Source organism: Leucoraja erinacea, chromosome 1 (genome assembly GCF_028641065.1).
Source record: "Leucoraja erinacea ecotype New England chromosome 1, Leri_hhj_1, whole genome shotgun sequence".
Taxonomy (NCBI): domain Eukaryota; kingdom Metazoa; phylum Chordata; class Chondrichthyes; order Rajiformes; family Rajidae; genus Leucoraja; species Leucoraja erinaceus.
The window spans coordinates 38,473,653-38,617,831 of record NC_073377.1 but is presented as its reverse complement, the minus strand read 5'-3'; the positions used below and the strand labels follow the sequence as shown (position 1 = coordinate 38,617,831).

Sequence of the window (144,179 nt, the reverse complement as noted above, 5' to 3'; positions counted from 1 at the left end):
TTATTATTATTATTATTATTATTATTATTATTATTATTATTATTATTATTATTATTATTATTATTATTATTATAATGAGAAACCACAAAGAAAGGCCATGGCTCAGAACTCAGGAGGCCTATAGTTATAAAGAGGAATGAAGAAAGCACATCATATCAGGCAGCAGCGAGTAAATTAATCTCAGGATACATACTTTTAACAAATATCTCTTATTAAAGTGAAAATAATTTTGGTTATCATCACATCGTGCCACTTGCATTAAGTCCTGGTGTAGACTGGGTTCTCCAATGATAACTCGCTAGCTAGCTTATTCTGATATGCAATCACCTTTAAACAAAACAGTACACATGCCATATATCCAAAAAAGAGAACAAATCATCTAGCTCAACTACATTAAAATTTGAAGATTTGAATATGCCTTTTTACTACCTCACAGTGTACTGGTAAGTTTTGAGAATATTTCCAAAGGTCTTAGGAATAATTCTGAGCTTGTTCTGAGGTGTAGCCAAGCTAGAAAGAAGCAATAATTTCATTTAACCACAAAATTAGACAACTCTATCTGTTTACTTTCATCTTCAACTTGTTGCTTAAAAACATTTATAAAAAAAACCAAAGGGCGGTATGGTGGTGTGGTGGTAGAGTTGCTGCCTTATGTGCCTGTCGCTCTTAGACGATTTTTATGGCGACTTCCGGCGACTGTTATAGTCGTAGCAGGTCGCCGAAAAAACAGTGACTGCCCCCCCTACGATAATGTCTATGACAATGTTTACAACAACCTACCACCTAGTCAAAGGTAAGCTACGGCAAGCTACCGACAACCGGCGACCCATTAAGATGTCCACCTACGACCACACCTACGACAACCTATGTCCACCCGTGACAAGCTACGAAAAGGTAAGACAATTCAATCGCCAGTACCTGTTGCCAGTTGATGTAGGTTGACGTAGGTAGTCGCTAATGGAATTCACCGAAGTCAGCACCGGCGACAACCTACGTCATCCTGGCGACAACCTAAGACAGCGCCTACGTCAGCGCCTACGTCAGGAGAAGTCAAGCTATGCTCATTGGCGTCAAGCAAACTGTCAGCGACTGTCGCTGAAAAGTTTTGAACATTTCAAAACCCGGGTTCGATCCTGGCTATGGGTGTTTGTCTGTATGGAGTTTGTACATTCTCTCCATAACCTGCGTGGGTTTTCTCCGAGATCTTTGGTTTTCTCCCACACCCCAAAGGCGAACTGGTTTGTGGGTTAATTGGCTTGGTATAAATGTAAAAAAATGTCCCTAGTGTATGTAAGATAATGTTAATATGCGGGGACTGCTGGTCGGTGCAGACTCAGTGGGCCGAAGGGCCTGTTTCCACGCTGTATCTTTGAACTAAACTAAACTAATCTGTCAGTTCACAATGAGACTATTGCACTAAAGACACTTTCCTCTGTGCACCTCCATTGCTCGTCTATGGCTAACCAAAGTGAGCAAACTGTTTCCTCTCCCTAAAAATTGTAAGTAGGCTACTTTCTGAAATGTTCATATTGTAGTTCCCTGAAAAGGTTTTTTTTTCCCTCATTAAGCATTGCTTACTTAATTTATCTAAAAATCACATTGGAATTACAAATAATTCTGAATCCCATACCTTCTATGTATGATATAAATGTAGTTTGTGTTCGGGATCGACAAGTACAACATGTTCTCTGGACAGCTCTGAATTATATTCAAGCTAATTATTGGTCTGATCTGAGGATATATTAATTAGATAAATGTATGGCTTTCATTTTGGATTGGATGCAACCTGCTTAATGAAATTGATCGTGTTCTAATCAGAGTAAGTTGCTAAATGGAATTTGAACTATAATATTATTTGTGGGATTTGTTAATCCAATTAATAATTGTATTGGTTTAAACGCAAGGGAAATAGATTTCAAAGTGGAAAGATCTGCATAGTAATATTCGATTGCTTTTGCAAAGTTCAAACAGCATTTAAACATGGGCACACATTACTGCAACAGTTCCTTGCTCGTTACAGGTAGAAGGGGCGTTCCCTGAAGTAGATTAATAACATGAACCTTCTGTTTCTCATTAAACAGAAGGCATTCACGATAATGTCATTGGCAGTATTTAATCCTTATCCACTTCACATTTTAAAACATTTTGACACTTGCAAACCTGTATTTCAATGCACAAACTCAAGGCATATTTATGTAGATAAATAGACATGGACTGCATTTATAATCATGAACAAGCAGTAATATCATGACTAATATCATGACAGTAATATCGCCTCCTACAAGGCGAAATCAGGAGGCAACTCAAATGTCAGCGAAGCATCACTCCCTGATGAGCTCAATGCCTTCTACGCACTCTTTGATAGGCAGAACTGATGTGCCTTCCCGAGCCCCCATTCGCCATGATGGTATTTCAGTCACAGTCACAGAGGCCGACGTTAGAAGATCCTTCAGGGGGATGAACCCTCGGAAAGCGCCTGGACCTGATGGTATACCCGGTCGTGTTCTAAAAACCTGTGCGGACAACTGGCTGGAGTTTTTACGGACATTTTCAACCTCTCACTTCTGAGGTCTGAGGTTCCCACCTGCTTTAAAAGGGCATCAACAATATCGGTGCCCAAGAAGAGCAAGGTGACATATCTCAATGACTATCAACCAGTGGCACTTATGTCTGTGGTGATGAAGTGCTTTGAGAGGTTGATTATGGCACATATCAACTCCTACCTCGACAAGAACCTCGACCCACTGCAGTTCCCTTACCACCACAACAGATCAATGGTGGATGCGATCTCACTGGCTCTCCACTCCACTCTGGACCACTTGGACAACAAAAACTCATATGTCAGGCTGTTATTCATTGACTACAGCTCGGCGTTTAACACCATCATTCCCCTCCAAACTGGTTACCAAGCACTCAGATCTGGGTCTCTGCGCATCCCTCTGCAATTGGATCCTCGATTTCCTCATCCACAGACCACAGTCTGTCCGTATTGGTGGAAATGTGTCATCCTCGATAACAATCAGCACAGGAGCACCTCACGGCTGAGTGCTCAGCCCCCTGCTGTACTCACTCTATACTCATGACTGCGTAGTCAAACATATTGCAAACTCCATCATCAAGTTCGCCGACGACACCACTGTTGTGGGGTGAAGCACTGATGGTGACGAATCAGAGTAAAGATCTGAGATTGATCGATTGACCAAATGGTGCAAGCACAACAACCTGGCTCTCCACACCAGCAAAACCAAGGAACTGATTGTGGACTTTGGAAGGGGTAGGATAGTGACACACAATCCTGTTTATATCAATGGGACGATAGTGGAAAGGATCAAGTACTTCAAATTCCTGGGCGTGCATATTTCCGAAGATCTTTCCTGGTCCCAGCACACTGATGCAATCATAAAGAAGGCACATCAGAGCCTCTACTTCCTGAGAAGATTATGGAGAGTCGGTATGTCAAGGAGGACTCTCTCGAACTTCTACAGGTGCACAGTAGAGAGCATACTGACTGGTTGTATCGTGGCTTGGTTCGGCAACTAGAATGTCCAGGAGCAGAAAAGAATGCAGAAAGTTGTGACCACTGCCCAGCCCATCATCGGCTCTGACCTCCCACCATCGAAGGGATCTTTTGCAGTCGCTGCCTCAAAAAGACTGCCAACATCAACAAAGACCCACACCATCCTGGCCACACACTCATCCCTCCGTTGCCATCGGGACGAAGGTAGAGGAACTTGAAATCTGGAACATCCAGGTTCAGGAACAGCTTCTTCCCCACAGCCATCAGGCTATTAAACACAACATCAAACAAACTCTGAACTACAACAGCCTATTGGATTGTATCTGTTTATTTATGTGTATATATATGGTCTATGGTATATAGATACACTGAACTGTTCTGTATTTAAGCTATATTTAAGAGGGAGTTAGATGTGGCCCTTGTGGCTAAAGAGATCAGGGGGTATGGAGAGAAGACAGGTACAGGATACTGAGTTGGATGATCAGCCATGATCATATTGAATGGCGGTGCAGGCTCGAAGGGCCGAATGGCCTACTCCTGCACCTATTTTCTATGTTTCTATGTGTCTATGTATTATGCTTACAATATTCTGTTGTGCTGTAGCAAGCAAGAATTTCATTGTCCTATCTGGGACACATGACAATAAAACTCTCTTGACTCTGAGAAAGTTTAACTATTTAAAAGTTACAAAATGGATGCTTTCAAGAAATTGAGAAAATCCATATGGTTGGCAGTGACATGCATGGGTACAATGAAGGAGATGAGAGCTGCTGCTCATTCAGTTGGTTTGGTGGACTCTGCAGTACTGTATTACACTATGGCTCTAACTTTTTATTAATCATCGCTCTGATTTTTATTGTAAACTGCTAGCGATCATTATGTACCTACCGAGGATTGTGAATGTTATCATAACGGTTAGAGAGGAAGGAATGAGAAAGTTTAAAGATTTAAAAGTTACAAAATGGATGCTTTCATCTTTCTTCTATTACACTAGCAAGGCTAACAGAAATATTTTCGCCATTTTTCCATAACACGAGCGAGATAATAGCACAACTACATGATGTTACCCGTTATGATATAAACAATCAGAAGAATGTTCAGACAACGGTTCTTTCCCTCTGTTCTGCTGATTGCAATGTACAAAAAATAGATCAACAAGGTCAAAAAACAAGAGTGCTTGAATCTGCTTTAGCATAACCATATATAGGCTAACCTTTCCTCTCTCGGAAGAACCTGTCAATCTTAACAAGCAAGAGGCTGTAAATGCTCTGTAAGATAAAGTATTGCTGAATTGCTGATTATTGTGGTATAAATATATCTGATTGAACATTACCTCTGTGTGTGGGGATAGAGTGAACCTATAGTCTGTATATTACATACTGTAAGAGTGCACTGCCACACCCGCCTGGCAAAATAAAGATTTTACTACTTGATTACTAATTTTTTGCGTTTTTGTGTGTTTGAAGTGAAATGAACCTTAACAACTCTTGCTCCTTTTAGTACATTTAAAGAAGAAAGAATACCTAAATAATGTTAGTCAATAAAGAATCTTCTCAAATATTTAAATTGGAGTCTCAAAAGAGTACCCTTACTATGATGCTAATAAAGTACATACTTCCTAGCTGATATGTTTTGGTATCGGCTAAAGATCAATAAAATGTAATAATTGTAATAAATGTCATGACTTTTTGAGTTTGAATTAATTTACTTTCAGAAATGGGCTCAGATTAGTCAAAATTATATTGCAGTCAAAAGTGGCTGTTAACCTGTTCCTGAATTAATGTCAAACTTTGCTTGTAATGCCATATTGCACTTGTCATTCTTCATGAATTAAAGTTTTAAACTCATACAGCATGGAAACAGGTCTTTTGGCCCAACTTACTCATGGTGACCAAGAGGCCCATCTACACCAGTCTCACCTGCCTGTGTTTGACCCAAATCCCTCTAAACCTTTCCTAGCCATGTACCTGTCCAAATGTATTTTAAACATTATTATAATAACGTCCTCAATTAGCCCCTCTGGCAGATCTTTCCATATACCTTTGTGTGAAAAAGGTGCTCCTCAGATTCCGATTAAATCTTTCACCTCTCAGCTTAAATCAAAGTCCTCTGGTTCTTGATTCTGGAAAATACTCTGTTCACCCTATCTATTCACCTCATGATCTTATACACCTTTAAAAGATCACCTCTCACCCTGTGCTCTGCAATATAGCCTATAATATAAAGATAGATCAATACTTAATTATTATGATTCCTCCTTCCCTTCTTCCTGCTCCTTCTCCTGATTTACCTGCTGGTGATGCTGCAGCCACACACATTGTATTGCTTGATATTGCAACATACTATAATAAAGGAAACACATTTGAAGATTTTCTGGACTGTGCAATAAACAATATAGTGGCCTAAGAATACATACAAAGAGTGGTAAATAGCTTTAAAATTCCTACAGTCTGCTTGATTATGATTCAGTACTAAGTGTTCGGCACATATCTCCTTTTAAAGGCATATTTTCTCCTTTTACATGGAATTCGGTGTGGAGATGGGAGACTCTTGGAGGGAGAGTAGTCCTTGTCTGAAGAAGGGTCTCGACTTGAAACGTCAATCATTCCATCTCTCCAGAGATGCTGTTGTCCCGCTGAGTTACTCCAGCTTTTTGTGTCTATCCTTAGTCCTTAGTCTTAGCTTGGCATGGATGCTAGTGAGAGTACTTCACTTTATGCATTTGCTAAGATGGCTGAAGATCTGTTATCCTGAGTGGATGATTATAGTTGTTGTTATATGTGGTTAAATGTTTTGCTGTGAAGGTAAGAAGTTTCTAATTAATACTGAAAAGAAGGTGCTCATGTATCTTAAAGCAGACATTGGATACTCCAGGAGTAATTTCTACTGTTACAATATGGCACAGGAGCTTCAGTTTTCTAACTATTACAGAAGGGAACTCCCAACGTACACATCTCCTCTGACCAAGGGGCTTATTTACTTAACTTTATACAAACACAGCAAGAATAAAGCACAACATTTCTCCATCTCCGTAAGCTTGCACTTTTCATATTTTTTTCCACTTACCCCTTCCCTAATTCATCTTGTCCACTGACTTTTTTATAGCTATTCAATAGTTGCGTGTTAGAATTTCTTTGTCAGTGCTATAATACATATACAACTTGGATATAAATACAGACACAAAATGCTGGTGTATCTCAGCAGATCAGGCAGCATCTCTGGAGAAAATGGATAGATGACGTTTCAGGTTGGGACCCTTCTTCGTTTGAATGTAAATGTATTTGGGTTGTTTAGTATGTTTGCAGATTACACCAGGATTGATGGCGTTGCTGACAATGAGGAAGGCTATCAAAGTAGATCAGCTACAGATATAGATCAGCTACAGAAATGGGCACAGACATGGCAGATGAGTTTAAACCAAGCAAGTATGAGGAGTTGCACTTTGGGAGGTCAAAGGTAAGGAGATCTTGGAGTCCAATTGCACAGCTCCCTGGAAGTGGTAACACAAGTATACAGCACAAGATGGCAATGAAGACGTGTGGTATGCATGTTTCCATTGGTCGGGGCATTGAGTACTAATGCAGGAAGACATTTTGCAGCCTAAAAGGACTTTGGTTAGGCTGCATTTGGAGTAGTTGAAGTATTGTGTAAGTGTTATAAAAGAATCAAGGTCACTACTTGATTTACGAGATGATATCAAAGTGCTTAAACCATCTGATTTTAACATTTTGATGTGAACATGCTAACACCATTTATAAACTATGGTCCTGGAAACAACAGAATTTCTTCCACTGTTACATAAAAAGTTAGAATATAAAATTCAGAAGGAGATTCTAGAGATTCGTGTTATTTACTGTGGCTCTGATCATTCTTGCAAAATCAAAACATTGAGAATAGCTACAATCATACTATTCTTCCCAGTAGATTAAAACCAGATGTACACCACAAGGAGCTGTAAATGGGTTGCAGTTGTGTTTGGTGATGACAAATGATGTAAATCTCTTAAATTCCAATCCCAGTTGGCTAGATTCAACAAACATGAAACATTAAACCAAGCCATTCACAAAATAGGTGACAATAAATAATAGGAAAAACTAGATTGCTTTAAAAACTGGACAGAATAACATAATGGAATTTGTAGAATGCCATGAAATAGTGATTAAAATAAACACATCCTTGCCAAAATGTCATTCTTTATATGCTGGAGCGTACAAGATTCACAGTGGGGATATAGTAATCATTGAGGCTTTGAATATTACAGAAGTTTACTTAAAATACATGACATTAAAAATAGCTTACAAAGTTTTGTTTTTGGATATATTCGATCTGTATGGTTATGCAGCTTACCTATAAATCAGTTATAATATAGACATAATAAAGATGGAAGTACGTTTTCCACTTTGGTGGCATTCAGTAATTCCTCCACCCACTGAGCACATAACTGGCACTTACATTCCTATTCCTGAGTTTCCATTTAAACTGATGTTCATGTCACCAAAATAATTCCTGCTACGAACCAACAAAAACCTGCAACATTTTAAAACGTTATTTGAAGGAAGCTAACTTTGTATGAAAAAGTGGTTTGATGTATTTGAGTGGTAATCTGGTAAATATTAGTCTGGAATATTAGATATATTTTAATAAAGCTAAAAGTTAATACACCACAGGTGAATAATTCTAGATTATTGAAAACAACTTTCAAGGACATACTATCTGGTTGTCTTTAAGAATGCAAATCAGTTCTTTGGTAAAATTGAAGAAACTAATTTAAGATCTTTCAAAATGTATTGGCCAATGTCCAGAAAGCTCAGCTTAATCTATTAAGCCTTTCCAATGACTGCCATAGGAGCAGAATTAGGTTTGCATGTTTGCTTGGGATGTCCTCTTTCTTCAGGAAACATAGCCCACACCTCCAGCCCCCACAGTTGTGGATGGAGCCCTCACCCGTGTCTCTGTAGTTCGGCTCGACCCATTCCTCCCAGCTCTCCATCAGCCATCACATCCAATAATTTTGCCAGTTTCGCGCAATCCAAACACCAGCCTCATCTTCCTATCAATTCCCATTTCTGCTTTCTGCAGAGACCCTTCTCTCCACAACTCCTTGGTTCGTCTCATCCTTCTCCACCCACCATCTCCCCTCCCGAGGCAGATTCCCCTGCAACTGCTGGAAATGCAACACATCTTCATGCACTTCATGCCTCATCTCCATTCAAGGACCCTGACAGCCCTTTCAAACTGGCCAGAGGTTTTACATGCACCTTCTCCTGCCCTGTCTAATGAATACTGTGCTCTTGATGTGGTGTCTCCTACCTCTGTGAGTCCAACCGTCGACGAGGTAACTGCACATGCTGCTCTACTTACCAAGACCAGCTGGAGTTCTCAGTTGCCAGCCATTTCAATTCCCTTCCCATTCTCCTACTCATCCGTTTAGTTTATTAAAAGCTATTTATGAGTCTGTTAGTCACAGTTTTCAAACTCTAATACCTTTGCCCCATGGGAAGAGTGAAATAAGAGCATGGCCGTGATGTGGGTTTTTGATGATATTGGCTGTTAAATGGATGACTTTGTAATTTGAAACTCCAGTCCCTGGTAATGAAGAGCACGGTGCAGCAGGTAGCACTGTTGCCTCACAGTTTCAGTCTCCTTCTCTGTCGTAGGACAATGGGAGACCATGACTTTATAGCTTCTGATAGAATAACGTTCTGATGGTCTGCAGTTGGGGTGGAAGATTGCAACCTTCATGTGGTCCGCCCTGTTTCGACGAATGCAATTAACCCGCCGTGCACAGTCAAATAAAATCAAATAGAACAAGTTGTTCTACAACTTTAAGCTGTGCACGCCATTTGCAAGAACAAGATGGTCTGCAGTTGATTAAGGGTGCTCAGTTTTGCACTGGTAGACCCTCTGCTGAATCTGTCATATTTGATTTAATAAGTACCCGATCTTTCTAACACTGGCAAGCTGAGTTTCAGACATGTGAGTTGGACGTTCGTTTAGGAAGGAGATGAGAAATTTCTTTTGGGTGGTGAATCTGTGGAATTATTTGCCACAGTAGGCTATGGATGCCATAAATGGATACAGTATTTTTAAGGCAGAGATAGAATGATTCTTGATTAGTATGGGTGTCAGCGGTTATGGGGAGAATGCAGGAGAATGAGTTTAGGAGGGAGAGATAGATCAGCCATGATTGAATGGCGGAGCAGACTTCATGGGCCGAATGGCCTAATGCTACTCATTCCTTATGATCTTGTGACTTGTGGCTTCCAAACAAAACACATGAGATGCAGAAGTAAATATAATAACTCCTTTACGTTTCTAGGGAACCACAGAAGATAATCTGAATAAAAAATTAAACATAACTGCTTTTATATAATGCCGCCAGACACCTGACTGAAAATGACAAATTAATCCTTTTCAGGTAAACATATAGATTTTGCCCAATTTCAGATGTTATTGTTCCTATTCTTCCTATTCTTACTTTTCCTATGCTTCCTGGTTTCACAGCAATCAATGCACAGGTACATGAGCAACTGTATGTGTGCCTGAAGCCACAGTCTGAAGACGAGCCTCGACCCAAAACGCCACCCATTCCTTCTCCCCAGAGATGCTGCCTGTCCCACTGAGTTACTCGAGCATTTTGTGCCTCTAGCCACAGTAGCCAAAATAGCTACATTGTTTTGTAACATATAGATTTTCAGGATAATTAGTATTATACTTTTTTTTTAAAGATTGAAAATTAGGAATATAATTTAATGGATACAATTTATCTAATTCCTGCAAGTTCACTGAGTGCTTTAGGCGCAGCAACAGCTACGGCACAAAAAGGGATAATTGTAATTAAAAAAAATATTTTATATCTTTGCTAATTGCTGGGAGCACAAATTCAATCGGAATTAAATATCCCAGACAACCAAGAGATTTATCAAAGCTCGATGTGTAGAAGGAACTGCAGATGCTAGTTTACACCAAAGATAAACACAAAAAGCTGGAGTAACTCAGTGGGCCGGGCAGCATCTCTGGAGAAAAGGAATAGGTGACGTTTCGGGTCGCGACCCTTCTTTCAAACTCAATGCTCTCTTCTGGAGTTTAATTTTATTCCAGATGGTTTATTTATTATTTTATGCACCGTGTGAATGGGTGGACTTCCAAAAGAATCTATAAAACTGTTATGTGCAGGAAAAACAAATAAATGAAAACCAATAAAAATTACAGTAGCTGAATATCTGAAATAAATGAAAATATTGGAAATACTCAGCAGATCGGGCAGCATGCATAAAGAAGAGCAGAGTTAACCTTTCAGGTTTAAGACTTTTTTATCAGAGCTGGGGTAAAAAAACAAAAATGTAGTTTTTAAGTCACAAAGAGGGCAGACCAGGATCAATAGAACAATGAAAATATCTATGATAGAGAAAGTGTGGGAATACTGAGATGATTCCAGTGTTTGTGGAAAACCCTGACCTTAGCCTACAAATATATTCCTATCAGTCACCTGTACCCCTCGCCCATCCTTTCTGCAACTGAATTCCAAACATATTCTCTAATTTTCCTAGTTCTGACATAGGGCCTTCAATCAAAAAATGTTTGACTCTAACATGCCAAACAAAAGTACCCTTTCCTTCTGCATTCCCCCCCCCCCCCCCCCCCCCCCCCCCCCCCCACCCATCCTGCCAGTTCCATTTTTTTGCATCCATATCCCCTTGTTATCACCTCTTCCACAGCCAACAATGGACCATTGTGGGCTCCACCTCTCTTTGGTCATCGATGCTGGCTCTGATTTGTTCTGAACCTTTTCATAACTCTAGTTTCCCTCTCCCCTGATTCTGAAGTAGGGTTTCGACCTGAAACATCACTAATACATTTTCTCCCGAGATGTTGCCTGGCCCACTGAGTTACTCCAGCATTTTGTGTCTACCTTCAATGCTTTACTCTGTTAGTGCTACTATTTAAATAGGCAGTGCTGTTCTGGTATCCCAATGTGGCCAGGTATCACCTCATGCAGAACACTCACTTTACCATTTTCCTGCAGGTAATCTCACCCCCATGATATGGGGTGAAGATGGAATTAGGGCAAGCAGGCAAGTAGGAGTCCCCCTGGTGTCAGAACAAGGTATTGTACAGTGCTGGGATCATAGATTTACCATCAAAAGAAGAAAAACTTTTATACAGAAGGAATGAATTACTAGAAACACCAATGTAACAATAAAATTAGGGTCAGAGACAATAAAATGGGAAAATGAAGCTTGTGAAAGGAGTACTTAAAATACATGAAGAATGACATTTGGACAAGTCCATTGATGGGAAAGGAAAGGTTCAGCGGGATATGGAACATACACAGCCAGGTGGGACTACTGTAGATGGAGCATCTTGGTCAGTAGAGCAAGTTGGGTAGAGAGCTTCTGAGCTGTATGACTCTATGACTATGTGAGAATGTTTAGTTTAGTTTAGAGAGACAACATGGAAACAGACTCTTTGGCCCACCAAGTCCACACTGACCAGTGATCACCCATTCACATTGGCTCAATGGCATCTCAATTTTGCATCCACTGCCTACAAACTAACTTACAAACCCGCAGGTCTTTGGGATATGGGAGGAAACCAGAGCACCCGAACGAAACCCACCAAGTCATTGGGTGAATGTGCAAACTCCACACAGACAGTTCCCAAGGTCAGGATCGAATCCAGGTCCATGGCACTGTGAGGCAACAGCTCTACCAGCGGCTCAACTCTGTCGCCCTAATGTTGCATAACTCCTCTTTCAGAGTATTGGCAAAGGCATCACTGGGCTTCTTCTATGCTGTATACTTTAATATTTATGTACTGGTTCACTGATTTTACACTTTACTGTATTCAGGATCCTCAAAACAAAGCCTTCCTATTCCATTGCAACCAGATTTAGGAGCTGCTAATATGATTTAGGAAAAATGCTAGTATGAAGGAGCTGACGTTTACATTCCTAAACAGATATCTCAAAGTTATCTTTAGGAAAAAAAGAGTTATCACTTTATATGCTCCAGTCATTTAATTTGAACGATATTGGCATTGGACATGTATTTGGGTTGAAGATTTCCTGGGCTTCTTGGAAGATCCCTATGAAACCAAAGTGAGAACACCAGTGAGGTGCGTGAAGTCCAGTGGGCAGCACAGTGGCGCACAGGTACAGTTGCTGCCTTACAGCACCAGGGACCCACTTTTGACTCGGACTAGGGGTGTAGTATGTATGGAGTTTGTACATTCTCCCTCTGACCAGTTGCACCAGTTTCCTCCCACATTCCAAAGGCTTGCATCTTTGTAGGTTAATTGGATTTTATAAATGGTCCCTAGTGTGCTGGATGCCAAACCGCGATAACATAGAACTAGTGTATGGGTTATCGTTGGTCGGCGCAGACTTGGTGGGCCCAAGGGACAGTTTCAATAGACAATAGACAATAGACAATTGGTGCAGAAGTAGGCCATTCGGCCCTTAATGCCAGCACCGCCATTCAATGTGATCATGGCTGATTATCCCCAATCAGTACCCTGTTCCTGCCTTCTCCCCATATCCCCTGACTGCTATTTTTAAGAGCCCTATCTAGCTTACTCTTGAAAGCATCCAGAGAATCTGCCTCCACCCCCCTCTGAGGCAGAGAATTCCACAGACTCACCACTCTCTGTGACAAAAAGTGTTTCCTCGTCTCCGTTCTAAATGGCTTACTCTTTATTCTTAAACTGTAGCCCCTGGTTCTGGACTCCCCCAACATCGGGTACATGTTTCCTGCCTCTAGCGTGTTCAAACCCTTAACAATCTTATATGTTTTAATGAGAACCCTTGTCATCCTTCTAAAGTCCAGAGTGTACAAACCCAGCTGCTCCATTCTCTCAGCATATGACAGTCCCGTCATCCTGGGAATTAACCTTGTAAACCTACACTGCACTCCCTCAATAACAGGAATGTCCTTCCTCAATTTACAGGACCAAAACTGCACACGATACTCCAGGTGTGGTCTCACTAGGGCTCTGTACAACTGCAGAAGGACCTCTTTGCTCCTATATTCGATTCCTCTTGTTATAAAGACCAACATGTCATTCGCTTTCTTCTCTGCCTGCTGTACCTGCATGCTTACTTTCATAGACTGATGTACAAGGACCCCGAGATCCCGTTGTACTTCCCCTTTTGCCAACTTGACGCCATTTAGATAGTAATCTGCCTTCCTGTTTTTGCTATCAAAGTGGATAACCTCACATTTATCCGCATTAAACTTCATCTGCCATGCATCTGCACACTCCCCCCAACCTGTCCAAGTCACCCTGCATTCTCATAGCATCCTACTCACAGTTCACAGTGCCACCCAGCTTTGTGTCATCTGCAAATTTGCTAATGTTACTTTGAATCCCTTCATCCAAATCATTGATGTATATTGTAAATAGCTGCGGTCCCAGCACCGAACCTTGCGGTACCCCACTAGTCACTGCCTGCCATTCTGAAAGGGACCTGTTAATTCCTACTCTTTGTTTCCTGTCTGCCAACCACTTCTCTATCCATGTCAACACTCTACCCCCAATACCATGTCCCCTAATTTTGCCCGCTAATCTCCTATGTGGGACCTTATCAAATGCTTTCTGAAAGTCCAGGTACACTACTGGCTCTCCCTTGTCCATTTTCCTAGTTACATCTTCAAAAATTCCTGAAGATTAGTCAAGCATGATTTCCCCTTCGTAAGTCCATGCTGACTCGGACCGATCCTGTTATTGCTATCCAAATGTTCGGCTATCTCATCTTTTATAAATGACCTCAGCATCTTCCCCACCACCGATGTCAGGCTAACTGGTCTATGATACCCCGTTTTCTCTCACCCACCTTTCGTAAAAAGTGGGATAACATTAGCTACCCTCCAATCCACAGGAACTAATGCTGAGTCTATAGAACATTAGAAAATTATCACCAATGCATCAACGATTTCTAGAGTCACTTCCTTAAGTACCATGGGATGCCGACCATCAGGCCCTGGGGATTTATCAGCCTTCAGTCCCATCAGTCTATCCAACACCATTTCCTGCCTAATGTGGATTTCCTTCAATTCCTCCATCATCCCAGATCCTCTGGCCACTACTACATCAGGAAGATTGTTTGTGTCCTCCTTAGTGAGACAGATACAAAGTATCTGTTCAACTCAGCTGCCATTTCCTTGTTCCGCATAATAAACTCACCTTTTTCAGTCTTCAAGAGTCCAACTTTGTTCTTAACTATTTTTTTCCTCTTCACATACCTAAAGAAGCTTTTACTATCCTGCTTTATATTCTTGGCTATCTTACCTTCATATCTCATCTTTTCTTCCCATATTGTCATTTTGTTTATCTTTTGTTGTTCTTTAAACATTACCCAATCCTCTTGCTTCCCGCTCATCTTTGCTACGTTGTACTTCTTTGCTTTAATTTTTATATTGTCCCTGATGTCCCTTGTCAGCCATGGTCTTCCCTTTCTCCCATTGGAATCTTTCTTCCTCCTAGGAATGAACTGATACTGCACCTTCTGTATTATTCCTAGAAACACCTGCCATTTTTGTCCCACTGTCATCCCTGCTAGTGTATCTTTCCAATCAACTTTGGCCATCTCCTCCCTCATGGCCCCATAATCCCCTTTATTCAACTGGTTTCCATGTTGTATCTCTACATTCAATTAAACTAAACCCTTACAACAACCAAACAGTATATTCAGGAAGGCACCTTGTGCCTTGACTCTATAACAAGTGGTTGGTTCATGGAATTTCCTGACAAATCCAACTGCTTAAATTCAGATTTTTTTTTTGTGTACAATTGACATTGTTTTATTCTCATTGCCATTATGTACACTGATACTTTTGTAGCCAATAAAGTGATGGTTGAGTTAAGAAGCTGTTAAATAGTGCACTGCACTTGTTCAGCGATTCTCATGAGCTATTCCTCCAACCTTCCCCACTACATCAGTGCAGTGAATTATTTTAATGAATTACATAGAATTGGCCAGGTCATTAATGCATTTTGCATATGATTGGTGCACAGTGCCTGTTTAGTGCTTATAATCTATTCTATAAGATTATTAGTATTGTATATATTTATATATGCACTTGTATATATTTGTAATTGTGTGTGCACACACCAAGTGGTTTTCTTCGACTCTCCGTAATGTTTTACTAAATTCATGTCTCGATATGTTTTGAGTGGAGAGGAGAATGCTGTCGCCAGCCACTGGATCCATAAATTAACCTTTAATGCTAAGCATGCTAGATCTTCTCAGGTGCCACAGTGGTCACTGCAGCCAAGAGCCAAACTATATATGCGTAAGGTATAATGCATGTATATTGGTGCACAGTAGCACAGCTTGGAGAGGAGCTGCCTCACAGCATCAACAATGCAGGTTCAATTCTGATGTCCAGTTCTGCAATTATGGAGTTTGCCCGGTCTCTCTGTGATCATGTGACTCTGTGACAAATCTACCGAACCTTGATGAGGTTATAACCAAGAAAAATAAGTTGATGTGGCACACTTTCAGAAGGTTTTTAATGAGGTGTCAAACAAGCAATTATTTAACAAAATTGGAAAAAAAATATTTGGAGATGATATATTAGCATGAATTGAAGATTAGGTTATGGACAGAAAACAGTAAGTGGGAATGATCCAGGGCCGGCATGGTGGCACAGTAGTAGAGTTGCTGCCTTACAGCGCAGAGACACGGGTTCGGTCCTGACAATGGGTGCTTGATGCATGGAGTTTGTACGTTTTCCCTGTGACCGCGTGGGTTTTTATCTCCGAGTGCTCCGGTTTCCTCCCATTGGTTAATTGTAAATTGTCCCTCGTGTGTGTAGAATAGTGTGGGGATCACTGGTTGGCATGGACTCGGTGGACTGAAGGACCTGTTTCCGTGCTGTATCTCTAAACTAAACTAATCTATTCCGGCATGTTTAGGTTTGGAGGCTGTGATGTAGGGCAGAGGAAGTAGTATGATATTAGATGTTGGGAGCAGTGGGTAGGGCAACTTCCTGCAATCCAGCTGAACAATTTAAATCTGTTGATTAAAACTAATATATTCAAGAGAGCCAATGGCATAAATCAAGTTGGAAGTTATACAGAGGTTGTAGAGAAGCTTAGGGGTTTCAAACAGATTAAGTTAATGTAATGTAATGCAAGTACATGATTGATTAAATAGAATGTGGAAAGATGTGAGGTCATTCACGTCAGAAGAAAATCTGAAAAGCTGAGCATTTTTTAAATGGTGAGAGTTTAACAGCCACCTCTGTACACATCACAGCACAATAAATAGATATCATGGTGCTAATCAAGAATGAGTGATGAAACAACAAAAGACAGGGGCCACAGCCACAAAATAAGGGATTAGACATTCAGTTTTACATTTAGTTTATTATTGTCACTTGTACCAAGGACAGTGAAAAGCTTTTTGGCGCCTGTTATCCAGTCAAAGAAAAGACTATATATGATTACAATTGTATCAATACAGCACAGAACAGGCCCTTCAGTCTAATTGTATAAAGGATAAAGGGTACTGTGATGTTTGGTGGACTGTGTGGGGTGGGAGGACCCATTTATCTTCCTGTGCAGCAGATGGCGCTGCACAGGACAAAGGGAGATGTTTTGTATATAGTTTTCTCCTGTCTGTAGTGTGTGGGTGCAGCCATTTAGAATTGTCTTGCTGCCAACATTGGGTAAAGCATTAAAGATTCCTGTTGTAAATTGAAGACTCTCAAGTTTTGTGCAGACCTAGAAAAAGAACACAAAAGTGTTGTCAGGAGTACGATACTTCGGATTGCATCCAAAGACCCAGATAAGAGCCTATTTTTGGATTTTTTAAAAAACAGAATTCAAACTAACATGTCTCGGCAATTGGATCAATTTGATCCCGAGCGAGAAAGGTGGTCATCGTATTTAATGCGCGCAGTTTTATTTTTAAAGTATGGCAATTACAAATGACTAGAGGAAGAAGGCTCTCTTGTGTTCATCAATGTCTCCAGAAACCTTTGCACTGCTTCAAAATTTACTTACAGAAGAAGTAACTGAAGCCTCATATACTAAAATCACAACGGTTTTGCAGCTGCAATTCGAAGAAAATCGAAATTTCCTTGCAGCTCGCCTTGATTTCTGCTGGACGGTGCAACAGGAAGGGCGATAAATCGATCACCGAATTTCTTGCCGAACTTCGCACCAAGGCAAAGATTTTAAAACTCAATGCTGCGAAAAGTTGCGGGATAGACTGGTCATGGGCTGCAGGTACACATTCATCCAGCAGGCGATTCTCAAGGAATCAGGCACTTCATTGAAGAATGTGCTGCAGTGTGCTAAGATGGCCGAGCTGCTGAGTAAAGAACTACACAAAATGTCTGGCAAAACAGCATTGAAGCTCCTTCAGGAGGTGCATACAGTTGGTCAGACTCGTCTGCAATGTCAGAAACCAGTTGATCGACCCAGAGAAAATTTGGAGAAGGTGGGACAGTTTCAGAAGAGCCGTTCCCCTGTGGGGGGAGGATCAAATCGCCTGCTACTGGTGCGGCTCGATTGCTCATCATCACTGTGTGCCCGTATATCAAGTCTATTTGTTATGCCTGTTACCGAAAAGGTCATCTCCAGGCAGTGTGTCAATCCGTAGGAAAACTGAGAAAGGGCAAGAAAGCGCAATACACAGTCGACTAAATCGCAGAAACCATTTCTATTGAAGTGCTCGGTGTGTCTACGATCACCAACAAGCCGAGGATTTTGCTGCGGGTCTCGAATGTCGATCTACAGTTCCAGGTGGACACTGGTGTGGGTGTGTCGCTAATGGGTCAGGACATCTGGGATTGAATCGGATCTCTGAAACTGACACCGGCCAACATCCGCCTTTTCGGATACAAATGACAGCCCTTTCCCACGAATGGCAAATGCACTGTCGTCGTTTCCTGTAATGGTAGGACACAGATGTTGCCGCAGATCGTTGTTGGTAAAGAAGGTACATCTCTGTGTGCCATCGACTGGATCCATGCTTTCAAGCTTGACAGCATACAGATGATCCCTGGGATGGTGGGACTGTCATATGAGGAAAGATTGAAAAGACTAGGCTTGTATTCACTGGAGTTTAGAAGGATGAGGGGGTATCTTATAGAAACATATAAAATTATAAAAGGACTGGACAAGCTAGATGCTGGAAAAATGTTCCCAATGTTGGGCCACAGTCTTAGAATAAAGGGGAGGTCATTTAAGACTGAAGTGAGAAAGAACTTTTTCACCCAGAGAGCTGTGAATTTATGGAATTCCCTGCCACAGAGGGCAGTGGAGGCCAAGTCACTGGATGGATTTAAGAGAGAGTTAGATAGAGCTCTAGGGGCTAGTGGAGTCAAGGGATATGGGGAGAAGGCAGGCACAGGTTATTGATTGGGGCCGATCAGCCATGATCACAATGAATGGCGGTGCTGGCTCAAAGGGCCGAAAGGACCTCCTCCTGCACCTATTTTCTATGTTGACATGAATGCCTTGATCTACAATGGATCACTATGGCATTGTCATCTACCACGGATTGCAACATGATCAGCAAGTGTGTGAACAACCTGCGAAAACAGGATGTTGAATGGCACTGGTCCATAAAGTGTGACCATGCATTCATCAGGTTGAAGGAGATGCTCACCCAGAAGACGCGTTTGGTCCACTATGACCCATTGAAGCTGATCACATGGGCCGCCGATGCATCGCCGTCTGGTCTTGGAGCCGTAATCTCACAAATGGCTCCGAACGGCAAGCAAGAACCAAACTGGTTCGCATCCAAAACGCTGACGACCGCCGAGAAAAACTACGGCCAAGTGGAGAAAGAACAGCATACAGATGAAGCAAATACTGATATCTCTTCAAAAGAGAACACTGATGAAAACTCTGTTGATTCTGAGCCTTTAGCAAGAGTTGTGAAATGCAAAAAAGGCTGGAAGAAAAGAATGAAGCGAGGTCCAGCTAAATGGAGACGATAAACTGGAAAGGGGGAATATGATGTTTGGTGGACTGTGTGGGATGGGATGACCCGTTGCTCCTCCCATGCAGCAGGTGGCTGCACAGGACAAAGGGAGATGTTTTGTATATAGTTTTCTCCTGTCTGAGTGTGTGGGTGTGTGCAGCCATTTTGATCTGTTTTGCTGCCAGCATTGAGTAAAGCATTAAAGACTTCTGTTGTAAATTGAAGACTCTCAAGTTTTGTGCAGACCTAGAAAAAGAACACGAAAGGTACAATATATAGTGCGAGATAAAGTCCAATTAAAGATTGACTCCAATGAGGTAAATGGGAGGTCAGGACTGCATTCTAGCTGGTGGGAGGACAGTTCAGTTGCCTGATTCAGGACAAAGTTGTAAAATTTATTCTCACAGTGAATCTCTGGAATTCCTTTTTCCAAGAGGGTTGTGGAGGATCGTACAGGACAGGGAGAAATAGATTTTGGGATACATTGTTGATTTTTGTTTTTTTTTGTATCAAAAATAATGTATTCAATTACGATACAAAATAATGCTTACAAAACAAAACCGTGGTAACACACCCATCACCATAGTACAAAATCACCAAATTATCTAAGATACTAGATGTTCAAATAACTATAACACAATCCTTATTGAGGATATGGGATGTTGTTTGTGCAGGACAGGGCACCAAAGTAAAATGTTTGTCGTAGTTTCATTTAATGGGGGAGAAGCAGAGAGATGTTGAATAACCTACTCCTACTTCGAGTTCTTACAGTAAGTTCTTATAACACATTAAATGTGCTAAGGAGCTTAACATCTTTTTTTCTGATGAAAAATGGAAAATAGTTTGCATCAGGAGTTTCCAGCCTGAAGGAAAAGTGTCTAATTGAGTGGAGCATCATGTATATCATTACCCAGAGGGTTCAACACTTCAAGCAGCTGCATGTTAGGAATTTGCACACAGAATTTTCATGAAATGAGACAGGACTTTTCCCCCAGAATCTCTGTGAAAATTTCTCCATTAAGTCATTTCAAAATTATTTTTCAGTGACTCTCTCTTCCTTTGAAGATGTAAGCTCCTTGCAGGGTTATTGGTCCAAAGGCAACAATCACCATTTATTTCCTCAATAGCTACTTTTCAGTACTATTTGGTTATTTGTCTGAACTGACAACAGTTTACATCCATCCCATTAACAGAATATATGTCGCTTCATGATAGTCTAGGGGTGGTAATAAAGAGAGAATCCTGGTTTTGGTCAATTGAAAGATACAGCAGGGAAACTGGCTCCTCGGCCCACTGAATCCATCAATCACCCGTTCACATTAGTTCTATGTTATCCCACTTTCATGATCCCTTCCTACACAATTTACAGAGGCTAATTAACCTATAAACCAGCAGGTCTTCAAAGTGTGGGAGGAAACCAGAGCACCCAGAGAAAACCCACATGGTCACAAGAATAACATTCAAACCCGACAGAGACTACATCTGAGGTTAGGGTCGAACCTGACCCTCTGATGCTGTGAGGCAGCAGCTCTACTAGCTGTGCTATTGTGCCGCTCAATTAAAGATCCTTCTTCAATTCAGGCATGTAAAGCAATTGCCAGAGTGCACAATCCAAACCCGGGATTTAACCTGGGAACTTCCTGGACCAAAGTACACAAACCAATTTTACTCTCAGAGATGTGATAGTATTTTGGTGAAGCTACTTATTGACTACTGTGGGACCATGTTATTAATCACTCATACTTGGAATACTGTTGCCAGTAATGGACTTCAAAAAGAAGTCCATTATTGGCCTTGAAAAATAATTATTGAAAATTTGTTTGTGATTTTTGAGAGGCATATAATAAAGGAGACACATATTAAAGCATAATCATCTGGCTAAAATATCCAATGATTTTTCAAATTTGCAATAGGTTTAGAATTTGAACAAAATTATCAATTTAATCTATAAAACCGATTATAGTGCATTATCTTTATGCCCTTCCTGAACTCTTTGGTTGCAAACTTTCAAATCTCCGGGTGATCTGGTTTCCTCCTACATTCCAAAGACATGCAAGATTGTAGGGTAATTGGCTTCTGTAAATTGTCAGTGTCTAGGATAGAACTAGTGTATGGGTGATCATTTTTGGCGCGGACTCGCTGAGATGATGGGTCTGTTTCCACGCTATGTCCCTAAACTTAAGCTAAAACTAAACTGCAGAGAAAGTGATTGTGGATACATAACCTGTTCCCAAGTTGATCATTCATGTTATTGAGCTAATTGCTGAATAGTGTGCAGGACTGGCCTGAGAAGTCAGCATCCCTGTTTATCCCAGCCTCCCTGGGAAGAGATTTACCATACATTAAGTGATTGAAGGGCTATTATTCTGTACCATTTGGTGTTGAATAAGGTATATCATTCTCCCATCAACCAGTTAAGGAAAAATGTCTTCACCCAGAGAGTTGTGAATCTGTGGAATTCTCTGCCACAGAAGGCAGTGGAGGCCAATTTACTGGATGGTTTCAAGAGAGATTTAGATTAGTAACAGAAAAAACAGAAACATAGGAAAATAGGAGTTAGGGCTCTTTAGGCTAAAGGAATCAAGGAATATGGGGGGAAAGCCAGAACGGGGCACTGATTTTAGATGATCAGCCATGATCATATTGAATGGCGGTGCTGACTCGAAGGGCCGAGTGACCTACTATTTTTAAAATGTTTCTATGTTTTTTAAAGAAAGTTATTTCCTTTATGAGAACAATATAATCGCTACCAGGAAAGGTCACTCGTGCTTAATATGTTTATATCTCCAAATTTCAAATGATCTATGCTATTTTAGGTAATAACCTACAAAATGTTCTATCAATATGATCACCAATATTCTCTTGATAAGATATGAAGAGTTCAACTCCTTCAAAGTGGCTTAAAAAAAATGTGAAGGCTATTTGCCCAGTGCAGATACAAAGAGTATCAGGAACTCTGGAAGTCAAAGGCTGAAATGTCAATACACAAAATGGAGAGTTAAATAGGGATCCACCACAAAATATCTAGAATGCCACAACACGAGAGTGAAGTGCAAGAATCATTGAATGGTTTTACCGATGTAGCCTCCTGTACATCTGCAAGACCACGCATAGACTCGGCGACGTTTTGGCGAACACATACACCCACTCCGCAAGGCATGCTCGATCTCTTGGTTGCTAACTATTTTAATTGCTCTTCCCATTCCTATTTTGACCTTTTTGTCCTGCATCTCCTCCAATGCCAGAGGGAGGCCGCACACAAACTTGGGGAACAAAACTTCATATTGCACTTTTAGGTACATAACTTTCCCCTCCCCCCTCCCTTCCTTCTCCATATACCCCTCTTTCTTCCTGCACTCCACCTTCCCCTGTGCCCCACCTGGACTTGCACCTCACCTATTTCTCTCCTCCCCTTCCCCTTTCACCTACATTCATTCCATAAGCTTCACAATTTACGACCCTTTAATCCTTTTGTTTCACATCTTCTGTCTTTTCATCTCTTGGCCTTTGTTCAACCATCTGCCAATCAGAAAACCCTTCTTACCTGCATCAACCTAAGGTGACCAGGGTCACCGCACATGCACCCTGATGACAAGGGACAGCACTTCCCTGTGGTCGTGGGCTTTCTTGTCATTGTAAGTAAAACATATCACATGAGTTCACCCTACTGTGAGGTCGGTGTGGTCACTCAACCCAACATCAACCCTGATGCCATAGAGGATATACTGTGTGAATGCCTCACTGAATTTTTCCCAGGGTTGATAAATGAAGAACTAAGGTCATGGGTTTAAGACAAGAGCACATAGATTTATCAGGAACCTCTGAGACACCTTAAGGTCTCTTGGGACCTCTCCCACTTGGGAGACCTCCACCGCGACCTCTGACGACGTTAAGCGACTGAAATAAATATCAAGGCTTCCTACGACCTTCCTTGACTATGTGTACGACCACCTACGACTATGTTGAAGACCTCCCTCGACTAGAAGAAGACCTCCTTCGACCTCCTTCGACTATGTTGAAGACTGGCTTCGACCATGTACGTTTTACTCGAGGATGGTCTCTGGCAATTCGACCCCCTTTTGACCTCAGAGGACCACACCAGTGACGAGTGACTACAGCTCGAATGATCACCTGATAAAATGATGTCATGTCTGCATTTTATTCTCACTAAAAAATGCCTTCCAGGTTTTTTTTTTAATAATTCTGAACCCTTGCAAGCAAGGAAGGAACCAGTTTGGAGGATGTTAGTAAAAATACAACTATTGCTGTTTGCAGTAGCCCTTTTGCTTCAGCAGCCTTTTAAGAAAGGCAGAAGGGGAAGAGCAAGGGTGAAGAGGAAGCACAAGAAGAGGTCTCAATGGGTGAATGGAGATGATGTGATGGACTGTCCCAGTACACAAGATGACTGGAAGAGAGTGGCGATGGGCCTTGACAAAAGATGGAACTTTAAGCACACATGTGGGGCAGTGGATGACAAGCATGCCATTCTTGTTCCTGTCCCTGTACCCCTCATTTTCCTTTTTGTACAGGATGGCATTATGCTGGAACCATTCCTCAAGGTCCCCCTCCTGCTGCCTGGTGAAGGTGTGGGGCATAACCTTCCTCCAGCCTTCCCTCACCACCAATGGGGCATCTGCCTCTGATGCTGTGTCAGACACAGGAGAAAGGGCTGCTTTGCTGCCTTCAAATGAGGCAGTGAAGGATGGTGTGGTGGTGAGGACAAATGCCACCACCCTGGTCTCCTCCAGGGGTCTCTCATGCAGGGCTACCTCCTCCTGCATTATCACCTGCTGCGGCATCACCTCCTGCCACTCCTCCTCCTGGGTGGGCAACATCTGTATGGCAGGTTTTTTTTAGGGTTGTGCCCTTCCCCTGCACTGCTGCCTTTTGGTGCCATCTCTAAAACACAAGTCTCCACTCCAAAAGAACTCTCCAGCTATGAATGAACATGCCCTGGAGTGACAGAGGTGCTGCTGTTTAAATGACCTTTTTTATTGACTGACCTATTTTTTCACCCCGGAGCTATTACCTTCGACTACCTTCCACCACCTTTGAGTACCTACGACTAGCATCACGACCTACTATGACCGGCTTCGACTAGACCTACGACCAAAAAAGTATCGATTTTTCCCACGGCAATGTATTTTTAGTCGCGGTCAATTTCTAACATCTTGAAAAATACGCCGCGACCTAGCTGAAGTCTCGACTACGCGGAGACCACTCTCGACCATGAAGGAGAGTGACAAAGACCTCCTACGACCTTGTGGCGACCTTCCCAGAATTCACTGTGGAGACAGGAGCCCAAGTGGGACAGGAGCTTAACTCACACAGTGGTGAGTGGAGGGTGCTGGGTATGTGGAACGAGCTACGAGAAGAAGTGGTTGAGGCAGGTGCAATAACTCAATTTAAATTCAAATTGGACAGGTGCATGGATCGAGAATGTTTACAGGGATGTGGGTCAAATGCAGGCAAAGACTAGCACAGATGAGCATCTTGGTTAGCATGGATTGAAGGGCCTGATTCTGTGCTGTATGAATCTATGACTGATGTTTATCGCCTTTAAAGCTAATCCTTATGATAAAGGAGGATCTTCGCACCCATAGCATGAGAAAAATGGAGAAAAGTGAAAGGATTCATGACATGAGAACCACGAGCTGAAAATGTTCGGAAGAATTGCAAAGTGAGAGCTGTCAAACATCAAAGGCAACCTCACCAAATAGTTACTTCACATGGCTTTGTTTCCCTTCACGCCCACTCAAGGTTTCGCAATGTCAAACGCTTCTCACAAGTCATTTCAACAGGCAAAACCCTACATTTCTTCTTCCAGATCCCACAGAATTGAAACTATAGAAAAAATGTAGGACTCAGTGCTTAAGTTTGTTTATTTTGCAAGATAACATATTTTACAGCCACTGGGGAAGACAGACGGGTTTAATGTCAAATTCCGACGGCTGTATGTGTTTATGTCACTACATCAATGCCCTTCCAGATTAGATACAGCAACACAGTTCACCCCCTCCATCACACTGATCAACCAGAGGAGCACCTTCAGCAACAGATTGGCAAATGGTAAGTTAGCATTCATAGCAAAAGGGTTTGAGTATAGGAGCAGGGAGGTTCTACTGCAGTTGTACAGGGTCTTGGTGAGAACACGCCAGGAGTATTACGTACAGTTTTGATCTACAAATCTGAGGAAAGACATTCTTTCCATAGCGGGAGTACAGAGAAGGTTCACCAGACTGACTCCTGGGATGTCAGGACTTTCATATGAAGAAAGACTGGATAGGCTTGGCTTGTACTCGCTAGAATTTAGAAGATTGAGGGGGAATCTTATAGAAACTTGCAACATTCTTAAGGGGTTGGACAGGCTAGATGCAGGAAGATTGTTCCCGATGTTGGGGAAGTCCAGCACAAGGGGTCACAGTTTAAGGATAAAGGGGAGATCTTTTAGGACCAAGATGAGAAAAACATTTTAACACAGAGAGTGGTGAATCTCCGGAACTCTCTGCCACAGAAGGTAGTTGAGGCCAGTTCATTGGCTATACTTAAGAGGGAGTTAGATGTGGCCCTTGTGGCTAAAGGGATCAGGAGGTATGGAGAGAAGGCAGGTACAGGATACTGAGTTGGATGATCAGCCATGATCATATTGAATGGCCTACTCCTGCACCTATTTTCTATGTTTCTATGTTCCACCAAGATGCAGGGCAGAACACCACAGAAGATCATTTTCCCTTGTGGCTATCAGATTGTGCAACTCCTCCCTCTTCTGTCATGGGGTAGACTGACCCCTTTCCTCCTTCTCCTCCCCCCCCCAATCTTTGCACATCCCCAATCCTGGACTTTCCACTCATCACTTTAATTTCATGTTTCATGTATCTTGTTGTGTTTTATGACTGTTGGCAGACCAATATCCCTCCTGGGATAAATAAAATAGTATCATGTTGCATCGTATAATATGTTCTATTGTGGATTTTTTTTTAAATCAACACCTCGTCTTCATTATGCAAGCAAACAAGTAAAGATATCACTAAGCACTAAATGCCCTTAAACCCATATGTTATGGGCAGGGGGGTTTAACCTGCAAATAAGGCTACAGGGTATAACTAAATCCCCAGCTATACTCAACTGCTAACAATGGAATTGATTTCCTTAAACTTCAGTCTAAACTATATAGTCCAAACATCTATTTCCAATGTTCTTCCTTACCTCCTCATTTAATCTTCACTCATCCACCTAGTCTTGAGTTTATTAACCCATTTGAGCCTATGCTGTGTTGATTATATTTTTCCCTCCATTGCCCCTTCACCATCAACAGATAAATGATATTACAATTTAGACCCCCCTCTTTATCCCACTAACCAGACAAAAGACAACATTTCCTTTTCTAGCCATGTTATTTGGTTCTATCTCTTCAGGTGCCCACCCTTCTTCTTCATCTTGTCATTGTCAAAATTATCCGTGCATTCACCCAATCTATTCTTCTCATCATTTTATACCCTCAGCTTCCTGTGCTCCAAGGAATACAGTCCTAGCCTACCCAACCTCTCTCTATAGCTCAAGGCCTCACGTTCTGAAAACATTTTCATCAATCTTCTCTGCACTCTTTCAGGTTTAGGATTAGGGTTATTATTGTCAAAAGCTTTGTTTTGCATGCTATCCAAACAGATCAGATGTACTATATATGGATACAATCAGTTCAAATCCAAGTACAATAAATAGAGCGTAGAGGAAGGTACAGAGTGCATAATAAAGTGCTCAGCATTGTAGTGCACTGTAGTGCATCAGTTTGTTAGACAAAGTCCAACAACTTCAATGGGTAGAGGTCAATCGAACAGTACCTTCACTTATGGAAGGCCTGTTCAGAAGTCTGATGATGGAGGGAAAGAAGCTGCTCATAAGTGGTGGTGTGTGTTTTCAAGCTTTTATCCCTTCTGCTGGACAAGAGCAGGTAGAAGAAGTGACTGGGGTGACAAGCCTTTGATGATGATGGCTGCTTTTCCAAAGCTGCATGAAGTGCAGATGGAGTCACACATTTGTGTGAGGATACATCCACAACTCAATTTCTTGCATTCTTGAGCAGAGCTATTCTCAAACATGTGATACAACCAACAGTATGATGGATTTGTATCAGAAATTTGTACGCTCACTGGAAATGTGCTGAATTTCCTCAGTCTCCTGAGGAAGTAGGAGCATTGATGTGCCTTCTTGGCTGCACTTTAATGTGGTTCATCCATAGCAGCTCATTGGTAATATTAACACCAAGGAACTTGAGGCTCTCAACCATTTCCACTTCCATCATAACCAACATTGATACTAACTGGGGCAAGTACTCCACCATGCTTTCTGAAGTCAATAACTAGCTCCTTTGTCTTGCTGACATTGAGGGAGAGGTTATTAGAGGTATGGAGTCATAAAGCATAGAACCAGGCCCTTCAGTCCAACGTGCCCATGCTGATGAAGATGTCCCATCTGCACTAGTCCCACCTGCCTTGGTTTGGCCCACTTCATTTTAAACCTTGTATTGTATATCTGTATCAGTCCAAATGTCTTTTGGACTGGTACAGATATACATTACAAGACACACACTTTTGTGCTAATTAGTTTTAACTTTTGTTATTGCAGTGTACTGGTCATTTAGTTAACATGCAAATTTTACGTATATCCAAACTCGGGTTGCTTGAACCAAGAAGTAATGATATTGTCAGTAGACACTTCAGACCTAATTAACTTCAACAATTACATTGTTCTTCATAAAGCTTGCCTTCCTGAAATGTCCAAATTTGTTTTCCAACATTTCAAATCAGGTGTTGTGCCTTTCATTTGAAACTGTTAAATTGTTTTGGATTGTAATGGATGATTATTCTACATTTATTGAGCAATCAGGTTAAGTTTGAATTTAGTGCACTGTATCATTCAGCCTGTCAGAAAACAAAAAACTTCAAGTGCTGGAAATCCAAAATGAAAATTGGGAGGCATAATAAACAGTAGACATAATTCCACTAAATGCACAGCAAAAGTTAATCCCAATTAATTTAAACCACACTCAAACAGGTAAACAGGTTGTGTTTGAAAGAATATCCTGAATAATCTTAAATGTGCCATCCCAATTATCTCAGCAAACACTGAATGGTAAATACATGGTTCAAGATTGAGTAATATTTTCTCTGCAACAGTTAACATCACACATGAGTGTCAGAAAACAAGGAGGCCGTATGGTGGAAACATTCATTTTTTTGGATGAGAACTTTCGTTGTTTTACAGGTTCTGTCAAAATGTCACTCTTAGGCTGGGATGCCAATCGGTTCAGATCTGTTTTAAAGCTTTTAAATTATTGCCAGAGCAACTTGTAAGTCCATGAGGAATTCTGAAGCAAAGTCTTATATTCCGTCTGATGTATAGTTGTTTCCACACCTGGTTTGCTCTGTGTTCAAAACACATTTCCAGATTCTTACTGAAGCTTATTTGCAGATTGATAGGAATTACTCTCAAGCATGTGAAACCTGCACACATTTTTCAGTGCTGCATTACTTCAGTTGTCTATATAAACTGTGACTATATATTTATAATATAGACACGAGGAACTGCAGACGCTGGTTTACAAAAAAAGATGCAAACTACTGGAGAAATTCAACAGGTCAGGCAGCATATCTGGAGAACATGGATAGGTGACGTTTTGGGTCAGGGTCCTCCTATTGTCTGTTTGTCGTATAGGAGAGAACGCTGGAAGAGAGGTGGGGGCAGGATACATATCACGGGAGACAGACTATCGACTGATGCCTACTGCAACTTCTTTGACTCCGATTCTGGACCACATCTCCTCCCACACTGGCTCTTGTAAAGAAGCCATCCGCTACTCCAAATTTCTCTGTCTCCGCCGCATCTGCTCCCAAAATGACACTTTCCATTCCAGGACATCTGAGATGTCCTCTTCATTTAGTAAGCATGGTTTCCTCCCAGCTGTCATAGATGGATCCCTCACGAACATCTCATCTGTGTCCCGTTGTCCTGGTCTTTCTCCCAGGGATAGAGTTTCCCCAGTTCTTACCTTTCACCCCATCAGCCTCCACATACAACACATCATTCTCTGACATTTCTAACGCCTTCAACGTGATCCCATCACTAGTCACATCTTCCCATCCCCACCACTTTCGGCTTTCTGCAGAGGACGGTCCCACCACAATTCCTTTGATCACTCATCCCTTACCAAACAAACCATCCAAGTACTTTCACCTGCAACTGCAGGAGATGTAATACCTGTCCCTAAACCTCCTCCCACACATTCACCCAGGGACCTCAGCAGTCCATCCAGGTATGACAGAAGTTCACGTGCATTTTCTCATCCACTGCATTGGTGCTCCCGATGTGACCTCCTATACATCAGCCAGAACAAGTGTAGGCTAGGCGAAGATAGACACAAAAAGCTGCAGTAACTCAGCAGGCACGATATCTGGTGAGAAGGAAAGGGTGATGTTTCAGGTCGAGACCCTTCTTCAGACTAGGCAAATGTTTTGCCAAAAACCTGAGCTCAGTCGTCCAAGCGCTGCTAGATCTCCCAGTTGCTAACCATTTCAGCTCCTCTTCTCTATTCCATAATGACTTTACTGCCCTGGGCTCCTCCATTGCCAGTGAGGCAATATGCGAACTGGAGGAACAACACTTCTTATTCCGCTTGGGTAGCTTACAATCTAACGGTATCAACTTGAAATATCCAATTTTAGTTAACTTACATACAAACACCCGCCCATTTTCTCCTCACTTTTTTTCCCTTCGGTGCCCCACCTTCATATGCATCTATTTCTTTCATTTCCTTTACCCCTTCCCTTTCCACCTATGTTCCTTCCTCTGGCTTCATATTTTGTGCCTCTCGTTCACATCTCGTTATCTCCCACTTTTTATCTTTTCATCTCTGACCTTTGTTAGACCATCTGCTAATCAAAGATCATCCCTCACCTGTATCCACCAATTACTTGTCAGACATCTCTTCCAGCTTTCTACAATCAGCCTGAAGAAGGGCCCCAACCCATAACATCACCCATCCATGTCCTCCATAGATGCTGCCTCACCCGCTGAGTTGCTCCAGCATTTGTGTCTTTTTAAAATATGTTACAACTTGTGTCTTTGTGTCTTTATATTTATTTTCCATTGCACAATATTACAATGACATCTGAGTATTTTCTTGATGAAAACATGATATATCAGAGAAAATGCAAAAAGTAGTTATTTTGATTTTATTCCCTAATTCAGCATTGAATGCTTATATCACAATAAAATTAAAAACAATGAAATTCTGTCATTTTCACCAAATATTTGAACAGTTTAATTGAAACATCATGTTATACATATTTGCTCATTATATTTGGGCACATATATTGTCTTTTCCTTGTGTTCTCCTTCCCCCTTCTTCATTCACTGAATACATCTTAAAGTGCCATTCCATGTGACTCAATTGTATAGTTCTATGACTGTATATAAGCAGATACAATTACACATTTAAAAATACATTTGGACAAATACATGGATTAGAAGTTTAGTGGAATATGCACTAAATGCTGGCAAATGGGACTCGCCAACTAGGGTAGTATGAATAACTTGGGTCGACAGACCTGTTTCCGTGCTGTATAGCATTGTGACTATGACTCTGTTATTGCTCTGCCTGTGAGCACAGGACATGGTGGTCAATGCACCACACCAGTGTGGAATCATTGCTCTGAATCCCAATCATAAGCTCATGTTGTTGCCACAGGAGTATTTATTTTTCTCTCAGCATGGAGTATGAAATACAAATCTTTGGACAGCGAATACCAGGGACAAAACTTTATCTTGCAATAAATAAAGTTTCTCTGTCTGGCTTTTAACATGCTTTGTGTCCATTTCAGGAAAATGTAGTAATTTTCTTTTCAAAACAATTCCGGTAATTTTCTGAAATTTTCAAAACGTCTGTAATGTTATATACAATGGCCCTTGGCATCAGTTGGCATAGTGACAAGGTAATTAAAAAGTGATGTGATTTTTATCGTGCTGTTGCTGACATTTAATGTCATCCAAACGCCATTTCCTTTTCATAGTAGTGCAAGAATCACAGTCTGACTGCAGCTGGACTGGCGTCAGTCTGGGAATGGAAGTACTACAGCTAAGACAAGCCAATGTTTTTAAATGTGATCTTTTTTTTATTCCTTTGTTGAGTGAGTGCAATATTCCCATTTATTGCCCATCCCTCATAAAGGTGGTGGCGGTGAGCATTTTTCTTGCTTCGCTGCATTTCCTCAGGAGAAGATGCTTACCCAGTCTGCGAGTAATGAGTTCTGGGATCGGGCCCTTGAACAATGATAAAACAGCAATATATTGTTTAATCAGAACACCATGTGACTGAGAGGGGAGTCAAGGTGATGGTGTTCTCCGAACCTGCTGCTCCTGTCTTACTTTGTGATAGAATCAGAGATTTTTTAGACATGCTGTTCAACCTGCTTTGGGTGAATAGGTCAATACGTTTAGGATATCTAGCACACTCGGACTTAACTGGCTTTATCTTGCATTAAATGTGTATCTGTCCATGATGAATGGGTCAATTGTAATCATGTATTATCTTTCCACTGACTGGTTAGCATGCAACAAAAGCTCTGTCCACATGACAATAAACTAAACTTTTAGGTTTGGGACACTGTTCTATTAGCTTTTAAAATAGTAGGTAGACACAAAATGCTGGAATAACTCAGCGGGACAGGCAGCACTTCTGGAAAAAAGGAATGGGTGACGTTCCGGGTCGAGACCATATATATTAATGATTTGGAAGAGGGAATTAGGAGCAACACTAGCAAGATGACACAAAGCTGGGTGGCAGTGTGAACTGTGAAGAGGATGTAAGGAGGTTGCAGGGTGACCTAGACAGGTTGAGTGAGTGGGCAGATGCATGGCAGATGCAGTATAATATAGATAAATGTGAGGTTATCCACTTTGGCGGAAAAAACAAGGGGGTAGATTATTATCTCAATGGGGTTAGGTTAAGTAAGGGGGAGGTGATGCGAGACCTTGGCGTCCTTGTACACCAGTCACTGAAAGTTGGCTTACAGGTACAGCAGGCAGTGAAGAAAGCTAATGTAATATTGGACTTCATAACAAGAGGATTTCAGTATAGGAGTAAAGAGGTTCTTCTACAGTTGTATAGGGCTCTGGTGAGATCACATCTGGAGTATTGTGTACAGTTTTGGTCTCCTAATTTGAGGAAAGACATCCTTGTGATTGAGGCAGTGCAGCGTAGGTTCACGAGATTGATCCCTGGGATGGCGGGACTGTCATATGAGGAAAGATTGAATTCAGGCTTGTATTCACTGGAGTTTAGAAGGATGAGGGGGAATCTTATAGAAAAATATAAAATTATAAAAGGACTGGACAAACTAGATGCAGGAAAAATGTTCCCAATGTGGGGCGAGTCCAGAACCAGGGGCCAGTCTTGGAATAAATGGGAGGCCATTTAAGACTGAGGTGATAAAAAACTTTTTCACCCAGAGAGTTGTGAATTTATGGAATTCCCTGCCACGGAGGGCAGTGGAGGCCAAGTCACTGGATGGATTTAAGAGAGAGTTAGATAGAGCTCTAGGGGCTAGCGGAGTCAAGGGATATGGGGAGAAAGCAGGCATGGGTTATTGATAGGGTACGATCAGCCATGATCACAATGAATGGCGGTGCTGGCTCGAAGGGCCGAATGGCCGCCTCCTGCACCTATTTTCATGGAGTTTAATCCAGATAAGTGTGAGTTGTTGTATTTTGGGAAGTCAAACTAGGACAGGGCCTACAAAGAGATTAGCATGGCCCCAAGGAGTATTGTAGAGCAGAAGGATCTAATAGTGCAGGTACATAGTTCTCTAAAATTATTTGTGCACAACATTGTTGAGGCCGCATTTAGAGTATTGTGTTCAGTTTTCGTGACCCTGCTACAGGAGGAATGTCGTTAAACTGGATGGAATGCAGAGAAGATTTATGAGGCAGTTGCCAGGACTTAAGTGGCCTGTTTGGGCAGGCTAGGACTTTATTACTTGGAGAGCAGGAGGCTGAGGGTTGATCTTAAATAAGTGTATATGATCATGAGGAGAATAGATAGGGTGACTACACAGAGTCTTTTACCCAGAGTAAGGGAATCAAGAACCAGAGGACATTGATTTAAGGTGAGAGGGGAATGATTTAATAGGAACTTGAGTGGCAACCATTTCACACAGAGGAAGTTAAATATATGGAACGAGCTGCCAGAGGAGGCAGTTGAGATGGGTACTATACTTAAAATACTTTTGAACAGGGACATGGAAAGGAAAAGTTTAAATGGCAGGTGGGGTTAGATTAGACAGGGCATCTTGGTCGCCATGGGCATGATGGGTCGAAGGGGGTGTTTCCATGCTGTGTGGTTCTATGTTTCTATTACTCTATGATCTTAGGTTTACATTTAAATTTGTTATTGTCATGTGCACTGAAACACTTTGGCATGCTATCCAATCAGATCAGATATTAGCCACAAATGCAGTCGTCAAACCCAAGTCCAATAGAGTGAAAGGAATGTTACAGTGTGCTGAATATATTGTCAGACTTGTAGTGCATCAGTTCCAGAGACGGAATTCAATGTCCGCAATAGGGTAGAGTGAATCAGACAGCATCCTAGCTTATGGAAATATCCTAGCCGTTCAGAAGCTTAATAATGCAGGGGAAGAGGTTTTTCCTGAGCCTGGTGTTGTGCACTTTCCAGCTTCTGTAACATCTGCTGGACAGGAGCGGGGAGAAGGAATGACCGAGGTGGGGCAAGTCATTGATTATGTTGGCTGCTTTTCTGAGAAATCTTGAAGTGTAAATAGAATTAATGGTGGAAAGTCTGGTCTGTGTGATGGACTGGGCTATTTCCAAACTAAGTTGTGATACAACCTGACAGTATGATTTCTATGGTCCATCTGTAGACTTGTAAGTCGTTGGAGACATGCCAAATATCCTCAGTCTCCAAAGGATGTGCCGGTGTTGTTGTGTCTTCCTGGCTGTTGCATCAATGTGGTTGGCCCACGACAGATTGTTGGTAATATTACTGCCAAGGAACTTGAAACACTCAACCATTTCCTCTCCTGCACTATACATGCTGTTTTGGGTATGTACCCTTCCACTCTTCCTGAAGTCGATAACCAGCTCCTTCATCTTTATGACATGGAGAGAGGCTATTGTCCTGATCACATGTTACGAAGTTCTCTATCTCCTTCCTGTTGTTGATGATCTGGCCCACACACTGATGTCATCTGCAAACCTGTTGATGGAATGAGAGCCAAATCTGTACAGTCCTGGGCGTATCAGGATTATAGTAGGGAACTGAGAACACATCCTTGCAGAGTGCAGTGTTGAGAATTATTGTGGAGGAGTTGTTGTCACCTATCCTCACTAGTTGTGGTCTGTGGGTCAGAAAGTTGAGACTCCAGTAACAGTACCTCAGTGGTGGAGAATATTAATGTGGATAGCTTCTTGAATTGTGTTAGACTTGCACTCGTATGGTTAAGTTAATAAATCTAAAGTGGCGTGCAACATGTTTAAGGGCATTCTTTATTATTTAATGGATACATTAATGAGAAAATACAGTTCTGAAGTCCAAAAAGATTTTTCTGAAATAAACTTGAGTTTGATCATTTACAGCATTTCCAAGAAGATTGTTCTGTTAGGTTGCTGCTATCATTAAAATATTGATTACTAAGGTCTAAGATATAAATGCAACAAATAATTTCAGAGCCGGCCTTCTGGATCATAACACAAGTAGGAAAGTTTTCCTGATATTTGTCATTTTTTATTATTTTGTGGGATTTGACCACAGCTTGTAATGGCAATATGTATTGGTAATACTCAAATGCCCTTGAGAAAGTACTACTAAACCACTTCCCAAATGCTACTTTAATATCCTGGCATGATGATAAGCGCATTTTTGAAGTGTTACAAATCACACATTGAATCAACTGTTATTCATGTGATCGCCCCAAAGTATAAGCTTATTTATTTCTAATGTTCGGAAAAAAATATATTGCATGGATGTCTTTTATTTTTGAAAATCAAAAATCAAACCCACACAGGTACACATTGCTATTTATATCTTCAGATATTTCATTTGCAGATTTTTCTAAAGTGATTTTATAAAAAATATCCATCCGAGCTTTCATCAGTACACACAGGACAAATTCAAATTATTGACATTCCCTTAATATATTTGCAAAATGACAAAAATCAAAAATATTATGAGCTTTAATTACCCAAGTCTTGATGCTATTCATGTTTTTGAGCCAAGGTATCAGCTTGTTGGACTGCATGTCTTTGATCTAAAAATCCTTACATTTATGAATATCTATGTAAGAAATTCCACAGTACCACTCTGATGGTGGAATTGTGCCAAACTTCCACCAACTAGAATATCAGTTGGAAATCTTATCCCAAATCCTAGTCATGGTCCCATTCAACTAATCTAACAGTAGACCATAATAGAAATACTTCAGTCAAAGAGGATAAACATCCCGAGGAGTTTGATTAGAAGAAGCCAAACTTCTGGATGAAACCAAAGAATGTGTTCCTCAAATGTGTTACCTGCCATCATGTTCACTGGCACCAAAACACAACATGCATATTTTCTGGATGGGCTAGATTTTATAAGGGGCATTCACAGCAGAACAATTTAGAACCATTATCTCCCTAGATAGACTATCAGAGTGCTAGTTCAATACGAGTACAGTCAGTTGCCATCAGCTTTTTCAATCCTTGTTTTAAACTCTGTAACTAGGTTGGTGTTTGGTGCTCTGAGTTATACTCTAAGTTTCAAGTATCTAATCATTTGAAAAGCAACATGCATTTATATAGCATCCCTAGCATAATGACTGAGCAAAATTCAAGAGTTTGTACCAAGACAGGTACATGTGCCAAATTGGGACAATTACAGTCAAAAACTGAAGGCAGATTTTTTGTGGTGGTGGGGACATTACATGAGAAGAACTATTAAAATTAAGTAGGAAGGAACTGCAGATTCTGCTTGAAACTGAAGATAGACGCAAAATGCTGGAGTAACTCAGCGGGTCAGATGGTATCTCTAGAGAAAAGGAATAGGTGACGTTTCGGGTTGAGTCCCTTCTTCTTGACCCAAAAAAAATCACCTATTCCCTTTCTCCAGAGATACTGTCTGACACACTGTGTTAAAAATATTAGTTGAAACTCAAAGGAAAAGTTGGGGGAGGACCAGTTTAATGGAAATAGTGCTGAGGGGAAGGAGGTGGGTCTTATTCACAAAATGAGATTGGAGCAAGCATGAGGGAGGGAGAGAAGGGGAACGAAAGGGCATTTAATAATTCTGGCCAAAATATATATGAATCACAGCTCTTCATTCACACATAGGACTTTCTTTTTGGTAAACTGTATGGTTATTAGGAGGTTACACAAAAAAGCTGGAGAAACTCAGCGGGTGCAGCAGCATCTATGGAGCGAAGGAAATAGGCAACGTTTCGGGCCGAAGCCCTTCTTCAGACTGATCGGGGGCGGGGGTGGGCGGGGACAAGAATGGAAAAAGGAGGAGCCCGAAGGCTGGGGGATGGGAGGAGACAGCAGGGGGACTGAGGAAGGGGAGGAGACAGCAAGGACTAACAAAATTGGTTATTAGGACACAGTTTGAAAGAATAAAGATAAATTAGATGGAGCCAGTGAGTCACCCCATCCCCAGAGTTAATTAAAGAGAAGCAATCATATTTAGGAGATTTCCAAAATTAATGTAAAACATTAAAGGAACAGGAAGTAGTTAGAACAGAAGACTTACCCCAAGACTATTACATCCAATCTCCCAGCAATTTCATTGAGATGACGTTAACAGCTCCATGTATACCCTGACCATTCCCAGTTCTACTTCACCACCTGTCTTGAAATTTGATCTGCCTCCAAATCGTCAGGCTGGTGGCATAACATATCCAGTGTTCATCAGTCAGAAACATTCTCCAAGACTTGGAGGAGGAGGGGGGGGGGGGGGGGGGGGGGACCCTGTCCTCAGAGTACCCTATCACAAAACCCTATCCAATGGAAGATTTTTGACTGGAGGGAAATCAAGGATATGGGTATCAAGGAAGAAAGTGATGTCATGGTCCAGGTTAATCACTATTTTGTTGAGTGATCGAGCAGGCAGGAATATGACTTACTCCTTCTCCTTACTGTACATTCTGTATTTTTATCCTTTTTTCCTCCTGACTAACTGAAACTAACAGCATTGTTCTCAATTTTGGTGCCTGTGGCTCTCCTGACCTATGATGTCCAGCCCTCACTATCATCACGATCACCTGCATCCTATTCGTTAAGAGCACCTGTGTAGGAAGGAACTGCAGATTCTGATTTACACCGAAGATATACACAAAATGCTGGAGTAACTCAGCGGGACAGGTGGCACCTGGAGAAAAGGGCCTATTATTTTTCTACAAAGATGCTGTCTGACTCACTGAGTTACTCCAGCTTTTTGTGTCTATCTTCGATAGAGTACCTGTTGCTGTTGCCTTCAGTCAAGCATTTGCTGTCTCTAGATTCAATGGTTCAAAATTGGTTTCAAATGCTTTCCTCTCAGGTCTCCCTCCAACTGTCCAATATAAATGTAAACATTTACTGAGCACTCCCGAGAAACCATATCTTAACCATTATGGTTGTTTCACCATCACATTTGTAAACATCTTTCTGTTATGATATATTAATGATGTGCAATGAATGAAAATTATTATTGTTGTTGGTACTGCTTCAAGAAATTTTATGTGGAGCCTTCAGCATATATTTAAGTTAATTAATTCATTTTAATAATTTATTTATGTAATTACGATGTCAGTGATGTATCAGCAGTCTGGGTTTATTGATAGATTGTGCATTCTGCACCACTGACCAAAGGTTGCTTTACAAATAAGTCTTTAGTTAACTAATTTATTAAAGAAATGGGAATTAAGTTGTAGAAATATCAGTACTTTTAACTTTTACCAAAATTCCTGTCTGCAATTAGCGGACACCCATTCCTGCTGGAAGACTAGAGCTAGGTCATTAATAAAATATTTTTTTGGAAAGAAAATGAACCAAAGATACATGTTCATTAAAGCTTCTGACGTTGTTCGTATGCTTTGTTCATTCTGATATTGTGTGTAATATTTATGTTGCCACTAATGGAGGCCACCTTTTACATTGAAGGTAAGATGTTCTGTAATGTAGGAAGCCGCAGCAAATATGTTGATGCAGGGGAGAAGTTAAACTTCTCTTCTAAAAAAATATTCACATTCTACATGAAAATAAAACAATGAAAGTTATACATCAGTGGGCGTTTGAGTAGGCCAAGGCCTGGAAGCAATAGTACATTCCATCTCTGCTCGAGGAGGTACTGGCAGGACCAGTCCTGTCCTGCAGGCGTGCACCTCCTGTTGACCATTTATAGTGTGGCATTAATGGTGACAATGGAGTAGATTGTGACCCAGATCATCCCGTGCTCTCAGCTGAAGGAAGAAGCATAGCAGTGGGTGGCAGCAGTGGGGACCTATGGGATAAAATGGGAAGCATGTGTTAACTCCCTTCCTACAAGTGACAAGTTATTACAGTTCAAAAAGTGAATTCTTCATGAAGGATCAGCAGAAAAGTGGTTAAACAAATGACAATATTGGTTAATTGCGGTTACATGAACATGTTTTACGTAAATATAAAATAGCATTCTTGTTCATGCAGTTAAAAATGATGTACGTAGAGTTATCCCTGAGTGCACCATCAAACCAGATAAACATGCTTCGTGGTTTAAATTTCACTTGATCACATGCATTAATCGTCTGGTTAAAGAGTTTATCTAGACGTAGTTGCAGCCGTACCATGCTAAATATTTTGCAAACATTTAGTGTGTGCATCAGGTTCTTTGTAGAATTACACAGAAAAAGGAGCAAAAGATTTTATTGTTCATTATTTTATTGCCAATATCTGCCTTGATTTACTATTCTATGAAGGACATGACATACCAGTTTACAGAAAATAAAGCAGTTTACAATGACAGGACATTTACACATCTTCATAGACACAAAAATTGCAACAATGCAGTGTATAGATAATATAAAACTGACCAACTCATCTTGAATAAAATGTACTTTAAAAACTCTATCTACAGTTATGAATATTAATTCTACACAACCATTAAATAAATATCACATTATATGCAGATATTTCTAATTTATGCCGGTATTTTACTTTTATACTGTGTGGCACATTTTATTTGCAGTCACAAAATCATATTCATCAAATCTCAGTTTTTATCCCCAGTATTCTCAAATCACTCAACCTTAAAGCACACATTCTTTACATTTTTAATTACATATTAAAACAGCAGCTCATAGTCTGAACATTGGCACAGTAGCATAATTGACCATTCATAGCATCATGCTAACATTGTCCCTAGTGGTACTTGCCAGAAGTGACAGAAATATAAAAGCAAAAAAAAAATCTTAATTTTATTATATAAACTTTTTTTTTTTTCATTTCAAAACAATGATCTTGTTTGACGAAAATCTAATGTAAAAGTTCATACCCCAAATTCGCAATTCAATTTCAATACCACTCATTTGTAATATTAAGAGGACATCTGAATGTTTCATTTTGATAACGAGCTTCCACTTTTAAAAGCCAGTTTTGATTCTTTTGCAGTTGGGTTGGATGTTATGCAATAAACTCCAAGCCATAATCTGATGGCATAAACCACATTACATAGTCCATCAGACATTTGGTAAAACACTCGCTTAGGATGTACAGTTTTTACACTTGTACAGAGTATTCCTGTGGTAATTATGTTATCATTTGCTTGTAGAAAATTGCAAAAAAAAGCAATTGACCAAGTCCTTCACTAAATAAATGATATTTGCTGGGGCAGGTGATGTTTATGTACTGTATGGCACACAATCACCAATTTTACTACTGCAATTATAATCTAATGAAGAGATTAGAAGGCACAATTAACTTAATATATTCAATATCTTTTCCTGTGCTAAGAACATCTATAAATTTATCTCATGTGCAATCAATTTCCCTGCTCTCCACAACACAAGCTCAACTGGGATCATTCTTATATGATTTAAGCTCTTTGGTGCCCACTAAAATACAAATAGTAGCATCTAAATAATCAACGTATAATACCATAATATTATTTTCAAGAACCTTTCTATACAGGTCTGAAATGTTCAACTGCACACATGTATTAATTTTATTTAATATATACATGATATTGTTTGGCATATTGTTTAAAATACTGATAATTTGTTAACAATTTTATTCTAGAATAAATATACTATTTGCACTCCACCCCTTTAAAACAAAATTCCCAGATGTTTTATAGGTACATAATTGTTACTGTCAAAACAGGTCAATATTCATTTTACAGTCCATGTAGTTCAGGATGAAAACTATAACTGAATCCTAAAACTTCACCACTGTTTGCAAAGCTGAAGTGTTTATAATCCTTGGTAAATAAATCCAACAATTAGTGTGCAAGAAAAATGATCTGGTTGACATTTTATAAGTATTAAACACAGTAAGTTTGCTAGATTAATAATGCAGAAGAGCTCGGGTGATTAAAATCAATCATCATTTTTCTATTGATGAAGATTTGACAAACATGTTGGACAAAAAATGTTACAGCACACGTCCAGTTGGCAATCTCTGTTGCAAGCAATAATTGCAAACTCTAATTACAATGTTTTGCATGTGAAATGGATACGTACACATGTTTATGCTGCCAGAGGGCAGAAATGTATTTCACAATATTGGATACATTTTAATGTTTATATCACATTCTCCTTTCACTTTTTCAATAAAACCATGCATCCAATTAAAATAAACAGATCAATAAACCCTTCAGAATTGCTGAGTTAGAAATTTGATTTAAGTGCAACAAGCATTCACATAGTAGCATTAATAAGAGTAATTTTTACATAATAATAGCACTGAATATACCACAGAAAACATCATCATCTCTTCCAAACATTGTCAAACTCAGGGAACTGGGTCTCTGCTCCTTGCTTTGCGCATTTATCATCAACTTCAATCAGTATGGATTGGCAAATACCACCTTCTCCTTGACTAAAAGCACAAACTGGAGAAATTGATAATTGATAATTAAGGGAAATTGATAATTTGGCTGAGTGGTGACAGAACAACAATCTTGCCCTCACCGATAGCAAGACCAAGGAGCTGATTGTTGACCAGGAAGAAAAAAATGACAGGGCAGCCTGGGTGAGAGTCCGCAAATTCAAATTCCTGGGCGCAAGCATCACAAATTATATGTCCTGGACCCAGCACATTGATACAATCACAAAGAAACTCATTAGTGCATCTACTTCCTCATAGGTTTGAGGAGATTCGGCATGTTGCCAAATACTCTATCACGCATCTACAAGTGTACAGCGGAGAGTATTCGGGCTAGTGCATCATGGCCTAGTTCAGAAATTCAAATGCAAAAAGTGGTGGATATTGCCAGGTCCATCACATGAACTGCCCTCACCACCATTAAAGGTATCCACAGGAAGCATTTCTCAAAAAGGCATTTAGTAACATCAAAGACCCATGCTCATGGCCATGCTCTCTTCTCACTGCTCCCATTGAGAAGTAGGTACACCAGCCAAAGAATCATTAGCACCAGGTTCAAGAACAGCTGCTTCCTAACCATCTTGAACTATCCTGCACAATGCTAACCCCAATCCTACCTCAGCACCGAACCACTATGGATTTTGTGTTACCATGGTTGCTCTATATACTTTGGTTTTTACACTATCATGGTCTAATTTATTTGGAATAACCGATAATTTATTGTATATTTATTATCGTCGTTGCGTCTAATGTTCCTATTAAGCTCCAATAAGAATTTCATTGCTCAGGTTGGTATCTGGTGCGTATGACAAATAAACAATCTTTGACTCTTGACTTTTTTTCACAATTTACAACTGTTGGTATGTACTAGTAATATATAATACCATACTTCAAACATTAACCACCAACTCTAGTTTTCAAATATTTCCCTTTTCTGGCAAATGGGACAGCTCCCATGAAATCTATTTTGGAACACATGACCATCTATAAAATATCTTCTTTTGAAAGTTCTCTGCAGTTGCCAGTGTGAGTCACTGCTGCCCTTAATGAAACAGGCTAAATCACATTTTATAAGCTTCACAGAGATGGAGCCTCCAGTGGCGTGGTGCAATATAATAGTGAATTTTTCCTGAGTTTTCAAAAGCAAAGCAAACTAAGACAAATTAATACCCTACGCTTCAAATAATTAATTTCATATCAGCTTTTCTTTGTTTGCGGTGACACCATTCAAAACTTTCCCCAACAATTGACAGTTTATAAAGGAAGATTCGGATCTACTGTTTAAGCTGTTGACAGATTGGATCGGACAGAGTCTTCTTGCAAGTGGTGGTGCTTACCATTGTCAGCTTCGTGCACTGGGGCTCGTCTCTCAACAGTTATCCTGTATTTCTTCCTGCAAAGACAGGTTACCAATGTTACAAAGTTTACTTTGTGCACAAGTTTACTTTGTGCATACTTTGTGTATGTGACAAACAAACTTGACTTGAAGAGGTTCATTTCACATTTTGCATTTTAACAAGGATCTCAGATTGATGATACAAGATCATAGAAACATAGAAACATAGATCACTGCAGGAGTACTGAGCTAGCTTTTCTCTTTCAGCTTTCACTTACAGCACCGATGCAAACAATTAACCTTTTTTTAATAATTTAAAAAAATGATCATAATTTTCCCCCTATTACAGATTTAAACTGTGCACTTCGTGGTCACATCTTTCAGTATCACATCCTGTACTGGAAGTACACCTAGCAACATATAAAATATAGGACAGAAAATGCTGGAGTTACTCAACGGATCAGGCAGCATCTCTGGGGAGAATGTTTCCGGTTGGGATTCTTTTGCAGACTATTATTTTACGAAAGGATCCAGAGAGAGTAGAAGGCAAGCATAGTGGGGGGTCCAAGAGGAGGGGCAATGCTGGAGACAGGAGAAGGGGTTGTCACTAGGAGGCGAGGGTTCCTTCCATTAGAAAAAGTAGCAACCAGGTGCTGACACCTAGTTAAGATTTCAGATTGAAGTTCATAGTTCCCTGAAAATGGCCAGTAGTGAAGAAGACATTTGGCACCATTCGAAGTATTAGTCTAAAAGTTGGGACATTGAGTTGTTAGGATGCTACCCAGAATGGAGGGCTGTGGCAATACGGAGATATTGGATGGGCTGGGTTTATTCTCACATGAACATATGAGGCTGAGGGTGGGTGAGTGACTTTACAGGCGTTTATGAAATTATCAGGAGTCTAGGGGTAGAAAGTCAGCCTTTTTTTGCAGGATAGAGGAGTCTAAAACTTGAGGCTAGAGGTTTAAGGTGACAGGTGTATCTTCGGCAAACTTGATCCCTTCATCCAAGTGAATATGGATTGTGAACAGTTATCATGATCCATAATTTACAACCTCCAAACTCTTGCATAACATAGCACAGCATCAATCACACATTATTTATCAGCATTATATGAATGTTGTGCACTTATACATGAGCTGCAAACTAATGTCACCAGTTATCAGAGTATAAACCTTTTAGCCCAGCTACTGCTCTTGATTTATTCAATGGCCTAAATGTGGCGAGTCCAGTATCACTGCAGAATGAAACCTTAATGATATCTATCTGAATAGTTTTTCTTAGCCAGTACAAAGCACAGCAGCTGGGCAGTAAGAGAGGGAACTTCCTTATGGCTGCGATACATTGAAGAGTTATTCATGTGATGCTTAGAAAATGGTGTTCATATATCTGAAGTCACTTTGCATTCCTGGTAGACTTTAGCAACTTTAAAGAAGCTTAGCAAGGGCTAACAATTGCAAAATCATGGCTACAAAGTAAACGAAAACAACTAACGTGGCAGCTCCTGCCCTGAAATTTAGTGATGTCATTAAAAATAGAGAGTGAGAATACTTCCTGCTATTGAACAATTGTTCTGCTATGGTGAGATTAAGAGAGAGTGGTAGTTAGATCACGGAAGTGCCACGATTTCAGAGAATGGAATCATAATGGGGAGAGAATGATTTCTTCAATGACTGAAGGATCTACCAAATGGTGCCAGAACAACAATTTTGCTCTCTGTGTCGGTAAAGCCAAGGAGCTGATTGTTGACTTCAGAAGAGGAAGGCTGAGGATCCACAAACTTGTCTTCATAAAGTTCCTGGGCATGCATATATCTGAAGATTTATCCTGGACCCAGGATATTGATGTCATTATGAAAAAAGGCCCATTATCGCCTCTACTTCCTTAGATGTTTGAGGAGATCTGGTATGTCAAAGAACACTGAACTATAGCTGTATGGTAAAGAGCATATTGAGTGGTTGCATCATGGCCTGGTACGGAAACTCAAAACACCCAGGAATGAAGGATTACAAAAGGAGGTGAACACTGCCCGATCCATCACGGATACTAACCTCTATACTACTGAAAAGGCAACCAGCATCAACGACCCACACCACCCTCGCCACGCTCTCATATCATTCCTGACATCAGGAAGAAAGTATAGGACTCTGAAAACTGGGACGTACACTTTCAGGAACAGCTTCTTCCCAACAACCATCAGACTACGAACTCCAACAAAATTTCAAATTGTCTCGATTGCACTGGGAACTTTGACTTATTTTTTTGTATGTTTATTTTGTCATCTATTGAGAACTGTTAACAAATCTGTTGTGCTAATGCAAGTAAGAATTTCATTGTTCCATTTCAGTACACACAATTAAACACTCTTGACTTGATAGAGTCCTGATTTTAAAGCTACTGAAGCCTTCCTGAGTTCAATTCTGACTTTAGATTTTGATCATCATTCTGGAGCCAGCTTCAGATTATTTGAGTTTAACATCTGTGCAATAAAAATCTGAAGCTGCATTTAGCTAAACCAGACAGTGAACTGTGTCTAAAATTGTAAGAAGTCCAAACTGGACAAATTGGGATAATTCTAAACAGATCCATGTTGGCATCTTTTCAGATCAATCTGAATTTGAAATAGCTTCAGTGCACATTCCTGGACAAATATTTGACAGAGGTTGCTTCCGATGTGCTTGGTTCCTTCATTAGAACACTTCCAAAATCAGCAAAGATTGCAACAGGACATGCCTAATTTATAGAGATGTTTCAAATTGTGTGGTTCCTTTTTTTTTGTTGAATTTTCAACATAAACAGGGTAATTTTTCACCATGAACTTGCCACCAACGCATATTAAAATATCGAGACACAAGGAATTACAGATGCTGGAATCTTGCATAGACCACAAAGTGCTGGAGTAACTCTTCGGGTCAGGCAACATCTCTGGATGACAGGGATAGATGACATTGTGGGTCGGAACCCTTCTTCAGATATATTAAAATATGTTGCCCAGTTCTTTCCATTATGGTATGGACAAGGTTGCCTGTCACACACGTAAGGTTGCAGAACTGCTTGTTGCTCAATAATGAAATGTTTTGATGTAATAAAGTAATTATTGGCATTTCAAATATAGATTAATGAAAATAAGAAGAATGTTCTACCCATTATATTATAGCAACATTTTTAACTGCTTTCACAAAGATGTACTCTGTATATTATTCCTAACAGACTACAAAACATGTTCCTTTGGAATGTACTTATATTTTTGCAGAACTGAATAGAATAAGTCTCGAATAATAATTTCACAATATCCTCTCTGCCATAACTCTATATTTTGATTCTGCATCCTATGACAAGACAAAACAGATCACTATATTAACTGAATTAAAACTCATGTACTAGTGTGATAGTAATATGATATCTGGTAGTCATGTACAAGCAGGTGTGAGGTGTTACACTTTTGGAGGTCGAATGTAAGGTGAAAATGTACAATTAATGGCATGACCTTTAACACCATTGATGTGCAGAAGGATCTTGAGGTGCCCAAGATTCAGGTACAACTCCTTGGAAATGGTAACACAAGAAGATAGAATGGTAAAGAAGGCATATGATACGCTTTCCTCCAGGCACTGAGTATAACAGTCAGGAAGTCATGCTGCAGCTTTATAGGACTTTGGTTAGGGTGCAGTTGCAATATTGCATGCAGTTCTGGTCGCCCCATTACAGAATGTGGAGACTTTAGAAAAGGTGCAGAGCTGGTTTACTAGAATGATGTCTGGAGTGGGAGTATTAGCTGCAGGGAGAAAGTGGACATACTTTATATTGTGTTTGCGGGGAGACCTGATAGAACTATATGCAATTATGAGAGGCATAGATCAGATAGTTTATTTCCCAGGATGAAAATATCAAATACTAGAGGGAGTATCTTTAAGGTGGGAGGAGCAAAATTGAAAGAAGATATGTGAGGCAATTTTGTTTATGCAGATGATGGTAAATGCCTGGAATACACATCTGGGGTGGTGGTGACGTTAGATACGATAGAAGCATTTAAGAGACTTTTGAATAGGCACATGGATGTGCAGGGAATAGACGGCATCGATTATGTGTAGGCAGGTAAGGATTATGGCCTGTCCCACTTAGGCGATTTTTCAGCGGACTGCCGGTGGCAGTCAAGTTGCCGGCAATCACATGAAAAACCGGCAACTGGAACGGCGATTGTCAGAGTGGAACACACACACAAATACATCGCTTCCTTCACCAGCCCATTATGCAGGCGGGGGACAGGGCAAGCGGGGGGAGCGCTGTCTAAAAAATTCACACGGTGCAAAGGCAAGGTTAAAGAGATACACACCGCGATGAACAGGAAGGTTGGCGCTGTAATTAAGATGGCTAAAGCACAGTGTAAGGGTCATGCAAGTCCGTTAAAAGAGGGGGGGGGGAGAGGGGGGGGAGGGGGAGAAGGGGGGTGAAGGAGTGGAGAATTTTTAAGAAGCCAGAGATACACGACTGTGAACCTCGGCAGACATTAACATTACTGGTCGGTTATCCTTGGATCTGAAAACTACTGCTTATCTCTTTTTTCCAATGAGCCAATGAAATTCACCGGTCAGCACTGGCTACAACCTACGAGAACCTCCGAGAATCTTCAACCTCCTGGCAACCCACCTACGGCTCGAGAATTCTCGCTATTCTCCATGGCGACTTCATTCTAGTTGCCGCTAATTTTTCAACATGTTGAAAAATTCACAGCGACCATAATGAGGCTGCAACTAGTTCCCACAATGCTGGAACTCCTCACGACCATGAAGGTGACTCCCCGGCAACCACCCGCGAACATGTGGCGACCATGTGGCAAATGCATAGTCTCCTGCAGTCGCCCAGAGAATCGCCTAAGTGGGTCAGGCCCATTAGTCTTGGCATCATGCTCGACACAGACATTGCTGAAGGGCCTGCTCCTGTGCTATGTTTTATAGAAAGCGAGATATTACTGTTAATCATTCATAATCAGTATCAGGGCAGCACAGTAGCACAGCAGTAGAGATAGACACAAAGGAACCCCTGCATTCCCTGTCCATTCATCCCTCCCCCACCCATGTCATACCAGTTTCTAAGTCGTCGTGTTGAGTCTCATTGTCTGTACATGTTCTCACCCAACAAACAATGACCTGTTTCCTTTATCATCGTTACTTCTTTGCATCACCGTCTCTATCTCTCTAAAGTTACAGGAGCGGAATTAGGCCATTCGGCCCATCAAGTCGACTCTGCCATTAAACACGACAGATCCCTTTCCCTCTCAACTGCATTCACCTGCCTTCTCCCTATAACCCCTAACACCCTTACTAATCAAGAATCTGTGAATCTCCATCTTAAAAATGCCCAAATGACTTGGCCTCCATCAACATCTGTGGCAATGAATTCTACAGATTCATCACCCTCTGACTAAAGAAATTCCTCCTCATCTCCTTTCTAATGATACGTCCTTTCATTCTGAGGCTATGGCCTGTGGTCTTGGACTCTCCCATTAGTGGATACATCCTGTCCACGTTCACTTCGTCCCGTATTTCTGTTTTTAAGTTAATCATGCCCTATGAGCCCCAGGCCCTTTTGTAAATAATCGTCAACAACTGGTGGAGATGGGCTTAGTGGGAAAACAATTACAGGGCTATGGAGAACTGACATCCAAGGGATAATTCAATGGATCTACCCAAAAATCAATTATGGTTATGATGGGCTAAATGACCTTTGGCCCATCAACATTCTATAATTTAGAATGGCAACAACATTCTATAATGTAGCTGCAGAGTATGGAACCAAAACTAACCAATGCAGCCCATCCAGCCTGTCAGAAACATGTTAAAATGTTGCAGTTCCTTCCACCTCTCATGCATTTCAATGGTTTCATTCACCCAAAGTGTTGTTTTCAATGAGCTCATTTTAACCATCCATTTCCTTTAAATTATTTGAAAAATCTAAATGAGCCTTCCTCTATGAATAAAGGAATTGGTACTTCTGAGAAATACGTTTCTGGCTGCACACTCAGAGCTCAAAACAGCCTCCCACCTGTAACTGGCAAAAATTAGTACACTGTCAATCCCTGACTTTAAAGCACAACTGGAAAACAAAGCAGATGCTTTCAACATTAATGTTGCCATCAAATTGTACAGTGTCCATTCTATGTACCCTCATGTGATAGTCACAGAGAGTAGAGATGATCTTGTCTTGGACCATGGTGTCATACTTACAGTCACAGAGTTTTACAACAAGAAATCACACCCTTTAGCCCAAATTCTCCACACTAATCAAAGTGGCTTCTTGCATTTACCATATTTGTCTGCATTGGGATCATAACCCTTAAAACCTTTTGCATCAATAAACCTGACCAAATGTCTTTGAACTGTTGTAATTTTATTAATCCCTTGCACTTCTTCTGACAACACACTCCACTTACTCACCACCCTCTCGGCCTGAAAGACTTGCCCATCGGGTCGCCTTTAATTACTTCCCCTCTCACTTTAACCCATGCCTCCAGTTTTAGACTTCCTTACCATTTACCTTATCTTTGCCCCATAATTTTATAAATCAGTATAAGGCCATCCCTCAGCCTTCTTCACTCCAAAGGAAATAGCCTCAGCTTAACCAGACTCTCCTTATTGAAACATAGAAACATAGAAAATATGTGCAGGAGTAGGCCATTCGGCACTTTGAGCCTGCACCGCCATTCAATATGATCATGGCTGATCATCCAACTCAATATCCTGTACCTGCCTTCACTCCATACCCCCTGATCCCTTTAGCTACAAGGGCCACATCTAACTCCCTCTTAAATATAGCCAATGAACTGGCCTCAACTACCTTCTGTGGCGGAGAATTCCAGAGATTCACCACTCTGTGTAAAAAATGTTTTTCTCATCTCAGTCCTAAAATATTTCCCCTTTATCCTTACACTGTGACCTCTTGTTATAACTCAAGTCCTCTCGTCCTTGCAATATTTTTGTGAATCTTTTCCACACTCTCTCTGGCTTAATCATATCTCCCTGTTGTATAGTGATCAGAGCTGCATACAATATTCCAGGTGTAGTTTCACCAACATATGTACATCAGGAAAAGGATGATCCAAGAGATGCAACGTGGAAACAGCCCTTTGGTCTTCCGGGCCCACTCTGACTATCAATCACCCATATACTATTCTATTTTATCCCGCTTTTGCATCCTACACACTAGGAAATTTTACAGAGCCAATTAACCTACAAGGCTGCACAAATATGGGAAGAAACCGGAACACCCAAAGAAAACCCATGCAATCACAGGGAGAACGTACAAACTCCACACAGACAGCACCCGGAATCAGGATAGAACCTGGATCTCTGGCACCATAGCAGTTTTACCACACGTTCACAAGTTATAGGAGTAGAATTAGGCCATTTGGCCCAGCGAGTCCATTCCTCATTCAATCAAGGCTGATCTCTTCCTCCTAATCCCATTTTCCTGCCTTCTCCCCATAACCCTTGACAACCGTTCTAATTTGTTTATCTCAGCCTTAAAATATCCATGTACTTGGCCTCCACAGCCCTCTGTGCCAAAGAGTTCCCTAGATTAACTACCCTCTGACTAAAGAAGTTCCTCCTCACCTCCTATCTAAAAGCGCACCCTTTAATTCTGAGGCTATGACGTCTGGTCCTAGACTCTCCCACCAGTGGAAACATCCTTTCCACATCCACTCTATCTATGCCTTTCATTATTCTGTAAGTGTTAATGAGGTGTTCCCCCCTAACCTTCTAAACTCCAACGGGTCGAGGCCCAGTGCTGTCAAACGCTCATCATATGCTAACCCACTCATTCCTGGAATCATTCTTGTAAAACTCTTCTGGATGCTCTCCAGAACCAGCACATCCTTCCTCAGATATGTGACCCAAATTTGGTCAGTGCTCCAAATGCAGCCTGACCAGCATTGCATCTCTGCACTACACCACTGCACCATCCTAGTGTCTCTCTGTTCTGTAGCATTCCTCAGAACTCTGTCATTCATTGCGTATGTTCTAGCCTTGGTTCCCAAAATGCATCACAACATTTGTCTATATTAAATTTCATCTGCCATTCCTTTGCTCATTTTCTCTGTTGTTTTAGATCCTGCCGTAACTTGAGACCACCATCTTCATCGTCCACTAAACATTGTATTTTAGTGTAATTCACAAACTTACTAATCTTGCCACCAACATCCTCATCCAAATGTTTAATATTTGGGGACCCAGCACTGACCCCTGTGGCAAACAACCTTCCAATGAGAAAAATAACCCTCCACTACCACCCTCTGACTCCAATCACCAAGCCAATTTAGTATCCAAAGATAGACGCAGAACGTTGGGGGATCTCAGTGGGCCCGGCAGCATATAACCATATAACAATTACAGCACGGAAACAGGACATCTCGGCCCTACAAGTCCGTGCCGAACAATTTTTTTTCCCTTAGTCCTACCTGCCTGCACTCGTACCATAACCCTCCATTCCCTTCTCGTCCATATGCCTATCCAATTTATTTTTAAATGATACCAATGAACCTGCCTCCACCACTTCCATTGGAAGCTCATTCCACCCCGCTACCACTCTCTGAGTAAAGAAATTCCCCCTCATATTACCCCTAAACATCTGTTCCTTAATTCTGAAGTCATGTCCTCTTGTTTGATATCTCTGGAGAAAAGAAATAGGTGACATTTTGGGTCGAGACCCTCCTCCAGACTGATCTGAAAGGTCACCTATTCCTTTTCTCCAGAAATGCTGCCCAACCTGCTGAGTTACTCCAGCTTTATGGGCCTTCTTCGGTTTAAGCTAGCATCTGCAGTTCCTTCCAACACTATTTAGTATCCAATTGATCAGCTCACCCTGGATCCCATGTAATCTCACTTTCTGGATCAGTCTTGGTGACTTTGTCAGACCCCTGGGATTTATCCACTTTCACATGAACTACTTTCATAACAAAGATATGTTTCAGGACATCTCTTCCCTAACTTCCCTAGCTTTCATGACCTTTCCATGGCCCCTGTGCATGAACGAATTCAACCTGGTTTATTTGAGAATTCTTTACTGAGATGTATTTATGCATGGTATTTACTGAATCTCTTCCCTTGCATACCCTCCTCCTTGCCTTTTCTGTATTCTTTAGATTTGTGGGAAGATTGTTAACAGCAAAATAACTTAGTGTCGAGAAAATCCTTAAGCTTTTAGACATGTATTTCAACTGTGTGCGTACATTATGTTAGCTATTGCCAACCCTCCCCGCACTGAATAGATTAGACAAATAGATATGGAGACAGGATTTAATTAAGGCTTGCTATGAGGAGTAACACCCGCCTACAGTAGTTAATTTGCTGATCAAGTCTAGAGACATGGGCCCCTACTTCTTGTGGATATGGGCGATTATATGACGCCTACATTATTAAAGGAAGAATAAAGGCATAGAAAGCTTATGAAGTAGTTCTGATAAATGAGAACAGGCAATCCTCGTCTTTTGTGCTGCCCTGGTGTTGCCCTTTGCCCTTGAATTATAGAACCCTGCCTCCGGCTACAATGACCTCTGTCAGTCTTGCTGCATTCCAGTACAGTTTATCTTCCGCCATTAACACTGGAGTGTGGAATCCAAAGGGGAAATGAAATTATAAAGCCGAACCCAAGTGCCGAGCAGATCCTTTGGAAGGTCACAAAAAGGATTCTGCTGAAATATTCTTTCAGCTATTAAAACTTTAAAATAAAAGTTAGGAATAATTTGTTACCAAGAAAACAAACTTGAGGGAAATCAGTATGTTTCAAGCTGTCAATGTTGCCAATGTGACAACTTTATATTATGATATTCGAATTAGTTCTTAAAACATGCCATGACATTTATGTCAGTAGCTGATTATTTACCTCAGCAGAGCCTGGCAGGCCAACTGTTTGAGGTCATTGGTATCAGGGAGGACCTCAGTATTTTAGAGCCATTTCATTCATTCATTTGAATCGAATTAGTGGTCTATATAGAGCCCCTTGAGCTCTGAGAATGTCCTACAAGTAGAGAACCCTGTATACGCACTTCACAGACGTCTGGCAAAATGCCAAGATGCATTTTTGTTTACCAAGATTTTTTTTTCATTGTGTGATATAAAGGCTTGCTTCTTACAATGCCCATGCTGTTGATATATTGAATACGTCCATGCAGATATTCCGTTAAAGAAATTAAATGATTTATTTTATTTTCCTCACCAGGTTTAATCCCCAAATGATCATTCCTACCTGAACAAGTAAAATGCGAGCAGCAGTGAACATCCCAACAGTGAGCCGACTACAATACCCGTGACTGCAGACTCTCCAAGCCCACCTATACACGACAAAACAAGTTGTTACTGTTCATAGTGATTAGTTATTCAGATTCAACAAAGCTAATATTCAAATAATACATTTTTCTACCTATGCTTTGTGAGGTTACATCAATATGCTTTTTCTTGGCTGCTATTTATGTCCATTTTAAGTTTTGCTTTGCTCCAATTTAAATTAAAACATTGCTCTGCAATAAACACATCATATATATTCAACCAATTCGAGGCAGTTCTGCCATTTAATTCCATGTGTTTGCTTTTTAACCATATCATTAACATTTCTGTTTAACAAAAGCTTACTAGTCCCAGATTTATAATTAACAACAGCCAATTATGGAATTGAGTTCATTTCTGTCACCCTTTGCACAGAATGTTTGACAGTTTTACTTATCAAAAGCCAAGCTATAATTTGTAGATTTAGCCTCTCATTCTATTATACTCACTCACCCACATATTCCACCAATTATGATTTACACTGGATAATTTAACAATTTACTTCTCAGTTTTCTTAAGGATTGGGAACTCTTGGTACTAGGAGAGGGGCAAAATTAAAGGAGATGTGTGAGGCATGTTTTAAGACAGATATGATAGTGGCATTTAAGAAGCTTTTAGATAGGTACTTGGATATGCAAAGAATGGAGGGATAAGGGTCACATGTAGGCAGAGGAGTTTAGTTTAATTTGGCATCATATTTAGTAATTAGATCATATTTTAATGACCTAATCTTGTTTTACATTGTTTTATTCTTTTCACCATTTATAAAATTTCAAGGGCTCTTGTTTGTTCAGACGGAGATCCATGCACTACAATTTTGCTTATTCATTTAATATATTAATATTTACAATGCCACCAGGCTCAGCTATATGACGTTTTAATTATGTTATATCAAATTGTAAACATAGTGACTCGTTGAATCATTAACACAGATATATTATACACTTTCTGAATCTCTATCTGTTATTCACACTCTTTTTACCTGCCACTCAGCTAATTTACCAACCCAGTGAATAATTCAACTTCAGTTCTATGTGTTTTCACTTTAGTTGAGAGACTCTCTACGAAGAATTTTACATATATCTTTTGAAGTGCATATGAACAACGTTAGGAGACAATCCCAACAATAAATGTGAGGCAAATATCTACAATTTCGTTGTCTTCACCTTGCGATTCTTAAATAGCTGTGACATTTACAGATTTTCAAATCCAACGGTACAGTTTGCAAACTATGAGAATTTAGGAATGACTAACTAGTTATGACTACTTATTTTAAAACCCTGAGGTAGAAACCATCTGCTGCTGGCCACTGGTCAGTTATTAATGTGCATTCCTCCCTCATTTTTGTTACTTTGCTTATTGGTAGTGAATCAGTATGTTAGATTATGAGATAATTAGTGTTATTGGAATATCGTTATATTATATGCCACAATGGTATAACTGGGAGAGCTCTTCCACGGAGCTCTAGCGATCCAGGTTTAATCCTGTCCTCCACTGTCGTCTCCATGGAGATTGTATATTTCCCCTGCAACTGCATTGTTTAATCTCACATTCCAAAGGCATGCAAGTTTGCAGGTCGACTGGCAACTGTAACTTTTCTTCAAGTATGTGGCAGAAAAATCTGGGAGAAGTTTAGTTTAGTTTAGTTTATTATCATTGTCACGTGTACCGAGGTAGTTGTAGGGAATATGGGTGGAATAAATATGTATGAGACCAACTCGGTATAGATAATGTGGGCTCATTACTCATTATTTTATATTCATTACTCATTACTTTATATTCTCCCACATCCTTTTCAAATGAGAAAAGAGTTCCATATTGGAAGAAAAATTACATGATTTACAGGTGGCAGTGTTGTCCTTGGAAAAACCACAGCTTGGTTCATCCGGAGGTGGCATTCCATTTGCCCAGGGAAGTCTGACATTTGGCCTCAGTTCAAAGGTTGCATTTAACCCATGGTAGTCAGCAATAACCTGTAATCAAAGAGACACAAAAAATAAGGGTGCTTATAATTAAAATTATTTTCACCCCTCAATTTTCTGACCGATATTCTATGTATTTCACCATAGCCAAAATAATATCTTCCTCTCGAAAACGTTATTATTTGGAGCCAAATTTAAATACCAATAAGCACAATTTCAGTGCCACAAACTACCACGGATATGACGGGTTTAAAATTCTGTTTTCAGAAACAGTATTGTGTCCACTGAATTGGGAAGAGTGACAATGATGGTAAAGAGGAATGGATCACCAACAACAGGGCTCAGAAAGTTCAGAAAGCAATCTATTCAATAAGCTTACAATAGATAAATGATTTTGTTGGACTCTATTTGTAGATTAATTGTAGATTTCTATAAAGAAGGATGCCAATTAGCACATTACACCAATGTTGGTGCCTTACCATCTCTGAAATGTATAGCATTTGAAATATTCACAGTGCAATTACTTTGGTATCTTGGTAACCCAGGGTAATTTGAAAGGCAGCAAATGGTTCAACAACATGTCTGATACTTCAGTGTTAGTTGCCCAAAAGGCAAATAGTTGACAACTTTAATTATGTAAGATAGACTAAGTTATGTAATGTACCAGGAAACAGAAAAGCAAATCCATCCAATGGCACACAATGAATATTATTGCAAAATACTCAGTGCTTTTGGAACCAAAGGAGTTTGATACCCAAGAGGTGAAAAGAATGTGTTTTGTAACAGCTGTTGCAAGGCAATAACTTACATAAGATAATACATAATCTGCTAAGTCTCTGGCCACCTTGAAATACCTCTATTTTCTGATGGCAATATTAAAGAAAAATATTTAAAAAATGCATATCCTCAGAGATAAATGAACATTAACATTTGTCCAGATTATTTATATGCCTAAATGTTGTTGGTAATGCTCAAAGAAGGGGTAATGTAAATTAGTATTTCCAACAATCTTTAATTTTCAATAATATTAACTTTCAAGTATTTAAATGTAATCATGTACTGATTCAGACGATCCATTTAATAAAATAATAAATCATTTTGATTATAGCACCAGTGAAGGACATTTACTGCAATTCATTAATTCCTATACAAATCTTTATTATTGCAACGTAAAAAAATGGCGTTGGGAAATAACTATTTTAATTACCTCCTGTGTGCCAGTCGCAGGGTCAGTCATTGCTATGACAGAGAAATCTCCATATCTGTCTCCATTGGCGTCAATTGACACCTGGCCTGCTATGCCTGATAAATGGAATGCACCAAATAATGAAATCAATTAAATGAAAAAAAAGTTCTTCAATTCCAAATGAAACAAGAGATGATTCAACAGATTCATGAAGAAATATACAACAGGAAATCCCATTCTTCTTCCAACATTTTTGTTGGCGTTCCCAAATAAATTGCCATTGTTTTCTAATGTCTGCGTTCATTCCAGATACCACATTATTTTCTAATTTAGCTAATAGAATGCTGGATAATTCCAGCTATTAGAACACATGACTTGTCTTACCAATAATTAATATCAGAGTCATTAAAATAATTTTGCCTTTGTTTTTTTTAGTCAAAGGGATTCTGAATACAGTCCAATTCAAACATAGATTTGTCTGAAATGTGTTTGGACAGACAGAGAAAATTCCACACCACTCCCTCTGGTACGCCATGATGTGTTTCTCAAACAGGCCATGAACTGTGTCCCTTCCAAAGTTCAATTGTTGAAGAGTTCACCAAGAGCTAGACAGAACAATTCAACAACTTGGTTATTTCCAGTTTGCCAGATCAGCCAGATGATATTACTTTTCCGATTGCCCAACTCACAAAACTGATACGCGCCCTTCCTGGCATATGCGTAGCACATTAGCCCCATAGAACTTCCCTGCAAGAAGAAACTAATGCAGAGACACCCATTTGCAAGCATTGGAAAGAGTTCTGTGTTATCTACTCTTCAGAATGTCTTCTACATTTCAATTAGATCATCATTGATCTTAGGCTCAAAGGTCAATTTCATCTGTTACCGAAATTCCAACAAAGATTAATCTCAGTCTAGAGAGTTCCAACTGGTTCAAATTCCACAGTCTGTGAATGTTTCTGAATTTTATTTCCTTTACATACTAACTCGCTAATTTCACTTTAGAATTCCCAGGCTGTTATTTTTTAATTGTCACTTGTTATTGATGTCTTATCTAAGTTTCCCTGTTGTTCAGTGTAACACTAAGGGGCTGAACACATTGTAAGTTGTCCAAAGGTCCCTAATAAATATTGTTAATGCAGATTATAATATAAATCAATGTAATGGGCATTGGAGGTGCATGTAATGCAATAATGATGGAAGATTTTAAATATAAAATTGGGTAGATCAAATTGGTAGTAATAATATGGAGGCAAATGCATGCAACATCAGTGATGATTTTCATGAAAGCCAGAACCAAAGAGAGAACAGGCTACTTTATTGTGTAATAAGCCGGGGTTAATTGATAATTTAGTAGTTACCAGGGAAACCTGGAGAATAATACTTATAATGTGTTAGAATTTTATATAAAAATTGGAAGCGATTTGATACAATCTGAAACAAAGGGGTTTCGATCTAAATAAAGCAAAGCAAAAATGCGAGAGGCATAAGGTGGCAATGGTACATTAGGAAACAACATTAAATAGTCGGATGATAAATAGTATTTATATATAAACAACTGGAAGAATGGTCCACTCTTAACAGTATTAAAGGTAGTATTCGTTCATATAAAAAGACCTGCTTTATTGTGTAATAAGCCGGGGTTAATTGATAATTTAGTAGTTACGAAGTTACGAAAAAACGAAGGAGCTGATCATGGACTTTAGGAGGGCACATCATCTGAGGACGTACACTCCATTGAGTATAAATGGGGATCCTGTGGATAGGGTGAACTGTTTTAAATATCTGGGAGTCCGCATCTCTGAGGATATGACATGGTCATCACACGCCTCAGCACTGGTGAGTAAGGCAAGGCAGCGCCTTTACCACCTCAGGCAATTGAGGAAATTCAGAGTGTCTCCAAGGATCCTACAGTGCTTCTACGCAGCGGCGGTGGAAAGCATCTTGTCCGGGAACATTACCATCTGGTTTGGGAATTGCTCTGCCAAGGACAAGAAGGCTGTGCAGAGAGTAGTGCGTTCGGCCGAACGCACTATGGGAACTTCATTCACCCCCCTGCAGGAACTATACAACAGGAGGTGCAACTCCAGAGCAAACAAAATCATGAGAGACCTCTTCCACCCCTGCAACGGACTGTTCCAGCCGCTACGGTCAGGCAAACGCCTCCGTTGCCATGCAGTGAGAACGGAGAGGTTGAGAAGGAGTTTCTTCCCAGAGGCAATTCGGACTGTAAACCTCTATCTCACCAGGGACTAACTCTACAGAATGTTTTTCCTTCTATTATTTATTATGTAAAAGAATATGTGTGTTATGATTGTGTTTATAATTTTTTTGGTTGTTTTGTTGTTTGTCTTTTGCACAAAAGTCTGCGAGCATTGCCACTTTCATTTCACTGCACATCTCGTATGTGTATGTGACAAATAAACTTGACTTGACTTGACTTGACCTAGCAGCACTCAGAACCCAGATCTCTGACGCTGTGAGGCTGCAATGTTACCACTGCGGTGCTGAATATTAATTTTTATACTCAAGTTTTCTGAGGAATTTTTTCTTAAAGAGGTTACTATGTACAGTAAATTGGGTAAAGCATTTTGGATTTGTCTAATGGAAAGGGTTGTGTAAGGCCTTTGACTAGGTTCCTCGTAAATAAGGTTGGTTAAGAGGTTATGTTGGGTATAAAGTTGGGATGTAAGATGTTTTCAACATGGCTGAAGGCATTGCCAGAGGCCAATGGGAGATGGGTGTTTGTCGGATTTTGGTCGCCTAATTATGGGAAGGATGCCAAGAATCTGTGTTGGAGTCCAGAGGAGATTTACTACATCAATGATCTGGATTCAGCAACTAAATTACAGATTAGTAAGTATGAACAAGAAGGATATTGAATTAGGGGGTGTAAGGGAAACTAATGAAGAGGATTTCCATGGTCTACAGAGTGTTTCAAAGTAAAAGAATGGGCTGAAAGATTTGAAAAATATGAAAATGTGGATAAGTCTACAGGTCCTGACAGGACAAATCAAAAGGGACGTACATGGAAGTTAGGGTTGAAGAAGCAGGGAACAGAGGATCTGGGAATATTTCAAATGTCATTAGAAATGGGAAAGGTGTCCTCAAGGATTGGGTGTACTGCGCTTGTTTTGTATAAAAGCCTTTATAAGAGTCAGAGCATAGCAATTATAGACCTGTTAGTTTGACTTCAAAATTGTACAAGGCAAATTAATGAGAAAAGATACTTAGAGATAATGTACAATTTTGCATCGCCCAAACACGGAAGGATGAACAGTCAAAATGGATTTGTTCCTGGAAGGTCATTGTTGACATCTTCTTGGATTTTTTGAAGAGGTTACTAGGGAAAGGTTGAATAGGTTAGGCCTTTGTTGGATGGAGCGCTATATGGACTTTAGTAAGGGGGACTTGACAAGGTTCTCATGGAAGGTTGGTTAGAAGGTTCAACTGAGTTGATGTGGACAAGCTTTTCCCTTTGAGAATAGGGAAGATTCAAAGTCAACATGTGGCTGAAATGGGACAGACGCTTAGGGGTACATGAGGGGGAACTTCTTTACGGATTGGATGGTAGCGTGACTGTGGGGTGAGCTCAGGGATCTGGTTGGGGGCAGGTTCGTTGTTTCATTTACATCAATGATCTGGATAAGCTGTGGTAAATTGATTAGGGAAGTATGCAGATGATACCAAGATGCAGGCAGTTGTGGGCTAAGGGAAAAGGATTGTTCGGCTACAGAGTGATTTAGGCCCGATTTGGAAGAATGGGCTGTAAGATGTTATATGGAGTTTTATGGTGATAAATGTAGGGTGCTACACCTTTGGCAGGACAAAGGTTAAAATAGGACTTGATAGAGGTCTTAAATGATAGGGGATAGAAGAGTTGCAGTTGAACAGAGGGATTTGGGAATAACCATGCAGATTCAAACAAGAGGACATCTCATAATAGGGACAGGGTTTAAAGGTAACATTTGGTATGCTAGCCTTTATAAATCAGAGCATGAGTATAGAAGCTGGGATGAATGTTTCCAAATTGGTACAGGCAGGCATTGGTGATTTAAAAAAATCTGGATAGTATGGTGAGAAGGGAATTGGGGTTATGCAATAGCTATAGGAAGGTGGGGCTAACAAAATAGAGAGAGTACAGAGGAGATTTACCAGAATGTTGCCAGAGTTTCAGCAACTAAGTTACAGAGAAAGGTTGAACAAGTTAGGTCTTTATTCTTTGGAGCACAGAAGGTTAAGGGGGGACTTGATAAATGTCTTTAAAATGATGAGAGGGATAGACAGAGTTGATGTGGACAAACTTTTCCCTTTGAGAATAGGGAAGATTCAAACAAGAGGACATGACTTCAGAATTAAAGGACAGACGTTTAGGGGTAACATGAGGGGGAACTTCTTTACTTAGAGAATGGTAGTGGTGTGGAATGAGCTTCCAGTGGAAGTGGTGGAGGCAGGTTCGTTGGTATCATTTAAAAATAAATTGGATAGGCATATGGATGAGAAGGGAATGGAGGGTTATGGTATAGGTGCAGGCAGGTGGGGCTAAGGGAAAATAATTGTTCGGCATGGACTTGTAGGGCCGAGATGGCCTGTTTCCGTGCTGTAATTGTTATATGGTTATTATATGGTTAAGTTAGGTCTTTATTCTTTGGAGCACAGAAGGTTAAGGGGGGACTTGATAGAGGTCTTTAAAATGATGAGAGGGATAGACAGAGTTGACGTGGATAAGCTTTTCCCACTGAGAGTAGGGAAGATTCAAACAAGAGGACATGACTTGAGAATTAAGGGACAGAAGTTAAGGGGTAACATGAGGGGGAACTTCTTTACTCAGAGAGTGGTAGCTGTGTGGAATGAGCTTCTAGTGAAGGTGGTGGAGGCAGGTTCGATTTTATCATTTAAAAATAAATTGGATAGTTATATGGACGGGAAAGGAATGGAGGGTTATGGTCTGAGTGCAGGTAGATGGGACTAGGGGAGAATACATGTTCGGCACGGACTAGAAGGGCCGAGATGGCCTGTTTCCGTGCTGTAATTGTTATATAGTTATTATATGGTTATATGGTTGCCAAGGAGCCTTACATCAAGAGTAGGGAAATTATTTGAAAAATCTAAGAGACAAAATTTATGTTCACTTGGAAAAACAGGGACAGAATAGGGATAGTCAGTATAGTTTTGTGTAGGAGAAATCATATTTCACAAATCTGATTGAGTTGTTTGAGAAGGTAACTAAGAGTTGATAAAGCAACAGTTGATAATTGCAGTAGGGATGGTATACATTTACTTCAGCAAGACCTTTGAAAAGAATGAAGCATTAAAAAACGCCAATGATGGGCCTGTAAGATTGTGCATGCAATGCCCATTGGAGGATTTTGTGGTGGATTTTCTATACGGGGACCTGAAATAAAATCACAACCCTTGTTACCAGAATGAGAGGGCATAAGTTGAAGGTGAGAGAGGAAACATTTAAAACAGATCCGAGGGGTAATTTTTCACACAGGAGGAATGAATTGCCAGAGGATCTGGCAGGGGCAGATACAATTATAACACTTAAAAGGCATTTGGATAGGTATTTGCTTAGAAAAGGAATGGAACAATATTGGCCTACTGCAGGGGATTATATTAGTATAGATAGGCATCACAGTCGGTATGGAGAAGTTGGGCTGAAGGCCCCTGTTCTGTGCTGTACAACAATTTAAAAAATAACATATTAGGAAATTGAAGATATTAGTCCATCCTTTACACTTATCTTGTATTCTAATTAACTAAGCATTTTCTTAAATCTTTACTTGCTAGCTTTTTGTACTTATGCCATTGGACTGAATCACATTGTGAATTGAGATTTTTTTAATACGCTTTTTAAATATTTTAAATTAGTCCTTCAACAATTACTACACAATCCGGACAAGAAATGTAAACTGAGAAATGACAATTGAACAGATTTGAATTCATCTGTTTTAAACTAGAATCAGAAATAATCTGATATTTGGTTTAAGTTATCTGTTTTGGTCAGGTTATTAAATGTTGTGTTTCTACATTTGTACTGAGTTTAGCTTTAAAAAACAATTGAAGTCCTTGAAATTATGTAATTGATATTTCGAGATGGGTATACCTTAGTTTTACATGACTACTTTACCTTCGAAGGTTGTATTCCACATCTTCTCTACAATCAGTGATCCATTGGTTTTACTATAACCCCGCTTCAGACAGTCTTGAAGTGCTTTGGCATAAAGAACAATGGCATCATGGAACCCCTCAACAAACATGTTTACCTGCCGAAGACATAGCCAGTTTGAACAAATAGAACAACTAGACACAAGTTTGACACAAATGAATAAAATAATTATGCGTGAATAATTATTTGAGAATCCATCCTCACATCCAAATTATTTAGCAGTGTTACTGTCTTTGAATAAAAATATCAGAAGTTAAAACGTCAATTTGTTGATTTGAATTTTACTTCACTGTTGAGACATTGAACTGTGTAGCACATAAATGGGCTCCTCAGTCTACAATATTCATTGGTGCAAGATTTTCACTGTACCAATAAATTAAACTTGATTATGTTGCTCTCTACACCAATCACATTTGCATGCAATAGGTCTGCATCTTTCTATGCCTTGCCTAGTAAAGAGCCTGTCTAAATATCTTCTAAAAATCCCTGTGGCATTGTTTCTGACCACCATCTCATTTGATAGCAAGTTCCAAATAGTGTCATTGTGTCATACAGCATGGAAACAGTCCCTTCAGCCCAATTTGCCCATACCAACCAGGATACCTCGGCTCCACTAGTCCTACCTACCTGCATTTGGCCCTTATCCTTCTAAACCTTTCCTAGCCATGTACCTGCCCAAATATCTTTTAAATGCTGTGATAGTACCTGCCTCAACTACATCCTCTGTGACCTCATTCCATATACCCATCTGTGAAAAGGTTGTCCCTCAAGTTCCTATTACATTTTTCCCCACTCACCATAAAACCATGTTCTCTAGTTCTTGATTCCCCTACTCTGGGTATTCAACGGTATTTTATATTTGATAACCTCTCACTCATGGGAGAAAAGATGATGAAAGTTGAAAGCAAAGATGGTTGCTATTAAATCAATATCTCCCTTTAAGATCACAAAGTCAACTACCTGCAGAAATATATCTAAATATATAAACATCCTGATAGATAGACAATTTAATGTAGATTATTAAAGAAATACTACACATTACTACAGGAATTGGAAGAATGCAAAAATATAAACATGAATAAGGTGGAGATGTATCATTCAGCACATCAATCCTAATCCTGAACCTGGATGTTTTTCAGCATCTATTGCAGGATTGATGTACTAAATACTATTGTGGTGTGTTAACCAGTCACTGTGCACATGCCAACTGCTGTATTGGTCCTTGGCCAACGGTTGCAAAAACAATAGAGCCCATAGCAAAGGCATTAGGCAGCACTAGTTATTTTTAAAAAGGAAAGCATTGCACACAACGGAACGGGTCTAGCTCCAAAAGTTATAGGGGATAGAGGTAAGAGTCCAAGGAGGCCACTTTAGGTTACACAGTTGCACGGTATGATGTGGTATCAAAGTATGGTTTCACAGACGCTACCCAATGACAATCTTTTCTATAAACAGGAGACGCACAAATAATTTTGTGATTACATGTGTGTTCAATCATAAAATAATCTATTCAGGAGTTTTCTCTAGCTACATGTAATACTGAAAGTGGCAATGATGCATGACTGAATTTCTAGGCATGAATGAGTGATGTATAATTTTAAATATGTTGGACATTTCTTAAATATTTAGACACATGATCACTGATTCACATGATCATGGACAAGCTCTCAGAGAAAGTGGTAGAGGCAGGTACAATCACAATGTTTAAAAGACATTTGGACAGGTATATAGATAGAAAAGATTCAGAGGAATATGGGTCAAACATAGGCAAATGGGACAAGCGTGGGTAGGCTACTTGAACAGAATGGAGAAGTTGAGCCCAAAGGCCTGTGTCCATGTTTCATGACTGTGACTCTTCATCCATTAGGTAGCCTTCCATATAAATGTTCAGCCTCATCTATCAGTGTGAAATTAGTATGATAATATTGACTGCGCATGCATTTCAATTACTTATTTTGGCGAATGTTGGGAGGATATGTCAACTAATATGTCAACAAGAATGTTCACACAAAGGGTGGTGGGTGTATGGAACAAGCTGCCAGATGAGGTAATTGAGGCTGGGACTATCCCAATGTTAAAGAAACTGTTAGTCAGGTACATGGATAGGATAGGTTTGGAGGGATATGGACCAAGCATAGGCAGGTAGGACGAGTGTAGCTGGGACATGTTGACCGGTGTGGACAAGTTGGGCTGAAAGGCCTGTTTCCACACACTATCACTCTATGACTATAAGGACTTCCTCAGTGATGGTGAGAAATTCTGATCTTTTCCTTTACCTAGCACAATAACAGTATAAAAGTAACACAGAAAGTAACATCATACATTTGATAAGAGAATGCTATGAATTCAGTATGAATTTTCCGTCATAAGAAATACATTAGAATAGAGCAAAAGCAGATATAATCTATCATTAAGATTAATTTCTGATGTTCATTACATGTTATGTTAATAAAGTACAATATCCCATCATCTATTCCTAAGATGTAAATGTACTGGGTTGTATGAATTAGATCAATAACAATGCCTTTTTCTAGTTTGAGAAAATTATTCTAACATCATTTTCTAAAATGTGACCATCAGAGGATTCTGCTCTTTGAAGATTTCCTTTCAAGTATCAAAGCTCTTTTAATGACTCCATTTGCACGGGCCTCAAAGGGACTATTCTAATTCACTCAATATAATCAGATGGGGCAGGCAATTACAGAATGGGTAAGACAAAGTATGGAAGCAGGCAAATGAAACAGCATCCACGTAGGAAGTGCTATACATATGTAATCCATGAATGATACTGAAATAATCAGCGATTATGTTGAAAGAGACTAGTGGTTTCAATGATAAAATTAACCGAACATGCTGAATTATTCAGTCAAAGCAGCAAAATGCAAGTTGGCGCTGGCCGTGCAGCTGTTTCACAGCTCCAGCGACCAGGGGTCTATCCTGACCTCCGGTGCTGTCTGTGTGCAGCTTGCATGTGAAGAGAGTTAAGAATCAAAGGTGTTGAAAGGTCATGTGTACCGGCAACAGAACAATGAAATACTTACTTGCAGCTGGTTTGCAGACCCATTAATGCAATAACATCCAAATAAATATACAATAATTAGTAATACAATTAATTGATAATCAATAATACAGTAATCTGAGCATAATAATGTAAAAAAAGCTGAAGTAATCATGGACAAACTCCATGATAGATCATAGTGGTCCCGGAGGTCGGGTTGTGGTTAGTGTTGCGCAGTGTTCAAAACCTGATGGTTGCTGAGAAGAAGCTGTTCTTAAATCTGGAGGTCAAGGTTCTCAGGCTAGTTCTCAGACAAGATAAGAGCATTGCTAGGGTAGTGTGGGCCTTAGATGATATCCCTTCATTGGTGGGGAGATCAATATCAGTCAATGGACCGGGCAATGTCTACCACATTCTGTAGCCTCCTTTGTTCCTGGGTGTTCAAGTTACTGAACCAGGCCGTGATACCGCCAGCGGGCTGGCTATCGAAGCTGAAGGGAGGAATGTGCACACATTCTTGTTGTCCAAGCACGACGTGAGGAGGGCTCTGGCACGGGTGAACACGAGGAAAGCTGCAGGCCCAGATGGCATCGCGGGAAGAGTACTTAAGTCCTGTGCTATGCTACAAGTCCGGTGGTCACTACAATATTCAACCTCTCCCTGGCCAAGTCCGCGGGTCCCTGCCTGCTTCAAAAGATCCATCTTTGTACCAGTACCTAAAAATGCCTCCCCAGCCTGTTTAATGAATTTCTATTCCATCTTCTTAAAATTAAAACAAGGCCACGCAAGAGTGCAATCATAAAGCGCTTATCCATATTAAAAGCCGTGACGTTTTCAACATTCCACTGCATCCCCCCTTCCTCCCCCCCTGACAAAAGTCTGTGGATGGGATATACAATTACATTTGTAAAAATAAGTCAAATCTACTTTTGTTGAGCAGGACTTTTAGGGGAATGTGGAATGAAGGATATGAAGCACTGATCAGCCATTACCTACAGTTAATGAATGGGAAGCCAGGTCCAATCGACCAAATGCCCTTCTTTCCTTTTTATTCTTATTCTAGCACTGGAAGCTTTGCAGAGAAAAGCCACAAGGCTGACCCCTAGTGTCAGGGGTTTGATTAAGGAAGGAAGAAAAGCAGATCTTTTCAGTTTAGAAGTCTGTCAAATTGCCTTATGGAAGAATGTAAATTGGTTCAGGGTAAAGGTTGATCTCCACATTAAAAACATTTTTAAACTGTGGAGCAAGGATAAAACGTACTAAGAATTTAGTAGAAAAAGGAACTGCAAATGCTTGTTTAAACCAAAGGTATACACAATCTGCTAGAGTAACGCAGCGTCAGGGGACATCTCTGGAGAAAATGGATAGGTGGCGTTTTGGGTCTGGACCCTTATTAAAAATAATAATTCTTTAGACTAAGAATTTAGGTTGTTTCTTTTCTCACCTTTACATAAAAAGCAATGGCTATGAGAATTGGATCGAGTGATAATTGCAAATTTGAGGAAAACAAGCAAGTTGGCTAACAATAAAAGGCATAATATTAGGATCTTCTGGATTGATAATTTAATTTTTTTTAGCTGTTTTTCACTATCCTTTATTATTCACTTGTCCTGTGATGTTCACTTCAGGTGAATGAACCTCCCACAAGTTTATTTTATTTTCATTCCAATATGGAATTCCATCAGTAGTTTTTTTACAGAGAAACCATGTTTAAAGAACTGTACAGAATTCTCTCTCATCAAATAGAGCACATTCAGAGACAAATTATCTTATGTCATAAGAAATAGGAGTGGAATTAGGTCATTCAGCCCATCAAGTCTACTCCGCCATTCCATCTTGGCTGATCTATCTCACCCTCCTAACCTCATTCTCCAACCTTCCCCCCATAACCACAGACACCTGTACTAATCAATAATCTATCTATTTCAGCCTTAAAAATATCCACAGACTTGGCCTCCACATTCTTCTGTGGCAAAGAATTCCACAGATTCACCACCCTCTGACTAAAGAAATGTATCCTCATCTCCTTCCTAAAAGAATGTCCATTAATTCTGAGGCTATGACCTCTAGTCACAGACTCTCCCACTAGTGGAAACATCCTCTCCACATCCACTCTATCCAATCCTTTCACTATTCTGTATGAAGAATAAAAATACTCAGTACTGTAGCTTTTGCGAGTAGAACTTGAATAATGTCCATCCTCAAACTACCAGTTGAACATTAGAGGGTATTTGTAATGTGTTAAAAAAGCTACCACCGAGTTTATTCTTGAAATCAAGTCTACAAAGAATCTAAAAAATTGTTTTAATGAATTTGAGGTAGATTCTTTGTATTGCTAAAATCAGGCTTTCCTCCAATATTTTTATAATAATACAGCCTGGGGAAATCCATTTAGTTTTATGAAATAAAAGTCTCTCACTTGGAAATTGATGGAATACCTTTAATTCCCCGGCTGCTTGTAATGCCAATTCTAATCACAAATCATATAGAAGAATAGCCAACATGGAAGCACTTACAATAAATCTGGGTCTTACCAATTATGTCTAATCCCTACAATGACATTGTGCACATTCTTTTCACATGGTCTCCACACTTGTGCAATTTTCATGCCAAATTCAAACCTGAGATCTCTATAGAATTATTTCACAGGGAAAAATGCATATTTTTTATTTACATGTGGAAATGTGTAATGAAGTAATGGAAGCTTGCACAAATATTCCCCTTCACCTAGTTCTTCTACAAAGCCTGTTCTCTGTGGCTAAGGGTAGGGTGGGCTGAGCAGTAATGTCAGAGATTATTCTAAATCAGTGCCTTTCATACCAGTCAAAGGAAAAGATAAATTTATCTGAAATGGGACGTAGAAATTTAGTCCCTCTCTATTCACTCAATCTCAATATCATTAACTGAATTGTAATTGAAAGGATAAGTAAGCAGACTCCAACTTTAGCCCAAAAGTGCCAATCAGCTCTTGCTTTCAATGACTCAGTGGACTGTGAGCACAGATTGTGTGCTCCCACACTGCCCTGTAATTCCTGATGATACAGAAATTGTCAGATGCCGACAGTCAGGGAAAATGTGTTCGGGGGAGGGGGAGTGATAGGGGAGATTAATGGCTGCGAGTATTAGCTGACAATGAACAAAAGGTACTTATTTTTCCCTGCGTAGAAACGTCAATGACTAGAAGGCACAGCTTTAAGCTGAGAGGGGCACAGCTTAAAGGAGGTGTGCAGGGATTTTTATTTTATACAGAGTACAGAAGGCACTGCCAGGAGTGGTGGTGGTGGCAGAAATGGTGGTGGTGTTGGAGGCTTTTAGATAGCACATGGATTAGTGGAAAATTAGGAATATGGATCACGTGCAGGCAGTGGAGATTAGTTTAACTTGGCGTCATGTTCGGAACGGACATTGTGGGCTGAAGAGCCTGTTCTTGTGCTGTACTGGTCTAAGATCTGGTCCACAGACCCATTTTAATAACACAAAATAATTTTTTAATCCGAGAAGCTCCCTCAAGAAGGGTCCCAATCCGAAACATCACTCGTCTTTTTTCTCCAGAGATGCTGCCTGATCCACTGAGTTTCCCCAGCATCTTGTGTCTATTTCTGAATCGATAGTTGAATGTAAATAGAACTAAATTGCATGACCTTGATTTTCCCTATTTCCATTTTTAAATTACAATCTTTTACTTTACAACCGGGCAAGTAAGGCCATCAATATATATCATGATTGCTAAAGTGTTAAAAGGTTAACCTTAATTTTACATGATCTATATTACTAAAAGTCTGATCTTGACCACTTCCTGGTGTTCTGTATATTGATTATAAAAAAATGCTGCCACTTACGGCTGTGATTTTTGGCCATCTTACTCAGAGTCCCCCTTCGCTGCGCAGGACAAGAGGTTTTTTTCCCATCGATGAAAAATAAAAGAGTTATTAGTATTTAAAAAATGTTGAGATTCTCTCTCCTGTCAATCACGCCATGACGGCCACGCCCCTTCTGGTGGGAGTGGGTAGGGACTATAAAACCCAGAAGTGTGGGCGTGGCTCAGTCTCTGCAAGATGGAGGAGGGAGAGGTCATGACTCGCTGTCTATAGTGGCCTTGCACCCTGCTTGATATGGTATGAAACTGCACTTGAACTTGCACCTTGCTTGAAGTGGTAAGAAACTGCACTTGAATTTTGTGGTCTTGCACCCAGCTTGAAATGAAATTTCAAGGAATAGCCGTGAGTCAACTGCCAGCCCACCAGCCGTGAGTGAGTTAACTGCCAGCACAATAGGCTTGAGTGACTGAGCCGCCAGCCCAAGAATCCAATCGACCCACAATCTCTACACTAGTCCTCTGTAAACCAGTCCCTTCATCCCACAACACCCATACTAGCGCTCCAAAAAGCTCCCCCCCCCCCACACTGGCCACCAATATTGGAATTGGTGAAGAGGTGGAATATAGCGTTGGGGTGATACGCCTGTGTGATGCTGGGACCCAACTTAGTCTAGTAATTATTAAAAGTTGTTCAGATGATGGGTAAAGAAGCACTCTTCTAATGTGTTGTAGCCATATAAATCATAATTATGACCCCTTAACTTTGTTGTTTAGTAAGTGTTTTGACCTAATCCTAACATTTTTTTATTTCACCAAGAGATTAAGGACTAACAAACACAAAAGTCAAAGCTGGATCTATAGTCAAGTCAAGTCAAGTCACATTTATTTATATAGCACATTTAAAAAACAACTCTCGTTGGCCAAAGTGCATTACATTTGTTATAAAAATAGTATAGACAAACAAACTACATACATATATACATATAACCCTCACTCAGTGGACGTCAGGAAAGGCTTGGGAGTATAGATAAGATTTTAGTCTTGACTTAAAGGAGTCGATGGAGGGGGCAGTTCTGATGGGAAGGGGGATGTTGTTCCACAGTCTAGGAGCTGCAACCGCAAAGGCACAGTCGCCCCTAAGCTTATGCCTAGACCACGGGATATTCAGTAGCCCCAAGTCGGCCGATCTGAGGGACCTGGAGGTGGAGTGGAGGGTGAGAAGACTTTTAATGTGGAAGGGGGGTAAGCCCATAGAGGGCTTTGTAGACATAGAGGAGGGTCTTGAAATGTATACGGAACCACACAGGGAGCCAGTGGAGAGAGACCAGGATCGGGGTGATGTGGTCCCTTTTTCGGGTGCCCATCAGGAGTCTCGCTGCAGCGTTTTGGACCAGTTGCAGGCGGGACAGGGAAGATTGGCTGATGCCAGTGTAAAGAGAGTTGCAGTAATCTAGGCGGGAGGAGATAAATGTGTGGATGATCTTTTCGAGGTCATCAAAGTGGAGGAATTGTTTTATTTTAGCTTATGTCCAAAGCTGGAAGAAGCTAGCTTTTACCACGGCATTGACTTGTTTGTCAAATTTCAGTGCTGAGTCAAATATCACGCCAAAGTTTTTGATGTGAGGTTTGAGTAGTGGGGTAAGGCTTCCAAGACTGCCTGCTATCATTTTGATTGAGTCCGAGGGGCCGAGAAGGATGACCTCAGACTTACTCTCATTTAGTTGGAGGAATTTCTGGGCCATCCAACACTTTATATCCTTGAGGCAGCGGATAAGGTTAAGCAGATTTGATTGGTTTTTGGGCTTCAGGGGGAGATTGAGTTGGGTATCGTCTGCGTAGCAATGGAAGGAAATGCCGTGCCTTTCAATGACTTGGCCTAAGGGGAGCATATACAGGGAGAAGAGAATGGGGCCAAGGATGGAACCTTGTGGAACCTCACAGCAGAGATTAGCTGGGGAGGAGAAGGAGTTGCCTATGTTATTCGAGAAACTCCTACCTTTACGGCAGGAGATGAACCAGCTCAAGGCAGTGCCATCAATACCAACCCCGTACCGGAGACGGTCAATTAGGATGGTGTGGTCGACAGTGTCAAATGCTGCGCTGAGGTCAAAAAGGAGCAGGATTGCACAGTCGCCGGAGTCAACAGTGAGCAGTATGTCATTACGTACCTTCAACAAGGCAGACTCTGTGCTATGGTGAGCCCTGAAACCTGATTGGAAAGTTTCCAGGATAGTGTTTTGGTGAAGGTAAGGCATAAGTTGACTTAAAATTACCGTTTCAAGGGCTTTTGAGAGGAAAGGCAGTTTAGAAATGGGTCTGTAATTGCTTTGCGAGGTGGGGTCGAGGTTAAGTTTTTTCAGGAGTGGCTGGACCACCGCATGCTTGAAGCAGGTAGGTTCAGTGCCAGTGGCCAGAGAGCTGTTGAAGATGGTGAGGATGCTGGGACCAGCTGTTGTAATGACGTACTTTAGGAGGGCAGAGGGGACAGTGTCGAGGGGGCAGGTAGTAGGTTTCATGGTGGAGATCAGTTTTACAAGGGAGGGTAGAGTAACGGGTTGGAAACTGTCTAATTTTGAAGAACAGACCAATGAGACAGCCAGGTCTATAATGTTAGTCTCAGGTGCAGAAGATGAAGTTTGCTTTTAAAACCCAATTAGAAACTGTTCAACCATGACCTTTGATCAGACGTAACTGAGGAAGGATTTAATATATATATATAATCAGGTGCACAGTAAGCAGGCTGCAGGAGGGCAGATAACACAATGGGCTGATTAGAACTACTTTTCATCTACTTTGTCTTGTGACAGGGTTCCTATGCACTGTTATCACACAGATCCTATCCAACACAAACCCTGGCTTCAGATATTTCAGCATCTGTGATGGTCAGTGCTGTCAGTTACTCCATACATAGATAGAAACATAGAAAATAGGTGCAGGAGTAGGCCATTCGGCCTTTCGAGCCTGCACCGCCATTCGATATGATCATGGCTGATCATCCAACTCAGTATCCCGTACCTGCCTTCTCTCCATACCCCCTGATCCCTTTAGCCACAAGGGCCACATCTAACTCCCTCTTAAATAAAGCCAATGAACTGGCCTCAACTACCTTCTGTGGCAGAGAATTCCACAGATTCACCACTCTCTGTGTAAAAAATGATTTTCTCCTCTCGGTCCTAAAAGACTTCCCTCTTATCCTTAAACTGTGACCCCTAGCTCTGGACTTCCCCAACATCGGGAATAATCTTCCTGCATCTAGCCTGTCCAACCCCTTAAGAATTTTGTAAGTTTCTATAAGATCCCCCCCTCAATCTTCTGAATTCCAGCGTGTGCAAGCCAAGTCTATCCAGTCTTTCTTCATATGAAAGTCCTGCCATCCCAGGAATCAGTCTGGTGAACCTTCTCTGTACTCTCTATTACTCTCTTTCCTCAGATTAGGAGACCAAAACTGTACGCAATACTCCAGGTGTGGTCTCACCAAGACCCTGTACAACTGCAGTAGAACCTCCCTGATCTTATACTCAAATCCTTTTGCTATGAATGCTAACATACCATTTGCTTTCTTCACTGCCTGCTGCACCTGCATTCCTACTTTAGATGACTGGTGTACCATGACACCCAGATCTCGTTGCATCTCCCCTTTTCCTAATCGGCCACCATTCAGATAATAGTCTCACATTTATCCACATTATACTGCATCTGCCAAACATTTGCCCACTCACCCAACCTATCCAAGTCACCTTGCAGCCTCCTAGCATCCTCCTCACAGCTAACACTGCCCCCCAACTTTGTGTCACCTGCAAACTTGGAGATGTTGCATTCAATTCCCTCATCCAGATCATTAATATATATTGTAAATAGCTGGGGTCCCAGCACTGAGCCTTGTGGTACCCCACTAGTCACTGCCTGCCATACATAAGACAGCAGAAATGACAATATCATAATTCATAGAGTAAATTAAATATGAAAGACAAAGCTGCTTCTCTTGTTTTTGTTTTTCAATATACATATTAATAAATACTTTGCTAAAGGATTGAAAAATGCATGAAAATAATAATAAAAAACAAGATGTGTCTTGATCTGCTGAGTATTTCCAGCATTTTTGTTTTAATTTCACTTAATATTACTTTGGCAAGGTTGCCTTGACAACCCCTGAGCAAAGGTTCCTGCCCAGCTCTGGGCTTGAGATATGGATGCAGCCAATGCCATTTTTAAGTATGATGGTCCTTATTAAGGTTCAGGTATCTCCCATATTGCTCTTCTGAGGTTCAGGTGGAAGAAATGATTCCTGAAGACTGTGCAGATATGGTTTCTTGCTGAGAGTTTTCCCCACTGTTCTACTCCTTTGGGAAGCATGTCCTACTCTGCATGTCCTCTGCTCACTCCCCCATTTATGTTTCACGGAGAACGCCTACAGCTATTGTCACAAATGGGAACAGTTTTTGTATACAGAAGCCAGTTGTTCAGCACCCGTCATGCAACTCCAGGTGTTCATCTGCAATACAAACCAACCCAAGAAAGTATCTCTCTCAGCCAGAAGAGGTCAAGCAGTAACTTAAACAAAAACAGAGCATGCTGGAAATATTCAGCTGGTCAGGCTGCATTGGTGGAGAGAGCATCTCAATTAAATTAGTAGATTGATGACATTGCTCTAATTTAATGTTGTTTTCCACCATCCGCTGTTCTGCTTCTCATGCAGTATGTAACCGATGAAGGTACACAAAAATGCTGGAGAAACTCAGTGGGTGCAGCAGCATCTATAGAGCGAAGGAAATAGGTGACGTTTCGGGCCGAAACCCTTCATCAGACTGATGGGGGGTGGGGGGCGGAAGGAGAAGATAGGCAGAGAAGGAGCCCGAGGTCTGAGGGAGAGCTGCGAAGCGGAGGAGACAGCAAGGGCTACAAAATTGAGAGAATTCAATGTTCATGCCAACCGGACGCAAGCAACCCAGGTGGAATTCCTCCTCCTCCTCCCTTTTTCCTTCCTTCTCCCCCCCACCCCCCATCAGTCTGAAGAAGGGTTTCGGCCCGAAACGTCACCTATTTCCTTCGCTCCATAGATGCTGCTGCACCCGCTGAGTTTCTCCAGCATTTTTGTGTACCTTAATCTTCCAGCATCTGCAGTTCCTTCTTGAACACGTAACCAATGAAGTTAGTTTTCATAAGTTCATAAGTTATAGGAGCAGATTTAAACCATCAAGTCTATTCCTCCATTCAAACATGGCTGATCTATCTTTCCCTTTCAAGCGCTCTCCTGCCTACTCCCCATAACCCCTGACACCCGCACTAATAAAGAATCTATCAATCTCCACCTTAAAAATATCCATTGACTTGGCCTGCACAGCCTTCCGTGACAATTAATACCACAGTTTCACCACCACAGAATTCCCAAGACAACCATGTCAGCATTTGCTGGGCCATGTTAAAACTCATGCTGCCAATAAAAAATGTGCATCCTCGTATGTAATTTTCAGTCCTGCCATTATTCCAATGTCATTTTAGTATCAGCATGCCAAAACAATCTGGACTCAGTACGGTGCCAACGACAGGAAGTCTGTGTTACCGTACAGTAGCACTTATTGCTTTAGTGAGCTCTGTCCTTGCTGATGTTGGACCTGATTAAACAAACAAGCAGTGGACAACATACAACATATCACCGCTGCTGGATTTTTAAAGTTTTAGTTTTAGTTTGTTCTGATTTGTGAAAAATTGAAGAGCGCAGGCTGATAGCTCAAATTATGTGAAACTTCGTACTTTAAAAAATACCACTTTACTTCCCATGTTTTATTTTAATTATTTTCTGCATCTTTTTTCACTATATGTCAGATATACAGAGAATGAGCCTGTGCTCATTTTAACTCACGATGGTATAAGTTGCAGCACCTTCTCCTCGTTTAAATGAAGACAATTGGCATCTGCACGTAATCAGACAATAGGGAAGCACCACCAGTCAAGATACTCGCCTCATCTAATATTATTGTACATTTTCCATTATTCTTACTGTACAAGATTTATGAATGAGAACGCTGACATTTTTCCTTTCCTTGTCTATACTGCTGAGGGAAGCAGTGACTATCCAAAAGTCACCAATCATCAAAGACAACAGTGAGTTCATAACTCGTGTGTGACCTGTACAGAAAGGACGGGTTGCACTTGAACCCGAGGGAGACCAATATCCTGGTGGGGAGATTTGCAAAGGCTACTGGGGAGACTTTAAACTAGGATGGTTGGGGGGAGGGACTCAAATAGAGAAAGCTAGTAGACAGAGTGTGAGGCAGGAGGCAGAGAAGGGAAGCACTCGGACCCAAAATCTAGGGGAGAAAGAAGAAAAAGAAAATAAACAGAGAATAAGAGGCGGTGGGTTTCTTAAATGTGTATATTTTAATGCTAGGAGCATTGTAAGAAAGGTGGATGAACTTAGAGCCTGGATTGACACTTGGAAGTATGATGTTGTGGCGATCAGTGAAACATGGTTGCAGGAGGGCTGTGATTGGAAACTAAATATTCCAGGATTTCGTTGCTTCAGGTGTGATAGAATTGGAGGGGCAAGAGGTGGAGGTGTTGCATTGCTTGTCAGGGAAGATATTGCAGCAGTGCTTTGGCAGGATAGATTAGAGGCTCGTCTAGGGAGGCTATTTGGGTGGAACTGAGAAGTGGGAAAGGTGTAGCAACACTTATAGGGGTGTATTATAGACCGCCAAATGGGGAGCGAGAATTGGAAGAGCAAATATGTAAGGAGATAGCAGATATTAGTAGTAAGCATAAGGTAGTAATTGTGGGAGATTTCAATTTTCCACACATAGACTGGGAAACGCATTCTGTAAATGGGCTGGATGGTTTGGAGTTTGTAAAATGTGTGCAGGATAGTAATTTTTTGCAGCAATACATAAAGGTACCTACTAGAGAAGGGGCAGTGCTGGACCTCCTGTTAGGAAATGAGACAGGTCAGGTGGCGGAGGTATGCAGGGCTCGAAATTAGCGGTTGCCCGGTTGCCAATGGCAACCCACAGTACCACCGGGCAACCTAAAAGCCATGCCATTTTGCCCGGCTTGGCAAGCATCCGGGACACTTGAGAGGGCTCCCTCTGTATCTTTCTCTCTCTCTCTCTCTCTCTCTATCTTTCTCTCTCGTCTCTGTCTCCGCCCGCTATCTATGTCTCGGGACTCCGCCCGCTCCTTGTCCGCCGGCACGGCCGGCCGCCTTGCTCATGCGCACAACCACGGCCAGCACCTATAGCGAGGATCTTTGGCCTGCACATCATCGGCCGTGGTTGTGTGCATGTGCCGCCCTGCACATGCGCACTGCCACTGCAGCTGGTCGGCGTCAGCCACTTTCTCCCTCCCTTTGCATGGTGGGAGATCTGGCCGCCATTGTTGTCCACTCGCCGCGACCGTTGAAAACCAACGCAGAATCACTCGCTGGAGCTGGAGTAACTCCTTGGAGTAACTCTTGCTTCTTGATTTCCTGGTCCTCCAAAAATATTCAAAATGGAATTTAAATAGAATTTAAACACCACCAACAAACTCTGAAAAATAACAGCCTATTGCATTTTATCTGTTTATTTATTGTGCATATATTGTATATTTATATGGTCTATGGTATATAGACACAGTGAACTTTTATCTCCTGTTCTGTATTATGTTTACATATTCTGTTGTGCTGCAGCAAGCAAGAATTTCATTTCATCTGGGACACATGACAATAAAACTCTTGACTCTTGGACTTAAACAAAAAAGGGTTCTTGGGGGAAAAAAGAGCTACCTTAAATTTAATTGCTTCTGGTTGGGTACCTATAGTAGGGTGAAGACTATTCCATGCTTTAATTGTGCGGTGGAACTCCATGGAGCAGTCAACATCTCTGGATAGAAGAAATTGGGTGATGTTTCGGTTAGAGACCCTTCTTTAGATTTCCTCTGGTTTAAGTGTTTTAGTTTAATTTAAAGATACAACGTGGAAACAGGCCGTTCGGCCCACCGAGTCCACGCCGACCACTGATCACCCATACTCTAGTTCTATCCCACACATTATCGACGTAAGTCAAGAGTGTTTTATTCTCTCATGTCTCATTGAAATCCTTACTTGCAGCAGCACAACAGAATATGTAAACAGAGTACTCTGTAAACAATGTTATAAACAAGAAAACAAACAGTGTATATTTATATATTAATATATAACTATACACACACACACACAATTTCCCTCCTGGGATTAATAAAGTTTTATTGTATAGTATTGTGTGTGTAGGAAGGAACTGCAGATGCTGGTTTAAACTGAAGATAGACACAAAAAGTTGGAGTAACTCAACAGGTCAGACAGAATCTCTGAACAAAAGGAAAATATTCCGTTTTGGGTTGGGTCTGAAAAAGGTTCCTGCACACCTTTGGAATGTGGAAGGAAACAAGAGCACCCGGAGAAAACCCAGGGTAAAGGAGAAAACTCCATACAGACAGCACCCGTATTCAGGATCAATTCCGGGTCTCTGCCAATTTTAGGCAGCAACTTTATGGCCAATGTACTGCCCCATAGTCTTGAACTGAATTAAAACAGTTTTTAATAAAATACAGTAGCTGTAAAGGGGGACATAGCATCACTTAGAGATTTAAGACTGAAAATGGATAGTTTCTTTTTTTTTAGTAACCAAAGTTATCAACGTATAATTTTTTGTGTGTTGGAAAATAAAATATAGAGGCATAACTGGTGGACATGCTGTCTCACACGCCAGGGATCTGTGTTCGATCCTGTCCTCGGGCACTGTCTGTGTTGAATTTGCACATTCTCCCTGCAAGCATGTAGGTTTCCTCCCACATCCCAAAGATGCATTGGCTTTGTAGGTTAACTTGTCTCTGTAAAATTGCCCCTAATGTGTAGGGAGTGGGTGAGGAAAGTGGGATAATCGAACATGTGCGAATGGAGAGACAAAAATGCTGGAGAAACACAGCGGGTGAGGCAGCATCTATGGAGCGAAGGAAAAAGGTGACGTTTTGGGTCGAGACCCTTCTTCAAACTGATGTGAGGGTGCAGGGGGTGGGAAGAAGAAAGGAAGAGGCGGAGACAGTGGGCTGAAGGAGAGCTGGGAAGTGGAGGAGAAAGCAGGTACTACCTGAAATTAAAGGTCAATTTTCATACAGCTGGGGTGTAAACTCCCCAAGCAAAATATGAGGTGCTGCTCCTCCAATTTACGGTGGGCCTCACTCTGGCCATGGAGGAGGCCCAGGACAGAAAAGTCGGATTCGGAATGGGAGGGGGAATTGAAGTGTACAGAGAGATTTAGGCCATTTGGAGGAATGGGCTGAAAGATGGCAGATGGCGTTTAATGCTGATAAATGTGAGGTGCTACATCTTGGCAGGACAAATCAAAATAGGATGTACATGGTAAATGGTAGTGTGCATTACCAGACCCAGGATCAGCTTCTTCTCCTCAGTTACCAGGCTTTTGAATAAGCCAGGGTACTGTCCAATCCACCTCTATCCCATTATAGACATTGGATTTGGTCAATGGAACTGATGCACTACAATGCTGAGAACTACATTCTGCACTCTGCACTCTGCATCTTCTCTTTGCCCTATCTGTTATATTTAAGTTTGACTTGATTGTGTTTATATATAGCATTATCTGAATTGATTGAAGAGCATGCAAAACAAAGCTTTTCACTATACCTCAGTACACGTGACAAAGATAAACCTAAAACTAATGGGAACTTCTTCTGGCAGTCAAATTACAAGTAAGAAAGTAGAAGTGTTGAGAGATGGTAGAGTTGAAAATTATAGATGCCTTCAGAGTAGATACAAAATCCTGCATATGATTTTCAAAGATTTCACGGAGAGTAGTATGTAGATGAGATCCAAAATATACTAGAAAAACTCAGCATCTGCGAAGAACTGTTTCATTGAAAATGAATGGATCTGAAACAAAGGCTGTTTCTCTCTTTGCCAATGCTCCCTATCCTGCTGAGTGTGTCCACTATTCTCTGCTGTTATTTCATTTTTCTTCTGGCAAGTGTTTGTTTTGGTGAAACCCAAGTTTTCTTTATGGTATCGCATAATGTGTGCGTAAGAAAATAAATAAATTCCACAACTTGCAACAATATTGTAGTGTAAGGGGTGGCTCCAATCCTTTGCACCATTTTCTGTGTTTGAGATGCATTGCCCTTTCAGTCAAAGTGTGTGCTTCAAAGAGGATATAATGAGGATGAATGGGAATGCTTAACTCAAGCATTCTGGTTAAGTGATGGATGAAAGGATGAGAATAATCATGCTGGATTATGCCCTTGAAAATTCACAGTTCGGGCAGGACCATACTTCGTTCATTTTGGTTGGTGTAATCCTGCTTCAATGGTACTTTGACTGCTGAATAGAGCCATTCATTGTGACAAATTATCCAGTGTCATTCTAAAGAATTCCTTCCCATTCTTATAATTGCAGGAGGCACAAAAGCCTATCTATCAGTAGGCAGTACTTGCCTTAAACACATGAAAGAACAAGTCACCCATTTATGATTTGATATATTTCTACATTCTTTGCAGCAAATTAGTTACAAACAGGGGTTGTAATTTATTAGCATACCTCTTAGGTCCCAATTTATCACAGAGGGCTAAAAGAGATCAGCATGGTGCAATCTTTTCCACAGATGCTAGGGAGTTCCACTGCTGAGTGATGGAATGACTTATGTCCCATGACCAATTCAGATACATTTACTGTTAGCTTTTTCTTTAAGAAAAATATGTGCAATATGTCCACTTTCAATGGTAACATTAGCTTGGTATATCTGATCTGTTCAGACAATATACAAAACAAAGCTTCTCACTGTACCTCCATTTACATGTGACAATAATAAATCTAAACCTTCCGATTTATGTTTTGTTTCTTCTTTGAAGCTGAATAGATCATTTTGATTAGCATAATTTGTTGAAATATATTTACGTTGCTGAATAGTGAAAGGAGAAAGTAGAACGACCAGGGCTCAAAATGTGAAATGTTTGTTTTTATATGAGTCATTTAAAAAAACCGTTATATTCTTGTGTTACTATGCATAGGTACAGTATAGAAGTGTGGTAAAACAGAATTATGGAGCAAGTACCAAAAATTGTTGCAATCCTAATTCACCAGTAGACATTAACAACTTGAAATGAATACATGTGCAGGCGCTGAAAGCTATTGCGCTGCTATCAAACCCAACTAGTTCAAGAATGAAACTTACTACCTCCATCTCAACTAGTTTTTATGGGATTCAGGCTTCATACCATGTTGAATAATTGTCTTACAGATTCATCTGTGATTGTCTACACTAAAAGTAGCTGCATCGGCTCATTACCTATACTGTACCTCCACCCAGCTCGGCCTGTGGACTTCAGAAGCCGCGGTCTCCGGTAGGAAACGGCCGTTTCATAAACTCCAAGCCGCTGAGAGTGCTCTTCAGTTCCGACGCCGGAGCTCCATCATCCCGGCGAGAGGGCCTGAAACATCGGGCCGCCGTTACGGCGACTGCTGTTGCCTCAATAGGCCCCAACCATGGGTGAACACGAGGAAGAAGACTGAACTTTGGTGCCTTCCCTCACAGTGGGAAACATTGATTCTGCTGTGGGGGGATGTTTTTATGTTTTATGTTAAATTCTATAGTGTTGTGTTTATCTTATTTATATGCTGCATGGTAACTCAAATTTCACTGCACCAATTGGTGTATGTGACAATAAATGTCCTTTGTCCTTTGTCATTAAATGCTTCTTCTGAAATTCTTACGTTTGACTTCAAAGTTGTCCTTCAACTTATGTTGTACTATCAGTTACCAATGACAGCTATTTTACATGGTGTGATCCAGCAGCTAACAATGAATCGAGAAAACAGTTTGTCTATTTTCAACGGTATGGATTGAAGGTGTTATTTAATGTTCTTACTTAAACTGATGAATCATTCATTATGTACACCAACCGAATGTAATAGGTAAATTTGCCACGCTCTCATTTTCAAGTTCTTACCTTCAAATAAAATGGACCAACGGAAGGTTGCTAGGAGTTTGCATTGCAGTTTCCGATATACATTCCCAGGTGGACAAGCATCTGGACCAACCATGGAATTTTATAAAATTACCCCTTGAACTTAGAGCAAAAGGAATTTCCGTTACTTTTTTTTCCTTGTTAACTTGTTTATTCTTTATGATTTATTTCCCCCACTCGCTCCCTAAATGTACCTTGACCATTAAAATGGATGACATCCATATTCATGATCTTATCACAGCCAGTGGGATTCAAGCCAGACAGCTTATAATTGATTGACCATCTGACATTTCCTCTTTTCCTGTTTGAAAGTAATTGGCCTTCTCTTGAGCCCAACAACTTCAGCAATGACCAAGATAAACGACTCACCTAGCTAAAGACTTAAACAAATGGAGCCTCCTCCTCACATATTGGATCTCGCGTCTTCTGCATGCTTTAGTTCAGTGTGCATTTAAAGGCACTTACATGATAATATTTGTAATGACAAATACGATTGACAATATAATATAATTCTATTACGAACTTGTTCTCTTTACTGCATGTGAACGGTATGAACTCTTACCATGACAACAGCACTTGTAAAAATCCAGGCATTGTTTTAATTTGCATGAAAGGAGGCATTAGTCTCAAAGCACTGTTTCAATTTGAAACTGTAAATTATTAATAGGTTATTGATACTTGCTACATTTTGGCAGAATTTTTACTTTAACAGTTTACAGTTGTTATTGACTCCAAATTGTCTGTGAGGTTGGTCATGCTTAACCTGTCCATTCTAAAGCATTGTTGACCACTTTTTAAGTGGATTATTGCTACCGCAGTAATTCAGTGAAATATGCTTTGGTCACATTTATTGCAGGTAGCGCCTGCCCAATGCCAGCTTTTGATTCCAAATTCTAAAAGGCATTTCTTCTTTCTTTTTTTGCAACTTTTCCATTTTGATGATGACCTCAAACAGTCCTTTAAAGTTTGCTGCTTAGATAGTATGCAGGCTCGGTTTCCCTTTCCTATTGCTAGCTTTAGAGATACAGTGCAGAAACAGGCCTTTCAGCCCATCGAGTCCATGCTGACCAGTGATCCCCGTACACTAGCACTATCCTACACATTAAGGACAATGTGCAATGTTACTGAAGCCAATTAACCTACAAAACTGCATGCCATTGAAGAATGGGAGGAAACTGAAGCACTGGGAAAACTCCATACAGACAACACCCGCAGTTAGGGTTGAACCCTGGTCTCTGGTGCTGTAAGGTGGCAATATAGCTTCAGCATGCCCTCTCTGCTCATAAATGGACACATCCAGCTACTCACATTGGATGGTTAAATGCTAACATACTCGATTTGCTTCTCACAGTATTTCTGTGATCCATCTGAAAATTCATCCATTTGTCATTTGAAGCCAGCCGGTGTCAGCCTCTGAAGCATTATTTTATATGTGCAAGGTTAAAAGGGAACCTTGCACATAGGAAATCATTTTGCTAAAGTTTACAATGTTTTTGCTCTTCCATGCGTGTCAGCCAGAATATGGTTTTGTGACATCTGTGGGATGTCAGATAAGTAAAGGTTATATTTAATAATTCTGATATAATTGCCATTGCCATGCGTCAACCACAGAGCTGCAGGCAGTCACAAACTCCCTCCATCTGTTTGTTAATGTGCTTAAATCTAATTGAAATGAAATGGCTAGATGCATCGGTTAAACTGTACTTTTTTTTAAAGAATTTGCAGTGTAATTGCAATATACATTATAAATGGTCTTAATTAATCCTTGGCATATTGTTTTCTTCTATGTATTTAGTTCTGTTGGATTAAAACAAAGTTACTTATTTGATGGCTCTGCCTTGCCTTCAGCTAAAGGAAAGGAAGCATAGCGTTATAATGTTGGGGCAACCACAGAATGAATAATATGGAAAAGAGGAAATGCAGATGCTGGTTCATGCCAAAGATAGACACAAAGTGCTGGAGTAACTCAGCGGATCAGGTGGCATCTCTGGAGAAAAAGGATGGGTGGCGTTTCAAGTCAGGGCCCTTCTTCAGACTGCTAGATCGTACCAAAGATAAACACAAAGTGCTGGAGTAACTCAGCGAGTCAGTTCAGTTTAGTTTATTGTCACGTGTGCTGAAGTACAACAAAAAGCTTTAGTTGCTGTCTCTCCAGTCAGCAGAAAGACAATACATGATTAAAATCGTGCCATTTACAGTGCATAGATACATGATACGGGAATAAGGTTTAGTGTAAGGTAAAGCCAGCAATGCCTGATCAAGAATAGTCCAAGGGTCACAAAGAGGTAGATAGCACTGCTCTCTGCTGTGGTAGGATGGTTCAGTTGCCTGAAAACAGCTGGGAAGAAACTGTCCCTGAATCTGGAGGTGTGCATTTTCACACTTCTATAGCTTTTACCTGATGGGAGAGGGGGGAATAGGGAGTGGCCAGGGTGCAACTTGTCCTTGATTATACTGCTGGCCTTGCTGATGCAGCGTGGTATAAATGGAGTCAATAGAAGGGAAGTTGGTTTGTGTGATGTTCAGGCAGTCTCTCTGGAGAAAATGGATGGGTGACGTTTCAGGTCAAGACCCTTCTTCAGACTGCTGGTTTATACCAAAGATAGACACAAAGTTCTGGAGTAACTCAGCGGGTCAGGCAGCCTCTCTGGAGAAAAAGAATGGATGATAATTTAGGTCCCATTACTTTGACCCATTCTTTTCTCCAGAGAGGTTGCCTGACCTGATGAATTACTCCAGCACGTTGTATCTATAACAGAATGAATAAATCAGCATCTGCAGTTCCTTCCTACACAGAATGAATACATTTGCTACTCTATATAATAGTCTTTAATACTTTACGGTCTAGTCACATAGGCTCCATTACTGTGAATATTCATAAGTAGTGTGCAAAATGGTAACATGGTTGCCCAAGTAAGAAGGACATGGTTTCAAGCCTCATTTGGCTCAGCCACCAAGCACGGCACCCGGAGGCTGCAGCGAATCATCCGATCAGCTGAGAAGGTTATTGGCTGCAACCTTCCCTCCATTGACGAACTGTACACTGCAAGGTCCAGGAAGCGAGCGGGCAAGATCATCTCTGACCCCTCTCACCCTGGCCACAAACTCTTTGAACCACTTCCCTCTGGAAGGCGATTCCGGACTGTCATAGCTGCCACAGCCAGACATAAAAATCTGTTGCCTCCTTTTGCTCTGATATTTTATTTAATTCACATGTTCAATTAAGTAGGTACAGGATACTGAGTTGGATGATCAGCCATGATCATATTGAATGGCGGTGCAGGCTCGAAGGGCCGAATGGCCTATTCCTGCACCTATTTTCTATGTTTCTATGTTTCTAGAATGGTTTATTATTCATGTTTAATGTTTTATGTATCATTCTTAACTGTCACTGTATGTCATGTTGTCACCTGTGGGCAGAGCACCAAGACAAATTTCTTGTATGTGAATACGTGGCCAATAAACTTATTCATTCAATTCAATTCAATTGCATAGCTTGAAAATTGTAATCCAGGCTGGCTGTAACACCAGTTCTGCATTGCTGAAGAGCTATCTGTAGGATGTGACATTAACGTATGTGTCTGTGTGCTCAGATAGGTGTAAACCATGTTATAATAATCTTTTAGCAAAAAAGAGGTAGTTTATCATTGTCATCTTAGCCAATTTTTATCCCTTATTATTCCAATATTTGAATGAACAAAATAACAATAGGATACAACATAAAACCAATTGCAGCACACACTAAAGAAAACAAGCACAACTGCAATACCGAAGCATGGCTTAAAGGCTTGAAGAATCTTTCAGGTAATTTTCTACCTATTTTCTCTGCAGAATACCAGTCTAACGGCTTAAGGGCCTGTCCCACCAGCATGCGACTGCATGCGGCGAGCACGGAGGTCGAGTGATCCCGTACGAGATGACGTGAAGTTCGAGCGAAGTCCGCGGGAAGTTCACGCTAGGAATACGCCGGCAAGACGCTGCGTACGGCGTCAAGACGCTGCGTATGACGTCGAGACGCTGCGTACGCCCGCCAAGGCGGTGCGTACAGCCTCAATGCGGCTGCGGGCCGGCAGGCTGTTGTCACGTGAAATTTTTGGACAGTGGCAGTTTTTCGGAGCCCCGCGCAATGTCGGGACCAGCTTCGCACAACTCCATACGGCTCTGGGGATTGAAGTGGGACTGGCCCCGCGAGGCCATACGGCTCAAGCGACCACGTTAGGTCGCGCTTGCCGCATGCAGTCGCATGCTCATGGGACAGGCCCTTTAGCCTGTCCCACGGCTGAAGATGGGTCCGGCCCTCAAACATTACTATCCATACATTACTGCCTGACATGCTGAGTTACTCCAGCATTTTTCTCGTAAACAAGAATATGCAGTTCCTGGTTTCTCTATCTGCTATATTTCCTTTTTTGATGAAACTAACAATAGGGAAAGATGAAGCAGGTTTGGAAGGAGAATATTGGCCAGTTGGGCTGAATGGTTTGTTCCCCGGGTGCAAATTTTGTGTGATTCTATGTAATACGTCTATCAATCTTCTCTGGCATGAAGCAAAGCAGATCGGCAGCACTTCAGCACACTATTAATGATTAGCCAGCCTGGATGACTCACTTTTCATAGTTAGAGGGCTATACCTATGAGCAGCTGCACAGATTACCTCATAAACCAATACAGTAATGGGTGGCATGATCCTAGCTAGACAAACACTGTGAGATGTACCAACGCTCTTTGCTGATAAAGTGAACAGTTATAGCTGGTTAAACTCTCAACCACGCAAATACACATACGCATGCGTTGCTAAGCCGTTGATTCTGGATGCTCCAGTTATTTACAATATATAATAACGATTTAGACGAGGGAGTTAAATGTGACGTCTCCAAGTATGCGGATGACGCAAAGCCAGGGGCGGAAAACCCGGGGGGGGCCAGAGGGGACACGTCCCCTTCATGTTTTGAGAGGTGGGGGACATCACCCCCAAGTTTTAGTAATCCGGATTTTAAAATCTGGTGAGATCTCGGCTTTTCGCGAGACAGTGGCGGTGAGACTGATGATCGAGGGCGCCGATTGGAGGAGAGAGACGTCGGTCAGCAGGCAATGGGGACGGGACATGATTCAGCACGATGATTGGATGAGAGGGGGGTGGAACTGAGAATAGAGCGCTGTGATTGGAGGAGGGAGACATGGCACAGACCTGCGCTTCATCCACAGCCAGGATCGATCCCGGACGGGTCTCCGGCGCTGTCCTCTCCCCTCCCGAGTACCCCCCTGCGGGTGGCCAGAGAGGTCGGCAGCAAAGATCCTCTGCTATAGGATCTTTGGTCAGCAGTCAGACGGGCCAGCGCAGACAAAACAGTGCTAAACCCAGCTAACTCTGCCTGTCCCGCCAGGTGAGCTTACAACCCTTCTCTGGACTTGCGGGATATATGGCCAGTGCGGAGAAGCAGTCCAGGCAGGGCTGTAGTTAACCCAGTGAGACAGGCAGAGTTGAGCTGCATTTAGCGCTGATTCAGCATCCGAAGCCTCACGCGCGTGTGTGTGTGAGTGTGCGCATGCGCGCGTGGTCGCCAAAAAATTGTGTCCCTCGTCCGCTCCATGATTTGATAGCGAGTTCCTCTCTTGCACAAAGCTGGGTGGCAGTGAGAGCTGCGATGAGGATGCTATGAGGTTGCTGGGTGACTTGGATAGGTTGGATGAGTGGGCAGATGCAGAGCAGATGCAGTATAATGTGGATAATTGTAAGGTTATCCACTTTGGTGGCAAGAACAGGAAGGCAGATTATTATCTGAATTGTATCAGATTAAGAAAAGGGGAGGTGAAAGGAGACATGGGTATGCTTCTAGATCAGTCACTGAAAGTAAGCTGAGGAAGGACATTCTTGCTATTGATGGAGTGCAATGTAGGTTCACCAGGTTAATTCCCGGGATGGCGTGACTGACATATGATGAAAGAATAGGTCAACTGGGCTTGTATTCACTGGAATTTAGAAGGATGAGAGGGGATCTTATAGAAACAAATAAAATTCTTAATGTATTGGACAGGCAAGATGCAAGAAAAATGTTCCTGATGCTGGGGGAGTCCAGCGCCAGGGGTCACAGTTTAAGAATAAGAGGTCAGCCATTTAGGACAGAGATGAGACAACATTTTTTCACCCAGAGACTTATGAATCTGTGGAATTCTCTGCCACAGAAGGCAGTGGACGCAAATTCATGTTTTCATGAGAGAGTTAGATTTAGCTCTAAGGGCTAAAGGAATCAAGGGATATGGGGAAAAAGCAGGAACGGGGTTCTGATTTTGGATGATCAGCAATGAGCATATTGAATGGCAGTGCTGGCTCGAAGGGCTGAATAGCCTACTCCTGCCCCTATTTTTTTATGTTTCTATGACTTTCATCACAATATAGGGAGAGTGGCATGTACTTTCAAATGTAACTGTTGTTACGTATTTTAAATAGCTTAACTTAAATATCTGTATGTGTAATTATAAAGTTTCATGCACACAACTGTGGAGTGTACTTAATCATTGTGTCTGAACCTCTTTGAAAGCAATATCTAAGTCCCTTGTTCTTGCCCAGTGGAGCTACAAATTTCCCCATTTGAAATATATATCCAACTCCCTTTGAACGTTACCATAACGTGATCCACTTCTATGAACTTTTCAAGCACCATGATGCTGCTTTGAAGTTATGGTGTAGCTCAAAAGGACTTTGATTTGGCAGCATTTGGAGGATTGTGCACAGTTCTGTTACAGGTTTTGGAAAAGGAGAAGGTTTGCCAGAATGATGTCTGGATTAGGCAGTATTAAGGGCCTGTCCCACTAAGGCAACCTTTCAGCGACTGGCTTGGACCTTCAGCTCGAGGGCACTCGCCTGAAAAAACTCGAGCTGGATCGACTTTCAGCGATTAAACCTCGAGCTGGATCGACCATCAGCGCGCGCGCGCGCGCGCACACACACACACACACACACACACACACACACACACACACACACACACACACACACACACACACACACACACACACACACACACACACACACTGCAAAGGCGGAGGCCAGGGAAAGCAGGGGAGCGCTGTCTGAAATTCACACCCGCGATGAACAGGAAGGTAAAAGACGGCTGGCACAGTTACAGTAAGTCTTTTAGAGAGCGTGGGGAGGTGAGGGGAGAGAGAAGGGGAGAGGGAAAGGGGGAGAGAAGGGGGGAGAGAAGGGGAGAGAGAATGGGAGTGAAGGGGGAGAGAAGGGGAGAGAGAAGGGGGAAGGGGAGAGAGAGAGAAGGGGAGAGAGTGAAGAGGAGAAAGGGGAGAGAGAGAGAAGGGGAGAGAGTGTGGGGAGGGAGAGAGAAGGGGAGAATGAGAGGAGAAGGGAAGGAGAGAGAGAGGGAAGGGAGGAGGGGAGAATGAGGAGAGGGAGAAGGAGAGGAAAGGAGAGAGAGAGGGGAGGAGAGGGGAGGAGAAAGGGAGAGGAGAAGGAGAGGAGAATGAGAAGGGGAGGAGAAGGGGAGGAGAAGGGGAGGAGAAGGAATGGAGACACTCTTAAGAAGCCAGGCAGCGTATAATAAAGTTTAACATTAACAGTCGGTTTTCCTTGGTTCTGAAAACTCCAATGAGCCAATTAAAATGCCCAGTCAGCAAAGGAGATTGCCTACGGCTACCTCGACTGCCCGTAACTACATAGCGACCCCACTCCACTGTTCAAAAGAACCATGCCGACCAATTTTTACTCGTGAAAAATTTTTCAGCAGGCTGAAATTTTTTCCTTGACCAAACTAAGGCCGCAAGTATGCGGGAACTTCCCTTGAGCATGAAGGAGAGTTGCAGTGACATCGGGTGGGCGGCGCGACTCTGGTCAGCAGCGGCCTCTGCAGTCTGTCCGCGTTTTATTATTTTCTGTCTGTGTTTAAATGTAGTTTTTGTTATTTTTTGTTGTTTTGGTTAGGTTGGGGGGGTTTGTGTTGGTGGGTGGGGGGGGGGGTGGGGGGGGGGGGGGGGGGGGACTTTTTAAATCTCTCCCTGCACTGGAGACCCGACCTTTTCTTGTCGGGTTTCCGTTGTCGTTGGGGCCGCAACGAGGAGCGGCCTCCAACAGGAAGAAGCCGGGGACTCTGGTGCCGACTCACCTCACCGTCGCGGGGCTGGCCGAGTCCGGAGCGGGTGGAGCGGTGGTGGAGCGCTGCTGCTGCTGCTGCTGCTGCTACCGGAGAGTCGGAGGCTCCAACGGCAGGTCTGTGGACGGCGGCACCGGGAGCCCGCGGCTCCCTGGAGGAAGACCGCTTTTCAGGGCTCTCGCAACGGCGACTTCCCCCGCCCCAGTTGCGGGGTTGAATAGCTCCTGGAGCGGGGCCTGACATCACTGCCCCGCGCGGCTTGGAATGGCCGCGGGACTCTGCGAGCGCACGCCGGGGTCTCTAACACCAAGACCCGGTGTGCGACCTCGCACCACCCGGCGTGGCTTTAATGGCCGCGGGATAATCGCCATCGCCAGCCGGGGGCTTTGACTTTGACTCTGACATCGGGGGGGGGGAGAGTGCAGTGGAGAGATAACTTTATTTGGCCTTCCATCACAGCGATGTGATGGATGTTTATGTAAATTATGTTGTGTCTTGGGTCTATGTGTTTGTAATGTATGGCTGCAGAAACGGCATTTCGTTTGGACCTCAAGGGGTCCAAATGACAATTAAATGTATCTTGTAATCTTGTAATCTTGTAATCCTAGGACCACGTGTCGACCAAGTTGCGAGTTTGTGGTGAGCAGCAAACTCTTCTAAACTCGCAAATTAGGTCGCCGCAGTGGAACTGGCCCTTTAGCTACAGGGAAAGGTTGAACTAATCTGGATTATTATCTCTGGATTGACAGAGGTTGCGGAGAGACTTGATGGAAGGATATAAAATGATCAGAGGCATGGGTAGGGTGGACTTTTTTCTCAAGATAGAAAAATCAAATATTGGAGTCCATAACTTTAAGATGAGATGGATACATTTAAAAGGAGATGTGTCGCAAGTTTATTTTACACAGAGGGTGGTGAGTGCCTGGAACACACTGTCTGGGTGGTGGTTGAAGCAGTGGCATTTAAAAGACTTGTGGATAGGCTTTTGGAAATTCCTTCATTCCTCAATGAAGGAATATGTGATATGTGCAGCTAAATAAGTGATGATCTTGGCATCATTGTAGGCACAGATATTGTGGGCCGAAGGGCCTGTTCTTGTGCTGTAGTGATCTATATTCTAAGTTCTATGTATGCACCGATTCCATCCAGATGATGGATTAATTCTAGAACATTAAAACTCTCCTCATTGATCACTGGATATCTTCACAACTTCAAAAATTAACTTCTTGCTGAATATGCCAAACTCCAAAGAACAATGTTTACACTACAAATGCAATCTTTAATGGATGTCATACCCAGATAAGTAATCTCGATTAATACACACAATGGATTCCACATGGCAAAAACAGGCCCAGATATAAAATGTCTAAATTCCCCAGTGCTGAATGTCAGACATTCTTTGTTTTACTTTAAATGAGCAATGATTAATTACTTCCCATGACAAAATGTTCCATTCACCACTACCTTCTATATGATGAAATCATTTCTAATCACTCCCATGTGAACATATGGAACAGCAAATCATGAAACTGCATCCTTCCAGTGCCCATTTTGACTGTCTATCAATGTACATGGATCGACAAAGCACTCTGCTAGTCACAATCGCAGCAATATTTTTGACCAGTCTGAAGAAGGGTCCCGACTGAAAATGTCACCTATCCATATTCTCCAGAGCTGTGGCTGACCCGCTGAGTACTCCAGCACTTTGTGCCGTATTTTTTTGAGAACCAGCATCTGCAGTTCCTTGTGTCGCCACTAATTTTCATAAGATTGGTTTGTGCAATGCCTCTAAACCACTTCCTGTCTTGTTGAGCAGACGTTCAACTAGCAAACTTTGAGATATCCATGCCGAACATGATGTCAAATTAAACTAATATCCTCTCCCAGTACATGATCCATATCCCTTTACTCCTTGCACTTACATGTGGCTATCTAAAAGCCTCTTAACTGCCACTATCATATCTGACTCCACCACCAACACTGAGAGTACATTCCAGGCACCCACCACTCTCTGTGTAAAAAACTGAGCCTGCACATTTCCTTCAAACGTTGTCCATCTCACCTTAAAGCTATGCCCTCTATTCATTGATGTTTCCACTCAGGGAAAAATGTTCTGACTGTCTACCCTATCTATGTCTCTCTTAATTTTATATACATCTATCAAGTCACCCCTCAATTTCTGACTTTACAGAGAAGTAATCCAAATTTGTCCTCATAGCTATACCCTCTAATCCAGGCAGCATTCTGGTAAACCACTTCTGCACCCTCTCCAAAGCCTTGACATCTTTCTTCTAATGGAGCAACCCGGACGGCATACAATATCCAAGTACGGCCAAACCAAAGTCTTATGAAGCTGAAAATGACTTCCTGACTCTTATGCTCAATGCCCTGACCAATGAAGGCAATACATCTTCCTTACCATTTTACCATCTACTTTTATGTTGCCACATTCAGGGAAATTTAGACGTACCCCAGATCCCTCTGTACATCAGTGGTGTTTAGGGCCTTGTCATTAATTGTATACTTTCCCCTTTCATTCACCTCCAAATGTGCATTACCGCACACTTGCCCAGATAAAACTCCGTCTGCCATTTCAACACCTATTTCTGTAGTTGATCTATATCCTGCCATATACTTTGACATACTTCTTTTCTGTTCGCAACTTAACCAATGTTGGTGTAATCTGCAGACTTATTAACCAACCCACCAACATTCATGTCCAAGTCAGCTAGATATATCACAAACAACAGAGGTCTGAAGAAGGGTCTCGACCAGAAATGTCACCTATTCTTTCTCTCCAGAGATGCTGCCTGTCCTGCTGAGTTACACCAGCATTTTGTATCTATCGAAGTTCCTGTACAGATCCTTGCAAAGACTCTATGGTCAGAGACTGAATTCCACTGTTCTTTTTGCTACAGATTTTTTTTTGCTACAGATACCAGCATGGCACTTGTTGGGACCCAATCTTATGAGTGACAGGTACTCCATTTTAAAAATCAGACTACATGTGCAGCAAACATATTCTGATGAAGTAGTTATAAGGCTTGTAGGGTTTGATCTGGTGGAGAGTATGAGTCTAGCCCAAGATATCAGAGTAATATTGCTTACATTTGTTGCTAAGATACTGATCACAGACAAAAACTGGCCTATAATTTCTGAGAAATTAAGAGACTAAACAACTGATGAAAATTAAATTGATAATGGCTACCAAATCTGTAGCTTGAATGACGGCAGACAAGTTGCAATAGAGAACACGAGGCTGCTTGGTGCCCATAGATGTATCAATAATCAATGATTATAGTGTATAACAGCTTTCACTATCAATGATTTTTGCTGGGGTCCAGAAAGGTGGTGACCACATCCAAATGATGTGGAAAAAAAAGTCATTGATTTGAAGGGAAATTAAAATGGAATGTATTGGCTTGGGGCCACAATAGGTGCTCCATATAGGACACTTCAAGACGTGTGTGCGAAACACAGCTGCATCAAGTGTTATGGAATAGCAGAAATGATCAAACTTAATGCTGGCACCTTGAAGGAGTACTCCAAACATTGTGAGCATTCTTACTGGTTCATCGTCCCACATTTCAAAACTCTTTAGATTCTGGAGTAGTTCCTGAAGATTGGCGGGTAGCAAACGTAACCCCACTTTTTAAGAAGGGAGGGAGAGAGAAAATGGGGAATTACAGACCAGTTAGTCTAACATCGGTAGTGGGGAAACTGCTAGAGTCAGTTATTAAAGATGGGATAGCAGCACATTTGGAAAGTGGTGAAATCATTGGCCAAAGTCAGCATGGATTTACGAAAGGTAAATCATGTCTGACGAATCTTATAGAATTTTTCGAGGATGTAACTAGTAGCGTGGATAGGGGAGAACCAGTGGATGTGGTGTATCTGGACTTCCAGAAGGCTTTCGACAAGGTCCCACATAAGAGATTAGTATATAAACTTAAAGCACAAGGCATTGGGGGTTCAGTATTGATGTGGATAGAGAACTGGCTGGCAAACAGGAAGCAAAGAGTAGGAGTAAACGGGTCCTTTTCACAATGGCAGGCAGTGACTAGTGGGGTACCCCAAGGCTCAGTACTGGGACCCCAGCTATTTACAATATATATTAATGATCTGGATGAGGGAATTGAAGGCAATATCTCCAAGTTTGCGGATGACACTAAGCTGGGGGGCAGTGTTAGCTGTGAGGAGGATGCTAGGAGACTGCAGGGTGACTTGGATAGGCTGGGTGAGTGGGCAAATGTTTGGCAGATGCAGTATAATGTGGATAAATGTGAGGTTATCCATTTTGGTGGCAAAAACAGGAAAGCAGACTATTATCTAAATGGTGGCCGATTGGGAAAGGGGGAGATGCAGCGAGACCTGGGTGTCATGGTACACCAGTCATTGAAGGTAGGCATGCAGGTGCAGCAGGCAGTAAAGAAAGCGAATGGTATGTTAGCTTTCATTGCAAAAGGATTTGAGTATAGGAGCAGAGAGGTTCTACTGCAGTTGTACAGGGTCTTGGTGAGACCACACCTGGAGTATTGCGTACAGTTTTGGTCTCCAAATCTGAGGAAGGACATTATTGCCATAGAGGGAGTGCAGAGACGGTTCACCAGACTGATTCCTGGGATGTCAGGACTGTCTTATGAAGAAAGACTGGATAGACTTGGTTTATACTCTCTATAATTTAGAAGATTGAGAGGGGATCTTATGTTTTAACTATTATTCTTGTGATACTTTAGCCTATCTGCTTTCCATCTTGAGCCACAAATAATTATTAGATTCTGCCTTTACCTGTTGAAAGAGATCTAAATGTATTACTACACTGAAAGTTGATGAGGTTGTTACATAACCCAAGCTGATGAAGAGAGAGGTGAAGATTCTGCTCACAATGCATGAGGCACTCTTTAAATTGACTTCACAAAATCTTTGGCTTTCTTTTGCCCCACTTGACAATTTGTGATGTTGCTGGTTGTGAGAAGTACAAAGAACAGAAGCTATGCTGCATGTTCAATGCATAAGCAGGTACAGGAACAACCATCATAATATGTATTTGAGATTATCACACCCATTTGAAGTCAACGAGCGGGAAGCATAGTTAATTTCCAATTACTATTGATTATTAGTTAATCTTCTAACACTTCAATAAACGTTCCCATTCTTACTTACTTCAAAACATTGAAACAATACCGTTTTTAGTCACTTCAGGTTCACCAGACTGATTCTTGGGATGTCAGGACTTTCATATGAAGAAAGACTGGATAGACTCGGTTTGTACTCGCTAGAATTTAGAAGATTGAGTGGGGATCTTATAGAAACTTACAAAATTCTTAAGGGGTTGGACAGGCTAGATGCAGGATGATTGTTTCCGATGTTGGGTAAGTCCAGGACTAGGGGTCACAGTTTGAGGATGAAGGGGAAATCCTTTAAGATCGAGATGAGAAAAACATTTTTCACACCGAGAGTGGTGAATCTCTGGAACTCTCTGCCACAGAAGGTAGTTGAGGCCAGTTCATTGGCTATATTTAAGAGGGAGTTAGATGTGGCCCTTGTGGCTAAGGGGATCAGGGGGTATGGAGAGAAGGCAGGTACGGGATACTGAGTTGGATGATCAGCCATGATCATATTGAATGGCGGTGCAGGCTCGAAGGGCCGAATGGCCTACTCCTGCACCTAATTTCTATGTTTCTATGTTTCTATTTACCAATATGTTTTCCAAGACTGTCATCAGCTACATTCTCCATAATTTTAATTAATCCTTCCGAAAATGTGGCACCAAGGCCGGGTGAGGCGGCCGATCTCGACCTCATCGGGACTTCTGTGGGTCAAATTTGCCCCCTGCAGCCAGGGCGCTGGAACTCCAGTCTAGCCGTAGTCAGCAGATCTGTTCCCAGAGCCGACTTCCGCAGCTGACTTTGTGGGCCGATATCTCAGCCACCAAGGCCGTGACCTTAGTTAGTCCGGCAAAACGGATATTCCGGCAAGGCCCTGGAACCAAGGATGCCGGAAATATCAGTGGTAGACCTGTATCATATTGTTTGAAACTTTTGTCAATCATCTGGAGAGGTCACAATGGCTAACTGAATAAATCTTGGAGAGAGCAAACTGTAACAATGTATGCAGCAATGGAGACAATACCGTCAGCTTTAATATCTAACCAGGCAAATTTATGAATGAATACTTTATTGTCACGTGTGACAAGTCACAGAAAATTCTTTGCTAGCATACCCAAGTATGCAAATAATCACCCATAAAGTTACAATCCGCCCACGCCAGGTCCCCCTTTGTTCTCTCCCCCCCCCCATCCTTCCTGGCGGTCCCTCCATGCCGGGTCCTCCATTGTCCATTGTTCATTCAAGTGGTCATTTTGGACTTTCTATTCTGGTTTGTCTGAATAGACATATTGTAAATGTGGAAATCCAGGACAGGTTAGCTTTCTTATCAGCAACAAACATTTGCAAGGTTACTCAGATGGTATTTTTCAAAGGATTAAGACACAAGGAACTGTAGACAATGGAATCTTGCAAAACACAAAACACAACATGCTGGAGGAACTCAGCATGCCAGGCACCATTTGTGGAGGGAATGGGTTGGGATCTTTCTTCAGATGTCACCCTGAAGAAGAATCCTGACCCAAAACGTTATTTGTCTAATTCCTCCGTTGATGCTGTCTTCTCCTGTTTCTTTTCAAAGCATAAAGCTATAATGTCAATCTGTGTTGCTTCTGCATTCATCATGCACACTGCCTTACATTTAATTTTACTAAGTAGGTTATTCAACCCTGTTACATAGTGACATAGTACCTCTCTTCCAAATATTGTTCAAATGTAGATTGTCCATCTATTTTGCTGCTGCATCCTCCTACACATTCATGAGCCACATTTCACTGATTCTAACCTTCACCTGATGTCTACCTTCCAGAGAAAGTGCCTGTTAGAATAATTGATCTGTGTTTACATTTCTTAAAATTATATGTCTGACTTACGTACATTATCATCTTCGGATATCAACTCATACTGGTGGCGTGATCTATTTTTCATATCAGCAGCAAACTTGTGAAACTCGGGCTTTGCCGTCCTCAATAGAGTCACAGTCTGCAGTGACTGGTAGGCTCGTTTGGCTTCAAGATCAAATTTATCTCCTTGCTTCCACGAGCCATTACCTAAGAATAAAATGAAGGATTTTATTTGGCTAGTATCTTACACTATTACCATCTTATTCTACTGTTTGAGCATAGTTTGCCAAATGATTTATTAAAATATATTATTGAATATACATATTAATGATTTAAATTAGCTATAATATTGAAGTCAATACTACTGGAGAAATTGCTGGAGAAATTGATTAAAGAGAAAAGAGATTGATTAGGCTGCCAAAATGTGATTTTTAACCTACTTACTGTGAGCAATAAATTTACAATAATTAGAATTTTTACTTTTAGTGCTAATATGCTCACTTCACCTGCATTACCAATTAATGGGATAGAATTAACACAAAAGATTGATTTTGCAAATATCATTATATTAATAAGGAGCTTGAAACTACCACCATGTTTCTACGATTGTCAATGTGACCCCAAAGATAAATCGATTGGAGTATCTATTTTATGTGTATATTGCTCAAAAAATGAAATGAACCCAGAATAGTTAATGGGTTTCGGCCCAAAACATTGCCTATTTCCTTCGCTCCATAGATGCTGCTGCACCCGCTGAGTTTCTCCAGCATTTTTGTGTACCCAGAATAGTTAATGTTAGCTGGACATCACTTCCAGGTGAAATGGAACTCACTGGGAAGCTGCATCAGCTACTTCCTAGCATTGTTTACATTAGTGCGGCAAATGCTTTCATATCATGTATGCACGGTGGGCGGCGCGACTCTCGTCAGCAGCGGCCTCTGCAGTCCGTCTGTCTTTTTATTATTTTTGTCTCTTTTTTATGTAGTTTTTATTATTTTTTTTTGTCGGGGTATGTGTGTGGGGGGGTGGGGGGTGGGGAAACTTTAAAATCTTTCCCCTGCACGGGAGACCCGACCTTTTCTTGTCGGGTCTCCATTGTCGTTGGGGCTGCAATGTGGAGCGGCCTCCAACAGGAACGACCTGGGGCTCCAGTGGCGGAGCTGCGGTCCTACTCACCGTCACGGGGCTGGCCGAGTCCGGAGCGGGTGAAGCTGTGGTGGAGCGCTGCTGCGACCCGACCCCCGGAGATTCGGAGGCTGGCGGACGGCAACACCGGTAGCCCGCGGGTCCCTGGTGGGAAATCGCTTTTCGCGGCTTCCGCAACAGCGACTTCTCCCGCCCGAGTTGCGGGGTTGAAGAGCACCTGGAGCGGGGCCTTACATCACCGCCCCGCGCGGCTTGGAATGGCCGCGGGACTTTGCGAGCGCCCGCCGGGGCTCCAACAACAAGACCCGGTGTGCGACCTTGCATCACCCGGCGCGGCTTTAATGGCCGCGGGAAAATCACCATCGCCAGCCGGGGGCTTTGACTTTGACTGACATCGGGGGGGAGTGCAGTGGAGAGATAAGTGTTTTTGCCTTCCATCACAGCGATGTGATGGATGTTTGTGTAAATTGTGTTGTGTCTCGGGTCTTTTTCGTTTTGTAATGTATGGCTGCAGAAACGACATTTCGTTTGGACCTCAACGGGGTCCAAATGACAAATAAATTGTATTGTGTGTACCTCATGAGCTAATACCATAAAGCCTTAATTCAGCATTGTGTGAGTGTGAAAGATACATCGTCTAGATATGCAGGGATGCCTCAGTGATGTGACCTGGGGTCATCGGGTGTTTTGGGTCTCACAGCATCAGCCACCCTCGCCCAGGCGACCCAGCTGGGGTTGATCAGGCCCCGGCTTGCGTCCCAGCAGCAACCGCCCATGGAGTCTAACTGCAGAACATCATTTACGAAGAACAGCACAGGAACAGGCCCTTTGAACCACAATGTCTGTGCTGAACATGAGACCAAGTTAATTTATGCCCTCTGCCTGCATTTGATTCATATTTTTCCGTCCCATGCAATTCCATGACCCTATCTAAAAGCCTCTTAAATGTCACTATGACATTTGCTTCCATTATCACCCCTGGCCAAGTGTAGTATTTGAATGCGAGAAGTATATAAAATTAGATGAGCTTGAGTCTCAGATAGAGGTTGGTAGATATGACATTGTGGGGATTACCGAGATGTGGCTGCAGGAGGATCGGGTCTGGGAACTTAATATTCAGGGTTATACATCCTATAGAAAGGACAGGCAGGTGGGCAGAGGAGGGAGGGGTAGCTCTTCTGGTGAGGAATGGAATTCAGTCCCTTGCGAGGGAAGACATAGGGACTGACGAGGTAGAGTCACCGTGGATTGATTTGAGGAATTGCAAAGGCAAGAAGACACTAATTGGTGTTATCTACAGACCTCCAAATAGAAGCCCGGATGTAGGGTGTAAGTTGCAACAGGCGTTAAAACTGGCATGTAACAAAGGTAATGCCACTGTGGTGATGGGGGATTTCAATATGCAGGTAGACTGGGAAAATCAGGTTAGTTCAGGACCCCAAGAAAGAGAGATTGTAGAATGCCTCCGAGATGGATTCTGAGAGCAGCTTGTAATGGAGCTGACCAGAGAAAAGGCAATTCTGGATCTAGTGTTGCCCAATGAACCAGATATGATAAGAGAACTCGAGGTAATGGAGGTAGTGATAATAATATGATTAGTTTTAATCTGCAATTTGAGAAGGAGAAGTTTAAATCAGAAGTGGCAGTGATGCAGTTGAACAAAGGGGATTATGAAGGCATGAAAGAGGAGCTGGCCAAGGTAGACTGGAAAGGGATCCTAGCAGGAATGACGGTGGAACAGCAATGGCAGGAATTCCTGGGCATAATCCAGACGACACAGGATCACTTCATACCAAAAAGGAAGAAAGATTCTAAGGGGAGTAGGAGGCAACCGTGGCTGACAAGAGAAGTTAGGGATAGAATAAAACTAAAAGAAAAGATGTATAACACAGCAATGAGTAACCGGAAGGCAGAGGATGCAAAACTTTCATAGGACAACAGAAGGAAACAAAACGGGCCATACGGGCTGAAAAGATAAAGTACGAAGGGAAGCTGGCCAGGAATATAAAGGACAGTAAAATCTTCTTTAGATATGTTAAGGGAAAGAGAGTAGCAAAGTCAAATGTGGGTCCCTTGAAGGCAGACACGGGTGAAATTATTACGGGCAACAAGGAAATGGCAGAAGAATTGAATAGGTACTTTGGATCTGTCTTCACTAAGGAAGACACAAACAATCTCCCAGAAGTACTGGAGGACAGAGGATCTAAGGGGGTAGAGGAACTGAAATAAATTTTCATTAGGTGAGAGATAGTATAGGGTAGGCAAATGGGACTGAAGGATGATAAATCCCCGGGGCATGAACTGCATCCCAGGATCCTCAGGGAGGTGGCTCTAGAAATCGTGGACGCATTGGTGATCATTTTCCAATGTTCAATAGATTCAGGATCAGTTCCAGTCGATTGGAGGATAGCTACTGTTATCTCACTTTTCAAGGAGCGAGAGAGAAAACGGAGAATTACAGACCAGTTAGCCTGACTTCGGAGTTGGGAAAGATGCTGGTGTCAATTATTAAAGAGGTAATAATGGGGCATTTGGATAGCAGTAAAAGGATTAGTCCAGGTCAGCATGGAATTATGAAAGGAAAATCATACTTGACTAATTTTCTGGAATTTTTTGAGGATGTAACAAGTTAAATGGATGAAGGGGAGCCAGTGGATGTAGTGTATCTAGACTTTCAGAAAGCCTTTGATAAGGTCCCGCACGGGAGACTGGTGACTAAAATTAGAGCACATGGTATTGGGAGTAGGGTGTTGACATGGATAGAAAATTGGTTGCCAGACAGGAGTAGAACGGGTCCTTTTCAGAATGGCAGGCAGTGGCGAGTGGAGTGCCGCAAGGCTCGGAGTTGGGGCCGCAACTGTTAACCATATATATTAATTATTTGGAAGAGGGAATTGGGATCAATACTAGCAAGTTTGCGGATGACACAAAGCTGGGTGGCAGTGTGAACTGTGAAGAGGATGTTAGGAGGTTGCAGGGTGACAGGTTGAGTGAGTGGGCAGATGCGTGGCAGATGCAGTATAATATAGATAAATGTGAGGTTATCCATTTTGGCGGCAAAAACAAGGAGGCAGATTATTATCTCAATGGGGTTAGGTTAGGGAAAGGGGAGGTGCAGCGAGACCTGGGTGTCCTTGTACAACAGTCACTGAAAGTTGGCGTGCAGGTACAGCAGGCAGTGAAGAAAGCTAATGGAATGTTGGCCTTCATAACAAGAGGATTTCAGTATAGGAGTAGAGAGGTTCTTCTGCAGTTGTATAGGGCTCTGGTAAGACCACATCTGGAGTATTGTGTACAGTTTTGGTCTCCAAATTTGAGGAAGGACAATAGACAATAGACAATAGGTGCAGGAGTAGGCCATTCGGCCATTCGAGCCAGCACCGCCATTCAATGGGATAATGGCTGATCATCCCCAATCAGTACCCATTCCTGCCTTCTCCCCATATTACCTGACTCCGCTATTTTAAAGAGTCCTATCTAGCTCTCTCTTGAAAGCATCCAGAGAACCTGCCTCCACTGCCCTCTGAGGCAGAGAATTCCACAGACTCACCACTCTCTGTGAGAAAAATTGTTTCCTCGCCTCGTCTCCTTGTGATTGAGGCAGTGCAGCGTAGGTTCACAAGATTGATCCCTGGGATGGCGGGACTGTCATATGAGGAAAGATTGAAAAGACTAGGCTTGTATTCACTGGAGTTTAGAAGGATGAGGGGATATCTTATAGAAACATATAAAATTATAAAAGGACTGGACAAGCTAGATGCTGGAAAAATGTTCCCCAATGTTGGGCGAGTCCAGAACCAGGGGCCAGAGTCTTAGAATAAAAGGGAGGCCATTTAAGACTGAGGTGAGAAAAAACATTTTTCACCCAGAGAGTTGTGAATTTGTGAAATTCCCTGCCACAGAGGGCAGTGGAGGCCAAATCACTGGATGGATTTAAGTGAGAGTTAGATAGAGCTCTAGGGGCTAGTGGAATCAAGGGATATGGGGAGAAGGCAGGCACAGATTATTGATCGGGGATGATCAGCCATGATCACAATGAATGGCAGTGCTGGCTCGAAGGGCCGAATGGCCCCCACCTGCACTTATTTTCTATGTTTCTATTCCAGATATCCACCACTCTATGTGTTAAAAACAATTGGCCCTGCACATCTCCTTTAAATGTACTCTGTCTGTCTTGAAAGCTCTAGTTTTTGATATTTCCACCCGCCGAGGAAGGTTCTGACGATCTACCCTGTCTATGATCCTCATCATTTCATATATTTTCTCTCATTTTGTTGATTGGCTTGTTATTTGCTGACATCAGGAGACTTGACTTGGACAACTTTGCCACTGACTGCTCCAACACAGTCCAGTGTGTGCACTAAGATTAACGAGCAATGTGTTTTACAGCATTTAGCTGCGGAGATACTCATTGCATGGTAACACTCCATTTCTGGAGGCATCATTATAGTCATATATTGTAGATCTGGAATGGAGAGTGACGGAGAAATGCACAGTTTTTATTTTATCTGAAGTCTTTAAACTGTGGAGAGAAGTTAATAATCAATCGCTGCTGCAAATCAGGAGATAGAAATAAACCAGATGCAGTAATAATAGGAGGTATCCTTTCTTAAAAGACCAACAAACCAGATGGGTTTTTTTGTTACAGGTCCAATTTTTTTTAATTCCAGATGAAATGAAATGTAATTCAATGAAAAAATTGAAAATCTCCATGAATTTACATCTCCATGTCTGGTCATGAGATTATGAGCCTAGTGAAATAATTACTATATAACTGCACTAATATGAGCTGGTACAGAAGAGATACTTTCTGTGAAGACTGATTCACAGCTTAATACTTAGATCCTCACAAATACCATTAAAATTCTGGCTCTTACATTAAAACATCCATGCCTCCAATTTAAAGCAAAACTTTTAACTGATATTCCTTACTAAAACTAAATATAATCTCTACTTCAGCCACACCTTAACTGGAACATCATCCACACTATACACAAGTGTTTGCAATTATGAGGGGAATTGATAGGGTGAATGTACAGTGATTTTTACCCTGGGTAATGGCATCAAGATATAGGTTTAAGAGAAAGGAGAAATATTTAATAGGAAGTTGTGGGGCAACTTCATCACTCAGTGGGTGGTGGGTATATGAAACAAGCTGCCAGAGGAGATCGTTGAGGCAGGTACAGTAACAACATTTAAAGGACACCTGGACCAGTACATGGATAGGGAATATTAAAAGGATATGGGCTAAATACAGGCAAATGAGATTGACATAGATGATGCATCTTGGTCAGCATGGATGAGTTGGGCTGAAGAGCTTGTTTCCTTGCTGTATGATTCCATGCATCTATACAAACCAGAATCTATACAAACCTATACAAACCATTTAGCTGAAGCTAAATTAGTGAAACTGAATTGAAAGGTTAGTTATTCTTTGCTGGATATCTGTTGCATGACCAAAGGACATAGGTTTAAGGTTTGAGGAGAAAGATTTAATGGGAACCAGAAGGGCAAAGTTTTCACTCAGTGGGTGGTGGTATATGGAACGATGAACTGGGCTTCCAGTGACCATTAAAAGAGATAATGCTTTTGGTTGGAGAGATCAGATGAAGAATTTTTACAATGTCTTTGAAGGGTTATTCTCAAATAGTCTGTTTCTCACTCATAAATGGATGATACTTCCCAAGAGTATCCAGGCGAAATCTAAATTCATACTTAATGGATGCTCCCATACATAAACATGTTCTATATGTTATAGAAATTTAGGAAATACATAGCAAAAGGAGACAAGTAACAAAATAGTACCATAGCAAAGAATCCAAAAGTAAAGAAAGGATATAGACAATAGCCTTGGGCGGAAGGTGGAATCCCAGAAAGCTTATTGCTGGAACAATTTGTATTAACCATTTAATTTAATTAACCATGCTATATTTTTATATAAATCATTTAATAATGCAATAAATAAAGCATTTGCATCTATAGACAAACCAAAACATAAGTTTAAAGGAGAAAGACAGTGTAAACAGAGGTACACAAAATTGCTGGAGAAACTCAGCGGGTGCAGCAGCATCTATGGAGCGAAGAAAATAGTGTAAACAGAGGGTTGTGTGTGCCTAGAATGCACCTCCAGGTTTAAAAGTGGAGGCAGATACGATGGTGGTGTTTATGAGGCGTTCAGATGGGAACATAGTTACGCAATGATGGGGGTCATGAGCAGGCAGATGAGTTCCGTTTATCTTCACATCATGTTAGGCACAGACATTGTGGGCCGAATCACTTGTTCCTGTGCAACAGTTGTATATGTTGTGCTTTGCCTTCCTAAATTCTGATCGCAAATTAGAATATGCCATGGGAACTAGGGGGAATGATAGCTTTCTCCACAAGATGAGGCTGAAAAGGAATGACTGCTACTATTTGGATATGGTGACAGGGAAAGAAGATGTCGCCTTATGCCATTTACAAGAAATTCATAAGCGAAGGGAAACTGCTGTGTGAATTAAAAATCAATTACTGAGTGCTTCACTCTAGAAACGCTTATTATATTTTATTTCTACTTTAGATATTCCAACAACATATTTAGTGACATCTATTTTTTTAATTTCTCCATCAACTAATAAAAACATTTAAATTATTATCAATACGTTACCATAACTGAAAAAATGCTAAGTACAGTCAGCCATTTGTGACTCATAGAGTTATATAGCATGGACTCAGACCCTTCAACCCAACTTGCTCACACCGACTAGCATGTCCCATCTTAATTACTGTAACCCCACCTGCCTGCATTTGGCCATATCCTCTAAAACGGTTCTATCCATGTACTTGTCTAATTGTTTCTTAAACATTGCGATAATCCCTGCCTCAACTACCTCCTGTGGCAGCTCGTTCCATACACCATCCACCTTTTGTGTGAAAAGGTTACCTCTCAGATTCCTATTAAATCTTTCCCTCTTCTCCTTAAACCTATATCCTCTGGCTCTTGATCCCCCTACTGACAATTCCCCTAAATGACAATTTAGAAAAACTAAGGAATCTTAAGTGCAAATTACCAAAACTAGCTGACATAATAATAAAACTCTGGAAAAAAGGCAAGCGAATCAATTTATTTTTACGTAGTGGGAATTGCAAAGCAAAGAAATGGCTGAATCCGTATAGAACACTGGTTATACTTGGACCTGTATGTAATCCCATACAAAATAGGAGCACAGGAGAGGGTACAGAATAGATTTTAAAGGGAAAATTTTAAATGATTTTTACAATATCATGGTACACTTGACAGTGGTAAACCAATACCAAGAATGGAAAACAGAAATGAAAGGATGCGACATCCTGATCTCTTTTGTGAGGCTTGAGATCTGACTATTCCTTTGGTTTATGTTTCATTCGTGAGAGGAAGAAAGAAAGAAAAATAAATTGAGGAGTGATCCTAAATCAAGCTGCTCAGAATTATTAAAGCTTGGAAGAAGGCAGTTCATCCTATTGAGCTCACCACGACACTCAGAGAGATTACTGTCCCCTATCTTGCTTCTTCCTATCACTTTGTTCCCTGAAAAATTGTTGCAATTTTCTTCCAATGCCATTATTGAACTTTATTCCACCATTTGGACCCAGATCATGAGTAACTGTTCAGAGAGAATGTTTACTTTTATAGAGAAGACCATAACTAGAAGCTGTTTATATAAGAAAGTCATGAAGATATCATACAGGGGATTCAGAAGGAATGACTTTGCCCTGTGAGAGATAACAATCGTGAACTCGCTACCACAAAAAGTAATTGACACAAATTGTATAAATGCACTTCAGGGGAGTATAGATACACAGATCCGGGAAAATAATAATTTAAAGGAAAACGGTGGAAGAGAAACACCTGCATGGAGTAGATGGGACACATGGCTTATTTTTTGCACTGTACATCCATGTAAAAAGTGAAGGGGCAGTAAGGATTTATTTCACATTCATTGATTTTATTTGTTTCGTTTTACAACACATAATGGAGAATGGAAATTGAATTAACACTGTATATTGTTCACTGTGGATAAAGAAAATATTTTTGAGGAAAATACCGTAAAGGCTGCTGTTGAAGAGTTCAATGTTGAAGAATACGTAGTCTCCATTGGTCATACCCTGGCGATGTGCTGCCAGCATGATTTTCCGGATGGTGTGACTACTTGCACACATAATCACAACTGTGGAAACAAAGAAAAGAAGAAAACACTAAATTAGCATTACTGTATCACTAAAGTTTAAAGTAAGATGTCTAATGCTCGTAATTAAGGATTCATCAGCCCAGCTCAGATTAGAGTAAAAGTCACAAACCCACAATCTCAGGTGAATGGTCCAGAAAATGAAAAATCATTTTAAGTCTATCCCATCATATTTGTGTTTTAAATGAAAATGCAGGAGTAACTCAGCAGTCAGGTAGCATCTCTGGAGGAGATGGATAGGTGGCATGGAGATTGGGACAGGAAAAGAAGACAGGACATCGCCTGCTGCCATTTGCATGAAGTGTGTAAATGGTGGGAAACAGCTATGTCCATTAAAACCCATCACTGAGTGCTTCACTTTATAAATGCTCATTATAATTTATTTTTTTCTTGGGACTTTAAGGACATAGATATGCAACATTTCGAGTCCGGACCCTACTTCAGACACTACACGTTTCCACTCTCCTAGCCCTGTCTGAAGAAAGATCCCGACTTGAAACATCACTCATCCATGTTCTCCAGAGATGTTGCATGACCCTTGAGTTACTCCAGCACTTTGTGTTCTTTGCAAGATTCGGCATCTGCCGTTCCTTTTGTCTCCATATTTGCGTTAACCTTTGCTTTCGAGCTATCTATACTAATCTCATTTTCTACTCTTGTTGTTTATATTATTCTTTGTGAAATATTTGAACACAGTTTTTTTTTCAACACTGTTTTTTTCAATACATTTACTTTAAAGTGCTGGAACCTAGAACGCAGAATGGACTTTGAAAATGGCGCCAAAACTTGCTGCCTTGTGCCTGCGGTCTTAGTGGACTATTTCTGGACACTTTGTTAATTTGGGCATTGCGCTTATGTATGGCAACACTTTACTGAACTGTATGCAAAATAAGAATTTCTCTGTGCATTTCCACATTTGACAATGAAGCACCATTGACCGTTGAAATGAACGTTGACATTCCAAAATGCCTTACTTTATCATACACTAAGCCACAAAAACTGTGTCAAAAAGATAAGTTTTAAGGAGATTCATAAAGGAGGAAGATTTAGTACTGTAGTCTCAGTGAATGAAAAGCAAAAACAACAGACACTGAAAACTTGAACTAAAAAAAGAAAATGATGGAAAACTTAGCAGGACAGCCAGCATCTATGGAAGATAAAGAGTTAACTGTATCAGGCATGTTTGCCTTTTTATTGTCACACAAACTGCAAACACATCCAGTAACAGTGAAATGATTAAAACCAGGGACATAATAGCAGCGCAGATATCTCAGGCTGCAGTACAGGGAACGGTTACAGAGGGAAAGAGATGATAAACTGTGAAAGGATTTCAAATCAAATTTTAAAATCTAAGTATTTCTCAATTGTAAGCCAATGTTGATCTACAAATAGAACTTAAAACAGTGCAGTGTAGGAATAGGCTCTTCAGCCCAAAATGTTAATGGTCAACATGATGTCAAGTTAAAATAATCTCCTTGGCCTATGCATAATCCATTCCTTATCTAAAAGCCTCTTAAATGCCACTATCATGTCTGCCCTCATCACCACCACATAGTAACATGTCATCACCAGACACACCTGCCATTCTCTATGTAAACATACTTGCCCTGCACATTTCCTTTAAATTTTGACCTTCTCAATTTAAATGCCCTCAAATCTTTGAAATCTGCTCCTTGGTCTGATGTTTCCCCTATCTAAGCTCCTCATGATTTTATAGATTTCTATCAGGTCCCCTTCTCAGCCTCTGACAATCAGGAGAAAACAAGCCAAGTTTGTCCAACCTCTCCATATTGGTAACACCCTCTAATCCAGGCAGCATTCTGATATATCTCTTCTGCACCCTCTCCAAAGCCTCCACATCTTTCCCACTCTATCTACTTGTGTTGCCAGTTTCAGGCAACTGTGGACTTGGGCCCAAAGGTCCCTCTGTACACCAATGCGTGTCTTGTCATGAACTCTACACGTTCCCTTTACATTCGACCTCCCAAAGTGCAACAGCTCACACTTGCTTGGATTAAACTCCAGCTAAAATCCACGCTCTCGAAAAAACCTCAAATAAAGTTTGTAAGACATAACCTGCTCTGGTTAAAGCCTTGCTGACTGTTCCTAATTAGCACATCCTCTTCAAATGAAGGGCAAAGCAGAGGCAAACTAGCACACTATCCTACACATTAGGATCAATTTACAATTTTACCTAAACCAATTAACCCTCAAATCTGTACGTCTTTGGAGTGTGGTAGGAAACCTGAGCATCCGGAGAAAATCCACATGATCACAAGCAAAACGTACAAACTCCATACTGACTTCATCCGTAGTCAGGATCGACTCTGGTTCTCTGGTGCTGTAAGGACGCAACTTTACTGTTGCACCATTGTGCCACACTGCCAGCAAAACATTGGTTGTACAGAAGTGGGAAACAGCTTCACCCCACTGCTATCCAACTACTGAAACTCTTGCACACACCTACCCAGAGGTGCTGCCACATACACCCAGTTTAACTCAACGTTATTCAGTTATTCAATTTATGTACTTTAATATTGCTTTACACTATTCAGAATTTGCACTACAAACATCCATAATTCTGCTGCTTTGCACTCATCATTGTGTTTATTGTCATATATACCATCATATATACTATTTATTCTCTGGGCATGTGAAGGAAAAGCTTATTACACCCTGATACACAAGACACAAACTAATCTAATCAAATCAAATCTACACAGAATTTTAAATAGCATGCTTATCCGGATGAATTTACATATTATCACAATTAGTTGGAACTTATCACTTGATAATGCAGAAAATCAAATAATTTCATAGATTGCATATTTTTCCAAAAGTGCTGAGTAACAAATACATGTTTCCTATTATCCAAATATTATCAAACAAAACTTTTGACCACATCCATCCTGATAATTTGCTACATTTGCATTCTTCTGGATAAGGCTTAAATTAAATTCCAACAATGGCACAGTGGCGCAGCGGTAAAGTTTCTGCCATACAACACTTGCAACGCCGGAGACCCGGGTTTGATCCCGACTATGGGTGCTGTCTGTACAGAGTTTGTACGTTCTCCCCGTGACCGTGTGGGTTTTCTCCAAGATCTTCGGTTTCTTCCCACACTCCAAAGACGTACAGTTATGTAGGTAAATTGGCTTGGTAAATGTAAAAATTGTCCTTAGTGCATGTAGGATAGTGTTAATGTGCGGGGATCGTAGGACGGTGTGGACCCGGTGGGCCGAAGGACCTGTTTCCACGCTGTATCTCTAATCTAAACTAAAGTTATTACATGCAATCATAATTTTCACACATATGCATTTTCAACGAAGGGTCTCGACCCGAAACGTCACCCATTTCTTCTCTCAGAGATGCTGCCTGTCCCGCTGAGTTACTCTAGCTTTTTGTGTCTATCTTCAGTTTGTGTCTATCTAAACCAGCATCTGCAGTTCCTTCCTATGCATTATCAAAACACGGACTTGATACAATGATTATGATGTGTCATGTGTGCGCATTATGTATAAAATACAACATATAATCTACATTTGTATGTACCTAATGGTGCAATATATTCGCTTAATCTGATAATGTAATCTGTGTCAGATTAAATTATAGGATTAAGAGAGTATATTGCAATTCACAAGAGTTTACTTGTCTTAAAACAGTTTGGAACATTCTAAATTTATAGGTGCTCGATGAATACAAATTATTTTCTCTAAACAGTAAATATGGTGTAGTGCAAAAAAGCAGAGTGCTGGAGGAACTCAGTGGGTCAGGCAGCATCTATGGAGGAAATGGACAGATATTTTGAGTTGGTACCCTTTGTCAGACTGATATGAAGTTGTGTTGTCCTGGCTCACACCCTTTCTTAGGTACCAATTACATCACTACATTTGATACAATACAAGGGCATCGTATGCACTTACACCCTTGCATTTATGCCCTTGACATTGAAAAACCAACTCCACCCAGGGAAATATACTTCACTGGCCATTCAGTTAACCCTCGTCATCATTTGAAATATCTCATTCGGATCCACTTTTTTGGAGGAGGTGTTAGAAAGAAGGAACAGGTTCCTGGATGATCAATTGCCAAAGGTGGAGTAATATTTTGGGGAACAAAACAGCAATATGGATGAGAAGTCTAAAGCCAATTGCTGAGATAGGAAAGGGGCCAGCTGTGGATGTCTTTGAGCTTGACAATTGAACCCTGGTTTAGAGTTTAGAGATGCAGCATGGGTACACCATCAAGTCCATGCTGACCATCGATCACCCGTTCACACTGGTTTTGTGTTATCCCACTTTCTCATCCATGTCTTATACACTAGGGACAATTTAGAGAGGGCAATTAACCTATAAACACACACGTCTTTGGGATATTGGAGGAAACTACCAGAGCCTCCGGATGAAACCTATGTAGGCACAGAGATATATAACCATATAACAATTACAGCACGGAAACAGGCCACCTCGGCCCTACAAGTCCGTGCCGAACAACTTTTTCCCCTTAGTCCCACCTGCTTGCACTCATACCATAACCCTCCATTCCCTTCTCATCCATATGCCTATCCAATTTATTTTTAAATGATACCAACGAACCTGCCTCCACCACTTCCACTGGAAGCTCATTCCACACCACTACCACTCTCTGAGTAAAGAAGTTCCCCCTCATGTTACCCCTACTTGTCACCTGCCTCCAACCAGACAAACAACCATCCACCATTACCCTCTGGCTTCTCCCATTCAGCCACTGTTGAATCCATCTTGCTACTCCTGCATTTATACCCAATAGTTAAACCTTCTTAACCAACCTTCCATGAGGAACCTTGTCAAAGGCCTTACTAAAGTCCATATAGACAACATCCACTGCTTTACCCTCGTCAATTTCCCTAGTAACCTCTTCAAAAAATTTAAGAAGATTAGTCAAACATGACCTTCCAGGCACAAATCCATGTTGACTGTTCCTAATCAGACCCTGTTTATCCAGATGCTTATATATATTATCTCTAAGTATATTTTCCATTAATTTGCCCACCACTGAAGTCAAACTAACAGGCCTATAATTGCTAGGTTTACTCTTAGAACCCTTTTTAAACAATGGAACAACATGCGCAGTACGCCAATCCTCGGGGACTATTCCCGTTTCTAATGACATTTGAAATATTTCTGTCATAGCCCCGGCTATTTCTACACTAACTTCCCTCAATGTCCTAGGGAATATCCTGTCAGGACCTGGAGACTTATCCACTTTTATATTTTTCAAAAGTGTCAGTACTTCTTTTACTTTGAAACATAGTATCCATAGCTACTCTACTAGTTTCCCTTACCTCATATAATTCAATATCCTTCTCCTTGGTGAATATCGAAGAAAATAAATTGTTCAATATCTCCCCCATCTCTTTTGGCTCTGTAGATAGCTGCCCACTATGTCTCTCCAATGGACCAATTTTATCCCCCGTTATCCTTTTGCTATTAATATAGCTGTAGAAACCTTTGGATTTACTTTCACCTTACTTGCCAAAGCAACCTCATGTCTTCTTTTAGCTTTTCTAATTTCTTTCTTAAGATTCTTTTTACATTCCTTATACTCCTCAAGCACCTCATTTACTTCATGCTGCCTATAATTATTGTAGATCTCCCTCTTTTTCCAAACTAGATGTCCAATTTCCCTTGAAAACCAGGGCTCTTTCCAATTTTTACTGTTTCCTTTAAACCGAACAGGAACATAAAGATTCTGTACTAACATTTCCCCTTTAAATGTCCTCCATTTCTCTTCTACATCCTTCCCATAAAACAAAATGTCCCAGTACACTCCTTTTAAATCATTTCGCATCTCATCAAAGTTAGCCTTTCTCCAATCAAAAATCTCAACCCTAGGTCCAGTTCTGACCCTCTCCATAATTATATTGAAACTAATGGTATTGTGATCACTGGACCCGAAGTGCTCCCCAACGCATACCTCCGCCACCTGTCCCGTCTCATTTCCTAACAAGAGGTCCAACACTGCCCCTCCTCTAGTAGGTACCTCTATGTATTGCTGCAAAAAACTATCCTGCACACATTTTACAAACTCCAAACCATCCTGCCCATTTACCGAATGTGTTTCCCAGTCTATGTGTGGAAAATTGAAATCTCCCACAATCACTGCCTTGTGCTTACTACTAATATCTGCTATCTCCTTACATATTTGCTCTTCCAATTCTCGATCCCCATTTGGCGGTCTATAATACACCCCTATAAGTGTTGCTACCCCTTTCCCACTTCCCAGTTCCACCCAAATAGCCTCCCTAGATGAGCCCTCTAATCTATCCTGTCAAAGCACTGCTGTATTATCTTCCCTGACTAGTAATGCAACACCTCCACCTCTTGCCCCTCCAATTCTATCACACCTGAAGCAACAAAATCCTGGAATATTTAGGTTCCAATCACAGCCCTCCTGCAACCATGTTTCACTGATCGCCACAACATCATACTTCCAGGTGGCTATCCAGACTCTAAGCTCATCCACCTTTCTTACAATGCTCCTAGCATTAAAATATGCACATTTAAGAAACCCCCCGCCTCTTATTCTCTGTTTATTTTTATTTTTTTCTTTCTCTTCTTGTGCCCGAGTGCTTCCCTTTTCTGCTTCCTGCCTCCCATTCTGTCTACTAGCTTTCTCTTTTTGAGTCCCTCGCCCCAACCATTCTAGTTTAAAGTCTCCCCAGTAGCCTTTGCAAATTTCCCCGCCAGGATATTGGTCCCCCCTCGGGTTCAAGTGGAACCCATCCTTTCTGTACAGGTCCCACCTTCCCCAAAAGAAATCCCAATGATCCAAAAACTTGAATCCCTGCCCTCTGCACCAGTCTTTCAGCCATGCATTTATCCTCCACCTCGCTCCATTCCTACTCTCACTGTCGCGTGGCACAGGCAGTAATCCTGCGATTGTTACCTTTTTGGCCCTTTTCCTTAACTCTAAACATTAAATATCAGCCATTGATTTGTTCTGTTATATGATAAATGCATGAAAGTGATCTAAATAGATCCTATTCAATTTTAGATACATCAAACATGAACAGATTAAATGGTCTTGCATTCTAAAATTTCACAACATTTGTTCCAATTACCTGACAGGGAAATCAGTTTGAATATCTCCCCACTATCAAAACCTTCATGATTTTAGAGACTGCGAATAGATTACAGGGAAGACGTGGTGCAGTTTGTAGGGCTGCTGTCTCACAGCAAGCAACCCTGAAGTTTGATACTGACCTCAGATGCTGTCTGTATGGAGCTTGCATTTTCTCCCTGTGACCATGTAGGTTTCCTTGAGTTGGTTGGTAGGTAAATTGTCCATCCCAACCCAACCCAAATTGTCACCTTTCCATGTTTTCCACAGATGCTGCCTGACCTGCTAAGTTATAGTCATAGAGTGATGCTGCGTGGAAACAGGCCCTTCTGCCCAACTTCCCCACACCGGCCAACATGTCCCAGTTACACCAGTCCCACCTGCCCAGGTTTAGTCCATTTCCCTTCAAACGTGTCCTATCCATGTACCTGTCTAACTCTTTCTTAAATGTTGGCATAGTCCCAGCCTCAACTACCTCCTCTGGCAGCTTGTACCATACACCCACCATCCTATCCAGCTCCCAGCTGGCTACTCCAGGATTTTGTTGTTTTCTGTAAATTGCCCATTGTGTTCTGGTAGTGGTAAAATCTGGGGTGAATTGATGACATATGTTGCGAATAAAGATTAGATTAGATTAGTACAGGCCTGCATGGATTCAGTGGGCCAAAAGAGCCCACTGATGTATCTCATGATCTATTACTCTTCAGTATTAATTTTCCTTGAGAGAAAAGAGTCCCAATCTGTGCGTCTTTGCTAAATATGTTTGGCATCATCATTGTAAATCTTCTACTCTTCCTCGCTAAAGCCGTTCCACTGATTTTCGCTGGAAGCTTACGTCCTTTTCAGGACGGACAATGACAGCGAGGTCAACATTTGTAACAAGATGGACATGAAAAGAAGAAGATCCTTATTTTGTAATCTGGCAACCAGAAATGTAAATAGTAAAATACAATGTTATGTTACAGATTAAAAGGCATGACAATCATCGCCAGATGTTTTGAAGAATAAATTGCCTTTACCTGTGGCAGCCCTTTCAAAGTATCCGAAAGTGCTTTCATGTCCACAATTTTTAAAGTATTGTACTTATGTTAAGGGCCTGTTCCACTTAGGCGTCTTTTTAGGCGCGTGCAGGAGATTCTGCGCCGCCTCATGATCACCACATGGTCGCCACATGTTCGCTGGCGGTCTCTGGTGAGTATTCTTCATGGTCGCGAGGAGTTCCCGCATTTTGGGAACAAGTCGCGGCCTCGGTATGGTCGCCGCAAATTTTTCAACATGTTGAAAAAATTTTTGCGACCAAAGATTGGTCGCCATGGAGAAAATCGATAATCCTGTAGTCGTTGGTGCAGTTGTAGTGGGGTCACCATGTAGTTGTGGGTAGTCGAGGTAGTCGTAGGTAGTTTTAGTTAATCGCCTTGGCTGACCGGGCATTTTCATTGGCTCAATGGGGGAAAAAAAACGTAAGCACGAGTTTCAGAACCAAGGATAACCGACTGGTAATGTTAAATGTCCGCTAAACTTCACAGCTGTGTATCTCTGGCTTATTCAAAGTTGGCTGGCTTCTTAAAAGTGTCTCCACTCCTTCTCCGCCCTTCTCCCTGCCTTCTTCCCCCCACTCTCCCCCCCCCCCCCCCCCCCCCCACTTCTCCCCTCCGCCCTCTTTTGATGGACTTACCGTACACTGTGCTAGCCGTCTTAACCTTCCTGTTCGTCGTGGTGTGTATCTGTATCACCTTGGCTTTGCACCGTGTGAATTTCAGACAGCGCTCCCACGTTTTCCCTGGCCCCCACCTTTGCGATGTGTGTGTGTGTGTGTGTGTGTGTGTGTGTGTGTGTGTGTGTGTGTGTGTGTGTGTGTGTGTGTGTGTGTGTGTGTGTGTGTGTGTGTGTGTGTGTGTGTGTGTGTGTGTGTGTGTGTGTGTGTGTTCCACTCTGACAGTCGCCGTTCCAGTTCCTGGTTTTCAGGCGAGTGCCGCGAACTTGACAGTCGCCGGCAGTCCACTGAAAAATCGCCTTAGTGGGACAGGCCGTTAAGACACATAGCAGCCAGTTTCTGCACAGCTACCTCTCACACACAGTAATGTGGTTGTAAATGTTGTGACTTTTTTTAATCCATCAAAGTGAGCAGCTGAAAGGCAGAACATAACAGATTCACCAATGTTTTTCAGGGGAGTAAATCTGCCCTCCTTACTGGTCTGCCCTCTATGTGATCCCATGTGATTCACTCTTAAATACGCCACCAATGTGGCTGTATCCAGAAAGTTTTGAGTTAGCCAGTAATGTCCAAACCCTACAAAATGGATTTTCTTTTGTGAACTTTTCCCTCAGTGCTGAACTGGAATGTCAGCTTACTTTTTGCGCTCAAATATCTGGAAATCAACCCAAAACATTCTGTCTCAGAACTATAGTGTTCAAGAGCAAGTTAGATATATAGCTCGTAGGGCTAGCGGAATCAAGGGATATGGGGAGATAGCTGATTTGATGAGATAGATGGGGTACTGATTTTGGATGATCAGCCATGATCATATTGAATGGCGGTGCTGGCTCGATGGGCCAAATGGCCTACTCCTGCACAGTATTTTCTATGTTTCTATATAGTGATATCAACTGGACCACAACTGAAATTTGAGGGCAAAGTTGCCAGTTCTCCTGGATCCTTTGACACAATGATCAGCCAATATATTTCCTTATCAACATGTTATGGCTCCACAAATGCTCATTCAGGCACTTTTTAAATGCGGTGATGGTTTCTAGCTCAACTGCCTTTCCCTGCAGTAAGATCCAGACTTCCACCACTCATCCACTGAAATAATTGTTTTCTCAGCTTCACCGTCCATTCTCCAATCAATTGCCTTAAATCTCTGCCTCCGAGTTAGTAGATGTTATCTATAAATGTAAGCACAGCCTAATGTGGACCAAATGAAAGCCAGACTCGAAAGAACAAGAGCAGCTGGACAATATATTTGACAGCTGTAAGTATTTAATCTTCAAGAGGCAATGCTAGATTTTGACGAGTATAATAATGGTAATTGGGAGCTGTGGCAGCAATCAAAGATTATGTCAGTGATTCGGCAGCTTGCCTGCCTAATTTTCTTTTCCATTAAAATCCAGTAATGCGTGACAAAGACAGCATTCCTCTACTGCTCGTTTTGCTCTACCACCTAATAGACCCAGGTTAAGGATCAAAAAGAGGAACCAATGTCTCCACAAATCCCCTGCTAGACAGTTGCAATTTTTAATACTGAATTATTATTGGCAGATTATTATTACTGGGAGAGGTTTCCCTCTCCCCTGACTCATAGTCTAGTTTCCCTCCCCCTGACTCCTTCCTCTAGTTTCCCCCTCCATTCCCTCATACCTCTAACTTCCCTCTCCCCTGGCTCGCAGCCTGAAGAAGGGTCTTGACCCAAAACATCACCTATTCCTTTTCTCCAGAGATACTGCTTGGCCCGCTGAGTTACTCCAGTATCTTGTATCTATCACTGGCAACAGTTTCTGATGAGGGATTAGGCTAAAGTAAACATAGAAGAAGTTGTTTAAGAAGGACTGCAGATGCTGGAAAATCGAAGGTAGACAAAAGTGCTGGAGAAACTCAGCGGGTGCAGCAGCATCAATGGAGCAAAGGAAGTAGGTAACGTTTCAGGCCAAAACCCTTCCTCAGCTCCATCAGTCTGAGGAAGGGTTTCGGCCCGAAACGTGGCCTATTTCCTTCGCTCCATAGACGCTGCTGCACCCGCTGAGTTTCTCCAGCACTTTTGTCTACCATAGAAGAAGTTGTTGCTCTTTTCACCAAAGTGGATACCCTGATGTTCATAATGCACACCAGCAAGGGTAATTTTGCTACAGCATGCAAATAAAAAGGTAAATGGTAAGAAGGCTTTGAATACGAGGGGATTTGACGACAACGGTAAAGACATCTTTCTGACATTACACATGGTCCAAGCTGACACAAGGCCTGCATCACCATTTGTGACTGCCATAAACATCTGTGATGATAAGTGACCTATATAGAAACATAGAAACATAGGTGCAGGAGTAGGCCATTCGGCCCTTCGAGCCTGCACCGCCATTCAATATGATCATGGCTGATCATCCAACTCAGTATCCTGTACCTGCCTTCTCTCCATACCCCCTGATCCCTTTAGCCACAAGGGCCACATCTAACTCCCTCTTAAATATAGCCAATGAACTGGCCTCAACTACCTTCTGTGGCAGAGAGTTCCAGAGATTCACCACTCTCGGTGTGAAAAATGTTTTTCTCATCTCGATCTTAAAGGATTTCCCCTTCATCCTTAAACTGTGACCCCCCTTGTCCTGGACTTACCCAACATCGGCAACAATCATCCTGCATCTAGCCTGTCCAACCCCTTAAGAATGTTGTAAGTTTCTATAAGATCCCCACTCAATCTTCTAAATTCTAGCGAGTACAAACCGAGTCTATCCAGTCTTTCTTCATATGAAAGTCCTGACATCCAAAGAATCAGTCTGGTGAACCTGAAGTGACTAAAAACGGTATTGTTTCAATATTTTGAAGTAAGTAAGAATGGGAACGTTTATTGAAGTGTTAGAAGAGTAACTAATAATCAATAGTAATTGGAAATTAACTATGCTTCCCGCTCGTTGACTTCAAATGGGTGTGATAATCTCAAATACATAGATATTATGATGGTCGTTCCTGTACCTACTTATGCATTGAACATGCAGCATAGCTTCTGTTCTTTGTACTTCTCACAACCAGCAACATCACAAATTGTCAAGTGGGGCAAAAGAAAGCCAAAGATTTTGTGAATTCAATTTAAAGAGTGCCTCATGCATTGCGAGCAGAATCTTCACCTCTCTCTTCATCAGCTTGGGTTATGTAACAACCTCATCAACTTTCAGTGTAGTAATACCTTTAGATCTCTTTCAACAGGTAAAGGCAGGATCTAATAATTATTTGTGGCTCAAGATAGAAAGCAGATAGGCTAAAGTATCACAAGAATCATAGTTAAAACATGCAAAATGGCAATATATGTCATAGTATTGATGCACTAAAATTTGATCTTCATTGCAATTTTTTTTAAGAGGTTATTTATTACTAAAATACAGTTGATAACCAAAAATGTCACATCTGGCCCCATTCAAATCATGTAATGTATGGCCCATGGTCAAGTCACAAAATCCTTCCAATTATAATGCAAGTCTTGTATGAATGACTAAAATAAACAACAAAGTTATATCTTAAACCATGACTTAGCCCCCTATTGTACTCCCTGTACACACATGAATGTGTGGCTAGGTTCAGCTCCAACTCAATAATCAAGTTTGCTGATGACACTGTGGTGGTGGGCCTGATCTCAGACAATGATGAGAAGGCCTACCGGGAGGAGGTGGCTGATCTGGCACTCTGGTGTCAGGACACCAGCCTTGTCTTGAACATCAAAAAAACGAAGGAGCTGATCGTGGACTTTAGGAGGGCACATCATCTGAGGACGTACACACCATTGAAGATAAATGGGGATACTGTGGATTGGGTGAGCTGTTTTAAATATCTGGGAGTCCACATCTCTGAGGATATGACATGGACATCACACGCCGCAGCACTCGTGAGTAAGGCAAGGCAGCGCCTTTACCGCCTCAGGCAATTGAGGAAATTCAGAGTGTCTCTGAGGATCCTCCAGTGCTTCTACTCAGCGGCTGTGGAAAGCATCTTGTCCAGAAATATCACAATTTGGTTTGGGAACTGCTCTGCCCAGGACAAGAAGGCTCTGCAGAGTCTAGTGCGTTTGGCCGAATGCACTATGGGAACTTCACTCGCCCCTCTGCAGGATTTATACATCAGAAGGTGTAACTCCAGAGCCAATAAAATCATGAGAGACCCCTTTCACCCCTGCAATGGACTGTTCCAGCTGCTACGGTCAGGCAAACGCCTCCGTGTGAGAACGGAGAGGTTGAGTTTTTCTTCCCAGAGGCCATTAGGACTGTAAACTCCTATCTCACCAGGGACTAACTTTACTGTACCACTCCACTGCTTTTTTTTAAATTGCTGTTTTTTTTTTTCCCTTTTTCCTTCCGCCCACAATATTTAATATGTAAAAGAATATGTGATTCTGTTTGTAGTTTGTTTGGTTGTTTGTTTGTTTGTTTGTCCTTTTGCACAAAGTCCGCGAGCATTGCCATTTTTCATTTCACTGCACATCTCGTATGTGTATGTGACGAATAAACTTGACTTGACTTGACTTGACTTACGTAAGACTGACTGTTGGTCACCACAACAAATAAAACCAATCTGTTATCAATGGAAGAGAAAGGAACCACAATCTGCTGATAATAGACAATTGACCATGTAAATTAATAATTAAGATACATTTTTTAAGGCAGATTGAAATGTAAGAAGAAATAGAAGGTTACTTTAATGCAAGAAAGTAAGTAGGATCAAAAGGACTTAATATATGGAGAACCCATCCAGTTTCAACATTTTTTAAACGTGATTAATAACATGAACTGCAGTCACAGTTATTATGTAAGCAGCTGCAGTAGACCTAAAATATCCATTTGATAGACAGATGAAATCCTTTTTTAATATTTGACAAAGGTATACCTTTCAGGTTTTGCAGCACTCCTATTATTGCTGAAATATGTATGTGAATGCTGGAGTGGGAATTTAAGTTAACATTTAGCTTCAAACCATTTAGCTCAGAAATAAAGATGCTACTAATTAAGCCAAGCATCGCTTGAAATAGCATTGCGATAAGGCCAATGAATAAAACAATCTGTAATACTTGGAGCAGGATCTGATATACAGCTTTGAATATTACAAAGAAACTTTATAATTTTCTTAATATTCATTCCCACTAGCAAAACTGGAGTTCATTGCCTGGAATTAGCCATCTTTCAACAACTGAATGGTTTGCTAGTCTACATCATAGAGGGTGCCGTATTAACTAATGTTTTGGGGAGTGGAGTCACAAATTATCCAGTTGATGCAATGGCAGCAGGATTCCCTCCATAAAATATCAAAGAATGTGTTGAATTTTGGAAGAATCCAACAGCTTGTGTTCACTTAGCAAAGTTGGCAGAGTCAGTAATACTGCAAGAACAACTTACATTCATTCAGCATGTCATGGAAACATTATCAAAGAAAATTTGATAATAAGCCCCATCAGGTGATATCAGGTTAAAATGTCATTAGATGGATTAGGGCAACATTTGTCATGATTACTGTGGTGCAGCAATGAAAATAGAAAAAATGTACGGATCTAGAATTGGAGGAAGGGAGAAATTTCAGAACATCATAGGGATGGGCAGAATTTTGGCATGATGAATATTTTAAAATTGGCCTGGAACTGGGTTAACAGGGTTTGTTCTGAGTTAGCATGAAGGCAGCAGAGTTATGGATGAGTACAAGTCTATGTGGCTCGAAAGGCCGAATGCCCTACTCCTGCATTGATTAACAACATATGGTTACAATAGTTTAAAATGTTTAACAATTTAAAAAATTCTCATTTTGTTTTTTATCTTAGTTTAACTCAATTTGGGAGAATGCAAATATCAAGACAAAATGACTGGGTGTTATATAACACATGTTCCCAATGTTGGATACATGTTATATAACTGGGCAAAACCAGTTAGCACAGGAAGGGATCTCACTGTGAAGCATTGGGAAAGAGTTAAAGTCATGCATTATTTACAAAGAACATTTTCAAGAAGCATTTAATTTGGTTATGGTGCAGAGTGGCAGTCCTTTAAATATTCAATATAGAAGTTATTCTGATCTTTATCTCTTCTGTAAAAATGAAGAACCAATTAAAATTGACAAGACAGTTTGTGGAAACTGCCTATGTTTTGCTTGTGCCATTGAAATTAAAAGACGATTTTTTTGCATGAGTATACCCTTATCAAACGTGCACTCCCATTTCCCTTCCCTGCCATTAATATTCCTTCCTCTGGCTTCACATTGTGGTTTTCCTATCCTTATCTCACACCTTTTGTCTTTTCATCTCTGGTCTTTATCCACCTGTATCTACCTATCACTCATCAGGCTTTGGCATGTCCCTCCTTTCTTCCAGTTTCTCCCTCCCACCTTCTCCACAACAATCAATCTGAAGAATGGACCTGATCCGAAATGTCACCTATTCATGTTCTCCAGAGATGTTACCAGACCCACTGTGTACTCCAGCACTTTTTGTGCATGTGTGCATTTCAAGACCCTTCCTGTTTCTTCATTATGCTCCCATTTGTTTTGGCAAACATTTTTGGCCAGATCGAGGGTTTAATGTTCAGCAACTGAATTACTTAATTATTAGTGAATTTCTATGATTATATTGTTGCTGTATATTGGTCAGTTTAATATATTGATAGTTTTGATATATTATGTGACAGTGGCGTTCGGTGTTACCTTAAATGTTTTGCAGTACCAGTGCTGCAAAATACTACAGCCTGGAGTGGAATCCTTTAAAAGTCTCCAAATACTTTTTGGTGAGGAATGTTATTTTAATCCTTACCACTCTAATTATTAATTTCAAATTAAAATGGGTGTAATTGTTTGATAAATATTTACATTAGATGCTGTGAAATAAATGATATGAAAATGACTCATCATTGACAAATGTTAATGTTTTGTTAAAAAAAAAAGGTGTAGCGGGACAAAGTCTGGCAATGATAGGTGGATACAGGTGAAGGGGGGTAATTGGTCAGCAGATGGATAGAGTGACAAGGTTAAAGGTGGAAATGAGACAAAGGGATGTTAGGTAAGATGAGTCAAATGTAAAGGCAGGGGGGAGGGGTGGTTGGAAATGATGGGAGTTGGGGAGATGCTATAAAAAGTCAAAATAACCTGAGGGATGGAAGGAGTAGTGGGACTGGGATGGGGGAGGAGAGATGGGTTCACACCAGGGTGGAGAGAATCCAGTGTGAAAACACACACCACCAGATTCAGGGACAGTTTCTTCCCAGGTGTTATCAGGCAACTGAATTATCCTACCACAACCAGAGAGCAGTGTTGCATTACTATCGACCTCATTGGTGACCCTCGGACTATCCTTGATCGGACTTTGCTGGCTTTTCCTTGCACTAAATGTTATTCCCTTATCATATATCTATACACGGTAAATGGATCCATTGTAATCATGTATTGTCTTTCTGCTGACTAGTTAGCACGCAACAAAAAAATTAAAAGCGTTTCACTGTACCTCGGTACACGTGACAATAAACTAAACTGACCGCAGGGGGAAAAGAGGGGCGGTTAGGGTTATATTACTTGCAGATTTTGCCCCACCCCTTCTCTTTCCCAGCTTTCTCCCCACTACTACATCAGTATGAAGAGTCCCGACCCCAAACCTGGATTGCCCGTTTCCTCCATAGTTGCTGCCTAACCCGCTGAGTTCCTCCAGCACTTTGTTCAAGATTCCAACCTGCAGTTTCTTGTGTGTGCGCGTGTATGTGTCTCTCTCTTTCACTCTCTGTTATCTAATATGCACCCTTATCCCCTGTCCCCACTGTAAGACACGGCGCGTTTATTCCAGTGGCCCGTCCACCTACTTATGGAATCCACACACATGAGCTTCCTTGTCTTCCCTTTATCTTGTATCTGTACATGTGGATGGCTCGATTGTAATCGCGTATTGGATTTCTACTGTTTAAGAAGGAACTGCAGATGCTGGAAAATCGAAGGCACACAAAAATGCTGGAGAAACTCAGCGGGTGCAGCAGCATCTATGGAGCGAAGGAAATAGGCAACGTTTCGGGCCATGGCCCGAAACGTTGCCTATTTCCTTCGCTCCATAGATGCTGCTGCACCCGCTGAGTTTCTCCAGCATTTTTGCGTACCTTGTCTTTCTACTGACTGGTTAGCGCACAACAAAATCTTTTCACTGTACCTCGGTACACGTGACAATATACTAAACTAAACCCCTCCAATCTGTCAGGAAGTAGACCGAGTTTATTTGACCAAGACCCGCGTCCGTAACCGTGCAACAAACCGATCATCTTTTTACACTCTCTCCAAACTCACCTGTATGCACACAATGCACTATTTAAATGAGAATATAATACTGGAATCTAACTTATTGAACGCATTCCCGAAGTAATCTTTCTCCCATTAGGCCGGGGGGTCAGACGCTATAAGCATGGCAATACAGGCACGGGTGCATTTCGGAAAGTTGTTACTTAAAAGTGCACTCACTCCTGGCATGGTTGCGGATTTCCTGCAAGGTGTGGTCAAACTGATCGTCCTCGTCAAAGACACTGATGGAGTGCATGTGATAGTCCGCATCGACGAAGGCGACGTGGACCCCTTCCACTGTGAAGAAGCAGGTTCTCTCCTCGAAATCTTCCGCGTACACCAGGGACACCCGCTTCCACCTGTAGCGCTGGAACATGGCCAGAAACATATCGCCCATCTTGGAGTAGGACGGGGAGACCCGCGTGAGGTGCGAGTATTCGGGGACTTTGTGGGTGAAGCCAGATGCCAGGGGTCCGGCTGAGACCATCGGGATGTTCCAGTGGGAAGCCAGCCTTGCGACCGGCGCCGCCGCGTAGTCGCACACGGGACCCATGATGACATCGGGTTTCTGCAGCAAGCTCATGTCGACCAGCTGAAAGAGAGCCTTGTTGCCACATTCAGAGTCCAAGTACCGCACGTTGAAGTTGAGCTTGGGCTGAGCCAGGTTCTGGATAGCGTAGTCGATGGCAGGTTTGATTCTGTTCATGGAGAAGAGGTAGGAGTTCTCCACCGGCAGGAGCACCAGGACGCTCACATCCACCGTGCTGCCAAGGACGAGGGAAACCCACGCCGCGTATAAGATAGCTCGACCGGTTGAAACAGACCGCATCTTTTTGGGAGCAGCTCAGTGCTTTGCTCAGTGTATGTGATGGGGAGAGACAGAGAGAGAAGGGGGTGTGAAGAGCAACTCAGAAAGTCGAAGGGGGAAAGAAAAACTTTGCAATAGTTGAGAGAAGATGGATTGGGGTCTGCTCTCTTGAACGCGACCGTACACCGTGGAAAAACTGGTTGCTTTTTGTGTTGAGTGTTGCAAAGCCACCGTTTAAATAGCGGGTTAGCCAAGACTGTACCACAGGGAGCCACAGGGAGGAGGGCTTGATCTTCCAATTGGTTCCCTGCGTCAGTCCGGAATCATCTTTCTGTTCAAACGCTTTTTTTTTACACTGCAACATCTATTCTCACAGCTGAAAGAAATAAAGTATTTTGCCTTGAACTTCCGAGGGCTGTGCTGGACAGCGAAACGTTTAAGTCCTTCGTTGACATTTTTTTTACAAACATCCTCATTTATTGTTCCAGAAACAGGCAGACAGAGAGAAGTAAAGGGTTCATTAGTGCAAACTTCTTCCGTAAAGTGAGAAAAACGCAGAAAATCTTGCGACACTAATCGGTGACTAGAGTTCCCGTGTGTGCAAAAAATCCGGTTCTTAAGAGTCGGGCAGAAGGAGGATGAATCCACAACACTGCCATCTGTCGATGCGTGTGGCACTGGCTTACAGTCACCGCAACTCCGCACGGCTTCCCTCGGGCGACCTCTGCTTCCCTGTTGCAAATCCCACAGCTGGGATCCGTTCCTCCACCAGCCTGGATCTTGCATTTGCTGCTCTTCAGGTTCCGACTTTGCGCGTTGTTTTCCTTTAAAAGGCCGCTGACCTTAAAGCACGCAAAGATGAAGCGCACTCTTAACCAACTTTACAGAAGTTATAAACGACTGATACTCTAAACACGCGTTGCCTAAATGTCTATGCCTGATGCAGGAAAGCGCTCATATATCGCCACAGAACCGCGAAAGGGACTAACATTTTCTTAGCGAAGCAAAGTACTGGCTTTAAAAATAATTCCCTCCATCAGACAAATTAGTCCTAATTAGTTCAGAATTAGTTTAGTTTATTATTGTCACATGTACCGAGGTACTGGGAAAATATTTTTTGAAGGTTCTATCCAGTCAGCAAAAAGGCGGATTGCAATCAGGCCATCCACAGTTTACAGTTACAGGATAAAGGAAATGACATTTAGTGCAGCGTAAAGTCCGATGAGGTCTCCAATGAGGTAGATGGTAGGTCAGGACCGCTCTCTAGTTGGTGAGAGGATGGTTCAGTTGCCTGATAGCAGCTGGGGGAAAAATGCTGAACTTTCTAAGCCTTCTAAGGAGGCATCAGTTGCTGGACCAGGAAAAGTTGCTGGGTGTATTTACTCCTCAGAACTCCTCAGTTTGGTGAAGTTTTCAACCATCTCCACTATGGCGCCGACAATGTATGCCTGGTTATATGTATCACTTCGCTTCGAAGCAGATCACAATCTTGTTTGTCTTGCTGACATTGAGGTTGTTGTTGTCTTGGCACAAGGTTACGAGGTTCTCAATCTCCTTCATGTACTCCATCTCATCATCAAGTCAAGTCAAGTCAAGTATTTGTCACATACGCATACGAGATGTGCAGTGAAATGAAAGTGGCAATGCTCGCGGACTTTTGTGCAAAAGACAAACAACCAAACAAACTATAAACACAATCATAACACACATATAATTTTACATAATAAATAATGGAAGGAAAAACGTTCAGTAGAGTTAGTCCCTGGTGAGATATCATTATTTGATATCCAGCCCAAGACAGTGGTGTTGTCTGCAAATTTGTAAATCGAGTTGGATTTGTATTTGGCTGCAGTCATGAGTGTATAAGGAGTATAGAAGGAGCTGAGAGCAGATTTTTGTAAGGCACAAGTATTGAGGATTATCATAGAGGATGATTTGTCACCAATCCTCTCATAGTGATCTATTTGTCAGGAAATTGAGGGTCCAGTTGCAAAGGTAAATGCTGACTCCCAAGTTCCATGAGTTTGTGATGAGCTTGGATGGAATAATAGTGTTGAAAGCAAACCTGTGATTTATTAATAGAAGTCCGATGTAGGTGTTTATTACTTCGAAACACATTTGATACTCTAAATTAAAATGCATATTACTAGAAGTGAAAAAGTAGGTTTATCGTGAGCTAATTCAAGAGTTCTCCCGAGTTTCCCCTGATTCGAACTCGGAGAATAACAGTATTAGCTGCTCGTAGTTACTCGGGGCTCTCGTGGGCATTTTTCAACATGTTGAAAAATCTTCACGAGTCTTCACGAGCTTACCGCGTTTCCTGAGTACCTGCCGTTAGCGTTACGAGCCACTAAGAGACGTCCCGATCTCCGACGTACCCGCAACGTACATTCCACGTGCTTATCACGAGTTTGATTTTTTTTTTTTTAACTCGGGAGAGCTCTTGAATTAGCTCGTACAGTGGGACAGCCCCTTTAGAATAGATAGATGATCTTATGCACACACATTGAGAGACTTTTTTAATTCCCTTCAATGGCTGATTGTGAGACAGATACTTTCTGTGGCTTTTTCTCAACAGCAGAAGGCATATGGTAGTGCAGAAGGTGTTTTTGTGTTTGTTCTGTCATATTTTCTTCAAGGTTGTTGATGGCGGGAAGGAATGGAAAGAGAGAAATCCACTCTCGATGTGAACCCCTAATATAGTATTGGCTAACCGAAGGGTCGATCGATGGGGTGTTTGATGAAAGAAGACAAACACTCAGGGGGACTAAAGGTTAAGATATGCAAAAGCAAACTCTTGCAGATGAGTTTGCAAACACAAGTCTTTTATCATCATATGTCCCAAAAAGGACACAATGAAGAGTTCTTAGCAGCAGCAGTACAGATAGTGCAATAGTGCAAGACAAAAATATTGCCGCAGGTCAATGTAGTTCTGAACTTATTTGGAGGTTATAGTGTTTAATAGCCTGATGGTTGTCGGGAAGAAGCTGCTCCTGAATCTGGACATTACAGTTTTCAGACTCATCTGTGTGAGTTAAAAAAAACCCGCTATTCATCAGGTCAGATAGCATCAGGGAGAAATGGACACAAATTTTCAAATCAATGACTTATGATCAGAACCAATAAAAACTAAAAACCCTGAGGTATGTTTAGGACTAGTTGCATGAAATTTAAAATTAATTTATTGGATTTGAGCATCATCGCTGAGTCAGATATTAGATCCCCCAGATCTAATATAAGGCTAATACAATAAAAGGCTATCTATCTATCTATCTATCTATCTATCTATCTATCTATCTATCTATCTATCTATCTATCTATCTATCTATCTATCTATCTATCCCCAGATCGTGATATCAAATCTCTGGATTATTAGACCAGGGACACAACCTTGTCACCACTGTGCACTGATAATTCAGAACATATTGTTTGGGTCCATGCTGCAGTTTTATAGAACAAGTAATCACTGTACTACACTAAATGTGCTTAAATAGTGACACGATTGGACCATGCGCTTCTGATAAAATTATAAAAACTGTAAATACAAAATTACCTTGAAGTAATATTTTTTAAAATAATGAATGCGTTTTTCTCAATATATTTTTCACTTGTAACTAAAGCTACAAACTTTGATCAATACGAATGACAAATTGAAGTTGGGTGTGGACTGGCAGATCAATGAAAATATTTGGTTGTCCATCTTCCAAATCCAGAGTACTCAGATGTTTGTCCATCCAGGTGAGAATTATGAAAGGTATTATAATCGCCCAATGAAATTTCAGAGATGAAAATAAAATAACGGGAATATTCAGTAGGTCTAGGCAGCACTTGGCGTGAAAGAAACTTATTGAATATCCCAATTAACCTTTCATTGGAATTGCTGATTCTGGACTTCAAATCCTTTCTTTCTTCACAGCAGCAGCTTCATCGATATTTCCCGTGTTCTCTATTTTCAGTTCAGGTTTCCAATATTTCAGTACTTTGAGTATTTTTCGAGTCTTGTTTTGCCAGCAGTGGTGTTCTTATATGTATATTAAATCTAGTCCTCCACAACCAAACTTGTATTGCAACTTGACTCAACTCTGGCCTTAATTAAGCTGCTAGCACGTTCACCTCCATAATCAAAGCTTTCTTGTCAGTGCAGAACAAATTCAGCACAACATTAGAACATCAGCTGTGTAGGAAGGAACTGCAGGTGCTAGTTTAAACCGAAGATAGACACAAAAAGTTGGAGTAACTCAGCGGGACATGCAGCATCTCTGGAGAGAAAGAATGGGTGACGTTTTGGATTGAGCCTTCTTCAGACCGCCTTGTTCTATATTTGTGTAACACGTTCCACTCCAGATGCTTGAGCAAAAATATCTAAGCTATTATTAATTAGAGGTAAATACATGGGTCTCAAGCGTGAAGCTTGAATTGAGGTGGCGCAGTGGTAGTGTTTTGCAGCGCTGGAGACCCAGGTTCAATCCTGACTACGGGTGCTGTCTGTATGGAGTTTGTACATTCTCCCTGTGACCGTGTGGGTTTTTTCCGAGATCTTTGGCATCCTCCCACATGCCAATGACGTACAAGTTTGTAGGTTAATTTGCATGGTATAAGTGTAAATTATCCCTAGTGTGTGTAGGATAGTGTTAATATGCGATGATCGCTGGTCGGTGCAGACTCAGAGGGCTAAAGGGCCTGTTTCTATGCCGTATCTCTAAACTAAAACTAACCTGAAAATGACACCATCTGAACCATAGTTAAAGACAAGAGGGTTTTGAAGTATTTTCATTCAATCTCCTATAAATGCTTTGTTTTTGCACAGTCTCTTAACCTTGAGATTCACTCTCATAATTGATTTTTTTAACGGAATGGGTTCATTTCTCTAGATCCTTGGAACAAAGCTGCATAATTTCCATTTGATTGATAACCTTTATAAGCTAGTCACGGCCTTTAATATGCACTTCCAGGAATTTCTGATTAATGTTTTTTTTAGTTTGTTTACAGTGTGAGCAAGGGCAAAGTAGCTATAATTGGGCACTGTAGCCTAGCAACCCAGAGGTTGCGAGTTCAGATCCCACCGTGGCAAGTTGTGAGGTTGAATTCCATAAATCTGGTCATTAGTGAGCTAACATCATTTTCATTGCCTGATGTGATTGACTCTTAATACCCTCGCAAAGAGGCCGTAAATACTGCATTGCCGGTTCATATCCTAAAATCCAATAAAATAAATCATGCGTCTTTCTATTTTTTTCTACTCTTGTTCTGTTTCCTAGACATTAAGATTTCAAATCTAGTTAAGAATTTGGAGAAGGGCAATGAGGACTGAGCTTAATGCAGATGCAGGTCAATAAAATAACAGCACCAGTAGCTCATGGCTTAATTAAAAATAATAGTAAATGGATTTTCAGTCTCACATAATAAGATTTACAAAAGTGAATAATGGCTATTTAAAACTTTGGGAGTTTGGTGTATGGCGGGGCATAGAGAGCAAGGGATGATGCTGAACTTGTTCGTGACTTTTGTCCGAGTTACTAGAATGTTGCAGGTTCAAAGCAGAACTTTAAAAAAAAACAGGCTTTTTCATTGGAACCAAAAGTTTTAGGCAATTAAATAATATATGATCAAAGACTTTGAGATTTTAAATCAATAAATATCCAGATGGTTATCAGATGATCACAAAGCGATTTAAAAACTACATTTAGTAAATATGCAAAGATATCCTTCATGAATCACACCTGAACCAAAGCCCATCAATTGTTCCTGAAACACAGTCCACTATTCTCTTTAAAATGGAATGAGATTGTTGTTTGTACCAGAGGAATATTAAAGAATAGAGCAGAAACCAGAAGGACACATTTTGATTGGGTAGGGAAGTTCACTTCATGGATCAAATCATCTTTCCATGTCTGTAACATTCCTGTACTAAGAAGATTATAGAGAAATCATCATGGTTATGTTTTTCCTGAATCTATATAATATTTACACAATGAGGAATATTAATATAATTGGAGATTCTAAATAACTGAGCTCCAGTTCAATGTATCACATCTGGGGTAAGTAGTAATTGATAGTATGTTTTAATAATAGTAGAGGTGTCTGTATTCTCTGAGGATCTTGCATTAATTTAAATTAAGGTGAAAAGTAATCTATGGACTCCAAAATATTCAATTATCAGTTTAACAACACAATTTATATTTCTTGGCAGGGCAGATATTCCATCATATAGGTAACTGGATTAAAAGTTACTGAAAAGTTATTATGGTATTTAGGCCTACTGTTAATTGCCTGAAGGGATCAGTGCGTCATTTTGCAGAATTATATGCACATGCTGATTTTCAACAGCTGATCATTTTCATTCCCCATTCTGGGTGAGATCCCTGTCTCTGAATTTGCACTACTTAATGTAAGTGCAGGGCAGAATTCATTTCTAACTGATACCACATTTATATCCTCTGGAGTGCATTCAGACCATAGAAGTTTGGTGTCATCATATCAATGCCACATGGAATGTAAACCAGTTGCCAAGACACAGATTGACTCTGAGGGGAAGCTATGTGAAAGGTTTCCCTTAAGGAATGTCATTCAATACACTTCTAGTGTGTGGTCAGGCCCTGATGTTGGATTCAGGCTGTTTTTAATCTATAGTATTTGTACATAGCCACTGACAGGGCACTGGCATGAAAATGCTGTCAAACTCCCAATGTTTTAAACAGCCTTTAGCGCTTATTCACTTTTGTATATTTTATTTTGTGAGACCATTAAGACTACCTTGTGTAATCCTAAATGTTTTTGATTTATATTATTGCAAAACACTTTAACGTCAAGTGGTAAAAAAGCAAAAAAAAACACAAAAGGGGGAGAATCTAAATTCCTGACACCTCTGAAGGATATTATCACAACAAACTAAATGGGAGTTTGAGTGCCTCTTTGTATGCCATTGAATTTACATAAGTGTAAGAAATATTCCAGTTTTATGAGTCACTTTGTCAACAATAAAGTCCTGTGTATTCTCCACCCTGAGGAAGGTGCTACAGTGGTGCATGAAGTGAAAAGCACTTTTTTGCAAACATCCTGACTGCCCTCTAGGGGAGAGAGGAACACACTAACTATAAGCAAATTCTCATATTTTTAGATGATTGTGCATGTTTGTATGTTTGGATTCATAGCCCCGGTGTCATTTGTGTAAGTATGGGATATCACTGTGGCAATGCTGATACCCCATAGATATGTTTATAAGATTTATCTAACCATTTAATCCAATAGAAAGTATTTTAACGGAGTAACAAGAGAAGAACATCCCAAAAAGATGTTAGGATTAGATTTATTATTATCGAATGAGAGTGAAACGCTTTGTTTTTAATGCGATCCAAACAGATCAAATAATACCACACATAAATACAATCACGTCAAATTCAGTAAAATAGAGAGAGCTAAGGGGAAGATACAGAATATAGTTCTCAGCAATATAGTGCAAGAGTTTCACAGAGAAAGTCCAATGTCCAGAATTGGTAGAGGTAAATGAGACAGTATCCTAGCTTATGCAAGGACCATTCGGAAGCCTAAATAACAGAGAGGAAGAAGCTGTCCTGAGTTTGATGGTGTCTGCTTTCAAGCTTCTGCATCTTCAGCTGGACGGAAGCAGTAAGAAGAAGGAATAACCGGGGTGGAACAAATCTTTCATGATGTTGGTTGCTTTCCTGGGCAGCATGATACGTAGATGGAGTCAATGGTGGGAAGTCTGGTCTGTGTGATGAACTGGCCTACATCTACAATTCTCTACATTTTGATGCAACCTTTACAATGATGCTTCTGTGGAAGATTACATGAGTCATAGGAGACATGCCACATGTCCACAGTCTCCTCAGGAAGTAGAGGTGTTGGTTGGCCTTCTTCCCTGGAGCATCAATGTGGTCCACTACAGATTATCAGTTATCAGTAATATTAATGCCAAGGAAACTGAAGCTCTCAACCATTTCCCTTTAGGCATTATTGACACTGATTGGGGCATGTATTCCCCCACTTCTCCTTAAGTCAATAACCAACTCCTTTGTCCTACTAATATTGAGCAAGAGGCTATTGTCCTGACGCCATGTCACTAAGTTTTTTTATCTGCTTCCTGTACTCCATCTTGTAATTGTTCATAATTATTGTGGAGGTGGTGTTATCACCTAACCTCACTGACTGGTGTCTGGGTAAGAATGTCGAGGATCCAGTGACAGAGGACCATGCTGATTCCTAAGTTCAGGCGTTTGGAGATGATTTTCAATGGGATTATCGTGTTGGTGGAGCTATAATGGATAAATATGAGTCTAATGTAGGAGTCCTTGTTGTATAGGTGTTCCAAAGATGAGAATAGGGCCAGGGAGATGGCATCTGCTGTGTACCTGTTGCAAAGGTAAGAAAACTGCAGTGGATCAAGGCTGACTGGAAGGCTGGCGTTAATGTGTGCCATAGCCAATCTTTCGAAAGCACTTCATGATGGTAGATGTGAAAGCCACTGGATGGCAGTCATTAAGGCACACTACCTTATTTTTCTTTGACACTAGCATGGTAGTGGTCTTCTTGATTAGTGTAGATGTGACATGTTGGATAGTGTGGGCGGAAGGGCTGTTTCCACACTTTATAGCTAACTACTGGCACAGGTGCACCCAAGACTGGCAGCATGGGAGGCATTCCTCCACCGACCTGCTGCTCAAAGCGAGGATAGAATGCATTGAGTATTTTGAGAGGGACCATACCAGAGCTAGGTTTATTAATTTAAATTTGTTGGTTCTTGGAACATCCTGCAAGTACACCCTTACCATTATGGGGAAAAATGAATGTGCACTTATGCTTAATCATATATTCAGAGTAATTGAGTCATATAGCATGGAAAAAGGGCCTTCAGCCCAACACGTCCCTGCTGACCAAGTTGCCCAATGTTCGTTGTTCACATTTGCTCACACCATGCACATATCTCTTCTAAACTTTTCCTATCCATGTAAAGTTTCTTTACAGGTGATTATTTAGAGGTCTGTGCTCTGCTTGTCCTCCCCTAAATCCATCATCCTCATAAAACTCACAACCTTTCTCATTCCTCTGCCACACACCCATGGCACAGATAGTAATTTGCTAGCCCATTTCAGTTAGCAGATTATTGACAAATAACCGTTAGCTGATAGATTTCTGGCTAAACAGCCATTTCCAAATACATTTTTACCGATTTCTTTGCAATCAAATAAATAAAAGTGATGTAAAAAGTCATGAGTAGAATAGATCGGGTGAATGCACAGAGGTTTTTCCTCCAGAGTATGGGAATCATAACTAGAGAGCATAGACTTATGATGGGAGGGAAATGTTTAAATAGGCACCTGAGGGACAATGTTTTCACACAGAGGGTGGTGGGTATATGGAATGAGCTGCCAGAGGAAATATTTGGGGTATGTACAATTTCAACATTTAAAAGGCGATTTGAGGGATATGGACCAAACACATGGAAATGTGTCCAAATTAGAGAGGCTATCATGGTCAGCATGGATGATTCAGGCTGAAGGGCCTGGTACTGTGCTCCATGTCTTTAAAAGGAAAAATCAAAATTACAGGGAGATTTTTATCAAAGTAAATGCAGATGTAAAACAAAGAAAAATTTAATCCTATCAACTGTATTAATATAATACAGGCTAACTGTATTAAAATAACAGGAACAGACATGATTTTTGTTTTCAGATTATGAGTATATATATATCTGTCACGGCAGATTTTTATATCGTTCAAGATATTACTCCCTCTACCCACTAAGGAGATTACATGGTTAAAGGAGGTTAACCACGTGAGCTCTCCATGAGACCTTCAGAGCTTCTTCACAGATAAATCTTCATAACGCAGTCTTTTGATTAATAGTTTCTTTATTGTTGAAGAAAAACATTAAGGTTTACATCCGACCTTATACTAAGACTAGCACACTTTAATCTTCATCAAACTCCAGCATATCGCTTAAACGTTAGAAAACTCCTCGAGTCTCGGTTAAATGTCACATGGTCGTAGGGTAAACCTTCCCCATGTAACTCCAAAACTAAAACTAAAAACTAAGCTTCTGCGCAAGAAACCTAGCTCCAAACACGCCCTAGAATACGTCATAAATCCCACCCACATAATAACGGGCAGTCTAAAACTTAAAGACACATGCCAGGACGACATATGCCGCAATGGGCTAAGTGTTCCGCTGGCGACCGAAAGGTAGCCGGTTCGAATCCCGCTTGGAGTGCATACTGTCATTGTGTCCTTGGGCAAGACACTTCACCCACCTTTGCCCATGTGTGAATGTGTGTGTGTGAATGTGTGTGAGTGATTGGTGGTGGTCGGAGGGGCCGTAGGCACTGATTAGCAGCCACGCTTCCGTCAGTCTGCCCCAGGGCAGCTGTGGCTACAGAAGTAGCTCACCACCACCGAGTGTGACGGAGGAGTGAATGAATAATGCGATGTAAAGCGCCTTGAGTATCTCGAAAGGCGCTATATAAATCCCATCCATTATAATTAATGACTCACAAAACTAGCCAAATTGCCACTACATACCGGCCCATAATTGTTCCGAGTATATAACGAGGCAAATATTAATAAACATCAAAATAAAGTAGCCATGAAGGCTTAACATATATCAAAAGCAAAAAGTCGTGAATTGAACCCCAGTCTCCCGCGTGACAGGCGGGGATACTAACGAGGAAAATAGCATGCACTATCTATCCACTATCAGAATTCTTCATCGACTCTTCCATCTTTACTTTCGCCTTTTAGAAGCAAGCATCACTTGATTATTGATCTTATTAAAATACTGGTTTTAGTTTAAAGTCGTATCGTGTGCACCAAACCCTTAAAATCAGGCATGATATCCAGTATATAGTCCAAAACATAACAGTCCAAAGCTCTGATAGCATGAAACGTATTCCTCCATGTACGATCAACTCATGGATGTGTTGTAACAACAATGTTGAAGTGTGAAAATCCTTCGAGAGAATAACAGGAGTTTTAGCAATAACGTTCACCGTTAGGTTTGATTTAATTTCCGGAACATTAGCAGAGATTTCAAATCCCAGCTCAAGCTTTGGCCAATCTCTGTCTGGCTTACAGAGAGACTCTAGTTCATTAATCCATTTCTTATCGCTTAAGAAGCGGTTCGCTGTCAATTCTCTAGAAACTTAATCTGCAGGATTTTCTTTTGTGTTAACATATTTCAATTGTGAAACATTACTAATGGAATGTTGGCCTTCGCTAATGGAATGTTGGCCTTCGCTAATGGAATGTTGGCCTTCATAACAAGAGGATGTCATAGGAGTAAAGAGGTTCTTCTGCAGTTGTAGACGACTCTCGTAAGACCACATCTGGAATATTGTGTACAGTTTTGGTCTCCTAATTTGAGGAAGGACATCCTTGTGATTGAGGCAGTGCAGCATAGGTTCACGAGATTGATCCCTGGGGTGGCGGGACTGTCATATGAGGAAAGATTGAAAAGACTAGGCTTGTATTCACTGGAGTTTAGAAGGATGAGGGGGGATCTTATAGAAACATATACAATTATAAAAGGACTGGAAAAGCTAGATGCAGGGAAAATGTTCCCAATGTTGGGCACAGTCTTCGAATAAAGGGGAGGCCATTTAAGACTGAGGTGAGAAAAAACTTTTTCACCCAGAGAGTTGTGAAGTAGTGGAATTCCCTGCCACAGAGGGCAGTGGAGGCCAAATCACTGGATGGATTTAAGAGAGAGTTAGATAGAACTCTACGGGCTAGTGGAATCAAGGGATATGGGGAGAAGGCAGGCACGGGTTATTAATTGGGGATGATCAGCCATGATCACAATGAATGGAGGTGCTGGCTTGAAGGGCCGAATGACCTCCTCCTGCACCTATTTTCTATGTTTCTATTAGTAGCTCTCAATGATCTTTCCTTTGACAAATTGTCTCTGTCCATATCCAGCTCTCTGGTTTATTTGGCTCTATCATCTGGTGGAATGCTTTCACAATTGTTGCTTATCCACTTAGAAAGTGTGAATCCTCCCTTATTGCAAAGGGAAGTCAGATGGTTTACTGGTTGAATCCTTCCTGCTCAGTAGACATGGATTTTAAGCAATCATCCATGTAGAAATTATTCTTCAAAGAGATTATTACTTCATGAAATTTAGTATTCACGCCAAATTTGCTTTTCAAATTCTGGGTATGTTGCTCTGCCATACGACGATTATTCGGCAGACTAACACTTTCTTGTTTAAAAGGTAAGTCCAGACAATAGTGTCCGTCAAAATTTACAGAGTAGTTCATAATATCCACGAACTTCAACTCTTCATTAAACATTTCTTCAGATTCCTTATTGGTACTTTCATTGAAGTCATGATTTTATTGCTTCATCAGCTTTTCTAATTTATCAGTAGATATTTGATTAACAGCAATGGTGGGATAGTTCTTCTGATTCCCATTTTCGTTGTTCCTTTTCAAGCAGCCATAGATAACCCATCTAAGTCAAGTTTTCGCAACATATGGTCCATCACCTTGGCTCCTTACAATCTGTATAGGTTCTGATGCCTTCAAAATAATTGTTCAAATAAGTAGGTCAACACTAGAATATATTTCAGATATTTTTACATCCTTCAGGAAAGGCCATTGTTTCAAGTCTTCATGTCTGCGTATATTTTGACGACCAACAGGCATGGTTCCATGAGTAAACACTTCAGAAATTGGTATAAAATTATCTTCATCTATACTGGATATCTCCATACTTGTAATGTAATCTCATGCTCTCTTTATCTTTAGTCATGGTACGCAATCGAATCTCAGTCTCTTCTCCTGTGATGTTTAGTCTTCTCGTCAGGTTTTCTGTGCAAAAGGTAGTCGACCTTCCGTGATCCAAAAAAGCTTATGTTTGCAACACTGTATTCGCCTTGCTGTTCCTTACCTGTACTGGTAAGATAGAAAAGATACAAGCGACCAGTGACCGAGATCACTGGAACGCGTTTGAGCTGCGGGACCAGCAACCGCGAGCGGTCAGCGCTCAAAAGCTCTGTACCGCGTTGGAGCGGCAGCTGGTCCAGGATAAGCTGCAGAGCCAGGTGCCCGAGAGCACTGGACAAAAATGGAGTGGCTGATGGAGGCAATACTCCAGAGGGGGTCTGGCTCTACTGGGCAGACATTCAGCCCCTCTGCAGTACCTTATTCAGGGCTGTATTTGGCGTCTATTGCCTCCCGAGACAGGATAGCAGGGCAGATTTGGACTGACCTGAACAGGAACTGATGGAAAACTCAGTGCAAGGGGTGAGTGGGAACTTACTTGAAATGGTGGCTCAATTCGCAAAACCCAAACTCACAGGGGATAATTTACCAGCCAGGTTAGCGGCAAGTATTAATTACATGTCCCTGAACCAGCTACAGGGACAAGCCCTAATTGACACCATGGGGCGTCACTTGCAACCCGGAAACTAAATCCCTTAATGTCCCAACCGTGAACGCATGTATTTGGAAGCATGTAGAACGAGCATCAGGACAAGGGATGTCTTGCTGCAAAAAGTACTTAAAACCCTCACCGCAGGGATAACAGCATTCACACGAACCCTGGATGAGGAAGATATGAATCAACACCAGAAAGATGCCCTGGCCCTCTTCTGCAATACCCAATATGAACTAAATAATATCAGAAAGAAGAGCATACAGCCGGTACTAGACCCAAAATTTGCAGGATTATGCAGAACGGAAACAACCACCGAAAATACACCTGTTTGGAGGGGACCTACCAAAACAGGTAAAAGATTTGGACGTAGAATCCAAAGCCCTGGGAATCATAAAAGCAACCAAACGCCACCCCCAGAAGTACCACCCCTATGCACTCATGGGTCGCAAGGACTACTCCGGGGAACAGTCGAGGGCAAGACCAATCCAACAGCGGTCTTTTTTAGGACATGGCCCAGGCCGGCCCTCGTGGAAGATGCATCCATCTACAACAACACAAATCAAGACACCGGGGCCTCAACATCCTCGGGTACAAGGGAAGAATTAGGACCACTGGTAACCACAGAGGTAGGTAGGTCTGGTCCCTTACCTATTAACGAAAGCATGGGTGTTGGTGGCAGATTACACTTTTTTCTGGATGTATGGTATAAGTTAACATCAGATACTTATATCCTAAAGAGTATCCAGGGATACACGATAGAGTTCTTACAACCACATAATCCTCCAGTCCAGCATGTACCGAACAGAGTGTTCAGGCTTAAGGACAAAGATGAAGCAAAAGCACATGTTGAACTGCAGAGACTCCATAAAATGGGGATAATTGAACAAGCCCAACACGAACCTTTAGAATTCGTGTCCAACATTTTTATTAAACATAAGAAAGATGGTGGTTGCCGCATCATCATAGATTTGAGTAATTTGAATGTTTTTGTAAAATATATTCACTTCAAAATGGAAACCTTTGCTACTGCTAAACTATTAATCTCCAAAGGTTACTACATGGCAAGCATTGATTTAAAAGATGCTTACTATTCAGTACCCATAACAGGTGACCACAGACGTTATTTGAAATTTAATTGGATGGATCAACACTGGCAATACAGAGCACTACCAAATGGACTTACTTCTGCACCTAGGTTATTTACTAAAATATTAAAACCAGCCTTAGCTTTCCTACGGGAACATAAACACATTGTGATGGCTTATTTGGATGATATACTTATATTGGGCAAAAGGGTAAAACAAGCAGAATTAACCATAACAGCCACCATACAATTTATTTGAAAGTCTAGGATTCATTATCCATCCAATTAAATCTAAATTGAAACCTTCAACAACAATGGATTTCTTGGGATTTACCATTAACTCAGTTCTTATGTCAGTGACTTTGCCACAAGACAAAGCAATAGCCCTCGAGGAGGATTGCAGCAAAATCATTGACACAAGAAAACCATCTATTAGACAGGTGGCGAGAATGATTGGCAAGATAATAGCAGCTTTTCCAGCTGCACAATTCGGACCTTTATATTATCAGAATTTACAAAGGGCAAAAATAAGAGCTCTAAAATACAATGGAGGTCATTTTGATAGACCTATGGAACTACCAAAAGAAGTCATATTAGAACTACAATGGTGGAAAGAAAACATTAGGCATTGTTTCAATCCAATCATTATCAGCAATCCGTCTATCACACTACAAACGGATGCTAGTGCTCTCAGATGGGGTGCCACGGATTCCATCACCAGCTGTGGTGGGAGATGGAATGAACAGGAGTCATCATTACTACACAGTTTGGGCATAAATTATTTAGAAATGTTGGGAGCTTTTCACGGCCTTAAGTCATATTGCTTAGGGTTATCTCACCAGCATGTGAGATTACAAATTGATAACACCACTGTGGTAGCATACATCAACCACATGGGTGGAAACAAATCGACATCATGTGACAATCTGGCAAACAAGATCTGGCAATGGTGTATCCGCAGAGGAATTTGGATATCAGCAACCTACTTACCAGGTAGACAAAACTTAGTGGCAGACACCAGGTCACGCAAATTCAATGAGAACATCGAATGGATGTTGGACAAAAAAGTATTTGCTGAAATTACAGCACGATGCAGAACACCAGATGTCGATCTATTCGCATCCAGGCATATTTTGGCGCATCCAAGTGCCAAAATATGTATCATGGGAACCAGACCCTGGGGCAGCAGCCACAGATGCTTTTTCGCTGCATTGGGGGAAATTGTTCTTTTATGCATTTCCTCCCTTCTGCCTCATCAGTTGGGTACTAAGTAAGATAAGACAAGACTCTGCGTCTGGTATCTTAATAGTACCCGATTGGCCTACCCAACCATGGTTCCCAGTGGTACAGGAGATGATATTAGAACCTCACATCACCATTCAACACAGACCGGATCTACTGGTAAATCCAGCAACTAGGACAAGTCATCCTTGTCATCGTCACATTAACGTTTTGGTTTGTAGAGTCTGAAAGCTCCTTTATTACACCTGGGCTTAACAACGAGAGCTATGAACATGATCGCTGGAGCCCAACGAGAGTCAACAAAAAATCAATACCTAGTATATGTCATAAAATGGCACAGGTATTGCAACCAGAACAACATTATCCACAGACCTACGGACATTCAACCGGTATTGGAATTTCTGGTAAATTTACACCATGACGAACGACTTACGTACAGCTCCATCAACTGTGCCTGAAGTTCCCTGTCTACCTACCTCTGGAGAGAAACGGAACGACAGCCTGTGGGGTCACACCTGTTGGTGACCAAGCTCATGAGGGGCATATTCAATGCTAACCCTCCTAAGGCCAGATATTCCCATATATGGGACGTTGGCATCGTTCTGAATCTACTAAGGAATTGGACTCCAGCCACTAGCCTGTCATTGCAGACTTTGACCTTAAAAATGGTCATGCTAATGGCATTGGTCACAGCACAAAGAGCGCACTCCCTACACAAATTGAGGCTGGATAACATGACCAGTTCGCAGGAAAATTTACATTTTCACATCCAGGAACTGGTAAAACAGAACAGACAGGGGTCGGCAGGCCTAAAAGTGATTTTCAATAACTATCCTGCAGATGAGCGACTGTGTGTGGTAACACATCTAAAAGAATACATTAAACAAACCAAAACCATCAGAGGCACAGAAAAGGCACTGCTCATTAGCCACAGACAGCCTCATAAACGAATAACAAAAAGACCATTTCCAAATGGATAAAACAAGTACTTACTAAAGCAGGTATAGATACTAATTGTTTTAAATCTCACTCCACCAGGGCTGCAGCTACGTCGGCAGCATACAAGTTGGATGTTCTATTGGATCAGATCCTCAAGACGGCAGGATGGTCATCAGAAGGAACTTTCCGTAAATTTTATAATAAACCAGTGGAGGAAACTGGAACTTTTTCAAAAACTATTTTAAGTTCTGTAATATAATTTGTCCCATGAATATACGGGGTTTTATGATTTATTTTGTTAATAAATTTGGTTGTTGCATCTACATACCGTATGGATGTCGAATATATTTCTCCCCTATACCAAGGCAGATCTGTGTCATGGACTCGTCCACGGCAAGAATCACAGAGCTTTGAAATCTTCATGGAGTCCCTCACGTGACTCCGAAGTAAAATAGTAAGATTAAACGAGAACTTACCAGTTCGAAGTTTGATCTGTATTTTATGAGTAACGTTGAGGTAATACATGCCCTCCGCTCCCACCATGGATCATAAACTTGACTGGTATCTTTTTCTCTAATCTTAATATGTTTAAGTCATTACAGGTATCTGTGATTCACACTGCTGCTTTGAAGAATGATGCGCATGCGGACTAGCGGGCTCTTCATGTATTCCCTCAACGTTACTCCTCATAAAATACAGATCAAACTTCGAACTGGTAAGTTCTCGTTTAATCTTACTATTAGAGATGGCCGAAAGCTTCAAGTTCATAGGAATAAATATCAACAGCAATTTGTCTTGGACCAACCAAGTACAATGGGATCTGGGGGGTCCTTGTACATCAGTCAATGAAAGTAAGCATGCAGTTACAGCAGGCAGTGAAGACAGTGAATGGCATGTTGGCCTTCATAAAAAGAGGAGTTAAGTATAGGAGCAAAGAGGTCATTCTGCAGTTGCACAGGGCCCTAGTGAGACCACACCTGGAGTATTGTGTGGAGTTTTGGTCTCCAAATTTGAGGAAGGACATTATTGCTATTGAGGGAGTGCAACGTAGGTTCACAAGGTTAATTCCCAGGATGATGGGTGTCATATGTTGATCGAATGGAGCGGCTGGGCTTGTATACTTTGGAATTTAGGATGAGAGGGTATCTTATTGAAACATATAAGATTACTAGACCAAGTGCAGACCCATTGGGTCTGTTCCCCCAACGTGCGGTTGTGGGCGGGGAGGCGGCATGCAGCATCACACACTAACTACCCCTCCCCTCCCACACTCACGCTAATAGAGGGGAGGAGGGGGGAGAGAGAGAGAGGGGGGAGGAGAGAGGGGGGGGGAGAAAGGGGGGGAGGAGAAAGGGGGGGGAGGGAGAGGAGGAGAGGGGGGGAGGAGAGAGGGGGGGAGGAGGAGAGGGGGGCAGGAGAGAGGAGGGGGGGAGGGGTGAGAGGGGCGGGGGAGAGGTGGGGAGCAGGGAGGGGTAGGGGTGTGTGGAGGGGAGGGGGGGTTTAGGGGAGGGGGGGTGGGGGAGGGGGGAGGGGGGGGGGAGGGGGGAGGAGGAGGGGGGGGGGGAGGAGGAGGGGGGGGGGGGAGGAGGAGAGGGGGGGAGGAGGGGGGGAGGACGGGGGGAGGAGGGGGGAGGAGGGGGGAGGAGGGGAGGAGGAGGAGGGGGGAGGAGGAGGGAGGGGGAGGAGGAGGAGGGGGAAGAGGAGGGGGGGGGGAAGAGGAGAGGGGGGGAGGAGGAGGAGGGGGGGGGGGGAGGGGGGAGGGGGGAGGGGGAGGAAAGAGGGAGGGAGGGGGAGAGAGAGAGAAGAGAGAGGGAGAGAGGGAAGGAGGGGGAGAGAGAGAGAGACAAAGGAGGGAGGGAGAGGGAAAGAGGAGGGCAGAGAGAGGGAGAGGGAAAGATAGAGGCGAGTAAGAGAGAGACAGAGAGAGGGACAGAAAGGAGAGGGGGAGAGGAGAGGGGGGAGAGAGGAGGGGGGGAGGAGAGGGGGGGAGGAGGGGGGGGGAGGAGAGAGGGGGAGAGGAGAGGGGGAAGAGGAGAGGGGGGGGGAGAGAGAGAGGGGGGAGAGGGAGAGAGAGACACAGGACAAACACTAACTATTATTATTCACTCGGGGGGGAGAGGAGAGGAGAGGACCCAACACACAGGCACATCTAGAGAGGGGGAGAGGGGGGGGGGGGGAGAGAGAGTGCCTTTTTACTTCAACCCAAACAACCATTTGCAGGCAGTGCTTTTTTACCTCTAACCATATTTTAATTTTCAAACCAAATTATGGGTGCTCGCAGTGCTGTAGACATTTGTCAGTGTCATTCAAAGCTCTGATTGAGGCACACCACTTGCAGAGACTGATTGAGGTACACCACTTGCAGAGACTGATTGAGGCACATCACTTGCAGAGACTGATTGAGGCACACCACTTCCTGGTTTTATAGTCCCTCCCCCTCCCTCCAGCAGAGGCAGCAGAGAGAATGGGGAATGTTTTAAAAACATTAATATCTCTGTCAATTTTCATCGACGGGAAAAATCCTCGGCACATATGTGGCGGAGGGGGGCTCTGAAGGAGGTGGCCAAAAATGATGACCGTAGGTCGTGGCGTACTCTCGGAAACCACAGCACAGAAAGCCAAAACCGGTCTAGAACAGATTTAGTAATATAGATTAAGGGTTTGGACACGCTGGAGGCAGGAAAACATGTCCGGGGGATGTCAAGAACCAGGGGCCACAGTTTAAAAATAAGGGGCAAGCCATTTAGAATGGAGATGAGGAAATACTTGTTCAAACAGAAAGTTGTGAGTCTGTGGAATTCAATGCCTCAGAGGGCGGTGGAGGCCGGTTCTCTGGCTGAACGGGGTACTGATTGTGGTTGATCAGCCATGATCACATTGAATGGCGGTACTGGCTCCTGCACCCATTGTCTATTGGATCTATTATGTGTGATTTTGTCCAAAAGCCTTGCTAAAGTCCTTGTAAATAATGTACTTAAAAAAGTTAAAATAGATCTCCAAAACAAAGGAGGTTTAAAATGCACCGGGGAGATTGCAGGATAGTCAGGGTTATGATATTTGAATTTTTTAGCCTCTGGAATTTATTTAGTTGTTTAGGGACTTACAGTATAAAGACATTTCTCTGAATACTTTCAAAAGCGTCTTAATTTATTTCTTTTTGCATTTTTGTCTCTTCCAGAATGTTAATTTGTGGCTGGAGATCATTTAGTGGTACGCCTCGCTATGCTGCAGTAGAATGGGGAATTCCAGATGACTTGAATGGCCTTTGCTGGCCTGATTTTGAATGTTGGAAATATAAATGGAGATGTAACGTTTCGTGAACTTTTTGAAGCTGCAGTATATATATATATATATATATACTATACCAAGTGCAGACCCGTTGGGTCCGTTTCCCCAACGGCGTTTGTGGGGGGGGGGGGGGGGGGGTTGCGGCATCACACTCACATTAACACCACCCCCCCAAACACACAGGGGGGGAGAGGGAGGGAGAGGGGAGGGAGGGGAGGGAGGGGAGGGGAGGGGAGGGATGGAGGGGAGGAGGAGGAGGGAAAACGGGACAGATTTGGGAGGGAAAGGAGAGCGGGGTAGGGGGTGAGAGAGGGGTGATGGGGAGAGAGATGAGACTGGGGGGGAGGGGGGATGGGGATGGAAGGGAGGAGGGAGGGAGGGAGGGGGAGGGGTGGGGGGAGAGAGGGGAAAGAGTGGAGAGGGAGAGTGGAGGGGAGGGGGAGAGAAGAAGGGAAGAGTGGGGAGAGAGGGGTAGGGGCAGTGGTGGAAGAGGGACAGAGGGGTAGGGGGAGCATGGCGGGGGAGAGAGGGAAGGGGGTGGGGTAGAGAGGTAAGGGGTGGTGGTGGAGAGAGGGATGGGAGAGGGAGAGGGGGAGGAGCGAAGGGGGGAGAATTGGAACAGCGGGGAGGGAGGGAGGGGTAG

The 144,179-nt window shown here is 41.6% G+C and overlaps 1 protein-coding gene across 6 annotated transcripts; it reads right to left on the bottom strand.

Moving 5' to 3' along the window:
• Positions 1-34,996: 34,996 nt before the first annotated feature.
• Positions 34,997-124,456, bottom strand: npr3 (natriuretic peptide receptor 3). Of its 6 annotated transcripts, XR_008723235.1 has the most exons (10): positions 122,964-124,456; positions 105,560-105,682; positions 96,385-96,557; positions 62,458-62,593; positions 56,346-56,440; positions 55,051-55,189; positions 53,140-53,224; positions 42,899-42,954; positions 37,960-38,982; positions 34,997-37,849 (listed from the first exon to the last, which is right to left on the bottom strand). XR_008723235.1 is itself a non-coding variant. In XM_055633213.1 (9 exons), the coding sequence occupies exons 1-9, from the start codon at positions 123,610-123,612 to the stop codon at positions 38,891-38,893; spliced, it is 1,548 nt and encodes a 515-aa protein (XP_055489188.1). In that variant the 5' UTR covers positions 123,613-124,456; the 3' UTR covers positions 34,997-38,890. The 6 variants fall into 6 exon arrangements, 5 of the variants coding, with proteins under 5 accessions (XP_055489188.1, XP_055489201.1, XP_055489209.1 ...); XM_055633213.1 differs by having other exon boundaries at positions 34,997-38,982; XM_055633226.1 differs by having other exon boundaries at positions 34,997-38,982; positions 55,060-55,189; positions 122,964-124,452.
• Positions 124,457-144,179: the final 19,723 nt, after the last annotated feature.

Bases quoted from the DNA above. Each gene is read 5' to 3' on its own strand.
- npr3 (XM_055633213.1), bottom strand. From the start codon at position 123,612: ATGCGGTCTGTTTCAACCGGTCGAGCTATCTTATACGCGGCGTGGGTT. The intron at 62,594-96,384 runs GTACGTAAGTCA...TGTCTTCGGCAG, and splicing joins TGATATCCGAAGATGATAAT to GTAAACATGTTTGTTGAGGG. The intron at 56,441-62,457 runs GTAAAGTAGTCA...TCCATTTATCAG, and splicing joins GTGGAATACAACCTTCGAAG to GCATAGCAGGCCAGGTGTCA.